The 119,453-nt window shown below is 42.3% G+C and overlaps 1 protein-coding gene across 1 annotated transcript; it reads left to right on the forward strand.

Annotated features, from left to right (window-relative positions):
* Positions 1–43,964: 43,964 nt before the first annotated feature.
* Positions 43,965–112,198, forward strand: LOC124788996. Its single transcript, XM_047256283.1, has 5 exons — positions 43,965–44,139; positions 55,004–55,224; positions 74,821–75,024; positions 98,422–98,567; positions 112,069–112,198. The coding sequence occupies exons 1-5, from the start codon at positions 43,965–43,967 to the stop codon at positions 112,196–112,198; spliced, it is 876 nt and encodes a 291-aa protein (XP_047112239.1).
* The last annotated feature ends 7,255 nt before the right edge of the window (positions 112,199–119,453 follow it).

Genomic DNA, 119,453 nt, shown 5'->3' on the forward strand with positions numbered 1-119,453 from the left:
AGGATTCGAACCTGCGATCGTAGCAGCAGCGTGGTTCCAGACTGTAGCGCCTAGAACCTCCGGCCACTCCGGCCGGCAACTACTAAAGAAGTGTTCACATGGGGAGACCCAGAATGTGAATGAGTCCTTCAATAATGTTGTGTGGTGCCGAGTGCCAAAAAGGTATTTGTTGGCCTTATGGCTCTAAAGTTAGCAGTATGTGATACTTTTTTTTGTTATGGTTTTAGGGCGCAAAGAGTATGTGATACTGTAATGACTTTTAATGGTAGGAACTATGAAAGACTTAAGGTTCTGGAGAAGTTAGGGGTAAGATTTGGACAGAACACAGCTAAAGGACTGCTGGAACTGGATGAGCTTCGATTACGTGAAGCAGAGTTAGTTGCTCAGTAAATGACAAAAGAAGCAAGAAAGAAAAGGAGACGGAAAGCATTGGGCTGTTGTGACACTGAAGAAGACACAGACTATGGGCCAGGGCAATTCTAGTCCATAAAAGACGCTGAAATGTATGTATAATAATTTGTAAGAAAAATGTTTTAAACCTCAATATCTCTGAACTACAGTTTTTGCAATAAATGACCTGTTTTCATGGAGACATGAAATTTTCACAGCATGCCAAGTGCAAGACTCAACACATATTGAACTAGAGTAGTTAAAATATCTTGAGTTGTTTTGTTTTTATGTTCATTTATTTACAAAATTCTGCCAAAAAATTGAGAGTTTGAAAAAAAAGGTAACATGCCCCATAATACAATTTTATTAATAATTCTAGTTCAGTGTATCTAGAAAGGTGCATCCAATAATTATGGAAAATTGTAAGTTGGTGTCTTAAAAAGTTTCCAAGATAATGGGTCACAAAATTCGATAATTTAACATTGGCGGCATAGGACATACAATGTTCCCTTAACACGGCCTCCTTTGGAATAGCCGTCCATGTTGCATTCACCTGGTTCCAAAGTTCATTTGGGTCGGCATTGGGTCACAGTGCTGCGCTCGTTGTTTCACCATATCCTACACGTTTTCGGTTGGCGAAAAGTCTGATGATCTCGCAGCCCGGGGCAAAAGGCTGACTTCCTGCGACACCAAGAAGGCACGTGTTCGTGCAGCAACATATGGTCGTGCATTGGCTTGCTGAAAAATGGCGTCTGGGGTGTTGTGGAGAATGGGTATGCCTAGGGGTCGCTAGAAGTCATTCACGTAAGTCACACTGGTCACTGTGCTCAAGATTTGCAGCAACTGTGATTCGTGGTTGTGCTCAATAGCACCCCACACCATAAGGCCTCGAGTTGGCACTGTATGTCTTGTACTAATGCAGTCACTGTGATGCCGCACCCCTTGTCAGCAGGGAACCAAAATGTGGCTATCAATTTCAAACAAACAGAAGCTGGATTCGTCTGAAAACACTATCTGATGCTATTCCTGTCCACAGTGACGTCGTTCCGTACACCATTGCCCTCTAGGATTTTTCTGCAAATCCGTCAGAGGTAGGCGGAGAACTGGACGACGCGCACTGTTATCTCTGATAGTGTACGATGTGTTTAATTGTTCCACTACTGCGTCAGAACCAAAGAGGACGCAGACCTATCCTGCAATGTCATTCGGATGAGGTGTCAATCTTCTCGAGGGTGGTGTGGGTGGTGCTATCTGATCTGTGGTCTTCCGTGAACCATTCTGCACACATCTGTTGCACTGCCGAAACGCTCGGTCTTACACGAGCAGCAATTTTCCGCATGGATGCACTACATTCTCTCATGCCAATAATGCGCCCTCTTTCAAACTCACTGATTTCACGGTACGGTTCGCACATATGTCTGCAAGGCATGCTACACGTCTGCTTAAGTCGCGCTGATCCATTACCTTCAGTTAACAGCGACAACGAGAGCCACAGGCACATTTTACAAGTTGCGCCGCGATATCGATGTTGGCCTAGAACTGCGGGCCGACATGGTTCAAATGCTAACCATTTCTGCAGAACATACTAATGTACATGCCCTGTGAATATTAACGTCCCACCTCTAGTCGGTCAAGGTGTTCTGGTTTTTTTTTTCTGAACATGAGTGTATGTTATACACTACTGGCCATTAAAATTGCTACACCAAGAAGAAATGCAGATGATAAAAGGGTATTCATTGGACAAATATAATTTACTGGAAATGACACGTGATTACACTTTCAAGCAATTTCGGTTCATAGATACTGAGAAATCAGTACCCAGAAAAACCACCTCTGGCCGTAATAACGGCCTTGATACGCCTGGGCATTGAGTCAAATAGAGCTTGGATGGCGTGTACAGGTACAGCTGCCCATGCAGCTTCAACACGATACCACAGTTCATCAAGAGTAGTGACTGGCGTATTGTGACGAGACAGTTGCTCGGCCACCATTGACCAGACGTTTTCAATTGGTGAGACATCTGGAGAATGTGCTGGCCAGGGCAGCAGTCGAACATTTTCTGCATCCAGAAAGGCCCGTACAGGACCTGCAACATGCGGCCGTGCATTATCCTGCTGAAATGTAGGGTTTCACAGGGATCGAATGAAGGGTAGAGCCACGGGTCGCAACACATCTGAAATTTAACGTCCACCGATCAAAGTGCCGTCAGTGCGACTAAGAGGTGACCGAGACGTGTAACCAATGGCACCCCAAACCATCACGCCGGGTGACACGCCAGTATGACGATGACGAATACACGCTTCCATGTGCGTTCACCGCGATGTCGCCAAACACGGATACGACCATCATGATGCTGCAAACAGAACCTGGATTCATCCGAAAAAATGACGTTTTGGCATTCGTGCACCCAGGTTCGTCGTTGAGTACACCATCACTTGCGCTGCTGTCTGTGATGCAGCGTCAAGGATAACCGAAGCCGTGGTCTCCGAGCTGATAGTCCATGCTGATGCAAACGTCGTCGAACTGTTCTTGCAGATTGTTGTTGTCTTGCAAACGTCCCCATCTGTTGACTCAAGGATTGAGACGTGGCTGCACGATCCGTTACAGTCATGCGGATAAGATGGCTGTCATCTCGACTGCTAGTGATACGAGGCCGTTGGGATCCAGCACGGCGTTCCGTATTACCCTCCTGAACCCACCGATTCCATATTCTGCTAACAGTCATTGGATCTCGACCAACGCGAGCAGCAATGTCGCGATACGATAAACCGCAATCGCGATAGACTACAATCCGACCTTTATCAAAGTCGGAAACGTGATGGTACGCATTTCTGCTTCTTACACGAGGCATCACAACAACGTTTCACCAGACAACGGCGGTCAACTGCTGTTTGTGTATGAGAAATCGATTGGAAATTTTCCTCATGTCAGCAGGTTGTAGGTGTCGCCACCGGTGCCAACCTTGTGTGAATGATCTGTAAAGCTAATCATTTGCATTCACAGCATCTTCTGCCTGTCGGTTACATTTCGCGTCTGTAGCATGTCATCTTCGAGGTGTAGCAATTTTAATGGCTAGTAGTGTGCAAACGTTTACAGGCATACGGGTCTAGTATGACAAGGATGGGATGAGTAGGCAGCTGTGGCCCTATATTAGGAACCACTCCGGCATTTACCTGAAATAATTTAGTAAGGCCACCGGGATCCTAAATCAGGATGGGTGGATGAAGACTGGAACCTCCACCCTCCCACTCACAAGGTTACTCTCTTCAAAACAATCGGTTTACCCTTAGTGCACAATACCGTTTAACAAATAAGTTATTTAATAACGAAAAAGACTAATGCTACATTGCTCATTCATTTCTCACTCCCAGTCACTGCACACGTTACACACCCTGTATAGACATTGTTACATAACATTACACACACTATAAGCTGATGTGAGGACCATCTTGTGCACCGCAACTTCCCATTTGCTAGCTTGAAAAACTGAGTCAGTAGTCCTTTATAATGAGTGAAGTGTTGCATCCAAAAAGAGGATAAAGTGGTAGCTTTGGGAGTAATCTTTTCCAGAAAAGGAAAAAGAAGGAAAAATATTGTGCTAGTATGGGAAGTGTTATATGGAATGTTAAATGTTTTATTATCTTAATTATTAGTTTTTTGTGTTACAGCTTTTACAAACTCATACTCTGCGTTAGCTCAGTAACCCTTCAGTGCATATAATATATTGATTAACAACTACCTTTTAACTGCCTTAAAAGTTTGTTCTGCCAATTTCTATAATCTCCCTCGGTAATTTATTGTACGGTTTTATTCCTTGCAGAAAACTGTTTTGAACTGGCAAAAGTAAGATCAGCGTAGATCTTGTTCTAAGCTTATGGACAGAGCTGTTATCAAGGTTATTTTTGATATGTTCAGTTTATTGATAAATGTATTCACATGGTACTGTTAAAATTCCCAGTGTTCTGAACTACTATTTCTTGTTATTATTCTTATGGCCGTTTTGTGCAGTTTGGAAATTGTGGTCATGCTTTGTGCATTTGTTCCCCAGAAAAGAACGCCATAGTTAAGAACTGAGTGAAAAATGAATAGTATGTAAACTAAGAGGCATTGGCTGTTATACACTGACGACAGAGCTCTAAGTGTATAACATGCTGATGACATTCTGTTTGTAAGTATCTTTGTGCGTTCCAACACCTCAGCTGAGAATCAGTTTCTATTCCCAGAAATTTTGCGTTTGCTTCGCAGTCTCTAGAGGTGCCATCTACATTTAATTTAACAGTGTAATTTTCCCTCTTGAAGCTGGAATTCATGGCATTTGTTTTCTTTGTGTTCAATGTCACATCATTGCTTCTTGACTAATTGTAAATATCCTTAATGGTTTCGACTGCTTTCTCTACAATAAGTTCTCTTGTTTTCTCAGCGACTAGCTGTCATCAGAGAAGAGAATTCTTTCCCTGTGGCTAACACTACTGCAAAAATTAATTGATGTATATCATGTACAGTACTGACCCAAAAATGCTACCCTGAGGAATTCCCTGATTAATATATGTTGGTTCTAATAAGTGCTTTATTAAAAGTTTAAACTTGTTTGAAGTATGTTATGTCTACCCTTTGTACCCTATCTGCTAGGCATGACTGGAACCAGTCATTAGCTACCCCTCCTAATGTTTCTATAGTACAATCTAATGGTCAACATTATCAAAAATCTTTGAAAATTCTAAAAATATTCGTGTGACATAACCATTTTTGTCAAGAGCATCAAGAACCACTTTTGTGGATTCTACTGTGGCTGGTTCCGTACATATACCACTTCGGAAACCAAAGTGTGATTCATTTAAAAGGTTGTATGTATTCAAACAATTCATTAATCCGTCTTTCATAACGGATTCTATTATTTTTGAGAATGGTGGCAGCAGATAAATGGGCCAGTAATTTTTCTACATCTTCTGCATTACCTTTCCTTAGCAGAGGTTCAACTCTACATCGACATCTATATCGATATTTCGCAATCCACCTGACGGCGCGTGGCAGAGGGTACCCCGTACCACTGAGAGTCATTTCCTTTCCTGTTCTACATGCAAACATAACGAGGAAAGAACAACTATCTATATGCCTCCATATGAGTCTTAATTTCTCGTGGCTTATCTTTGTGGACCTCACGCGCAATGTATGTTGGACGCAACAGAATCGTTCTGCAGTTAGCTTCAAATGCTGCTTCTCTACATTTTCTCAGTAGTGTTCCTCGAAAAGCGAAAAGCTTTGAACCTTCCTCTATCCAGTGACATGCTCAATGTGTGTATATCTTTTATAGTTCATCTGTAATAAACAATTGAAATGTGTTCTCCCTTTTTGAATCATTCGGTATACTGTAGAATTTTTCATGGGTTTTATGCTTGTGTATGACATTTATGGAAACTAAAAATTTCCTCTGTAGGAATCCTTATGGATTCCGTAAACTACAATTGTATGAAACCTCAGTCCGTCCTGGCGACCTTTATAGCAATAGATACCGACACCCAGGTTGATGCCGTGTCCCTTTACTTGTATAAGGCATTCGGTATAGTTCCGCGATGTCGCTTGATGACCAAAATACCAGATCGGTTTTGTTCTTGGGTTGGCGAGTTCCTGGAAAACAGAACACACCATGTTATTCTCAACCCAGATAAATCTTCGGACACAAAATGAATTTTGAATGCACCCAGAGAAGTGTTGTAGGACTCTAACATTTACAGATGACGTAGCGAATGAAGCTGGATGTTCCATGAGGTCTATCGCGGATGATGCTGCTACATACACACAAATTGCAACGCTACAGAAATGTACAGAAATACTGGAAGGGCTACAGAGAATCGACACTCGCTGCAGGGACTGGCAGTTGAGCCTCAGCATAAACAAATGTAACCTCTTGCATAATTAGACAGAAATAACCATTAAAATATAATTATTGATAGCAGAACATCCACTGGAAGCAGTCACGTCCATCAATTGTCTGGGAGTATTCGAAAGGAGCGATTTAAAGTGTACCGACCACATAAAACTAATCATAGGAAGGATCAGCCAGTCAGATTTTTTGCAAGAATCTCAAAGAAGTATAGTCCACCCACGGAGGAGGTAGTTTATAAAATCCTCTTTCGACTAACGCAGTTTACACAAGCCTCGTTTCACTGGTATGTGAATAATTCTCTCCCGTCTGAGATCAAGACTAGATAGAATTGATAAAGGAAACAGGGAATGAAAATCAGCAAGTTTCGTCATTTAGCGAAAGCGTCACGAAGATGCTAATCAAACTCTAGTGGCAGACGCTATAGGAGAGGCATTGTGGATCACGGTGTAGTTTACCGCAAAGACTCTGAGGTAGGAAGAGCCAAGAAACATATTATTCGTCTAACACACATCTCTCGAAAAGGTCTTGTGGGTAAAATTAGGGAGATTCGAGCTCACGCGGAGTCTGACAATTGTTGTTCGCTAGACCATTCGTGACTGGAGCAGGAAAGCGGGCAAGTGAAAGTGGTTCACAATATTCCCCGCGCCACACACCTTAACGTAGCTTGCGAATTATAGATCTAAGTTTAGTCAAATAGACAACAACCTGGACACATTCATAAGATCAGTCAAATGAAAAAGAGACAGATGGAAAAAAAGTAAGTAGACTGTTATTTCAAAAGTAATCGCCAAAACTGTTAGTACATTAATCCCAATGTGAGACAGTGCCTTCACGGAAAATTTCTGCAGTCGCCTACGGAACCGTGATTGTACCCTGGCGTCCACCACTCCGTCTTCAGCGATTCGACTGCCACGAATGTCTTTTTTCAGGGCTTCAGAAATATGGAAATCGAAGTTGGAGAGATCGGAACTGTATGGTGAATGCGTACGATCTTCCTCGCGAAACTTCTGTTTCTGCTCGAAACAACCTTGGCTACACATTACTGTCTTCTTGTAGATATTTTGTTTTACACTCACAATCAGCACCTCAAATGCTATGTTTTTAACAATAGCTTTCATGTATTCAAAAACTGCCGCTGTATTTACTTCAGATGACTCTTTCTATAGCCTCTACATTCTAGTAGTGAAGACGTTCTCATATTTTCATTTTGTATACTGTCAAATGTTAGAACAATCATTTCGATCCATCTCAGTGCAGTCTGTTTTTAGAATGTTACCATTATTACTGTTTATACTTTTCCACGTCCAAAAACATTTCAGTTTTACTAGATAGTTGTCCGATCCACATTGGGCTGCTCTATAAGATGTTGCGACATTTACCTTAAAAGTATTTGCTTGTTTATTGATAATATAGTCTATCACTGATTGTAGGTCTCTGGAATTCTGCTGTCAAGGATATCTACGAATTTCTTCGTATTCGAGAAGTGTGTTGGCAATTTGTAAATTTAACTGTTCACCAATTTCAGTTAATCATTCTCCATGGTCATTATATTGTGCCGCTCCGTTTTTGACTACTGTCCCAAACGGTTCTCTTATTCCTACTTTTGCATTCTTGCCCTTAGCACCATCAATTCTTTCCTTCCTGGGAATTTCACAATATGGGAGTTGCCCGGAAAGTATCTTTCTAAGTCGTTTGTGTCATTCGTTGATTCTTCTGTTCCAATAACGACAACTTCCATGGTGAACAATGCCATTCCAACTACACTCATGCTCATAAATTAAGCATACTGCTGATACATGGTGAAACAACGCTCTGAAGGGCGGTTTGCGGGTTTAAATCACCTCGGGGTATGACCACGCGATGCATCTAACCTGCGGTCGTCGCACGGTGGCGCTGGTAGCAGTCCACATACGCAGAGGTGTGTTGGCACATGTCAGAGTACGGTGCAGCGAGTAACTGTGCAGACGTTTTCAGACGTGCTAATGATGACTGTGTGATGAAAATGGCTCAAAGAACACATATTGATGACGTTATGAGGGGTTGAATACCAGGGCGACTGGAGGCTGGTCAAACGCAGCAGGTCGTCGCACGGGCCCTCCGTGTGCCACAAAGTGTGATCTCAAGATTATGGCAACGATTCCAGCAGACAGGAAACGTGTCCAGGCGCTACAGTGCAGGACGTCCACAGTGGACAACACCACAAGAAGACCGATATCTCACCATCAGTGCTCGCACACGGCCACGGAGTACTGCAGGTAGGCTTGCTCGGGACCTTACTGCAGCCACTGGAACAGTTGTCTCCAGACACACAGTCTACAGACGACTGAACAGACATGGTTTATTCGCCCGGAGACATGCAAGGTGCATTCCACTGACCCCTGGTCACAGGAGAGCTCGTAAAGCCTGGTGTCAAGAACACAGTACATTGTCATTGGGACAGTGGTTCCAGGTGATGTTCACGGACGAGTCCAAGTATAATCTGAGCAGTGATTCTCGCCGGGTTTTCACCTGGCGTGAACCAGGAACCAGATACCAAACCCTTAATGTCCTTGAAAGGAACCTGTATAGAGGTCGTGGTTTGGTAGTGTGGGGTGGGATTATGATTGGTGCAAGTGTAACCCTGCATGTCTTTGACAGAGGAACTGTAACAGGTCAGGTGTATCGGGACGTCATTTTGCAACAGTATGTCAGCCTTTTCAGGGGCGCAGTGGGTCCCACATTCCTCCTGATGAATCATAACGCACGGCCCCACCGAGCTGCCATCGTGGAGGAGTGCCTTGAAACAGAAGATATCAGGAGAATGGAGTGGCCTGCCTGTTCTCCAGACCTAAATCCCATCGAGCACCTCTGGGATGCTTTCGGTCGACGTATCGCTGCACGTCTTCAAACCCCTAGGACACTTCAGGAGCTCCGACAGACACTGGTGCAAGAATGGGAGGCTATACCCCAGCAGCTGCTCGACCAGCTCATACAAAGTATTCCAACCAGTTGTGCGGCCTGTGTACGTGCGCATGGTGATCATGTCCCATATTGATGTCGGGGTACATGCGCAGGAAACAGTGGCGTTTCGTAGCACTTGTGTTTCGGGACGGTTTTCTCGACTTATCACCAATACCGTGGACTTAGGGATCTGTGTCCTGTGTGTTCCCTATGTGCCTATGCTATTAGCGCCAGTTTCGTGTAGTGCCACATTCTGCAATTACCCTTAATTTATGAGCATGAGTGTATAACAATACGTACGTTAGTAAATTCTTGATTCTTTTCACCATATTTTCTTTATCAGGATGCCTTGATCCTGGGAGTGTTTCATGTCCTGTCTCAAAATATGTACGTGTTCATCAAGATCTTCCTCCCCATTACCGTTCCGCTTCGTTTCAGAGAATATAGTAACACCCACTTCGAATGTGTCGTTTTCTGTAGGTGATATATTCAGTATAGTGGAAATGTCTTGTATATTCCTACATTCAAACGTAATTTTCGTGTTTTCATCGTGAGCTCGTCGTCTGGAAGAAAATAAAAAGAAGATAACTTGGATAGGACCAAGTGAAACTGAAAATAAAACTAATTACATTTTATCAAACAATACAGTACCGGTAATCGAAAAAATTTAACATCACAAACCATGTCAGAAACTCCATGAGATCATAGAGTAAAAATGGATACCGAGAAGCAGCATAAAACAGATGGAAACATATATACTTGTCAAACATGAAGTCAAAAATGTGGAGTAGGGACATTTATTTAAGAATAAGAACGTAAACCATATTAAATTAAGCAACAAACTTAGCGTCTTAAAACACGAAAAGGACATCCAAAAGTGCAAAAAATGTTGAAGGTATGAAGAAATGCAAACTTCGAATAGAACGTGGCGTCTTTCAATGACAACGCGTGAGTTTCAAAATAACCGTAGTAAGACGATACTGAATTGAACAAAACTCTTCGGGAATGTTTTAGAAATAATGTGAAATGAGAGAATGAAATGTTCTAGTCAAAAACAGTAAGAGTATGAAAATAAAAAAGCAGATTTTTTGGTTCATAAGAACCAAGTGTCATCAGACAAGATGGTAGTAACTAATTAACAAAGAAGAGAAAATTGTACAAGAGTTCCAGATATTCTTTAAATATTGACATAATTTGGGAGCTGAATCAGAAACACAGATAGTTAGCCATAAGCCAGAACAATTGGCAACAAGAGGAGAGAGGTAAGGACATGCTTGAAGCAACCAGCAGAACAGAGACATCCTTGCTGGTACGCAGGTGTAGAGACGCATCACTACATGCTGACAGAAACTAAACTACGTAGCAAAGGCCACACCTGATATGGACAGTGGTAGACTCTTTGATCCATTTACAGCATCTATAATTGGATGACGAGCCAATCTGTTAAGTGTGTGGGCAGTCGTTATACACTGTGTCCAGTTTACAACCCCATCGGTGTGGTTATGTAACAGTGCGCAGTTAGCCCAACGATACTCTTATATTAAGTGCTTTGTATTTTCCCTTATACTTCTCATGAGATGGTTATGTATTCTAGCATCAGGTTTGATATCACTTTCATTTGTTTATGTGGAACACATAAGCAAGCATGAATGACCACTTACCAAGGACGCACATAACTAATCAAAGCAATATATGCCACGTGACGCACGTAATAACACTTATTTAAATTTCAGAATATTTTCAGCTCGACGTAGCACTTAATTGCAGCAGACTGGCAAGAAACATACAAACCGATAGTTGTTACTTTTTTTTCGAGCTTACCTTCCTCCTGGATATGTGGCGTATTCCTTCCTGAGCTCATCCTATTAAGCAAACAACAAAATAACTTTAATATTATGCTGATAAAATAATTTGTAATTTTTTGACAGCAATCAATGAAATTATGCTTGACTAAATTATTTATTCTTTAATATTTTCTGCCATCCAAAAACAAAAAGGAAAAAACTAATACCATGAGATTCTCGCTTACTGGTCTAAAGAGCTAAATTACAGGAATCTGGCGAGGCATTTATCACATACTTAATCCACCTATGAACTACAGGGAAAATAACTTATACATTCGTAAAATTTGTAACATAATAAATAAGTTATTTAAGAAAGCGTAAAATTTACGATTTTTTCAACCGACTATAGTACACATTCGATTTAAGGTCGGCATAGTCACATTAATGGAACAAAATAAACGTTTTGTGAACCTATGCAAGAAACCATAACAATTATTATAACTGTTATAATGACAGATCAAACATACGATAATGCTAAGATCTACAGATGATACAATCCTTCTTGGGGAAGCAAGGAGTTCTTAAGCGAACTAAAAAAAGAAGGGATATTCTGCTTAACGTAGTATTAACAGAACAAAGGTGAAAGTACGAAAGGGTCACCCTATGAAAAGTGAAGGTTCTGTTAGGTCTACAAGACATCGAGTCCCTTTGTTCAGTGACAGATCAACAAATCTCGTTCATCAAAAAGTCAGTGTATACAGTGTCATATTCAGATTTCAGATGTGTGATTTTTATTTCTATGTTAATAATTCATTGTAAATTGAACAAATGTTAAGTCCGTAACCATGGGATGATCCAGATGTGTTATCCGGCATACGATAGCGTGTGTAATAACACCATTAGGAAATAATTTGTGCGTAGTTATGTTTTGCAGAATTAGGAGCATTGTTTATGGGGCAACACTAGGTAAGCTATGAATCAACTGTGGATATGGATAAATCTTATGATTATGAACATAATCACGATACTAGTCTTGAATCAGCAACCATTTTTGTTTTGTATTGTGATTCATTCAGTGTAAATTATATTTACACTAGCTTCGCGCTCAATGTTTCATCTTGTAGACTGTGTTGATTTCAGTTTCCTTTAATCGAATTTTTATGTTGGCCACAAACTGCAACACCTTCTAAGCTTTTGACACTAATTAAGGCCATAGGAGCATGGTCTTTTCCGAATGTACTTCTGACCAAAAAGTGATCCTTGTAGCTACACTCAAAGGTTTTGGTTACCATGCCTTTTGCGTTCTCATGATGATATTTCCATACAAATTTCCATGCTTTAACAAATGTTTATTTATATCTAGTCGAGACATGAAATACCAATTTTTATAGATTTAGCTTTAAATTTTTTTTAATATAACGAAATATTTTCTTAAAATTTTGATCCTTTATTTCATCGCCTTAAAGTTTGAATTTACAAAAACAGCGAAAAAAGTATTTTTTTAATTTCTAACAGAGAAGCCAAATACAATTTCTCATAGATTTAGCTTCTAAAATGTTTTCATAATGAAACAATTTCATAAAAATTTTCTTCCTCTATTTCAATCGCTTAAGGGGTTGAATTTCCATAACAGTGAAACACGTATTTGTTGATTTCTAATTGAAAAGTCAAGCACCAATTCTGACAGATTTAGCTTCAAAAATGCTCTTACAACGAAAAATTTCCATAAAAATTTTCAATTCCTATTTCACCCCCTTAGGGATTAAAATTCCAAAAACGCTCAAACACGTATTTCTTCATTTATTACCGAGAAACCAAATACCAATTTTCGTAAGTATTTCTTAAATATTGCTTTAAAAGCGACGTATTTTCAAAACCCCTTTAATCCCCTGTTTCACCCCATTAGGGGTGGAATTTCGAAAAATTCCTTCTTATACGACGCCTGCACTATAAGCTTAACACCCCTTCAAAATTTCTGGTTTCTATCCTAAGGAGTTTGGACTGGTCAATAATGAGCCAGTCAGCCAGAACATTGCGTTATATTTGAAAATATTAGGGGAAATGATAAATGACGTTGGGTATGTCCTACAGAATTTATTTATTTAGTTAATCGGTTTCCGGCGTAGAAGACAAACATCAGACTTTAACCTTAAAATGTAATGATGGACTTGTAAGCCGAAAACCGGTTACTAAATAAATTAATCTCGTAGAACATATACAAAATTGTACCACTTCATTTATAATTATGTTGTTCTATCAAAAACCGATGGAGAAATTAGTTAACATGATAAGCAGAGTTGCTCAAGGATTTTAACATTCCATACATTCTAAGATGTATCCTTTACTCTTTTATTTCACACTAACACATTAACACTCACTCTCCTGCAGGCGTAATATTCTATATTACATGCTGTGTGTTCACTGCTCACACCAGTGATTAAAGTGTATACATCCTAAGTTAGAAATGTAATTATAGGACAATGTAAGAGGACCATAATTAAGGAATTTATTGCTAGCGCACTCGAGCAGATGTAACTTCGATGGATTGCTCTTGTGTTGCCTATGATATGTAAGCTACAATAGAACCGCAGACCAGAGATCAGTGTCGGCAACAGTAGTAATAGTAGCTTGCGGTCGGGCGGTTGGGTCAGATCGCTCGTAGAGAGCAGTTGTCGAGTTGTATAGCTCACAGAGAGCACTTGTGTGCTGGAGTTCGGACGATGCAGTACAGTAGTGTTGTTTTGTAGCTCGAGAAGAGCAGTACAGTTATGGAATTACCAAGGCCTGTCGTGGAGAACAATGGCGGTGCCTGAGCGATGTAGTATAAGGTAAAAGCAAAATATTATTGCTCTTTATTGCCGCTAGCATACGTTAATTGCTACAACTGATTTTTGTACTATTGTTATATCAAAGTCCCATGTAAATGTTTTCAAAAATCTTTCAATAATAACTTCCTTACAAAGATAACTTTTGACAGTCATTCATCTGAATTTAAAGTTTTTACTGATTTCCCCTATCCATAGTCATGTCGATTATCGTCAAGAAAATCAGTTGTTTTTCATATATAACAAAATCTATCGGCCAGCATTGCACTGAGCTGTGCCAGAAAAATTTCTTATAGGAGCAGATATATACGCTTTATCCGGCGACATCGTTGAGGTAAGAATTTTCAGTTTATTCAGAATGATTTTTCAGGGCCATGACGCGGCACTGCTGACGTCCAGATTTACCAGTTTACATTCACAGTAAGTTAATTATTGAAAGATTACATTACGAGATTCCTTTTGAATGGTTATATATAAGTCACATTTTTATTGGGAGGTTAGTCAGTTTTTTTATTGGGAGGTTACGGAATTTATCTGTTGGGAGGTTACAACCCATTAGTACCTAAACTATGTAGTTGTGTTGACTACCTCCCCTACCACACCGGCAGTGCCGAGTATGTCAATAGCGCTGCTATCTCAAGTCACTAAATATTTTTGAGTCAAACAGTGTCACTGCCAGAACCACACTGCCCTTATAAAGACAGCACCCGAGACCATAAGCAATCTACTTACTTCAGCTAGGTATTATTCAGATGGCACTAGGAAGCCAATCCTTCTACGCCTATAGCCATGGAACAGATTACGAAATAGACACTGATTCTGGTTGGACTTGGCATTGTTTCGTAGCATTGACTCTGAGAATCTAATTCCGTGTAGGATTCAAAACGCATGCGAAACACTGTCTCGCAAAAACCAGATTCAAGATGCAATGTCACGAGCTCATCTGCGTTGCAGTCTATACGCAGGTCTCCAACAGTGAGTCGCAGCTTTGCGTCGCAGTGCGAATCGGGCTTCAGACTACTGTAGGGTACGCTTTCATAATCTCCGTCTATCTCTTTGTCGGACGTAAACACGGTGCTGCAACGAATCTCAAGTCTTCACTTTCTTTGCCTGGTAAAACATAGCGCAATATTGGTGTCCGTGTTAAACTTACTCTGAATAAAGCATATCAATACTGTATTGATGATTTTGAAGTTATGTTCACGTACAGCTAAATACGTGACGTGAGCAGCTCATAAATATATATACGTTTCATGCTACTGAACGTGCTTCATAATAAATTGAGAAGAAATGTATATTGAGAAATATAAATTACATTAATTCAGTCGCAAATAGACATAACGTATTCTTGACTAATGCTCGTAATGTTACATTTTTCGAGTTCTTATTTTTTTTTTTTTTTTTTTTTTTTAAATGCCTTATGATGTCACCCTTGCTCTTGAATATTTTCGCTTCAGACAGTTTTTTCTTCTTTCAGGAGTCATGTCACCAGGTAAAAATATCATAGAAAGATGCTTTACGGTCGTGGGGTTTTACCACGATAGTTTATAAAAGCTAATGAGAAACCTCTGTATGTTCTGTGCAGTGAAGTGCTCACAGCAGAGAGTATGAAACCCAGCCATTTAAAAAAGAAGTCATGCAGAGTTTGCAGGGAAGACATTGAATTCTTCGAAAGCAAAGATATTATACTGAAAAGTTCACGCATGGATTCTTCGAGCTGTTGTTTTCCAGTCAACGGAAGGTGGTCTTGAAGTTTCATCGCTGTTCAAGTCGCTCAAACCAAGAAACCTCTTACAATAGGACAGGATTTCAACAAGTTTTCCTTACTACATACATTGAAGTTAGTTCTAGGAGAGCAACATGTGGAATAAATAAACATTATGTCTTCTCGTGTATAGATGACTTCTTGACTTGTCCATTATTAAGCTTGAGGCTGTTCGTAACGAACGAAGACACTCTGAGCTGGGGAATCAGACACAACACAGAGAGCAGGAAAAAGTGAAAGCGGTTAGGTTATCAGAGGTAAACGGTAACGGTAGAAGCCTGCAAAGCTGCAGACGGTCCCGGCAGCTATTCCAAAATAGAAGTTTCACTTCAGAGAACTAACTGGTAACTTCATACACGGCCTAGTCGCTGTTGTAAGGTGTAACTGTCTCTTCTTTTTAATTGGTTGTGTATCACTCTCCATGTTTCATACCTCCTGATGCAGCCTTGTCTAGTACTAATTTTATCTTATTTTATTAGTTTTGTTTATTAATAGAAACTGTTATGTAGGCATGCTATTCCTATTTTGTGCAAAAGGTTTTCCTGCCAACTCCATTGTTATTTATGTACTGTTCAGTTTTTACTATTTCATTGCAAAGATGTTACTTACTGTATGTTTGTACTTCACTCTAGATGTGTTATTTCTCTTCCAATGTTGTCTGCTAACATTTAACTTCTTTGGTGATAATACTCAGTAAATGTCTGAAGATGGCCTCGTGAGTCGAAAACCGGTTAGCACTAAAGATAAGATTGTAGAACAAAAGCAAACTGTTGCTTCTCATTTATTATTATATAAGACCTACTTTAGAAAGAAGTCAATTTTGTTAACAATATACAAAGAATAAATGATTAGAGGTATTATTGTTGTTTTTTGTTGTCGTTACTACTTGCCGCAGTAGATGTTACAACTTGCCCCAAGCACGAGGTAAGTTGTAACACCGCACTTCTAGCAAATAATTGATTGTAAAATAATGACCAATAGTTATGGTATTATTTTTACTTGATTTGGTAGAGGAAGAGTTACAGCATCCATCCATCTTTATTAAGTAGCAATTTCATCAATGGATCTCAAGATATATTACTTTTCATGAAAACTGTTACAACAAGCCCCTCGCTCCCCTACATCAGATTGGTCGATGACTGCAAAGTGCCAGTTGAATGGCGGGCCGTCTATAGACAGGCAAAAATACTGCATCGCCACAGTCCTTTAAAAATGATTTTTTCTGCATTCAGAGGAGTTATCAGTCAGATCGTTGGGACGCCCACTCCTGGTCGCTCGTCGCTAGCCTTGGGTAAGCTCCAACAAGCCTATTTTCTCACTTTTACTTTACTGTTTTGCTAGTGAGTACTACTTCTGTTAACTCTCACCTCAGCGTCTCAAACACTGACTCCTGATATCCAACCAGTTGCATCCTTTGTTTTATTGGTGCTTAGAATTAGTCTACAGTGTGGTAGTTAGTCTGAAGGAAATAAATACTTGTAAATTTATTCAGACACTTGAGTCTTCTGAGTCTCCTGCGAGTATCTCACCGAGCCCCAAAATCCACGCCTCTCGTGCATTCCCTGCGGCAGTGATTAGTGGTGTACAAGCAATCAACATGCCATCACTGTGGATTTATATCGAATCTGCACAAGGTGTGAAATGCAGTCTTATAAAGGCCCTGATACAAATCATTTGTGGGGTGGCTAGCCTCTCATATAATTTATTCATTAAATTAAATTATGAAAGTTTCACTCCAGAAATTACGATGAGAAAGCTTTCTGGTGAATGTGACTGTTTAACAGATAAACGCTGCTCTATGAATTGAGAATTACATATATTTTCCTTTAACAGAACACAAAATTGAATTCGTACAATGAACAGTCATGTATATTAATGTAAAACCAACATGTAAACAGTCCTCACTTGATAGAGGTGTCGGCAAGAAATTAGTGCAAACGACACCGAATGGGATCTAGTGTGCTTCTCTACTACGAGAAGGGGGAACAAGCGAACAAGCGAAATGTATAACATTTCAAGTTAAATGTATGACAATTATAAAAAGTGAAATGTAGAACAAGTGGGTAATCGGATGCAGTACCACGATATGACCTAAGGAGGCAAAGTGATTCTATGGATGCCATCGCTGAGGAATCTCAATTCGAGTTTTTAGAGGTTGAAATATCAACTGAAACCCTACAGGCCGGAGCTGCGTATATTACCGACAGTACGTCGCAAGGCGGCGTGCTGACGACGGCTGCAACCTGTCGTCGGCTACACTGCATGGAGATGGTCTCCGCCTTGGAGACCGATCGAAGCACGAACGCGAAAGGAAAAAAAAGTCTGAGTGTTTGTCGCGATGGCCGGACAAGTGAAACCTGAATGAAATTACTCTGCAACAAGGGTGGCAAAGCACGCGACCGACTCTTGCGGCGGCCAGACAGCCTAGACGGCGCGCGCCCTGCTTGTGCCAGAACTCGGCCAATCGTCGCCAATAAACTAAACTTTCGCTGTCTAGACTCCCACAACCATAATCCGCCAGACTAGGCACCAAAACGTTCCTTCCTACCAATTCCCGACGATGATTGCAAACGTATGCTGTCGTAACGTCGAAAGGCCTATCATAGCCTCCGCCAGGACTTTGCGCGGAAAGCATTTTGACGACGGGTGTCAACGAAATGTGATATTTGAAGTGCTTTGTGTCGCGCCTTTCTCTGAAGCGTTCGAGACAACACTACAGCCGTGGCGTCGAGCTGGTGCTTTCCTGTGCAAAAAATAGGCATTCGTGAGAAAACTGCACACAGCCATTGTTAAATAGCGAGCTTCCATCTCTCTGGCCCCTGAGACCAGACATCAAAAGAGAAAGCCACTAGCCAGACGTCGGGACTCTGACCACAAAATCTCACTGACTGGACAGCGTCCCACCTCCTGCACGCTTTGCATGACAGTGTAATAAGACATCGAAATGACATTAATATGCATGTATGAAAATTCATACATGCAGGAGACTCAGAGGACTCAAGTGTCTGAATCAATTACCAAGTATTTATTTCCTTCAGACTAACTACCACACTGTAGACTAATTCTAAGCACTAATAAAACAAAGGATGCAACTGGCTGCATATCAGGAGTCAATGTTTGAAACGCCGAGGTGAGAGTCAACAGAAGTAGCAATCACTGGCAACACAGTAAAGTACAAATATTGAAAGCACCACTTCAAGTGAGAAAACAGGGTTGTTATACGAGCTACCAGGAGTGGGCGTCCCAACGATCTGCCTGATAACTCATCTGAATTCAAAAAGAAAAAATCATTTTTAAAGGACTGTGACGACGTCCCGCCAATCCACCGGCAATTTACAGTCATCGGCCAATCTGATGTACGGCTCTGCACCTCCCTTGTATCTCTGGCCAAGCATTTTCAGATCTCCTACTATATAGATGGGGATGTTCCTGGCTTTTATATTAACAAGCTCCAAGTTTGGTAGCAACAGCATTCAGGTGAAATCTAGACGTCACTGCCCGTTCTATTATGGCTGCAAACAATACTGTTTTTACGTCAATTGGCCACATTTGGAGGCCTCTCATCAGTTGGCACAGCTGTTTCAGCAGCTTTACTCATTTCCTATCTCTCTGTAATCCACTGACTTCGCTGTTTTCAGGAGCAAGTACCAAGATTGCTGCCTGTGCTACGACGTACCTGTTTGAGACCATCTCGTAATGTTACACCTTACAACAACGACTAGGCCGTGTATGAAGTTACCAGTTACGTAATTATCTGAAGTGAAACTTCTATTCTGGAATAGCTGCCCGGACCGTCTGTAACTTCGCAGGCTTCTACCGTTACCGTTTACCTCTGATAACCTAACCGCTGTCAGTTTTTCCCGCTATCTGCGTTGTGTCTGATTCCGCAGCTCCAAGTGCATTCGTTCGTTTCGAACAGCCTCAAGCTTAATAATGGACAAGTCAAGAAGTCATCTTTACATGACAAGACATAATTTTTATTTTTTCCACATGTAGCTCTCCTAGAACTAACTTCACTGCATGTAGTAAGGAAAGCTTGATGAAATCCTGTCCTATTGTAAGAGGTTTCTTGGTTTGAGCGACTTGAACAGCGATGAAACTTCAAGACCACCTTCCGTTGACTGGAAAAAAAATAGCCCGAAGAATCCATACGTTAACTTTTCAGTATAATATCTTTGCTTTCGAAGAATTCAATGTCTTCCCTTCAAACTCTGCATGACTTCTTTTTTAAACGGTTTTTTAAATGGTTGCTGTTAGCACTTCACTGCACAGAACATACAGAGGTTTCTCATTAGCTTTTATAAACTATCATGGTAAAACCCCATGACCGAAAAGTATCTTTCTATGATATTTTTACTAGGTGACATGACTCCTGAAAGAAGAAAAAACTGTCTGAAGCGAGAGTATTAAAGAGCAAGGAAGGCTGGTGTTTTGGTCCTGAGTAAGTGTATGAAGGCTCAGAGGGCTTGCCACCTTGCATCCAATGCCAAGACACAAGGATTTCTTTCTAACAACACAATCGGAAGTGGTATCATAGACAAGAGATTCGGTATTTCTTACACATACTCAACGAAATAAGATCAGGTCACTTATTTGTTACATGAATTGAGCTACTTGTTCCCTGCTACTTGTCTATATTCTACACGTAAAAGACGACGGCCTGGAAGAAGAATACTTGTTCACGGAATTACTGGACGCTACTAAACGCGGAGTAGGTGCTTTCTGAACAATGAAGAATTTTGTTGAGAAAAGTGAAATACATTGGTCGAATTTGGTAGGTGTATGTACAGACGAAGCACCTTACATGTGCAACGTTCACTCTAGATTACGCATATTGATTAAAGAAGTTTTAGCAAACACTGCATTCAGCCAGTGCATTATAACATTATATCTTTGTACCTTTGGCAGTGAAAACACTTCCTCCTGATCTGTTGAACGTACTCACTCACGTGGTGACGATGGTAAACTACGACCGAGGTACTACAGTAACCACAAGAGTTCTGAAAGAGTTGTGCAAAAAAGTTGGAGCCAAAATGATATGTTTTGGGTCCACACAGAAATAAGATGGCTATCACATGGCAAGATGTATCATAGAGTGCTTTGTTTTTCGAAAGGGCGAAGTCGGAAAAGCAGAAAGATTCACATACAAAAACAGCAGATAACATATTTATTTCCAAAGTGACCTATCTTTCAAGGATAAATGGCGAATATTTTGACAGCACAGGACAAAGTTGCCAATTTTCGTCATAGATTGGAGCTTTACCAACGTAGGGCTGAAGTTCAGGACATTTCGAATTTCCCAGTACTGATAGCAATGCTCGACGCTCACTCAGTGAAACATGCTCAGTCACGCATGAAATAAGTCATCACTTATGAGCAGTAAGAAATTCTATCAGTACAGATAACTACTTTCATGGACTGGAGAATAGACAAATAATTGCCTCGGTCTTAAGATACTGAAGTTCAAAACCAAAACAGAATTTCTTGGACTATGTGAAGACAAGAGACTAAAAACAGATTTATCAAAAACAGAACCAGCAACATTTAGGAGAAATATTTGTGAAGAGTATGCAGTATCATCAGAAAAAGCGTTAAGAGTAGTGGTTCTATTCGCCGTGACTTAAACGTGCGAAAGTAGATTTACGACTATAGTGGCAAAGAAAAAAAGCAAGGAACCGATTGAACTTGGTACACGATTTACGATGTTGAAAATAAAATTATTATGTGTTTCCAGTAATTATAAAAATAGGACTGTTCAAATATTTCTTTTCAGTGTAAAATTTAATAAGATACTAAATTCTGTTGCGCAGTATTGTCTATTATATGATCTAGTTCAGGAGTAATGGCCTCAGAGAAGTTGGGGACCACCGATATAGTACAACACTCGAAACAGCTCAGAACATCCCACTGTCTCTTAATTTAAATATGCTGAAAATTTGCGGAACATTTTAAAAACTTACACCTACGTTAAGAGCTATGAGCGTTTGTTGCGTAGAGGAGATGAGTTTCACAGAAGTGTTGATAGCTCCTCAGGTATGCATTTTAGAGCCCATGTTTACTGGACACTTTTTTCTTGTTTTTATCCATACTACCGCCTCCGAAGGTTGCCTGCCCTACAATCTCAGCAACAACAGTACCGTTACCTTTTTTTCCACTGTCAGAGGTATGAGAACAATTTTCGCTTATAACTTTCGACTCATTCGTTTCCGGACCAGTGTCCCCTACTTGAGCTTGAGACATTTATCCTTCCCCATCATGCCTGAAAGTTTGTAAACCCATCAAGGAATCATCCTGTATATGCACACACGTACAGGAGCCTGTACCTATAGCTTCGACGCTCTGTAGCGGCGTTGGATGATGTTTCTGGACATGGGTTCTTATTCTCATTTTGTCGCTCTAGACACCTTCTACATCCACTTGACGTCTGTTCGTGTAATTATGAAACACCCTGTATGGAACAATTTCCAGAAAAGTAAAATTAGTATGTCTCAACAGAATGTATAAGGGGACTGAAAACAAGGTAAATGAGCTCCTTGTATGCCTCGAAGATGTGGAAAATTCTGCTCTGAAGAGCTCAGGGACTAGCATCATTTTCGTGTAGAGGAACATCGGAAAAAGGACGAATTGCAACATAGGTAAAAGTTGGACACAAAGTCTATAATGTTCATATAAGCAGTTTTTGTGTAGATTAGAGCCTAGAAGCAAGTGCTTGTGAGCTGTTACTGTAGAATACTTCCACTGTAACTGTAACAGTCTAAAGATCCCCTCTAGGAAACTTACAGTAATTTATGAGAAATCTAGATCCATTACTGAACTGCCAGACAAGAAGAAATCGTTAGATGTATGTGGAGATATCAATGTATTATAGATTTCTTAAACGATTGTGACAAGAGAAATGAACTGAAATCATTGTTTGACCGTTTCAGTCTGACCTCAGTGGTTGGAAATTTTCCATCTCGCATGCAGGAACTTTTTTTTACACAGTCTGCAGACTGAAACAATTAATGTGTGCCCATTTGCTAATGGGCTATCTGATCATAATGCACAGTTAATGGAAATAAACAATGTGGTACTTTACAGCTATGAGACATGTTCATACAATGCAATGAGGCTTATTAATGAGGACAGGGTACACTGTTTTAAGAGTGAGTTAAAAGAGGTACTGCGGAATGAGGTATATGTAGAAAGAGATGCTGATGTGAAATTCGGTATATTCCATCGAATATGTGAGTCAGTATTTGGAAACAGCTTTCCTTTATCGAGAAAGTCCATTTAGAAAACAACTAAACCATAGATAACTAAATGGGTTAAAACTTAATGTAAGAGGAAGTGGGGAATTTGTATAGAGGCTAGAAGAAGTCAAGATCCGAAATTATTAGCATTCTATAAAAAAAAATTCTGTGGTGTTTTAAGGAAAGTAATTATAACGTTCAGAAATAAGCAAAGAAATTGATAATACAGGTATTAAGATCAAAACTATATGGGGTATTGTGAAATGGGAGACAGGACAGCCAGTTAGTGAACAAGATACCAACCAGTTCAACTAAATGGCAGAGTTATCAGTGATAACACATAAGTTGCAAGTATTTTTAATAATAATTTTATAAATGCAGCTGCAGAAATAGGATTAAGTGATTCAGTTGACAAAGCAAGAGAATATATTAAAAATATTGTTTCACATAACTTTAAACAACTATAAGAAACACCAACACCCTTCACTGAAATTAAAAGAATTTTAGAAATTCTAAAAAAACAAAAGTTCATACAGTGTTGATAGAATTTCAGACATAATTCTGAAAGAGAATTCTAAATTGATAAGCAATGTCCTTACTAATACAGTATATGTATTGTATTACAGGAACAGGCAATTTTTCCAGACAGATTACAATATGCAACAGTTAAGCCTCCTTATAAGAAAGGTGATAAGAAAGACTTAAATAATTATCGTCCAGTTCCCTTACCGATGTATTTTTGCAAAATATTCGAAAAAGTATTTTAGTCCTGCATTTAAATAGAAACAACGTAATAAGTACATCACACTTAGGATTCCAGAAGGGCTGCTTTACTGAGAATGCTATGTATATACTCGCTCACTAAATATTACAATCCTTAAATAATAATAAATAATAAATTTTGTGATCTCGCCAATGTGTTTGATTGTGTAGTTCATGTTACTCTCTTTAAAAAAACTTAGAAAAACTTAACTGAAGGGTTTACACAACAACTGGTTTGAATTATACTTAACAAACGGAATGAGAAGTCACATGCCGATCAACTGAAACAACATTGAAAGGAGAGAAAATTTTACTGACTGGCGGGAAATCAAGAAGGGAGTCCTGCAAGGTGCAGTTCTGGGTGCACTCCTATTTCTTATATATATGACTGACTTTCCATTTAAAGCTCATCGAGCAGAACTGACTCATTCTGCAAACGATACTAGTGTTGTAATAAATCCTATTAGGGAGAAAGCAACAGAAGAGACTGTTACTGACTTTTCCAATGAACTGTTGAGTGGTTCTTTGTGAATGGAGTTTCCCCTGATTTTGAGAAAACACACGGTATTCGGATCTGTACAACAAATAGATACACACCAACAACTGGTATAACACATGAAAAGGCGTCAGTAAGTAGGGCAGAATGGTCCAATTTTTAGATGTACATATGGTGAAAGATTTGAACTGGAAGAAGCATTTTACTGAGCTGCTCAAACAGTTGAGCTCAGCTACTTTAACTCTTCTTATAGTTGCTATTCTTGTAAACCAATGAATGAACCACCTTATACATTTTGCGTATTTCCGCACAGTAACGTCTTATGCAATAATTTTCTGGGGTAACTCATCACATAAAAACAAAATACTGATTTCATGAAAGAGAACAGTATCAGACAGTTTCATCATTGGCACAAACAACAGATTTGCCTTGCTACCACAGTCAGCGAAGGAAGAGGCTCAAGTAGTTGTAAGTGTAGTCAGCACTCAACAGACCTTCACTAGGAAACGAACTGTTGCAAAAAAGTAGAAAATATCAGGAACGTTCTGTTGTTAGGTAGTAGCCGTGGAAGAGGTGTTGACCAGATCTTGCAGGAAAAAACAGGTGACAGGTACTAGGACATGAGTATTTTCAAGCTCAGTGCATGTCTTAGCCAAGTGGTAGAGGATGTAGGATCATTGTGCAAGGGTTTTACAAAGCAGGATCATGTTGTGGTAGTGGGTGGAGCAGGAAACAGTATCGATAGGGATCAGGGCTACAATATTGAGTGTGACCTGCTAAAAATAGCATCTGCAACGGACCATACAAATGTTGGCTTGGTTACTGCTTTCATGCACTATGACTGGCCCCAACTGAACAACTCCGTCAGGACGGTCAATATGGAGCTAGATCAACTGATTTGGGCGGCTACTTTGTCAGGCATAGGTTTGGTTCCTGTTGATGGTATTGGTAGTTGGGACTTCAAGAAACATGACCAGCATATCAATGGGAAAGGGCAGGGTAAACTGTCTGGGATGATAGCAAAATCTTTAATGGGGGCACTGAAACTCATGGGAGTACTTTTTTAGGCTAAGATCAGTGTCCAGTCATCCTACATTGATTGAAATTAAGCTTAATGAGAAGTTCAGACAGGCAGGTACTAGAGATGTGAAAATATAACAAGATTCTCGCAACAGTAAAGTGAAAAATTATGTTGGTATGTCACAAGATTCACATAAAAGCACAGTGAAAAATAATGTTAATATATTGCATCAGAATATCAGGAGATTAAAAAACAAATTAGATGAGCTTCTTGTATGTTTAGAAGATTTAGAAACTGAGGGTGGAATAGATGTACTATGCCTGTCTGAACAACATATAGTCAGAGGTATGGAAATGGTAAATGTAGATGGATATAAGCTTTCAGCATATGTAAGTAGAGACACTATGGAGAGAGGAGGAGTTGCCATACATGTTAAAATCAGTCATAGCGTGAAAAATTTGGAAATTAAAATTTTTTGCGTATATCAACATATAGAAGCATGTGCATTTGAGCTTAAACTAAATAATGGCACTTTTATAAATCATTAAAGGAATGTATAGGACCCCACTCGGGAATTTTCAACTATTTTTGAAAAATTTGGATTCTTCGTTGCAGTACCTATACTTAGGAAAGCAAATTTGTGGGGATATCAATGTAGATTTTCTGAAAGAGTCTGATAGATAGCTTGACCTTGAAGTATTCCTTAGTTCTTTCAGTTTGACATCAGTTATTGATTTTGCTACTTGGGTGGTACAGAAAAGCAGCACACTGATAGATAACGTTTTCATAGATCAAGATAAATTTAATCAAATAAAAATTTTTCCTGTTAAGAATGGTCTGTCTGATCCTGATGCACAGCTAGTTGCAGTATATGATATAGCTCCATACATCAATGCAAAACAGTCCTCCAAAACAGTGCATTCCTTTAATGATTTAACAATTCAAAATTTTAAGGAAAGCTTGCAACAGTTAAACTGGGCAGAGGTGTACAGGGAACATGATGCTAATTTAAAATTTAACCTATTTCATGATACCTTTTTGAGTATATTTTAAAACAGTTTCCCTAAGAAAACAGTGTAATATAATTGTAAGAAACCATGTAAAAAGCCATGGCTTACTACAGGGATAAAAATATCTTCTAAACAGAAAAGGGAAATGTATCTTATAACTAGGAGGAATAATGATCCCAAAACAGTGAAACATTATAAAAACTTCTGCACTGTGTTAAGAAAAGTTATTAAAAAGACCAGAAGTATGTGCATTATGTCTAAGCTTAGCATGTCTGATAATAAAATTAAAACAATTTGGAATATTGTGAAAAGAGACACAGGGCAACTGAGAGCACAGGAAGACTGTATTTTAATCAAACACAATAAAAAGTTTGTTAACAAGAAGTCAGAAGTAGAAAACATTTTTAATAATCATTTTTAAATGTTGTAGAGAAAATAGGATCCAGGTATTCATTAGAAAATGTAAGACAATATATAGAAAACGCAGTACCCATGCAATTTAATAAGATTGAAATTCAACCCACCCCTCCTACTGAAATTAGGAAAATAATAAATTCGCTAAAAAGTAAAAGCTCACATGGAATTGATGGCATTTTCAAAAGAGTAATGAAAGCTTGTTCCCAACAAATAAGTAGGATTCTCAGCCACATATGTAGTAGCTCACTGAAACAGGGCATTTTTCCAGACAGACCATTGCTTAAAAAAGGGGATATATCTGATGCTAACAACTACCACCCAATCTCACTTCTGACAGCTTTATCCAAAATTCTTGAGCTAGTAATGTATCCAAGAGTAGCATCACATATTTGTAAAAATGAAGTACTAACAAAATGTCAATTTGGTTTTCTGAAAAGGCTTTTCAATCGAAAATCCTATACATGCTTTCACTGATCAAATACTAAATGCATTGAATAACCGAACATCACCCATTGGGATATTTTGTGATCTCTCAAAGGCTTTTGATTGTGTGAATCATGAAACTCTTCTAGATAAGCTTAAGCTTTGTGGAATGTGTGGGACAGTGCACAAATGGTTTAATTCATACTTAACTGGAAGAATACAGAATGTTGAAATTAACAGTACAGAAAGTCTGCAAAAACCAGCAGAGTCCTCTAACTGGGGAGGTATCAAGAATGGTGTCCCACAGGGTTCAGTCTTGGGTTCCTTATTGTTCTTAATATATATTAAAGACTTGCCACTTTATTTTCATGAAGATGAAAAACTAGTTCTTTTTGCTGATGATACAAGTATAGTAATCACACCCAAAAGCAAGAATCTGCTGAGGAAATTGGAAATAATGTCTTTCAGAAAATTATTACATGGTTCTCTGCAAATGGACTCTCATTAAATTTTGAGAAAACATAGTTTATACAGTTCTGTACAGTAAATGCCATAACACCACTGATAAATATAGACTGCAAACGGAAGTCTGTTGCTAAGGCAGAATACTCAAAATTTCTTGGTGTGTGCATTGATGAGAAATTGAATTGGAAGAAACACATCAATGATCCGCTGAAACGGTTAAGTTCAACTATTTATGCTACTAGGGTGATTGCAAATTTTGGTGATAAACGTATCAGTAAATTTGCCTACTATGCCCATTTTTATTCATTCCTTTCATATGACATATTTTGGGGCAATTAGTCATTAAGAGAGAAAGTATTCATTGCACAAAAGCATGTAATCAGAATAGTAGCTGGAGCCCACCCAAGATCACCTTGCAGACATTTATTTAAGGAATTTGGGATATTCACAGTACCTTCGGTATACACATATTCATTTATGAAATTTGTCATTAATAACCCATCCCAATTAAAAAAATAACAGCGAAATGCATAGCTACAACACTAGAAGAAAGGATGATATTCATTATTCTGGATTAAATCTCACTTTGGGGAAAAGGGGTAAATTATGCTGCCACAAAAATCTTTGGTCATTTGCCAAATAGTATTAAAAGTCTGACAGATAGCCAACCAACATTTAAAAGCAAATTAAAAGAATTTATGAATGACAACTCCTTCTACTCCACAGATGAATTCTTGGATATGAAGTAGTAAATGCAAAAAAAAAATTAATTCATTCATTCATTATTTTATGTAAAGAAAACTTATGTTAAAGTGACACATTCCACATCATTGCAAAATGTCATATTCATGATCTATGGAACAACGATTAATGTATATATGTATGTACATGAGCCATGAGAATAATATGTGGTGTTCACCCACTGTCGTCATGTAGGCACCTCTTCAACGAATCCGGCATTTTATCTACACCATCACAACACATCTATTCCCTAATGAAACTCCTCGTAAACAATGCACCACAATTTCAGCAGTATCTACAACACTAAAGTAAATATTGACCCTCATTAACCATTATTATTAAAGTTGTCAGTGTATCAAAAAGGGATTCAATGTGTAGCAACAAAAATTTTTCATCATTTGCCCAATATCGTAAAATGTCTGACAGATAGCAAAGCAAGTTTTTGATGCAACCTAAATAATTTGTCCTAGACAATTTCATCTATTCCACAGACAAATTTTTATGTAAACAATGGTAGACTGTAAAGTAACAAGTTATTAAATTGTAGTTTCATAATTAGGACATAAAAATTGTGTGTTCTTTAACGTGTTTCGGTAAACGAATCGTTAAAATGATCGAAGGAACATACAACTGACAAATATATTTTATACTTAGTGTTCATAAAGACTGAGAAGAGATATATTAATAAGACAGGAATTGCTTAAGTCCACCACAAAGGAAACCGAATACATGCTGTGTTACATATGGCAACACATTCAAATGATTTTATCCCCAAAGAACATAAGAAATATCTTTCTACCCCCAGAAAATGAATAGGCTCTACCTTACTGTTGTTATTAATTTTACCTATTCTAGTAACCTGCAAAGAAGAGCTAATGCCCGTTATATTTTGATTTTCAAACATAGTAGGCGAGGACCAAAGGTAAAAAAAAAATGTTCAAATGTGTGTGAAATCTTATGGGACTTAACTGCTAAGGTCATCAGTCCCTAAGCTTACACACTACTTAACCTTAATTACCCTAAGGACAAACACACACACGCCCATGCCCCCGAGCGAGGACTCGAACCTCCGCCGGGACCAGCCGCACAGGAGGACCAAATATGACACAGCACTTTATTTTACGAGATATGCGTGAAATATTAACAGGCCCATAATTTAAGTTGCCATCAACATGTACAGTACAGCGTTTAATACAGCTCTTTCCTACTCACACATTATTAATAATGCTGTTAAAAAGAAACGGATTTTTTTTTCATGTGTGTTTGCGTTGCAGGCAGGCCTTGCAGATTAAATATATGCTGTTCGCTGTGGACAAAAGGCCACAGCAACATTTACAACCCAGCGTACCTGCTCATTTCACAAATATTTCGACCCTATTGTTTCCACAGACTCTCAAAAAGTACCCCAGAATCGTAGCATCTTTACGTTCCCGAGTCTCTGGAGGCATGCTTTACGAGAAATGCATCGTTACCTTCCAGAATTCTTCGAGATATGCTTTATCATTTTCCATTTCCACCGCATAGTGTACTGTCCTTCGTGTTTAATAAGCAATATCGTATCTTAGCTCATCACATTTGCTACTGATCCTAGGCGGAGAACATTGTTACACTGTACCTTAACAGCACAGCATTACCAAACGATGTCAGAGATGCATTTCATATTATTATTTTCCTTAACAAATATTTTTCATTAAATCAGATTTGCCTATCAATTGCTTTTTTGTGGCAGTGGAATAGTAATCAGGTAAGAGCACACTTAAATTTAACCTAAAACGAAAGACTCGTCGCCTGACATCTGAAGCTATGAATACTATTTACATTAGGCGAAATTTATTGTTCAACAAGCAGATCGTGAAAAGAAGTTAACGATTTCAGTATTCTAAAACTCAATGTAAGACGCATTCAATATTGATCTAGTTGTTTTGTTAGCTATTCGTATTTATTAAATCATTCAGATTTATGTGTATATCTAGTTACTATTTCATAGTATCTAGATAAGAATGTTCATAGTATTACCTGTATTGTTTGTAAAATTTCTCGTTGACTTTGTTTCTGTTGTCTTTCAGTCGATTAACTTTTCAAGATTTGAAACCATAGTTTTCTTGTGCGTCATGCTTTATTTCTCAGCACCCTGTGAAGTCTTTCGAATAATAACGGATTCACAAACTCTTCCTGATTAATAGCCATTCAGCGTTGTTTCTTCTAGCACCTGTCATTTTGTTACTGAATAATCGCTAACGTGCACACAGCACCTACGTTACGTTACGAAACAATCAGTTAAACTGTTTACTATATTTTCACAACAAATACAATAGACTGAACGAGGCTTCTTACATCTACTTGTAGAAGTGTTGCAGTTTTTTGACAAACCTTTTAAGGTGAGAGGAATTGCTATTTCACTACATGTGTGCACACATGCTGACCAATCGCAACAGCCGCTGTAAAGGGGATAATGTATCGCTCAGCTCTCTTATAACAGTGTGACGTAAACAAACAACGAGCGAAAAGTCACAGATACAACACACTTTGTTCTCGCCCGAATAATAAAATATCTTTGACAGGCGTTGCGTGTATGTACCTTTAAGAGCCCCCACATGAGCAACGGATCGCAGCGATTCGCCGCCTGCGATATCGCCTGCAATCGGTCCTTAGCCTTGACATCCCAAACACTAGCAATTTTCCAAGCACTTTCAAACTGTATAATAAATGTCACTGAGTCGAGAAGCTCCACTATGTAAAATGAATCTTTGCGTTTAGTATCAGTTGCAGCTGATTTCCGTATTCCCAAGAATACTTGCGAAACACAAATTAGAAATAAACGAGATTTGTGATTTATTAATAGGGTTTTGAAACATTTTTCTCGGGATCTGTAGGTTACTTTGTAGAATATATGACGTTCTTCTTTGACGGCAAATGGGTTGTGTACATCTTTAAAGCGCGCCAATACAATTTATTCTACGTTTATTAGTCCTAAATTCCTGTTTTTATTCATTATTCTTCTAATTTAACTGCAAGTATTTACACAATTTGCTCGATGTGTCTACAGAGATGATATCAATAGCAGCACTACTGATTGCCACAACTGTTGTTATAAATTGTATGAAGGAGGACCAGATTATATGAAATAACAAAAGACTTGAGTATAGCTGTGTAATAGATTTTCCCTTAACATTTCAATTAAAATATCCTCTAAACATTACAGTGGGTATCTATGTCATTCTGTTTAGAAGTTAAAAACTTTAATAATCCGTATAATTATTTCATAAATAATTAAAAATCATAAGAGCGAGCCCATTGCATCACGACTATTACTATGAAGTTTCCAGCAAATTTACTTCTATAGCACAAGCTTCAAAATGCTAACCATTGTGAAGTTGTAGAGTACATCTTGTATTACATCTTATAATGGCAACTCAGAGCAGTTCGTGGTCTCTAGATAACTATACATCGTAACATAAATTTCTTACTCACGTGGGCAAAATTGCACATCCACGCTTAATAAATAGAGAAACCAGTCGCAGCCATATTGCCACAAACCGCTGCTAACCAGCGAGCCAGCCATAGTGCGTGCACGAATCGCATGTGATTCATCATATTGCCTGTGATTTCCATGCGATCAGCGATCACCGACCGATTGCTGCGATCTACGAGGATATCGGTCGCCAATGCGACGGATCGCTGCGACCCTCGTTCGTGTGTAGGACCCTTAAGGATGTTTCAGAGAAGGCAACTGGCGCGAATAAGACGAACCAAATAAACTCAAATTGCTGAAAAAAAAGAGAAAAGACAAATCCGCACTAAGTACAAAGAGTCAAGTACAATTTACATGGTAGAGAAAATGGCGCGCTATGAAGAAATGAAGAGAAGAAAGTAGAAAAATTCCAGACTAGCTTATCATAGATGTCGAAGTAATTAAATGATGATGCTAACAGGATTAAGGGCACTGTGGTCTTTAGTTGCCCTCGAAATCAAAAGTGACGCAGCTCTAATTCACATGATGGTGAACCAATGCAGTTGTGGTCTCTTTAAGAAACTAGACTGGTACCACCCTCAAGTAATTTGGGAAAGCAACGTAAACCTAGATCTGCACAGCCGGGCTGCAAGAACTGAGCTGCTTTCCTACGCGATATACACTGAAGAACCAAAGAAACGGGTACACCTGCCTAATATCGTGTAGGGCTCCCGCGAGCACGTGGAAGTGCAGCAGTACGACGTGGCATAGATAGACTAATGTCTGTAGTAGTGCTGGAGGGAACTGACACCATGAATCCTGCAGGGCTGTCCATAAATCCGCAAAAATACGACGGAGTGAAGGTCTCTTTTGAACAGAACGTGGCAAGGCATCCCAGATATGCTCAATAATGTTCATGTCTGGGTAGTTTTATGACCAGCGGAAATGTTTAAACCCAGAAGAGTGTTCCCGGAGCCGCTCTGTAGCAATTATGGACGTATGGGGTTCCCATGAATGGATGCAGGCGATCAGACATGACGCTTACTCACGTGTCGCCTGTCAAAGTAGCATGCAGACATATCAGGTGTCCCATATCAATCCAACTGCACATGCCCCATACCATTACAGAGCCTCCACTAGCTTCAACAACCCCTGCTGACAGGCAGGGTCCATGGATCCATGACGTTGTTTCCATACCCGTACACGTCCATCCGCTCGATATAATTTGAAACGAGACTCGTCCGACCAGGCAACATGTTTCCAGTCATCAATAGTCCAACGTCGATGTTGACGGTCCCAGGCGAGGTACAAAGCTTTATGTTGTGCAGTCATCAAGGGTACACGTGTGAGCCTTCAGCTCTGAAAGCCCATATCGATGATGATTCGTTGAATGGTTCACATGCTGACACTTGTTAATGGCCCATCATTGAAATCTGCAGCAACCTGCAGAAGGGTTGCACTTCCGTCACGTTGAACGATTCTCTTCAGTCGTCGTTGGTCCCGTTCTTGCAGAATCTTTTTCCGGCCGCAGTGATGTCGGAGAATTGATTTTTTACCGGATTCCTGATATTCACGGTACACTCATGAAATGGTCGTCCTGGAAAATCCCCACTTCATCACTACCTTGGAGATGCTGTGTCCTATCCTCGTGTGCCGACTGCGACAGAAAGTTGAAACTCACTTAAATCTTGATAACCTGTCACTGTAGCAGCAGTAACCGATCTAACAACTGCGCCAGACACTTGTTGTCTTATAGAGGCGTTGCCGACCGCAGCGCCGTATTCTGTCTGTTTATATGCCTTTGTATTTGAATACACATGCCTACACCAGTTTCTTTGGTACTTCAGTGTAGATCGGATCCACTGCTTTTCCTGTCAGTGCAACGAAGAAATAAGCTGATTACTCAGCACGCAAATGGGAACATCCGAAGGTATTGCACATCAATATCACGATCGAATGAATAGTACATATTATTATTATTATTAAAGAGCATCCAGCAGAACTATCATTCATTAAAACTTAAAAATATGTTTTATACTCACAAATAATGATTTTTTGGAGTCAGAATAGTAGCTACAGGGTAATTCTCTGATAATGTTACAAACTTTCACGGATGATGGAGAAGGGTAACGCATCAATTTGGGATAAGGGATTCAGTCAGCCGCTGACAGAATCCACGCACGATACAATGGTCGATGTGCAGTGAGCAGTTTTCGTCCAAAGCACTGAGCGAGTTCATTCGTTTGTTTGGAAGGGGAGGCCGTCAGTGTTTGCCACCTTTCGGCCGGTCAGCGATGACAAAATCGAATGCACACTCTGCAGTCCATCTCAAACGATTTTACGGTAACTATTCTGCAAAAATTTCGTTTTTGCGTTACTTCTAGCTTTATATGCCAGATTCATGATGATGTGTCCATCATTTCGTTAATGGTAATTGTTATTGAGATATAAATGTGGAAGTAAGGCACTCCGCGATATTTGAAAAACTTTGCAGTGAAAAGTAGGAGTTGCTATGATTTTCCGTTTGGTGCATATTGTATAATATGTTGCTGTGTATGAAATTTAGCTAAAATACTGAATTTTTCTTTAGAATTGGGGGGATGTCTCTATCTATCACCAACCTCGAGAAAATTAATGTGATGTAGCACACTAATTTGCCATCGTGCTGCCCCAGCGATAAAGCTAGAGTGAAATATTCATAACATTCTTAATATTTCATAAACAGTTCGAGATATTGAAATAAGATTTTAGCACGTGACAGCACACAAAGAGGAGAGTATTTTGCCATATGGTTATTATGCAAAACTTAATTACCTAGTGTGTCATTTCACCAACAACTGACTTTTTTGATGAAAGAATTAATTTTTAAGGCTCATCGATACCTGTTGAAACGAAAAGTGCTAAGGGGTTTTGAAACAACGTAAGTGAAGACTTAATTTGTACCAAGGTTATGCTTTTTCATAAGCTACTGATCTTACATATCCTCAGTTCCTCAATTAATAAACCACTGTTTCAGAATTCTCTCGCAATTGCGGCTGCACAAAATCTTAGTGTTGAGACTGTGTAAACTCCACCTTTTTGGCAAAAGAAGCAAATTTTAACATGGCAACAAGAGAAACTTGTAGGTTTTACTCCAAATTCGCCACTCATGATGCTTCTCTGAAAGTTACAAATGGTTAACTACTCAGGCGAAAATAAATAGCTGCATTCTCAGTGGAATTCATTTTACATACAGTACTAACCAAAGCAGAGGTGACAGATCTTTATGAATGGTCACCATGCAAGTGTGGGAATGGAGGGGCTCCACTTAATATCTAGAAAAAATGTGAGGGGAGGTTTCAGTTTAAAGTGGCACTTCCCCTCCAGCACTCAACATTTCCTCTAAGTACCTGACAGTAACCCCTCACCCCCACCTCCCTCATCTGCCGCTCCCCCCACGCATGCCCTGCCGACTGCGTATCTACAGACCATCGTATTCTGCTGGTCTTTGTGGGCTCTACATGTCACGATGAAAATTATAGTAAGTAAGACTTATTTCAGTAAATAAAAGACATAATCAATCATGCACACACATGGCTCACATTCCATGCATGTGATAGAATAGTTACATTAGGCTGTAAACATTTTGATTAAATCATAATTTGTTCAGCCGTTGAAATGTTCTATATTTAAATAAATATTTATATAGTGACACTTTATTCATTGTAAGTAATATCTCTACTCTGGTGAGAAGCTGTCGTCCACAAAGGATTAAACGCTGTAGTAATAGGTTGTCGTGTGGTATCACAATGGGCAGCCAATAGTGATGTTATTCTTGAAATTTTCCCAGCGTAAAGCGTATTCCATGAAGTTTCAGGACTGTAGCTGGATAACGGTGACTTCCTGCTATGAAAGACATCATGTAGGATGAGGAGATGCTAGGTTTCTTTGGGAGAGAAGGTGAAGGGTGTGGAGATGGAGAGAGGGTGGGACACATCAGTAGAGGAGCAGCAGCAGGCAGGAAGTGGAGAGGAAAAGAGACACCAGGGAGTGAGGGGGATCGATGATGGTGTAGAGGATACCAACATGTTCAAGGAAAAGGAGGAGATGTGGGAAAGGGATGAGGTCATAGAGGATCCTGACAGGGGATGGGAGACAGAGCACATGGCGTTCAAGGATTTGGCGGGCTCTATACAATTTAGGAGGGGCAGAGATCAAGGCTACACTGGTGTAAAAAGGCTGGGACAGTTCAAGAATTTGTAGTTATGAAGGTTGGTGGAAGGATGCACTCCCCATGTCTGGCCAGACAGGAGGTTGAGGAGTTGGAGTCTATTGTGGGCATTGTGCTGGATGGTTAAGGAGATGGGGAGCCCAGGTGAGGTGACGGTCAAGGTTGAGGCCAAAGTATTTCAAGGTGGGAGTAAGTTGTATAGGACAGTCATAGATGGGGAAGTAGAAATTATGGAGCTGGAAGGAGGGGTAATGCATCCTACAACGTTTATTTGGGTTTTGGAAGGATTGATTCGAAGGAGCCACTGGTTGCACCAAGTAAACTGTTGAGGTCAGTTTAGAGGGAGCACTGGGGCCATTGAAGAGTAGGATGGAGGGCAAGAAATACAGTGTCATCAGAGTATTGAAGGAGATGGACGGGTGAGGGCAATTTGGGCATATCAGCAAAGTACAGGAGCTAAAGGACAGGAGAAAGGATGGACCCCTAGGGCACGCCTGTAATAGGGTAGAAGCTATGGGAATTGGTATTATGGACAGTGACATACAAAGGACTGTGGGAGAGGAAGGAGGCATGAGACAGATAAAGTTGATAGAAAGGGCGTAGGTCTGGAGCTTGAAACGGAGCCCAGAATGCCATTCATAGTTATAGGCGTTCTGGATTTCGAGGGGAACAAAAATTGCAGAACGACGGGAGTTTAGGCAGAGGGAGAGGAGATGGGTAACGTTAGGGAGCTGGTTGTCGGCAAAAAAGGAGGGCCAGAAACTACATTGAGTAAGAGGAAGAAAGTGGTGTTGAGTTAGGTGGTGATGGATACGGCAGATGAGGATGGATTCGAAGACCTTGGTGAACACAGAGGTGAGGCATATGGGGGGATAGGAGGTGGTGTCAGAAAGGAATTTGTTGGGTTTAAGGAACAACAGGATGCAGGAGATCTTCCATTGGTCAAGATAAAAGCCAATGGGGAGGATGGTGTTGTACAGAGTGGCAAGGGCGGCGAGGAAGGTGAGAGGGCATTCCTTGAGGTGGCGGTAGGTCATGCAGTTGTGACCATGAGCGATGTTGCATTTGGAGTGGAGGATGAGTTTGATGTCGTGTGCTGTAATAGGAGTGTTCAATTGTGAGAGTGATAACTGGTCCAAGTATCAGCAAGTAAGAACCAGTGAAGGAACAGTGGCATCAGTGTGGTCAAGGACATCAGGGAAGAGGGAGTAATCAAAGTGAAGGTCATTGGGTATGGGAAAGACTTGGGAAAGGTGGGAAGCAAAATGGTTAGCCTTACTGAGGCTCGCATTCGGGAGGACGACGGTTCAATCCCGTCTCCGGCCATCCTGATTTAGGTTTTCTGTGATTTCCCTCAATCGTTTCAGGCAAATGCCGAGATGGTCCCTTTGAAAGGGCACGGCCGATTTCCTTCCACATCCTTCCGTAACCCGAGCTTGCGCTCCGTCTCTAACGACCTCGTTGTCGACGGGACGTTAAACACTAATCACCACCACCACCTTACTGAGGTCAGGGAAGGGGCAGTTGTCATGGAGGAGTGGGTAATGTGGGGCAGGATGGCTACCAGTAAGGTGGGGGAAGTACACCAGTACTTCGAGGTGTTGACAGGGAGGGTGGCGTTGAATCATGTGCATGTATGGCGCCATCCCTGGCGTTTCTTTGCTGTCAGAAGGTTTCGAATGGGTCTTTGTAATTGCCAGTGGCACAGGAGTGTGTCCCGCTCCCAAGTACAGAGGAAGAAACGCTAAAGCCGGTGGGATTCTCGAAGGACAGGATGGCATGTGGAGGAAGGGTAGGACGGTGGTGGTGGATAGGTTTGGTGAGAACATGGGCCACCACAGCTTCAGAGATGGTCAGTAACAGAAATGAAGTACTTGTTTAAGAGGTTTGCAGCACTACATACGCTTGTTACTAAAGTCTCATTTATTTTTAGAGCTAGCTGTTCCTCTTCCTTTTCGGCCCCACCTGTCTCTGTCTTCACTACAACCCATACAGTTCCTATCTTGTTGCCTGATGTAATTATCTTTCTCTCATAATAAAGCTGCTTTGATTTCTGGATTACTTGCTTCAATATTTTGCAGTATTCCTTGTAATGCATTACAATTCTAACATCAGAACTGTTCCTATATAGTAGATAAAGTCTCTTTTTGTCCCACATGATGTCTTTATTCCTTGTGTAATCCAAGTTTTATTTTTTGACATCTGTTTGATTTGAGTTACTTTTATGGGAAAACAATTTTCAAAGTGGAGGTAACTTTATTAATGAATGCATTTGAGTCAGAAGTATTGTAAACATCTATCCAGTTCATGACTTTGAGCAATTCCCTGAAGATTGGTTTAATGCATCTCTCCATGCAACTCTATCCCATGTGAGCATCTTCTTCTACAAATAACTACTTCAACTTACATCCTTCTGAATCTGCCTAATATATTCATCTCTTGGTCTCCCTCTACGATATTTACCTCCCAGAATTTCTTCTAGTACTAAACACTTGATCGTTTGTATCTCATAATGCGTCTTATCAACAGTTTCCTTCTTGTAGTCAGGTTGTGTAGCAAACTTCTTTTCTCCCCAAATCTGTTCTGTACCTCATCAGTTACTTGATCTATCCATCTAATCTTCAGCATTCTCTTGTAGAACCACATTTCAAACGCTTCTATTCTCTTCTTAATTAAACTGTTGTCGCCAATTTTTCACTTCCATACATGGCTACTCTCCTTTTGAGGAAAGACTTCCTGGCCCATAAATTTATATTATACGTTAAAAAATTTCTCTTCTTCATAAACGCTTTTGTTGCCCTTGTCAGTCTACATTTTATATCCTCTCTACTTCGGCCATCACCAGTTATTTTGCTGTCCAAAACTCGTCTACTACTTTTAGTGTCTCGATTCCTAATCTAATTCCCTAGCATCACTGACTTAATTCGATTGCATTCCGTTACTCTTGTTTTGCTTCTGCTGATGTCCATCTTGCATCCTCCTTTCAAGACACAATCCAGTCCGATCAAGTGCTCTTCTAAGTTTTTTGCTGTCTCTGACACAATTACAATGTCATCGGCAAACGTCAGAGTTTATATTTCATCTCCTTGGACTCCTACTCCAAATTTTTATTTATTTTCCTGTACTTCCAGCTCATTGTACAGATTGAAAGACATCAGCTATAGGCTGCAGGCATGTCTCACTCCCTTCTGAACCACAGCCTCCTCTTCATGACCCTCGACTCTTATAACTACCGTCTGGTTTCTGTACAAGACGTCAAGATGTAAATAGCCTTTGGCTCGCTGTATTTTACCGCTGCTGCCTTCAGAATTTCAAAGAAAATATTTCAGTCAGCATTGTCAAAAGCTTTATCTAAGTCTACAAATGTTAAAACTTAGGTATGTCTTTCCTTAACTTGTCTTCTAAAGTAAGTCGTAGGGTGCGTATCGCCAGTGTGTTCCTAAATTTCTCCGGAATCCAAACTGACCTTCCCCGTGCTCGGCTTCTATAAATTTTTCCATTGTTCTGTAAAGAATTCGAGTTAGCATCTTGCAACCATAGCTTATTAAACAGATATTTCGATAATTTTTGCACTTGCCAAAACTTGCTTCCTTTGCAATTGGAATTATTACATTCTTCTTGAAGTCTTAGGTATTTCACCTGTCTCATACATCTTGCACACCAGATGGAAAGGTTTTGTCATGATGTGTTCTCCCAAGGATCTCAGCAGCTGACAGACTGTCGTCTACTCCAGGGTCTTTGTTTTGACTTAGGTCTTTCAGTGCTCTCTCAGATTCTTCTCGCAGGATCATATCTCGCATATCTTGCATGTCATCTTCATCTACGTCCACTTCCATTTCTGTAATATTATCCTCAAGTATATCTCCTAGACCCTCTAAATACACCTCCACCTTTCACCTTTTCCTTCTTTGCTTGGGCCTGGATTTCAATCTAAGTTCTTGATATTCATCCAGCTGCTTCTCTTTTCTCTAAAGGCTTCTTCAATTTTCCTGTAGACGGTATCTATCGTTCCCTTAGAGAAATATGCTTCTAAATCCTGATGTTTGTTCTCTAGCCCATCCTGCTTAACCATTTGCACTTCCAGTTAATTTCAGTTTTTTAGACGTTTTTATTCCCTTTCGCCTCCTACAGTCACTGCATTTTTACATTCTTTCCTTCATCCATCAAATTCAATATCGCCAGCGTTAGCGTTATTCAAATATTTGTACTAGGCCTTGTCCTTTTACCTATTTGATCGTCTGCTGCCTTCACTATTTCATCTCTTAAAGCTACCCCTCCGCCTTCTACTGTATACCTTTTCCCGGTTCTTGTAAATCATTGCCTAATGCCCCTGTGGAAGTCCCAACAACTACTGGTTCCTTAAACTTATCCAGGTCCCATTTCCTTAATTTCCTGACTTTTTGCGCTCTGTATGAAAATCACTGGCTGTGCTGTGTGCAGTCTGTGGCTGGTTTGCATCGTTGTTTGCTATTGTAGTGTTGGGCAGCTGGATGTTAACAGCGCGCAGCGTTGCGGAGTTGGAGGTGAGCCGCCAGCAGTGGTGGATGCGGGGAGTGAGTTCGGAGAGTTTTTAGAGCGGGTGATCTGGACAGAGACAGTAAATTTGTAAGACTGGATGTCATGAACTGATATATATATATTATGACTTTTGAACACTATTAAGGCAAATACATTGTTTGTTCTCTATCAAAATCTTTCATTTGCTAACTATGCCTGTCAGTAGTTAGTGCCTTCAGTAGTTAGAATCTTTTATTTAGCTGGCAGTAGTGGCGCACGCTGTATTGCAGTAGTTTGAGTAACGAAGATTTTTGTGAGGTAAGTGATTCATGAAAGGTATAGGTTATTGTTAGTCAGGGCCATTCTTTTGTAGGGATTATTAAAAGTCAGATTGCGTTGCGCTAAAAATATTGTGTGTCAGTTTAGTGTTGATCAGAATAACTAAAGAGAGAAATGTCTGAGCACGTTCAGTTTTGTTCAGCTGTTTGAAAAGAAAATTATGTAAGAGGTTTATCAGCACAGTCATTCATAAATTTTTCTAAGGGAACGTTTCACGTCTTACATTTTAAAATCTGATTCCGAAATCTCTGTCTTACCGTTATGTAATCAATATGAAACCTTCCGGTGTCTCTAGGTCTCTCTGACATATACGAGACATCCTTCTTTCATGATTCTTAAATCGAAAGTGTTAGCGCTGTGCAAAATTCCCGCAGTCCACACTCACCTACGAGGGGTAACGTGCGGTAATTCGTTACCTAAATTTAAAGGGAGACGACGCTCCAATAATCCATGAACTGGTACAACAACAGCCGGCCGGTGTGGCCGTGCGGTTTAGACGCTTCAGTCTGGAACCGCGTGACCGCTACGGTCGCAGGTTCGAATCCTGCCTCGGGCATGGATGTGTGTGATGTCCTTAGGTTAGTTAGGTTTAATTAGTTCTAAGTTCTCGGCGACTGATGACCTCAGACGTTAAGTCGCATAGTGCTCAGAACCATTTTGTACAACAACAACAACGCAAAATCAAATGTTACAGTGGCTGGGTGGCACAGTCAGTTAACTGTGGTGAGACAAGTCTGAATGGCGAAGAGTGATGTGACAGAATCCAGAACTGCTGTGGTAGAATCTCGAATCGCTAGAGGTTTGGAAACCCCGGAATTCGAAGAGCGACGGGTCATAATTGTGGTGATGGTGGAAAAAAGTGAAAATCAGTTGTGTATCGGCATCTAACACGACGTTTTGAGCATGAGACAGGTCGCCGCTCGATGGGTTCCGCGACTGGTGACACTCTTTCAAAGAAAGCCCGCCGAATCGAGGCAGTAGCGGAAATGCTGCGTTGCAGCCTGATGACCTCTAGCGCTGCCTATCACCAAGGGTAAACGAAGAAGCAAAGCAAGCAGTACAGTATATAGATATACCATAGCCGTAAAACGCGCCGGCTCAGGCATCGGGCAAGCTGACGCTGGGTATTTTTTTGGGGCTGCCGTGGTGCGGCGCTGCAGATTAAGCTTGTAAGAGGCAAACAATCACAGGAGCGCAGTACGGAAATCTCTTTATGGGGTTAAGAAAGGATTTCAAGACGAAGAGTCGCGTGAAGATTCCCAAGGAGTTGCTTTTCCTCGACGACAAAGCCCCAGTTCGCCCTGTTCAATCAAACGTGCTGCTTTTTGGGCTACTGATCTTTACCTAACTTCCCAGCGCCACCGTGTTCCCTGCTATGGCACCCAGCGACTGCTTCCTCCTTCCCCGAAGTAATTTTCGATGTGCAACTTTCCCTGATCAGCCAGAAAGCTGACTTCGAGGTCGCCACCAAGTCATCCACCGCAGATTTTTCCCAGCAATAGATGACATCATGTCGCGTGTAAGGCTAAATATGTACAGGGTGATTCTGTGATGACATTACTAATTTTCACGAATGATGGAAAATTGTAAGTGTATCAATTTGAGGTAAGGGACCTTCGTCCAGAAACGGCCAAATCGAAAGTTATAAGCGAAAATCTTTCTGATACTTCTGACACTGGAATACACGACCGGTACTGTTGGTGCAAAGATTGAAGGGTAAGTATGATCCTGGAACGTTTCTCATATGTTATTCGTCGATGGATGTTGTTCCAATATGATGGAGCCCCACCTCACTTTGGACTGAGGGTTCGTGAGAGCCTGAATCAGACATTCCCTGGAAAGTGAGTAGACTAAGTAAGTCCTGAAACTTCCTGGCAGATTAAAACAGTTTTAATCTGCCAGGAAGTTTCATATCAGCGCACACTCCGCTGCAGAGTGAAAATCTCCTTCTGGTAAGGAGGTCTTATTCCGTTGCCAGCACTTGCACCTGATGTCACCCTATTTGATTTCTTCAAATGTGTTTGAATTCCTAAGGGACCAAACTGCTGAGGTTATCGGCCCCTAGACTTACACACTACTTCAACTAACTTATGCTAGGGACAACACACACACCCATGCCCGAGGGAGGACTCGAACCTCCGGCGGGAAGGACCGCGTAGTCCATGACATGGCGCCGCGTGGCTTTTATTTCTTCTCGTGGGGCCACGTGAAAAGTCTTCGGTACGAGACGCCTGTCGAGACTGAAGGGGACCAAGTGGTAAGAATTCTCGCTGTCTGGGAACTGTTCAAACGACGTCGGACATATAAGAACGGGTACTAAGCCACTTTGTGCGAAGATTCCATGCATGCATTGAGGCAAGGGAACGCCATTTGCAACAATTGTTGTAGATGTTGCAGCTAAATGGAATTAATTATTAATATACCGTACGCACAGAATTTTTCGACTCTGACAAATTACGCGCTCTGTTAATAGACAATCAGCAGGACAAATTATCTGAGGGTATTGGAGAGTATCAAGCGATAATTATGTACGTCATGATCAGGGTTCGGAAGTTGGAGTCCTCTGTTTGAGTACTGCACGAGGCTAAAGAAGAGCTTAACTAGTTTTTCTCGTGTACCTTTCGACTTGGTAGTTGCCATACTGCCGGCCGCTGTGTCCGAGCGGTTCTAGGCGCTTCAGTCTGGAACCGCGCTGCTGCTACGGTCGCAGGTTCGAATCCTGCCTCGGGCATGGATGTGTGTGATATCCTTAGGTTAGTTAGGTTTAAGTAGTTCTAAGGTCTAGGGGACTGATGACCTCTGATGTTAAGTCCCATAGTTCTTGGAGCCATCGTTGCCGTACTAGGGTCCGTTACCTCAAATAATTTACCCTTCTTCATCATTCCCGAAAGTCTGTACCATCATCACGGAATCACCCTGTATAAAAGGACTAACACCAAGTTTCATGTTTGCTTCATGATTTTCGAGACGATAATTAAAGTTTTCTGATTACCTCTCGTAGGTTAACTGAGGACAGCGATGACAGGAAGGAATCATGATCACAAAGTTAAATAAAATAAATTAGTAGAAAAGAGAGGTACATGGAAGTACCAGGTACGGTAAGGTGCGGTGAGTGACGTAGACCGAGGACAACAGATTGCGGAATACGGAAGCGCGTGGCCCCAGCGGCCGGCGTCGTGCCGTGCGTCTCGCGAGCGCCTCGTCTGCCATTGTGCATTGTGGCCGCCGGTGCCGCTCTGTTTGTCGCGGCAGAGAGAGTGTCCGTCGCGTATATAGGGCCACCTGCCGCCGCGGGAGCGCTTCTGCTGCACCATGGCTGCTGGGAAGCTGCCGGCGGCGCTGCTGCTAGTGGCACTACTGGCTTCGAGCCCCGCGCGCGCCATCGTGGCCGGCGCGGCAGCCAACGACTCCGCGAGCGAACCCCCGGCTGCCGAGGACCAACTGCAGCAGCTCCCCTCCTCATACAGGAGCGCTTCCGCCTTCCCAGGTACGTGGCATTTCAGTAGACTGGCCCGAGTGTGGAACAACGAAGTGTTCTGTTGGCAAGGTTCTAATGAACACTTTCAGAGATGTTCAATAAGCAATGCAACTCTTTTTCCTGAAAGCAGGTTGGGTTAATTCAATATACCATACTATTCCCCAGTCTTTTGCTACAAAACCCTGATTCTCAACATAATCTCCGTTCAACGCGACGGCCTTACGCCACCTCACTGGAAGGGCGTCCGCCCCCTGTAACTGAGTGGCCAGCGCGACAAAATGTCAATCTTAAGGGGACCGGGTTCGATTCCCAAAAAGAGAATTAAACTCCTGAATCAAGCACATGAGACAAGGCAAGTACTTCACAGAAAACGCAGCACAGTTTCTGGTTATGGGCACATTACCTATTGACACCTCAAAGAATGCCCTGTCTGCTTTTTAGTTACCATTGCAACCCTTTGCACCACTGTCCTCGCTACATGTTACTATACTGAACTGTGGGAAACGTTCAAAATCCTATTTTTCTTCAAACAGAGCAAACCCCTATTGATGGCTCCTCCTACAACTCCATCTGTCACACCTCAGAGTTCAGCAAGGTCTTCGAAACTTGTCTGATACATTCATCAACACCTGAACCAACACCACCTCCTTCCCATTAACCAGTGTGGTTTTTATCCCACCTTCTCCTCTGATGACCAGATCCTGCACATCACCCGTCTCCTATCCTACCATATCAACACCCATAAATCTGCTATTTTTGTCTCCCTCGACATTGAGTATGCCTAGGACCATGTATGGCATTCCGGACTCCTTTTTGAAGACCAAACTTACGCACTTCCAATTGATTATGTGAATCTTATTAGATTGTTTCCCTCTAATCACCCACCCACTGTCACAGTTAACAACTACTCCCCCACCTTCCTTCCCACTGCAGGCGTGCCCCAAGGCTCCATCCTCTCTCCTTTCCTCTCCTCTCCTCTCTTTCATGAAACTAATATGCCCAAACCAATTCCACCAGCCCACCTCCTTCAGTACGCTGATGATACCGCTTTCGTCGCCTTCTATCCTGCATTCCAGAAATCCCTCCGAATCCGGCTCAGTCATTTTACCTCCTGATTAACCAGTGGCTTCTCAAGTCTAATTTTCAACATTCGTCCGTAGCACCACATCTCAAATGCTTCGATTTTCTTCTGTCCCGGTTTTCCCACAGTCTATGTTTCACTACCATACAATGCTCTGGTCCAAAAGTACATTCTCAGAAATTTCTTCCTCAAATTAAGGCCTATGTTTGATACCAATAGACTTCTCTTGGTCAGGAATTCCCTTTTTGGCAGTGCTAGTCTGCTTTTGATGTTCTCCTTGCTCTAACCATCATGGGCGATTTTGCTGCTTACGTAGGAGAATACCTTAACTTCATCTACTTCGTGTCCACCCCCGGTAGCTGAGTGGTCAGCGCAACAGAATGTCAATCCTAAGGGCCCGGTTTCGATTCCCGGCTGGGTCGGAGATTTTCTCCGCTCAGCGACTGGATGTTGTGTTGTCCTAATCCTAATCATTTCATCCCCATCGACGTGCAAGTCGCCGAAGTGGCGTCAAGTCGAAAGACTTGCTCCCGGCGAACGGTCCACCCGATGGGAGGCCCTAGTCACACGACATTTACATTTACTGGAAGGGCCAGTATACCGGAATGGTACCACTGTGCTGGTCGAAGTCGGAGCCAAGGTCTTACCGCATCAATAATCTTCCCATCAGCCACGTACTGACTCCCGTGGCCGGCCGGTGTGGCCGAGCGGTTCTAGGCGCTGCAGTCTGGAGCCGCGCGACCGCTACTGTTGCAGGTTCGAATCCTGCCTCGGGCATGGGTGTGTGTGATGTCCTTTGGTTAGTTAGGTTTAAGTAGTTCTAAGTTCTAGGGGACTGATGACCTCACCAGTTAAGTCCCATAATGCTCAGAGCCATTTGAACCATTTGACTCCCGTGGAGTGCATTCTTCATTGGAGCAAAGAGCTGGAATTTAGAAGGTGTGAGATACGGACTGTAGGGAGTGTGATGAAGAACGGCGCAGTGAAATTTTGTGAGCTCTGACTCGTGTGAGGCCTTGCGTTGTCATAGAGAAGAAGGATCCTTTATTGTATGATTATATGGTAGCGGAACAAACACTGCTTGCAGTTACTTCTGTAAAATATCTGGGAGTATGCGTACGGAACGATTTGAAGTGGAATAATCATATAAAATCCGCCACACATCGTTGGGTGGCTTTCGGATTATAAATGTAGTTGTAGATGTAGATGTAGAAGGAAAATTTCGTTTGCATTTTTGTGGCGATGAACACGTTGAAGTCGTTTCTTCAATTTCCTGAAGGAATCACAACATACTTCAGAGATAATTGTTGCAACTTGAGGGAGGACATCAAACAGAATAGCCGCTTCAGAGTCCTAGAAGAGAATCGCCACGACTTTACCGGCTAAGGATGCGGCTTTGAACTTTTTTTCCGAAGAGACGTCATGCGGCCTCACTCCATGGATTGCCGTTTTCTTTACGTTTCGAAGTTATGAAACCATGTTTCATTCCCCACCAACTCACCGTGCTTTTGTTTACCGCCATGCCTCCGAAGATATTCTGCAAGCGCCCATGAATATCTGCGCACCTCGAGCTATCGAAAGCACGGTCAAATCGGGTATAAGGGGAAATTTGTAACTGAACTGAGGATTTCGTGGAATACACGTAATGTTCCCTTGGATGGAAAATCATCGACACGTGTAACAGTAACTTCAGTTGTTCTCCAGAGATGTGTATAGGGACCAATACGGTTCATATTGCATATTACTGACCTTAAAGACAATATTAATGCTATCCTCAGACTTCTCACAGATTGCGCAGTTATTTATAATAGTCTCAGCGCAGAAGCGCTGTAACAAATATGCCTGAAAAGGTTGCGTGTAGAATCGCGGTTTGTAGGGGTCTTGGTACTCAGCTTCTGAGCAAGGAAGACGAGGCAAAAAGTTTTTGGTTTGGCCCGGACCAGCGGCCATTTCTACAGCCGTTCGAACATCTGTTTTACTGTAGCTATATCACAGTATTTTAAGCAAGGTTTGAACGACCAACCGGAGCTGGCACCCATGTAAATGGTGCGAATTGATTAATTTCTTTTGCTGTGTTCAGCTAACAGCACTATGTGTATGTACATTGTTCTCATTTTGAGTGCAAAAGCAGTCACTCTCGTTCGGATTTTACATGCGATAACAGTCGCCCTTAAATAACTACGGATTGGGGTGAGACTGAGAGTTCATATTTGGTCCAACTGTGTATCGGACTTTGGTCTAAGATAACTCATAACTGTTGTAAAAAATCTCGCTTAATTTGGATTTTACGTGCATAAAACGCATTTTTCTGAGAGGTTTTTGAAGCGTGCAACTTCTATACTTTAAACTTGTACGAACCGGTTCAAATTTTGTACGAAGGAACAGAAATGGATAAAGTAACAACGAATTTTTTTATCCTATAATCTTTATCCGTTGTCGACACATTATTGTTTACATTCGAGTTAAATGCACCATGTAGAATTCGTTCTTACGTGAATTCAGTGGACGGAAACGTTTAAAGCGAACCAAATAAATAAAATACGGTAAAATTGAAAACTCGCGAGAGGCCATAGATTTCGAGCTATTCAAGATAAACGTGCAAAAGTGACAAGTGACCTTCAAACGCACCTCCACTCCCACCTTCAGTCCACACCGGTCAGGATTTCTAGTATGTTGTTCACGGCACTCCCTCCAATGACTGTACAAATATTTACGACTGCGCGAATTGTTTCCCACGTTCAACCTGTTTAGTCTTCATTGTCTGCTCTTATTATGTCACCGGCATAGTCGAGCACTTAGAAAATGTAAAACTGACGTTTGTGTAAATTTTATCTAACAATTCTGCCAATTTTAACAGCATAAAATAAACAATTACTTAATTTTATTTGGAAGACCTTCTGACTACGAAATTACTGCACTTGTAAGGGTTAAGTCTCGAGCAAACTGGCAACGTAATTAGTTTTAGCATAAAGTTTACAAAAGTGGTTCTTTCATTCATTACACTCACTGGCACATTAAAATTAATAATGTTAACGAAGCAGCCAACTATACTGGTGGCTTAATAGCCCAATCAATAAAGACCAAAAGGATCGAATAACGGGAATAGTTTCTGCAGCCGAAAATTTTTGTACAGTTGTAGCAGGGAGTGCCGCGAACAACGTAGTAGAAATCCTGACTGGTGGGGGTTGAATGTGGGGTAGAAATAAGTTTGAAGGTCACTTTTGTACGTGTTTCCTGAATTACTCGGAAACCTTGGCCTCTAGCGGAAAAGTATCCTAGTACAAAAGTTAACAACGTCAAATTTCCTCCAAAAGGTCCTCTTCATTTTTTCTGAAGAACTAAGAGTTTGTGCGTAGCGAGTGAGAGAATATGAGAATCTCGCACGTGGTTCATGAAGGCCAGCTGCAACGTTACGGTTGCATGAAACGACAGCGGTAGTGGAAGATGAATAATCCTGTATAAATTCGTAGTCTTCTACACCCGATGTCAGCTTCATTAAAATACATTAGCTGAACTGTCCACCATCATCAAGTATAAAATACTAGAATATTAAAACTAGTGAAATTTAACCGTGTTGCGGTTCTAGGCGCTACAGTCTGGACCGACGCGACCGCTACGGTCGCAAGTTCGAATTCTGCCTCGGGCATGGATGTGTGTGATGTCCTTAGGTTAGTTAGGTTTAAGTAGTTCTAAGTTCTATGGGACTGATGGCCTCAGAAGTTAAGTCCCATAGTGCTCAGAGCCATTTGAACCATTTTAACCGTGTTGCAGCATGTTAATCGAGCCAGAAGTACGTGAGTTGTTCTGTTAGAACCTACTGTCAAATAGAGAACCAGACTGAAGTGAGTTTTCAATTCGGAGCACAAGTGACGAATCTTTCCCATTAAAATGCACAATACAGGGTGGTTATTAATTTGCGGGACCATGACTAACGGTGAATATTAACCACAACATGTAGGATAATCTCTGTGGGTCCCATTCACCTTCGTCTGTTTCATTGCTATAGAATGAACAATAATTCGAACAGCGTTCTAGCTGTGCATAGTTGCATCGATTTCTGCGTGCTGGTTCCAACCAGAGCTCACTACCGTCAGATAATACATGAAATTTATCTTCTGTTGTTACCACAGTGGTAGGCGTTGCTACCTCCTCTTGGTCGAATTCATTAATGCACTCCGGGCGTTAACATTTTCACCTACTTTCCACGCCCAATATACAGGGAGATATTCTGCACAAGATCTTGGAAGATTTTTTTTAAATTGCTGAGCTGGCTCGAAAAAAGAGTACACATCACAGGGCCTTATTTTAACCCTCTTGGACATGTAGGTGACTGATTTGTATGCCTCGTCGCGGGACTTCAGTAGAGAGTGTTAGATCTGTATATACAAGGCGATATACCTAAGCTGTTCACCTCAGAATATTTCTGCAATCGCTTAAGATAAGCGTAATTTTGTTTTCAACCAGTTGAGATGTGAGAAACTCCTCTCTGAACGACGTATAATTTTTTTCATAGCCGTATTAATTAAGGAGGTGTCGGTATCAATATCACATTTTCAAGTGGAACTTAGATAATTTCTGCTGCTAGTTTCGCTATTCGGAAAGAGACGAATTCAACAGCGCTTCACTCTTTAAAAACCGATTGCTAGTTTCATAGTAAGTACACCATTTAAAACATGGGATTTAATTATTTTTATGATGAAACCGATTGCCAGCTTGTGCAGAAGTTCGTCATTTCATACCTAAATAAGGAAATACGTCACGACGGATAAGGAGGAAACAGAGTGCCCGTCCGCCCTGATACCGGCATAAAAGGTACACAGAGATAATGGAGCTGTCTGTATCGTTCACGTGTGTCGATTGCTGGTTAATCTGAAAAAAAAATAAGAGAAACTAGACATGCTACTCCTTTATGGAGAACGCAAACGGAACGCAAAGAGAACAGTTGAGTTGTACGCAAAAAGACATCCCGACAGATGGTGTCAATTCATCGAATGTTCTGGAAATTGTTATTGGAAGAGCACTGGAACACAATGTTGAGGCTAAGGAGAAAGCCTGTAACGAGCGGAGCGAAGAAAATAGTCGCTACGGCAGTTATTGCTCATACCATATGTTAGCTCCAGAGAATCGGCGAGTGATTCTGGACAAAATCAGGCCATCGTTGTTGCATTTTGCACTTAGACTGCTTCTGTCCGTGTCACGGGTCACTTCACCAGAGGCTTAACCATCGTAACTACAGAAGATGCACAGAATTCTGTCGCTCGGTTCTGATATGACATCAGGACAATACGTTGTTTCTGTTTAGCGATGAAAATCATGGAAAGCTAAATATAAGAAATATGCGTTAATGGGCCGCTAAGAATCCACACTAGCTGAGGAGTTTGAACACCACAGCCAGTGTATTCTGAATGTTTGGCACAGGGTTGTTGGAGATTACGCAACTGGTCATTACTTCTTTGAAGAATCTTTAGTGGTTAAAAGAGAGGCACAATTTTTTTTACCGAAGTGCTACCGGCTATCCTAGAGGAAGTACTACTTGAAATGCTTGATGTACGTGGTTGTGGTACCAGTTCGATGGGTGACGGGTGGCCGGCTCACTACTCGCTTGTGGCTGGCAAAGAGTGGCCGAGCGGTTAAAGGCGCTACAGTCTGGAACCGCACGACCGCTACGGTCGCAGGTTCGAATCCTGCCTCGGGCATGGATGTGTGTGATGTCCTTAGGTTAGTTAGGTTTAAGTAGTTCTAAGTTCTAGGGGACTTATGACCACAGCAGTTGAGTCCATAGTGCTCAGAGCCATTTGAACCATTTGGCTGGCAAAGAGCTCACCCAGCCCTTTCTTGGTCTCTGAATAGGACATAACGGCAAAATTATTTTGGCCTACACGGTCGCCTCACTTGACGCCAGTCGACCTTTATTCTGGGGTAAACTCAAAGATGAAGTCTCTTCACAAGTTCTGACGATCCAAGAAGATTTAAAACGTCGCCTCGTTGCAGCATGTGCAATGACATGGAAAGAATCTCTTCGAGCGGTCCTGAAGTCCTTGCACCAGAGGAGGGACAAATCGCTTATATCGACCGTCATGGCCTACTTTTTAATGTCTGAGTACGCAATCTACTTCCCAGGTTTTTGAATAACAGGACTGCTGAGAGGCCAACGAACTACCGGAAAGGGAGAGAGTCTAAGGTGTTACAACTGTCTCAGAATGTTGTTAGAGCTATGCTGGCACTCAGGAAGCAACAGCGAGCTTTCCGGCAGCACGGCGATAATGCAGCGGCAATCGAGGAACGCTAAACTGCCCCCGAGGATGTCTGAACGTATTTGATTACTAGCTGACAAACCCAGCGTTGCTCGGGGATTCATGATGCCAGTTTTCTATTAAGAACGAAAACAAAAAGTGAACAGTGTTTGTAGTGAAGCATCGAAAAAAATTATTTGCAATGTATTCGTGAAGACACCTTTCAAATTATGAAACGGTCGTACAAGAAATATGCGTTAGGTATAAATGCATAAGTACAGTAACCATATTAAGGAACACGATCCCGGGCAGTTCCTGTATATTGCGTGCAGCTGACTCGCATATCTACAACGCGATTTTATAAACGTCTCTATGGCAACGCCCCTTCGTAGCCCTATAGATGGCTATCGTTTTCGCATACAGCCATTCACGCTTCGCAGTTAAAACCTGTGAAAAACCCTGCCAGATGTCAAGGATTTCCTTAAATTAACTCGACTGTAGTAGTGTGCGTATGTATACATGTATGCATGTCTGTATGTATGTGTGTCCAACAGTAATAAATTAAAACGTCATGCCTGGTGCAGCAGTTTTACTGCGTGAACAGTGAAAATGTATTTAGCAATATTTCTTTCCTTTCATCATTTTGTAGAGGATGTCAAAGAGAAAAAGTCTCGTAAAGATTTGAAATTGTGTGTGAAGTTTGTAGCAAGCCACTAAGTTCTCTCATGATATGGCATGAATACAGTCCGTGGTATATATGAATACCGTCTGCAAATTTTTTTCCGAATGGAGTTAGTGGTAAAGAAGTAATAAATTAAAACGTCATGCCTGATAGAACAGTTTTGCTGTATAACCAGCAAGTATGTAGTAAGCGATAATTTTGTTTTTCCTTTCATCGTCACATTTCCGCCAGCTTAGCTGGGTGGTAACGTGCTCGCCTCACATGCAAACGGCCCGGGTTCGATTTCCGATAGGGTTGGAGATTTTCTCCGCTCGGGGACTGGGTTTTGTGTTGTCTCCATCATCATTTCATCCTCATCACCGGCGCCCAAGTCCCCCAATGTCGCGTCGACTCAATTAAGACTTGTACTTGGCGGCCGACTTTCCCCGGATGGGGCTGTAACCTCCCCCTCACTTATCGACCTTAATGACAGTGAAAAATTAAACCGCGTGTACCTAATGGAAATTTGGGAAAAGCAATCGTCACCGAAGTTAATCTGTCGGTAAAGAGGGAGGAAAGGGTTACATCTAAATGAAAGGAAAAATGCAAATGAAATTGGTAGAAGTTAATTTTGAGAAAAGGGTAAATTTAATAAAGAGAGTAAATGTGCGTTCGTTACGTTAACAATTAATTGGTGTTAATTAGATATTTGAGATTTGGGGAAAATTACGGTCGCCAGTCCTATGGACAACTACTATAATAACTGAAAATGAAAGATTAATGCACATATAATTAGCATTAAAAGCGTGGCAACTGAAGGTTGACACGTGTTGTGTGAAAACTGAATGTTTGTCAGTAGTAATAAATTTTGCTACACTCTGACTTAATTTAGCAAAAGAATTAATAAAACCGGAAAATTGAAAGTTAATTTAGTGATTGAATTTAATAGAGAACTTTGTTTCTGAAGCACTACGAAATTCAATAAAATAAGGTTAGTCTTGGGCTACCTCAACAACCATTTCAAAATCTACTTGAATCTACGCAATTTAGAAATAAGAGATTTAACTTTGAACTTGAATTAAATGATTCTGAACAATTAACAATAGTAAAATTTAGTACGTACAAAGCTGAGCTCCAGTCACAGGTAAACTAAAATATGGTAACAAAACTCGCACTCTTAATTTGTGCTTGTGTAATCTAAATATTGTAGCCAGCTATGAATACCTTAACTGAACTTTGAAATTAAAGCAGTGAAATCGAATGATATTGCTTTAATGCTGGCGTTTGAATTTTTACGACACTCGGGTTCATTCCGGAAAAGGAAGGGACCCTGCATGGTAATGCAATTGCGACAATGACCAACAAAGGTTCATGCTAAGTTGCTGTATTTTCACTAAAATAATGGTATAGTTTGAAAAGCTGAGGTCTGCCATACAGTTCCAAAACTTTACGTGCTTTCGGTCTTCCTTGTTGGTTGATTGAAGGTTTGAAGTCGTCGATGGAGGAGGTGGCGACAATCACTCATTGTCGGCCATAGCTGTTGAAGAAGCTGGATGTTGGCGCGCCTTCTTCTCGACATGGTCACCAGGCGAAACTGGCTCTTGATGTGCGCCAGCTAATGCTTCCCGTCCGCGACACCGTGTCAGAAACTATCACAGCAAGTCGAGCGCAATTACATGCTGCCAAACACCGAAAGCGCGGCAACTCGCGGGAGCGTCACTCAACACACCTCCTCCACCGCCCTACTCCAGCCAGACTCCGCTCTGCCCGTGCTCCACGCGGCAGAGTTAACACTACCAAAGATCCTAAACACTTTGGTTCTCCACACGACCTATCGATGTAATCGCTCTATAGCATAGTTTTCCCTAGGCAAGACCCAGCGTAAAAATACAAATAATATTTACAAAGCAAACCAATTATACATCGACACACACACACACACACACACACACACACACACACACACACACATATATATATATATATATAAAGACACAGAAATGTCATATCTTCAGGTAACAAATAAAGGAAAAGAATTTATAATACAATAGATGGAAATAGGAGGATATGCATTTCCGGCGTTACAGGGCCTCCCGCCCAACGATGCCATACGCGCATTTCATTTCATCATTTCGTGAAGGGTGTCAACGAGAAAAAGTCTCGTAATTGTTTGAAATTGTGCGTGAAGTTTGTTGGGAGTCATTAGGTGCTCTTATTCTCCAGTATTTCATGAATATAGCCTGACTATTCGCACGCCGTGAACTACGTTCTTTTCACCTCCAGCTCCATTCTTTTGAGAGGTAGGTGAGGTAGGTGGTACTTACCCCGAAAAAAATTCTTTTCCGACAGTTAGCAATATGTGTAGCTAATTTAGTTGAAATCGATCCAGTGGTTTATGAGATGTAGAACATACATACATACACTTTTATATCCACTTTTACAATATTTGTGAAACGGGACAAACATTTATACGGTACTAATTGTAAATTTTGCAGTTGCACTACAAGTCATCCCCATGATACAGATACACAATTATTTCACAAGAAGAAAGCAATGGTGAACCACCTCCACTAGGGCCCTGAGCAGTTCAGCAGCTGTCACAAACGTACACTGCTTGAAGTGTTCTTCTTAAGGGGCAGCCGCAACTGTACAATTCCATTTTGAAAAATGAAGAAACTACAGGACAGTCGCTTAGTCCACAATCTTTTATTGTGTACACGACTAGTTCCGGAACACTTTTCTACACCAGGTGATGGAACTTTAACTGTTCCGAAACCGAGTGTAAACAATAAAAGATTGTGGGTTAAGCAGTTGTCCTACAGTTTCTTCATTTTTCAAAATGTACACTATTTGAATACGGACCTGGCTCTGACTATACTCGATGTACTGATGTTACAGCATCTGGCGGTTATGGGGCGTATGGCAGCGGCGGTCTGGAACACGGCGGCTCCTTCGTCAGTGGTCCGGGAACAGGTGTGAGCTACGGTGACGCCGGTCTGGTCGGCGGCTCCTATGGCTCGTATGGTGTTGAGGGCGGAGGCAGCGTGCATGGGGGATTTGACCACCAGCCCCTGCCGCTGCCGCATCCTCATGTCCCGATCCATCGCCCCCACTACCCGGTAAGCGACACTTCAACTAGTTTAGTCCTTGCTCCTCTCAGATACTCTACTATACATGTGTGTTTGTTGATACATTAGGAGATACATTTATGAGCTTCAAACTTTATGGCTATGGCCCATCGCGAGACTGAATACTGCCTCGAGCACATGATGCGGTAAGGAAACTATACAAGCAGAGCAGAAACCAGTGGAGAACCATTCTAGCGATGATACGGGCCACAAACCAGATATCCACTGACATATTAGACTTCGACAAATGGCAGACCGTTATGGTCCGGCATCTGGAAACGGGCACTTCGGAAACGGAAAAGCTGGTCGACTGTTCACGTGCTACGGTAGACAGCACCTATAGAAAGGGGCTGAAAGATGATGAAACCACGAATAGATGACAGGTTGTTGGATGTCCACGCTTCATTGCAGAACGTGGAGGTCGGACCATGCCTGCTCTGTAATGCAGGAGAGGCGGCGATCTGTGTCATATCTGACGAGAGAATATTATGCTCAATCCAACGACTTCGTCAGCCGTGGTTGCAGTGGATACGGGGTCATCGAGACTGGACTGTGTTCAGACGATTAACTCTTGTTATACCAGGTCAATGGTCGTATCTTGAGACGCCGTTATCCTGGCGAATGGCTGCTCGAAACGTGGAAAGCGCCCCAGATGCAGTCTGGTGGAGGCAGTATTATGCCATGGGGGACATTCACTTGGGCTTTCACAGGTATAATTAAATAACTTGACCTTTGACTTTGAGACAGATAAGACAGCTACTGCGTTTAAACTCTCTTTTGATTTTTTCCCTAGATGCATAGATTTTAAAATTTTGAGGTGTCTAATATAAGAATCTGTGAAAAAAATTGCCTATATGTTTTTTTATGGCTGCTGTAAGGAGAGAACAGGTTAGGTGTAGGATGAGTTGGCGGTCGGAGATTTCCGTTTCTCTGGTTCTCAGAGAACGCCAGGCAAAGTCGGATAAAACTGCTACAACTCGCGATGAAAACCCCGTCTCTCGTGGCAGTTAAAGTGCTCGTAGTCGCCATAAGATTTTCTGGAAACACTTTCAGAATGAGAAGGTTGAACAGCAGTAGCAGTATGATATCTTTTTACTTACAAGCTGGTCGCTTAGGGAACGTCTTTAACACACAAGCTGACGGCGAAATATTTCGCGTCGTTTGGAGTGTGATCGTTGCAAATTTGCCCATTACTGTTAATTTGTGAAGAAATCACTATGCACTGGTTTGCAAAACACACTAATCGTTTTATGAAGGTCCGGGGATCGAACATCGAATAAAGGTTCGTAGATGATATTTACCTTCTTTTTCACAAAATAAATTTTTTATTATTGGTAACTGCGATTACAAGTTGTATCTCATCTGCACTTCAAATTACATCTAGATGCAAACTACGTATCTGACCCCCAAAAAACAATGTCCAATCGCCATTCCTTATCTCCAAAATTACAAAAGGCATAGATCCTCTTTTTCACAGCAAAGAGCGTTGTTATCTCAATTACAGGAGCGCATCATCGCTGGCACTCGCAGCGGGAATATTACAATAATATTAATTAACCGTTCTGCTGCATTGTTATTTTTTTTCATTCACAACCATAACAACATACATATGAGTCGCAGATAGGCACAATAGAAAGATTTTCGCACTTAAAGCTTTCGGCCAATGCCCTTTGTCAACAATAAACAAACATACACACACACTCACGCAAACGCAACTCACACACTTAACTGCAGTCTCCAGCAACTGAAACCACACTGCGAGCAGCAGCACCAGTGCATTATGGGAGTGGCGACTGGTTGGGGGAAATGAGGCTTGGGGGGGGGGAGGGGGAGGGATGTATGGTGGGGATGGCGGACAGTGAAGTGCTGTAGGTTGGGCAGGGGGCAGGGGGCAGGGGGGAGATGAGGAGGGTGGAGGAACTAGTGGAAAAGGAGAGAGAGATAAAAATAAAAAATAAATAAAAAAAGAAAGAGAAAAAGACTGGGTGTGACAGTGGAATGATGGCTCTATAGTGTTGGAATGGGAGCAGGGAAGGGGCTGGATGGGTGAGGACAGTGACTGCCGAAAGTTGAGGCCAGGAGGGTTACGGGAACACAGGATGTATTGCAAGGAAAGTTCCCACCCGTGTACACTCCTGGAAATTGAAATAAGAACACCGTGAATTCATTGTCCCAGGAAGGGGAAACTTTATTGACACATTCCTGGGGTCAGATACATCACATGATCACACTGACAGAACCACAGGCACATAGACACAGGCAACAGAGCATGCACAATGTCGGCACTAGTACAGTGCATATCCACCTTTCGCAGCAATGCAGGCTGCTATTCTCCCATAGAGACGATCGTAGAGATGCTGGATGTAGTCCTGTGGAACGGCTTGCCATGCCATTTCCACCTGGCGCCTCAGTTGGACCAGCGTTCGTGCTGGACGTGCAGACCGCGTGAGACGACGCTTCATCCAGTCCCAAACATGCTCAATGGGGGACAGATCCGGAGATCTTGCTGGCCAGGGTAGTTGACTTACACCTTCTAGAGCACGTTGGGTGGCACGGGATACATGCGGACGTGCAATGTCCTGTTGGAACAGCAAGTTCCCTTGCCGGTCTAGGAATGGTAGAACGATGGGTTCGATGACGGTTTGGATGTACCGTGCACTATTCAGTGTCCCCTCGACGATCACCAGTGGTGTACGGCCAGTGTAGGAGATCGCTCCCCACACCATGATGCCGGGTGTTAGCCCTGTGTGCCTCGGTCGTATGCAGTCCTGATTGTGGCGCTCACCTGCACGGCGCCAAACACGCATACGACCATCATTGGCACCAAGGCAGAAGCGACTCTCATCGCTGAAGACGACACGTCTCCATTCGTCCCTCCATTCACGCCTGTCGCGACACCACTGGAGCCGGGCTGCACGATGTTGGGGCGTGAGCGGAAGACGGCCTAACGGTGTGCGGGACCGTAGCCCAGCTTCATGGAGGCGGTTGCGAATGGTCCTCGCCGATACCCCAGGAGCAACAGTGTACCTAATTTGCTGGGAAGTGGCGGTGCGGTCCCCTACGGCACTGCGTAGGATCCTACGGTCTTAGCGTGCATCCGTGCGTCGCTGCGGTCCGGTCCCAGGTCGACGGGCACGTGCACCTTCCGCCGACCACTGGCGACAACATCGATGTACTGTGGAGACCTCACGCCCCACGTGTTGAGCAATTCGGCGGTACGTCCACCCGGCCTCCCGCATGCCCACTATACGCCCTCGCTCAAAGTCCGTCAACTGCACATACGGTTCACGTCCACGCTGTCACGGCATGCTACCAGTGTTAAAGACTGCGATGGAGCTCCGTATGCCACGGCAAACTGGCTGACACTGACGGCGGCGGTGCACAAATGCTGCGCAGCTAGCGCCATTCGACGGCCAACACCGCGGTTCCTGGTGTGTCCGCTGTGCCGTGCGTGTGATCATTGCTTGTACAGCCCTCTCGCAGTGTCCGGAGCAAGTATGGTGGGTCTGACACACCGGTGTCAATGTGTTCTTTTTTCCATTTCCAGGAGTGTATTTCAGAAAAGCTGGTGTTGGTGGGAAGGATCCATATGGCACAGGCTGTGAAGCAGTCATTCAAATGAAGGATATAATGTTTGGCAGCATGTTCAGCAACAGAGTGGTCCACTTGTTTCTTGGCCACAGTTTGTCGGTGGCCATTCATGCGGACAGACACCTTGTTGGTTGTCATGCCTACATAGAATGCAGCACAGTGGTTGCAGCTTAGCTTGTAGACCACATGACTGGTTTCGCAGGTAAATTAAATTACATTCCATCCTGGATTTTCCATTGTTTGATACATATGAGTCTGTGTTGCATATGCACATTCAATAAAAAAAGCATCGTTTTCCCTTCGCATGACGCAAATAACATAAGCTCATTACTATACACCATAGAACCGTCAATTCACATTACGTGCGGACCACGACAGTTGTGGACTATGTACCATTATTATGGATAACCTATTTGATGTCTTCCCCTACACCGATGGGATCTTCGAGAAGACAACTGGCCCTGTCCTAAGGCCACAATCATGCTGCATTTCTTTGAAGAGCATGGCGGTGAACTCATGTTGGTGTTTTGGCCACCAAATTCACCTGATCTGAACCCAGTGGATCGCATCTGGACATGTGGACCACTAATGCACACCAGCTCTGCCCCCACAAATTACCAGCTCGTAATGTACGGGAACTGCGTGACCTGTGCATTCACATATGGTGCCACGTACCTCTGGAGGCCTACCAATAACTTGCCGAATACGCAGGGCGTCGACCGTACTGGGTTGCAGAGATGAACCAACACGCCATTAAGATTTTCATTAAGTTTTGTATCATCAGTGTATGCTGCATCGCAAGGGCAACTAGGAATTCGGTTCTTGCAATAATAAGAATTTTTCCCATTTAACACTTTGAACATGCCTAAAAGAATCGGATAGCAAGATCTTGCGTCCCATTGACATGGATGTCAGTACGGAAGGAGCACTAGACCTGCAGGGTGAGGATGGGGAAACAAATACGGACGGAGTCTTGTGAAAGGAACTACCCAGGTATTCGCCTGATGTCAGTCCAGAAAAGCGTAATTTCGATAAATCACGACTGCTGGGTATTATACACAGAAGGGTAGAGACATATTTTCACTGTAGCGTCTAGCACCCTCCTTCTCTTCGAGTAACATAAAGAATGCGATAGTTTTAATTATCTCCTCGAATAAATCAAGCAGCGACAATGAAATTTGGTGAAGGTGTCAGTCCTTCTCCACATAGGCTTCCGTCAGTGCAGCATATTTCCCAACAATGGATGACATGGCAGCGATCTTCATTGCAGAAGTCTGTATTTTGGCGGTTCAGGAAACATTCCACCTCCAAATTACGTCGTCGTCACTCTTGAAATGCCTGCGACGCAAAGGTTTCTTCACCCTGAGAAATAGAGAGAAGGCGCTAGGTACCATGTCAAGAGAACATGGTGGAATGGGCTGGGGTGCTGTCGAGACGTGTAACACTCCCGTTATCGCGACAAGAGATTTCGGCAGTAGGAACGAATGTTACATCTAGAGGATAGTGTGCCTAGGAACACATGTTGTTTTCTGGTCAGTACTTCAGTCTAGTGACTGATTCTAGAACCACATGAAAGAATGCAGTTTCCACCATTTCTTTACTGTTTTTGTTTCTGTTAGACATGAGGTTGTGTTTTGTGTAGCATTTGTAATTATTTCCGCTTTACATTCTTGAGTGATGTATAACATATTGAGGTGAAAAAAGTGATGGGATACCGATGTACATACATACAGATGATGGTTGCATTTCGTACACATGGAATAAAAGGGCAGTGCATTGATAGAGCTGTCGTTTGTACTCAAGTGATTCATGCGAAAAGGTTTCCGACATGACTATGGCTTCAAGACAAGAACTAAAAGACTCTGAAAGCGGAATGGTAGTTGGAGCTAGACGCATGGGACATTACATTTCGATAATCGTTAGGGAATTCAATATTCCGAGATGAACAAATCACGACTGTGCTGAGAATAACAAATTTCAGGCTTTACCTCTCACCATGGACAACGCAGTGGCTGTCGGCCTTCGCTTAACGATCTGTAACAGCGGCCTTTGCGTAGAGTTGTCAGAGCTAACAGACAGGCAACAATGCGTGAAACAGCCGCAGAAATCAATGTGGGACGTACGACGAACGTATCCGTTGGGACAGTATGGCGAAATTTGGCGTTAATGTACTATGGCAGCAGATGACCGACGCAACTGCCTTTTCTAACAGCACGACATCGCCTGCAATACCTCTCCTGGGCTCACAACCATATCGGTTGGACCCTAGACGACTGAAAAACCGTGACCTGGTCAGATGAGTCCAGATTTCAGTTGGAAAGAGCTGATGATAGGGTTCGAGTGTAACGCAGATCCCACGAAACCATGGACTCAAGTTGTCAACAAGGCACTGTGCAAGCTGGAGGTGGCTTCATAATGGTGTGGGATTTGTTTGCAGTGGATGGGTTCAGTCATCTCTTCCAAATAAATCGATCATTGGCTGGAAATGGTTATGTTTGGCTACTTGGAGACCATTTGCAGCCATTCATGGACTCCATGTTCCCGAACAACGATTGAATTCTTATCGATGGCGGTGCGCTATGTCACCGGGCCATAATTGTTCTCCACTCGTTTCAAACCATTTTGGACAGTTCGAGCGAAGGATTTGGCCACCCAGATCGCCCGACATGAATCCCATGGAGCATTTATGGGACATAACCGAGAGGTCAAAATCCTGCGCCGGCAACACTTTCGCAATTACGGACGGCTATGGAGGCAGCATGGTTCAATACGTCTGCAGGGGCCTTTCAACGACTTGTTGAGTCCATGCCACGTCAAATTTCTGCACTACGACTGGCAGAAGGAGGTGCCAAACGATATCAGGAGCTATCCCATAACTTTTGCCACCTCAGTGCATATTAAAGCAATTGGGTACATACAGTTAATTCTTCAGGTGCAGAATTTTATAGTGCTATGTTTTATAGAGACCTTTGGAGAAAAGAGAACCACTTGCATGAATATCTAGAGCTCAGATGGAAACCCATTTCTAAGCAAAGAAGGGAAAGCAGAAAGATGGAAGGAGTATATAGAGGGCGTATACAAGGGCGATGTTCTTGAGGATAATATTATGGAAATGGAAGAGGATGTAGATGAAGATGAAATGGGAGATATGATACTGCGTGAAGAGTTTGACAGAGCACTGAAAGACCTAAGTCGAAACAAGGCCCCTGGAGTAGACAGCATTCTATTAGAACTACTGATAGCCTTTGGAGAGCCAGCCCTGACAAAACTCTACCATCTGGTGAGCAAGACGTATGAGACAGGCGAAATACCCTCAGACTTCAAGAAGAATATAACAATCCCAATCCCAAAGAAGGCAGGGGTTGACAAATTTGAAAATTACCGAACTATCAGTTTAATAAGTCACGACTGCGAAATACTAACACGAATTCTTTATAGACGAACGGAAAAACTGGTAGAAGCCAACCTTGGAGAAGATCAGTTTGGATTCCGTAGAAATGTTGGAACACGTGAGGCAATATTGACCCTACGACTTATCTTAGAAAATAGATTAAGGAAAGGCAAACTTAAGTTTCTAGCATTTGTAGACTTAGAGAAAGCTTTGGACAATGTCGACTGGAATACTCTCTTTCAAATTCTGAAGATGGCAGGGGGCGAAAGGCTATTTACAATTTGTACAGAAACCAGATGGCAGTTATAAGAGTCGAGGGGCGTGAAAGGGAAGCAGTGGTTGGAAAGGGAGTGAGACAGGGTTGTGGCCTATCCCCGATGCTTTCAATCTGTATACTAAGCAAGCAGAAAAGGAAAAGAAAGAAAAATTCGGAGTAGGAATTAAAATCCATGGAGAAGAAATAAAAACTTTGAGGTTCGCCGATGACATTGTAATTCTGTCAAGACAGCAAAGGACCTGCAAGAGCAGCTGAACGGAATGGACAGTGTCTTGAAAGGAGGATATAAGATGAACAACAACAAAAGCAAAACGAGGATAATGGAATGTAGTCAAATTACATCGGAAGATTCTCAGGGAATTAGATTAGGAAATGAGATACTTAAAGTAGTAGGAGTTTTGCTATTTGGGGAGCAATATAACTGATGATGGTCGAAGTAGAGAGGATGTATGGAAGTGAAACATGGACGATAAATAGTTTGGACAAGAAGAGAATATAAGCTTTCGAAATGTGGTGCTACAGAAGAATGCTGAAGGTTAGATGGATAGATCACATAACTAATGAGGAGGTATTGAATAGAATTGGGGAGAACTGACATTTGTGGCACAACTTGACTAGAAGAAGGGATCGGTTGGTAGGACATATTCTGAGGCATCCAGGGATCATTGGAAGGCAGTGCGGAGGGTAAAAATCGTAGAGGGAGACCAAGAGATGAATACGCTAAACAGATTCAGAAAGATGTAGGTTGCAGTAGGTACTGGGAGATGAAAAGCTTGCACAGGATAGAGTAGCGTGGAGAGCTGCATCAAACCAGTCTCTGGACTGAAGACCACAACAACAACAACAACATGTTTTATAGTGCTATGTTAATAATTTTAGAACTATTTTATATGATATGTGGACGGTTTATCAATACCTCGTCCGTCATGCGCCTTCTTGTACCTTCGAACAGACGAAGATCTTGCTGTGGAGCATATGATACTTCGAATGAAATGAGTTTCTTTAATGTCTTAAGAATCTTACCATCCTCGAAAATGGAAGTTTGTGTTAGTTCCCTACAGCTCCTATTTCAAAATTTATTTATCCTGTAACATGTTTTTGACCATACTTCTGCTCAATTTGATTTATCTCGCTGATCGTTAGTGTGTAGTAGAGCAATAATGTTACAAATAGAGTATTAAATACCGTATTGACAAGGTTTTCTCTCTACTGCAAAGTTTTTAAATTGCAACAAAATATTTGTTCCTAGGTACATGACCATGTACTTTTGAACATGATTCACACTTGAAAAACCTTTATTTTACAGAGTAATTGTTATAATTTTATAAAAAGACAACAGAACATAAAAATTAAAAATGGAATAAAAAATATACCAGGGGAATAATGCTCCTATTGAAGCACAAAAAATTAGAGTATGTTCCTGTTGATTTAAAAGACTCTGAATGAAAACTGGAGTATCAGCTGTCTCATTTTATTTTTCTCAATACCTTTAAAATTTTCCCACTGATTTCGACATGCGAAAATATTCGCTCTTTTTTTAACATACATGTCAATTCTTCACACTACCTGTTTCAACATATTAGCTCCGGTCATCAGAATAATTCAACTATTCCCATAAATTCATACATGTATTTTATAGTTTAATTATTTATTCCACAGCCCTTGATGTAGGAACGTAGCCTTCTGAACCAGTGGCAAACACTCCTTTCATCACTGCTTGTCGATGTCGAAACACAGTTACGCGTTGCTCCAAAGAGAACCATCCGATTTCACAATAGTGCATGTTTCACATGAATGTAAATAGAAACATGAGGTAATTTTAACTTACGTATATGAGTACAAAGACTTATTTTCAAAAGAATCATCTGATTTTACAAGAGCAACCTTCGGATTGTTTTTGCAATTAGGACCTTGAAGGCTACTGATGCTATGCGAGATCTGTGCGCCCATAACAGCCACAGGTTTAGTGCGGTACTCTCGACGAAAATCGAGAATTGCACCCGTCGAAACGGCGAACGCAAAACACGTTTTGCTGGTATGTCACCTCGGTCTCGACTTGACGCAAATTGGGTAACGAACAAGTCAGCTAGCTGCACCAGGGAGACTCCTAGTGGCAACCGCCGGAGCTGGTAACTTACAAGTGGGGCCAACGTAAAGTTTTAATTTAAATGGGTGAATTAAAATTTATGCAAGTTTCTACGAGGCTTGGACAAAAATACGGAAACAGCAAAACACGACATGTTATCATGCCTAATACGATGTAGCCAAACCACTGGTAGTCAACACAGCTTCCAATCGTTTCGGAATGGATAACTACAGATCCTGTATGGTTTTCAAGGGAATCTTCCTCTAAAATAGTGACAAGTTCGGGTAACGATGATGGAAGTGGAGAGCGATGACGCAGATTTCTCTCCAGATTAGATCACGAAGACTCAATAACACTGAGGTCTAGTGGCTGTGGTGCCCAGGGGGGATACGAAAATTGATCCTCGTGTGAACACAACCGGTGCTATACGATGCGAGCAGTCCGAACAGGGGCAATATCGTCTTCGAACACAGCAACACCATTAGAGAATAGTGTAATAAACAGTGTACTGCACTGTAGTTCCTCCTCTAGATTGTCGCACAGATGACAAAATGGTAGATATCGAAATAGACGATAGAGGGATAGAGAAACAATTAAAATCGCTCAAAAGTGGAAAGGCCGCTGGACCTGATGGGAAACCAGTTCGATTTTACACAGAGTACGCGAAGGAACTTGCCCCCCTTCTTGCAGCGGTGTACCGTAGGTCTCTAGAAGAGCGTAGCGTTCCAAAGGATTGGAAAAGGGCACAGGTCATCCCCGTTTTCAAGAAGGGACGTCGAACAGATGTGCAGAACTATAGACCTATATCTCTAACGTCTATCAGTTGTAGAATATTGGAACACGTATTATGTTCGAGTATAATGACTTTTCTTGAGACTAGAAATCTGATCTGTAGGAATCAGCATGGGTTTCGAAAACGACGATCGTGTGAAACCCAGCTCGCGCTATTCGTCCACGAGACTCAGAGGGCCATAGACACGGGTTCCCAGGTAGATGCCGTGTTTCTTGACTTCCGCAAGCCGTTCGATACAGTTCCCCACAGTCGTTAATTAAAAAAGTAAGAGCATGTGGAGTATCAGACCAATTGTGTAGTTGGATTGAAGAGTTCCTAGATAACAGAACGCAGCACGTCATTCTCAATAGAGAGAAGTCTTCCGAAGTAAGAGTGATTTCAGGTGTGCCACAGGAGAGTGTCGTAGGACCGTTGCTATTCACAATATACATAAATGACATTGTGGATGACATTGGAAGTTCACTGAGGCTTTTTGCGGATGATGCTGTGGTATATCGAGAGGTTGTAACAATGGAAAATTGTACTGAAATGCAGGAGGATCTGCAGCGAATTGACGCATAGTCCATGGAATGGCAATTGAATCTCAATGTAGACAAGTGTAATGTGCTGTGAATACATAGAAAGAAAGATCCCTTATCATTTAGCTACAAAATAGCAGGTCAGCAACTGGAAGCAGTTAATTCCATAAATTATCTGGGAGTAGCCATTAGGAGTGATTTAAAATGGAATGATCATATAAAGATGATCGTCGGTAAAGCGGATGCCAGACTGAGATTCATTGGAAGATTCCTAAGGAAATGCAGTCTGAAAACAAAGGAAGTAGGTTACAGTACGCTTGTTCGCCCACTGCTTGAAAATTGCTCACCAATGTAGGATCTGTGCCAGATAGGGTTGATAGAAGAGATAGAGAAGATTCAACGGAGAGCAGCGCGCTTCGTTACAGGATCATTTAGTAATTGTGAAAGCGTTACGGAGATGATAGATAAACTCCAGTGGAAGACTCTGCAGGAGAGACGCTCAGTAGCTTGGTCCGGGCTTTGTTGAAGTTTCGAGAACATACCTTCACCGAGGAGTCAAGCAGTATATTGTTCCCTCCTACGTATATCTCGCGAAGAGACCATGAGGATAAAATCAGAGAGATTAGAGCCCACACAGAGGCATACCGACAATCTTTTTTTCCACGAACAATACGAGATTGGAATAGAAGGGAGAACCCATAGAGGTACTCAAGGTACCCTCCGCCACACACCGTCAGGTGGCTTGCGGAGTATGGATGTAGATGTAGATGTAGATGTGTACAACTGATCAACCAAATGGGCCACATAGCCCTTGGCAGTAATGCAGCCTTGCAGAGTAACCGTGGGGCACGTAGAATACCACGATATGGCTGCCAAATTCATAACCGAACCCCCGCCATGTTCTGCTCTTGGGACGTAAAGTCGGCCAAAAACTGAAAGCAGTGAGAAACAAGAGTCATCCGACCACAAGACATTCCTCCATTGCTGCATAGCCCAGGTTTCACGGCTTCGGCACCACGTTCTCCTGTTACGGGCGTTTGCATCACTGATGAGTTGCTTTGCAATTCCAGCTCGCCCTGCACTTCCTTGCTTATGGAGATGCCTTCGCGTTGCTTTGATGCTGACAGAGTTCCCGAGTGTATTATCCAGTTCTGCAGAAAACTTTTGCAGATGGCGACCTTTTCTTTTCGTCACATCCCTTCATAATGGCACAACACCTGGGAGGCAATGAGTTCGGGAGCAAAGTGTACGACTGCGGTCGTGGTTTCAGCCGAGGCGACAGCACTTACGATGTGGCACGTGCCTTTCCGCAGTGTGCTCCCACTCGTCCAGACTCAGTCGTAGTGTGGGTGCGACCGTTGCTTACAGAGGTGCTGAACCAACTAAATGGTGTGGCAGATCGCTTATCGGCGAGACTTGCTCCGTCGGTGGAACCATCTGAATCCCCAGCCAAGACGGTGCGTCCTGCTAACGCGGTCATGTACGTGGACGACTCATCTGAGATAAATAGCGACGCAGAGGACCCACCTCCTGGGCCGTGCCGCAGCTGCAGCCTTTCCGAGGAAGTGTGAAAGAAAAGTAAGGCAGCAGCAGCGCTGTTCTGCCTAGACCAGGAGTAGAGAAGCCACTGGAGGACGGAAGCACACTCCTCCAGTAAGAAGCCGTGACCGCTCGCGTTATCGACGACTAGCGGGAAGAAGTGGGGAGTGGTGGACACGAGAGTGGTCTACATCTACATCTACATTTATACTCCGCAAGCCACCCAACGGTGTGTGGCGGAGGGCACTTTACATGCCACTGTCATTGCCCCCCTTTCCTGCTCCAGTCGCGTATGGTTCGCGGGAAGAACGACTGTCGGAAAGCCTCCGTGCGCGCTCGAATCTCTCTAATTTTACATTCGTGATCTCCTCGGGAGGTAAAAGTAGGGGGAAACAATGTATTCGATACCTCATCCAGAAACGCACCCTCTCGAAACCTGGACAGCAAGCTACACCGCGATGCAGAGCGCCTCTCTTGCAAAGTCTGCCACTTGAGTTTGCTAAACATCTCCATAACGCTATCACGCTTACCAAATAACCCCGTGACGAAACGCGCCGCTCTTCTTTGGATCTTCTCTATCTCCTCCGGCAACCCGACCTGGTACGGATCCCACACTGATGAGCAATACTCAAGTATAGGTCGAACGAGTGTTTTGCAAGCCACCTCCTTTGTTGATGGACTACATTTTCTAAGGACTCTCCCTATGAGTCTCAACCTGGCACCCGCCTTACCAACAATTAATTTTATATGATCAATCCACTTCAAATCGTTCCGTACACATACTCCCAGATATTTTACACAAGTAACTGCTACCAGTGTTTGTTCCGCTATCATATAATCATACAATAAAGGATCCTTCTTTCTATGTATTCGGAATACATTACATTTGTCTATGATAAGGGTCAGTTGTCACTCCCTGCACCAAGTGCCTATCCGCTGCAGATCTTCCTGCATTTCGCTGCTATTTTCTAATGCTGCAACTTCTCTGTATACTACAGCATCATCCGCAAAAAGCTGCATGGAACTTCCGACACTATCTACTAGGTTATTTGTATATAATGTGAAAAGCAATGGTCCCATAACACTCCCCTGTGGCACACCAGAGGTTACTTTAACGTCTGTAGACGTCTATCCATGGAGAACAACATGCTGTGTTCTGTTTGCTAAAAACTCTTCAATCCAGCCACACAGCTGGTCTGATATTCCGTGGTGGGGCTAGCATGGACGTCTGTGGTAGCCAATAACGCCACATCCTGCAAGTCCGGTACAGTGAAGATGGCTGGACAAAAGTGAAGAAGGGGTGTGCGGCTCGTTCCGCGCCAGCCACGAAAACTGATGCATCAATAAAGAAGTCTGCCAATTGCTTTACGGCGTTGACGGATCCACATCGCGCTCTGGAACAGCCACAAAACCAGTAGAAAAACACAGCTGCAAATGAAGAACTGAGCACTTCCTAACCGCCAACAGAAACTAGGGGTCATGAGCTGAAACCACCGCCTGGAAGTCAAAAACGATTACAAAGGATTTTGGGCTCGTCTGAAACAGCGATCAACAGCAGACTTCATTGTGAAGACGACAGGGCTGTACACAGTGAGGATACAGATGTCCAAGAGTAGTAGTTGACGAAGGAGATGTCGAATCTTTTGGTGCCTATCTACACACACGCCACCGTGCCGCAACGACTGATCAAGGCAATTTACGAGGCGTTTCCGCAATCGGCAACTGCAGGAGCTCGGCTCCATGCTCCCTACTGTCTCGCGCGTCAAGGATCTTCAATCACAGAAAGAGTCGCCGTCTCTCCTAGTTATAGCTGTGGACAACTTGGAGAACAGGACGCTCTTCCAGCTGACGAGAAGACCCGCAGGGCAATCACACTGTGGGGCCACTAAGACAGAAATGAGTTGTCCAGTACTTTCACTGCCAGGGGGCGGGGCATGTGGCTCACCACTGTTCGTTGCCCGACGCATATATTAGGTGCGCAGGCAATCGCATCAGCAAATAATGTCCGCTTCCGAGGGCGCACGAACCAAAGTGGCGGCGTGCACGTGGCTGTGGCTGTGAATATTTGCAAGCCGCAGCGGCTCGTCAACGCAGCGAGCCACACAAGCCGAAGATTGCCCGCTCCGAACGACGTCCGCGCCCAGTCTCACAGGCTGTGGAGAGAGCGTACACCGACGCTGCGAAGACGGACAGCGCGGCCGTCGACACCGCATCTGCACCAGGAAGTGGAAGAACACGCCGTCTGCGCGCCACAAAGCGCTGTCGTGACAGCACGCTTGACGGCCTGCGTGTCGACCTCACTAAGGAGAAAAACTCGCAGGCAAACAGAAGACACCAGCAGAAGTAAATATACTCAGAGTAGTGAAGCAACTTAAATCACTTAATAAAAGCAAGTCTTCTGGTCCACACTGTATACCAATTAGATTCCTTTCGGAGTATGCTGATGCATTAGCTCCATACTTAACAATCATATACAACCGTTCGCTCGACGAAAGATCCGTACCCAAAGACTGGAAAGTTGCACAGGTCACACCAATATTCAGGAAAGGTAGTAGGAGTAATCCACTAAATTACAAGTCCATATCGTTAACGTCAATATGCAGCATGATTTTAGAACACATATTGTGTTCGAACATTATGAATTTCCTCGAAGAAAACGCTCTATTGACACACAGTCAACATAGGTTTATAAAACATCGTTCTTGTGAAACACAACTAGCTCTTTATTCGCATGAAATGCTGAATGCTATTGACAAGGAATTTCAGATCGATTCCGTATTTCTGGATTTCCGGAAGGCTTTTGACACTGTACCACACATGCGGCTCGTAGTGAAATTGCGTGCTTATGGAATATCGTCTCAGCTATGTGATTGGCTCTGCGATTTCCTGTCAGAGAGGTCACTGTTCGTTGTAATTGACGGAAAGTCATCGAGTAAAACAGAAGTGATTTCTGGCGTTCGCCAAGGTAGTGTTATAGGCCCTTTGCTGTCCCTTATCTATATAAACGATTTGGGAGACAATCTGAGCAGCCGTCTTCGGTTGTTTGCAGATGACGCTGTCGCTTATCGACTAGTAAAGTCATCAGAAGATCAAAACAACCTGCAAAACGATTTAGAAGAATATCGGAATGGTGCGAAAAGTGGCAGTTGACCTTAAATAACGAAAAGTGTGAGGTCATCCACACGAGTGCTAAAAGGAACGAGTTACGCTTCGGTTAAACGATAAATCAGTCTAATCTAAAAGCCGTAAATTCAACTAAATACCTAGGTATTACAATTAGGAACAATGTAAATTGGAAGGAACACATAGAAAATGTTGTGGGGAAGGCTAACCGAAGACTGCGTTTCATTGGCAGGACACTTGGAAAATGTAACAGACCTACTAAGGAGACTGCCTACACTACGCTTGTCCGTCCTCTTTTAGAATTGCTCGGTGTTGGATCCTTACCAGATATGACTGACTGAGTACATCGAAAAAGTTCAAAGAAAGGCAGCACGTTTTCTATTAGCGCGATATATGGGAGAGAGTGTCACAGAACTGATACAGGATTTGGGATGGACATCATTAAAAGAAAGGCGTTTTTCGTTGCGACGGAATCTTCTCACGAAATTCCAATCGCCAACTTTCTCCTCCGAATACAAAAATATTTTCTTGACACCGACTTACATAGGGAGGAACGATCACCAAGGTAAAACAGGGGAAATCAGAGCTCGTACGGAAAGATACAGGTGTTCATTTTTTCCACGCGCTATACGAGATTGGAATAATAGAGAATTGTGAAGGTGGTTCGATGAACCCTCTGCGAGGCACTTAAATGTGATTTGCAGAGTATCCATGTAGATGTAGATGTAGATCTGCAGGCGGTAGGAGCGCGCGTGCTCCGAGCGCCAACCGCTGTGGTGGGGAGCATTGAAGAAAGCACATCTCCTTGCCGGCATTGCTGGGAAAGAGAAGACATATGAACCTGAGAACATCTACTGACACAAGGCAATGTGAAGAAACTCCACACAACAGGCAGATAATGGGAGGAACAGCAACCCTACTTAACCCCCGCAGCAACCAGGGATGAGAGGAACCCTCACGAAATCCTGTCTACAATGGCCGTCTGTGATGATCGCTCGACACACACTTTCGTCCGCCTTGTGACTTAGCGGATGATGTTTTTCTACTACCCCAGTATGCGGTATGAATCTTAGATACGGCGCTGATGAAACACCAACATTTCGGCTCCCTTGGTTACGGAAGCACGCACTGTAAAAACACCAACGATTTGCTCACGTTCGAGGACGTGGTACAGGATCCGTTCGTGGTCAAATACAACAGTGCAACATGCAGGCTTGGCTAGCATCTACATTTACGTTCAGGCATGCATTTCTCGTTGGTTTTCTATATCTTCGTCCACACCTGCATCTTCATACATGTAGAAGATATGAAGAGTGAGAATGGAGAACTTTTCAGAGCCATTTCTTCCAAAAACGTGTTTTCAATGCTGCCGTGTTCTCGGTAGACTGTTGCATGTCCCTATATTTGTTCCAAGTGTCAAATCATCGAGAAAATATTTCGAAGATTCCTTACCAGAAGGTGCGTGGCCTCTGTGCCAAGCAGTGCGTCCTTCGGGAGTTTCAAATGCCATTCCCATGCACACAAGTGGCTACTTTCATTTTATAGATGCTGCAGAAATAGGGCCTTTTCTTGTCAGTGCACGCAAGTAAGATCTCCAAATGCAGTAAGATGAAATTGTGCCATACTTATCCATCAGAAGAGCTATTAAAAGTTCTTACTCTGAAACAGCAGAATGGGAAAACGTCAATGAATTCAAAAGATGGAACACCATGACATATGTTTGTCATGCCGTACTTAATCTGAAAGACAAGTCGTGTTTATCAGCTGCTAAACAGAAAGACCTGTTGACAATTTTGCGATTTCTTCCTCAACAGCACAGGAAGTTGTACAATGAAATTTGTAACATTCGATCCCAAGAATAGAGTTGCACAAGAAACACAAGTGAATACTAAGGAAGTATTGTCATGAACTTACTTCTGTTAATTTCTTGCATAAAATGTAAGAGAAACGAAAAATGATTTTTGTCATTACAGTACTACTAGTTCAAATATTTCTGCTGTGTTCCTGTACTTGTATTATCACAAATAAAATGTAATGCCTCAGCATTAACGGCATTTGAAACAAAAAGTCTCTTACTGGCCCTTAAAACCAATCACTTTACTGGCAAGATACTTAGAACGGTCTTAATAAATAAATTGTTTTATAATTTACCTCATTAGCTTTTGCAGTGATGAGGTAGATAGCAAAACTGTTCGGTATCAGAATATTTTCTCATTTTTTTGGATACAAATATGTACATAGAGCCATGCATTGTGCTTTGATCCTCTCGATAAATGTGAGATTTGGCACTTAGAACGTTTCCCACTTCCACTCTTCACATAACCTTGTAAAATCGGACAGCGTAATTTTTGCTTCTGACATCAATTCTGTTTAATTCCCTCGTGTCTCTTATAAGTTCAATTCTTCTTCCGCTATTGCTTGTAGCAGGCGTAATGTTCCCGTGAACTGTGTACTCTCACATAACATTATTTATAGCAGCCCTAAATACCTTTTGCAGAAAACCTTTTATTGTCACGAATCCACCAATTTAGTGGTCTTTAATTTTCTTTTGTTCGAGTCTGTAAACTCTAATGATCACGGACTGTTGGTTCAGAGGACTTCGAGAAAGAACTTTTTACCGGGGAGCACAGAACACACAATAATTAGAATTTGCCTCTTGCACACTTCCCTCTACTAAAGGCTCCGTTTTCGGAAGATTACACTTGCATCTCTAGGCATGTGTCTTTGCATAATTCTAAGCACATGTCATAGGATGTGTTCCATGCCTACAATTATATTTGCAAATTTCATAGATGTATTTTTAAATTTTTTTATAGTTCCTCTGACTGGTTAGATGCCGCCCTCAACAACTTCCTCTCCTGTGCCAAGCTCTTCATCTCGGAGTAAACTCGCACCCAACGCGCTAGAATATTTAGATTCTGTTCTCTGGCTTCCTCTACAGTTCTGCCTTCTACAACTTTCTCTAAAATCATGTAAGTTATTCCATGTCTTAATACATGCACTCTCATGCTGTCTATGTTTATCGTACGTTTCATACGTACGCCGATTACGCGGAGGACGTCCTCTTCTGGTATAAGTTGACTCGACTTTCGGCGTCCTTCTCCAACACCACACCTCAAACGTTTCGATTCTCTTCGTTTCCCGGTTTTTCCGCAAATTCATATCGATCCAATGCTGTGCTCCAGACGTGAGGCGACTATGTTTTGTTTGAAGCTCCGATCATTCGCGAAATGAAAAAAACATTGAAAAGCCGATGTTTTACACAGATGGATTGTGCAGTGCACCTAGTATGTCCGTCGATTGCGTGTCGTCGCACTTTTCAGTCGTGAGCCCACAGTGAACATGTAAAAATGTCCAGCGCAACAGAGTCCCACGCCGACTGTGGCGTGCGTGCTGTCACTCGATTTCTTCATTCTGACGGGTTTCACCCGATTTTATTCAGCCCGCGTAGCGTGACCGTCATGCGGGACGGCAAAGTGTCGCAATGGTACAGGAACATTCAAGCAAGACGAACAGGCAGTCAGGAAAGAATGCAAGTGTCAATTAATGATTCTATTCAGCGAGTGGATCAGGCGCTTCGAGAAAATCGTCTACGAAGGGCATTAAAGGAATGTTGCCATCACGCATTGTCCGCCTTCATGACACAGTTCGGTCGCACACTGCAGCTGCAACCAAGATACTCATGGAGCGTTTTCGATGGAAAGTGTTTCATCACCCACCATACAGCCCGAACTTTACTGCCACTGATTTTCATCTCTTCGCTCACATGAACTGCTGGTTATGAGGTAAGTGTTTTGTCACAGACAATGAGCTGAAGACCAGCCTAGATAAAGGGCAGAAAGCACAGGAGGCTACCTTCTATAATGAGAGTATTGGAAAGTTGGTACAACACTACAACAGAGGTCCAAGTTGGAGTGGTGACTATGTAGAGAAGTAGCATATTAAGACCTATGGTTTTTTTTTTCTTTTAGCGAGGAATGTCCTTTTACTTGTGCTAATATGGTTCTTATTTCCACGCTTCCTTTTTCTGTCATGGGCTAATTTGCTTACAAGGTACCAGAATTCCATCACTTCGTCTACTATATGGTCCCTCACTTTTATGTTGAGTTTATCGTTAGTTTCACATATTTGGTTTACTCTCAGTCTGTATTCTATACTAAGACACTACGGGTGTATCGGAGACTGCGTCGTAGCAATTCAGGTAAGTCAGAAAACAAAGATCAGAAATTAGCTGTTTACCTTAGAGTGTTATTACGCGTGCTGGCCCAGGCTTCCGTGCTGAAGGGCCTGCTCATCCCACTGGCGGGGGCGGCGCTGCTGGGGGCGGCGGCGGCGCTGGCGGCCAACCCGGTGCTGCTGCAGATAGGCGTCATCTCTGGGAGGCGGCGCCGGAGGCGGAGGGACGCCGCAGCGGGGGCGGAGGCGCAGCGCCGCCTGCAGCAGCTGCGGCTGCTCGAGGACTTCCTCGCCTCCGTGAGTGCCGGCCGTGGCTGCCAACTCTCTGCGCTGGCGCCTTATTGATGACACTTGCGCTGCTCACATCTTCTTCTCCCTCTTCTTGTTCTTTTTTTGTTCTTTACTGTTAGTTCATCCCCCTCGCCCCTTATGCGCTGGGGTTTGGCTGTCAGCGGCACAAGTCCCCGCTCTTTAGCCAAGCGTATAAAAAAAATTATAATGAGAAATCGAAACAAAATTTGGGGCTTATAACACTGCAACTGGATTTACGTAGCTTGTGCAATCAAATACAAAATTTGGTTTATCCTGTCTGTGCCCCAACAGAACAAATAGTCATGTCACGGAAAAGCCACGTATAACACCACCGCCCGCTACTGCTATACTATAACCTCAAAGCTGGAGGCAGTTTGCATAATGAAATTATTTTTATTCAAGCAATTATAGTATAAAGAAGCAGAGCAGTGTTACCCTCTGAGAGGAATTTTGTTATGTTGACCGTGTTATACCTAACGGAGGTGGCTTATCGGAAGTGAAAGTAAAAATTACGTAAATAAAAAAAATGGCTCTGAGCACTATGGGACTCAACTGCTGAGGTCATTAGTCCCCTAGAACTTAGAACTAGTTAAACCTAACTAACCTAAGGACATCACAAACATCCATGCCCGAGGCAGGATTCGAACCTGCGACCGTAGTGGTCTTGCGGTTCCAGACTGCAGCGCCTTTAATCGCACGGCCACTTCGGCCGGCAATTACGTAAATATTTAAACAGTAACAAACAACGTTTCACCTATCTACACTGTTCAAAGAAGAAAGGAAACGGTCGCCAGCGTAATTAGGCATAACAATAAGTAACATACTTATTCAAGAATTGAAAATAACTAACTTCAATGGGCAAACACAGCCTATACTTTTGTCACTCGAGAGTGCAATGAACTCTGACACCTGCATATGTTCACGGTAAGGTTGGATCTGACAGGGCAGAACACACTATTTACATAAATATAACAGATAACCATACATACTATTACTTTCAGGGCTTATTCAAACTGAATGGTCTTTATAACATTACTATTAATATTCACTGTAGAATCATAAATTGGACATAGGTTCAGTTTTACATTTCAAACATTTTCCTATCTGACAAAAAATTGTAAATGTAGTTTACTGCATTAATATGAACTGGTCATAGGTTAAGTCTCTCTCAGCTAAATACTTTTCTATGTGAAATGAAAGTTAAATGTATTTCACTAACAAACAATTTCTCACTGAATTTTGAATAAAAAAAGTTACTGTTTTCATAGATAGTGATCGTTCTATTAATTGTTATTTATCATGAGCATAAAGAATAAACTGTGGATCCTTTTACACTAGCAATATGCACTTTCAATACAAAGCAGGAACCCAATATTGTACAGAATTTGACTTGAATAGCAAGAATAATTAAAACTTTCTATAATTAAGTAACTTTGTGCATTTGAACTACTTTCAAAGGAGGGGGGCCCTTAATCTTGACCACTGTAACAGAGCAAACTAAACACACTTTCAATACACTAGAGAAACAAGTACTTAGCAAGCATGAACATATAATTCTCAACAGTTGCAATTCTGAACTTTAACTGCAGTGAAACACAAATTCGAGATATTTGTAAGATTCTTTCAACAGACAATATTAATTTTAGCACACTCTAATGCGGTAGACACTTTAGCGTGGGAGGGGTCCTAAGTGGATATGTGACTGAGGATAAATCACGGCAGGTACGAGAGTTCAGTCAAATTTTGCCTAATGTTTGGGTACACTATAACATCCTATGAGCTGATCCTTCACTGTACATTACTGTAGTGTTCCTTTACAGTGATTGCGCAATGTGGTGACGATTGCATGTTGGTAGGTGGACCTGCAGTTAGAATTGCTGGACTCTGTCATTTCTTGGTGACGATGATAGATACCAATTTCAGAATAGTTCCAGCTCTTTATCCATCCATCTGAGGCACTGGAAAGCGTCAGGAAAAGCATCTCTCGGAACCAACACAATACAATTTACATGAGTAGTTGATAGTTTGGTAGCTCGTCTCCGACTGACTCTTGGTTCCACCTTTTCTACCTAGGCCAACCACAATTTGCGCGCGCTACACAGTTCCGTTCCCGAGGGGAACCACAACACCTTTTACATACAAAATAATAAGTGAAGGTCAGCAGTTTACATAACAGCAACCAAACATATTAAATAAAACAGAACCTTTTTACATATTGACATTTCTATGAAAAATTATGTAAACAAAATTATTCAACCTTAAAGATAACCAAAGAGATTATGTGAGAAAGACAAAACATATCATTTGCTCATATTGTGCATATTACAAAGATTACACTTCATTACAGTATCGAATTAATCACACACTAATTACAGAAGTTCAACGATGGGATGTTGAACAAAACAGAAAGGTAAATGAATCAATAAAGAGTATGTAGCGTGTAAGCTATGGTGTTACAGACTATCAGCTAAAAACCGAAAATATATACTTTAAAAACACGTTCCAGGAAGGTGACATTCTTGTGAAAAAAAGCACTGAAGCACTGTACTTTCACTTAAAATGTGAAGTAATTTTTGAGAACATATCTCGTGGAGAAACAGGTATCTGGCTAAAAGTACTTTAAAAATGGATTACAAACAGTCTCGACCACAAAAACTTTTTTTCGGTGGTAACCAGTTTCGGTCAGTATTTGACCATCCTCAGACTCTAATTCCAGACGGTAGGCAGTGGCGGTGAACGGAGCAAGTGATATGACTCCACGAGGGTCAAATGCTGCACTGGGTGAGAAGTACTGTCGGAGGAGCAAGTACGTTCCATAGAGGCGAGGGGTGTGGATAAAAAGATAGGGTCCTGTCAGGCAGGAAAACTATGAATGTAACAGGCAGAAATTGAGGTGGATAGTGGTGAATACAGTCGGTGGAAAAGGCAGAGCGTGAGGAGTAGTGTGCTGCGTGGTTGGGTAGTGGCTACAGCAGATGGGGATGGATGGAGAGGAAAAGTTCGTAGGAGGTATAAATATAGGAGCGGATCTCATTTTCAGGGAGAGGGAGATGGTTGAAGCTGCGTTGGGGTAGGATATGGATTGTGTGGAGGTTCTAACAACCCTACCACAACAAAGGTCAAAATTTAATAATGATTGTGGTGTTGCTCATGCTGCTAAATACTGCATTTTCGGGCAACAACAAAGTTATTATGTGGCAGGTGTCATTAGGGCACAGTTAATAAAGTCATTTCATGCAACAATGAATAAACTAGGCACTCATCTTTTCATGTTTCCCACGCTGGTCTCGTTGTAAAATCATGGCTCAATCGTGAAAAATCTAGGTGGTGATGATTCCAAGCTCGGATACAAATAGGCCTAGGTTTTATTCTGCGATATTCAAAAGATTTATAGATGTGTTTCACAAACCATTCTTGAAGATTAAACCTTTGAAAGTTAGCACAATGGTGATGTAAAAAAATAATCAGCACTCCGAATTTAAGTTATACTTCCTTTTTATTGCTTTTGTTGCAATATCACGTAACACACAACACATCACTTCACAATACAAAACATACTTGAAAACATCTTCCTCACTCTTAAAGTTCACATTTTATAAGCTGACTACAATATGCGTCTTTCCCACATGATGTCCAAGACTTGACTTTTTCAAGGTCCGACTCTCTAACTACTAACTAATAATCGCTTACGCGCCCAAAAATCAGAGTTGCAATTACGTCAAAGATCATAGTGACAAAAGAAAGAATACACGTAAGAATAATATCATTGCAACATAAACATATCGATGTATTAAAGTACCTCTACATTAATGAAATCAAATCTGAATGTTGTGTCAGAAATATGTTAACTACTTTACAGAAACACAGTAGAATATTGCTGGTATCGAGAGGTTGAGTTGAGGTGCCGTAATGGTTACGCAATTCAAGTACCATTACAAGGTGTAGGGACAGAAGGATGTGTTTGTGAAGACGCTGCAATATACCAGGGTTGGAAATCAGAGATGAAACAATTGGTTATTGGAATCTAGTTTGAAACCAGCATAGGAGATGTGCAGGTGTTCGATGTCGGTGAGGAGGGGTGGGAAATCTTCCTCTTCTTTTTCTTCTCTACGTATGTACAATAAATCTAAATCTTATGCGTATGTTCAGGCTAATCCCAGGAAATCGGGGAAACAGGGATTATGATATGGTCTTTACTAACAGGTAGATTGATTGACAAGAAAGGTTTGTGTGTATAATTTATCAAGATTTCGTGCGAATTGGCTGACCGACGACGAATTAAAGACAACTGGCGCTATGAAAAGTCATTGCCATCTAGCGGTCAATGGCAGAAGTATAAGTGAAATGACTTTATTCAGTTGCCTAACGTTGCTCTCTGAACCCCATAAATAAAATTATCGCTACGACAGACAAGTCGTCCGGCCGCAGACACTTAGTGACACCCTTGCAAAACCATTGTGATTTGCTAGTTAAGGTCCACTTCCGCGATATGTAAGCTGCACTAAACCACATTTGAAAATAATAAGTTACCAGCCGGTAAATATCTCCGCCTTAGTGGGCTACTGATCAGCACCTGTGAGTTATAGATCTGCGCAGGTAAGTGAAACGACATTTTCAAGTCCCTTAACCGCATCCGTAAACCCTTCCTATGTATCTGTGGATATTTCAAACTTGTATCCATTTTAATCTGTTCGCTATGTCGGTAATTGTAAATTTTCGTCTTCATAAGTCAGGCCTCGTGATTTACATTCAGTTGACCAATAACACAGAAATTGATCAAGACCACATGTTAATACAACATAGCATGTCATACCCGTAATACAGGGTGGCGCAGGGGAACGGGAAATTTTGAACGTTACAGTTGGCAGCACTGTAGCGCCGGCAGATGTTCGAAACTTTGATTTGAACGCATTGCCATTTAGTAATCATGGAGAACTGGACTGGTGCGGAACGTCCAGTAGCTGTGAGAGCGTTTTGCAAAAATGGTGATGGTGCGACTGCCGCGCAGAGAACATTTCGACAGCATTACCAGCTTGGACGTCATGGACGTGTCCCATCTGCGCATGCGATTACAACGTGGGTGCGTAATTTTGAAGAAACAGAATCTGCCTTGAAAAAGAAACCTCCAGGTGGCATTCCAACGGTACGTACCCCAGAGAACATTGCAGCTGCTAGAGCTGCAATCGAGACAAGTCCTCGCCGCTCCGTTCGACAGCATGCACTTCGCTAGGGATTAAGCGACGAAGCTTACAAAGAATACTGCACGAATTAGACTTCCATCCCTATAAGCTGCAGATTGTGCAACACTTACATGAACGAGACCCAGCGTCACGTATGGAGTTTAGTAGCCAGATATTGGCTAAAATCAACGAGGACGCGAATTTCCTTGGTAACTTATGGATATCAGACGAAGCCCATTTCCACCTGAACGGATTCGTGAACAAAAAGAATTTTCGTTATTGGGCACAGGACAATCCTTGTGAGTTTCGCCAGCGACCACCACATAGCGCCAAGGTCACAATATAGTGTGCTGTATCATGTCATGGTGTTATCGGCCCTTATTTTTTTGAACGTGAGGATGGTAGAGCAGTGACAGTAACATCCGCTCGATATGTTGAAATGCTTCAAACATTCTTTACACCGAGACTGTACGAGCCACGTCACACACTGCTCGACAATCGATGGCAGCAGTTCGTCAATTATTTGGAAGACGCATTATTTCACGTAACGGTGACATTGCATGGCCTGCGAGGTCCCCTGATCTTAGTGTGTGCGACTTCTTCCTGTGGGAATATCTTAAAGGCAAGGTGTACCGTACACGTCCTGCAACAATCCACGAACTGAAGGAGAACATTGAAAACGAAATCACTGCCATTCCCCAAGATTTGCTACACTGCGCATTCCAGAGTTTTCATAACAGGCTGTTAGAGTGTGAACGCCGAATGGGAGCACATCTTCCCGATGTCATCTTTTAAAAGTTAAGAGACACTTTTGGACATTTGGATTGTAAAGACATACTGAATAATGGCATACTGAATACATTCACTTTCGTTAATAAATTACTAGTTTTATGAATTTATTCATGGAAATGACGTTATTTCGAAATTTCCCTTTTCCCTGCGCCACCCTATACTTGTCGAAAGCTACAGCTTCCTGAAAACCTCCCCCATAACATTATCCTTTATTGTATGATTATTTGATAGCGGAACAAACACTGGTGGCAGTTACTTCTGTAAAAATCTGGGAGTATGCGTACGGAACGATTTGAAGTAAAATGATCATATGAAATTAATTGTTGGTAGGCGGGTGCCAAGTTGAGATTCATTGGGAGAGTCCTTAGGAAATGTAGTCCATCAACAAAGGAGGTGGCTTACAAAACACTCGTTCGACCTACACTTGAGTATCGCTCATCAGTGTGGGATCCGTACCAGGTCGGGTTGATGGAGGAGATATAGAAGATCCAAAGAAGAGCGGCGCGTTTCGTCACAGGGATATTTGGTAAGCGTGATAGCGTTACGGAGATGTTTAGCAAACTCAAGTGGCAGACTCTGCAAGAGAGGCGCTCTGCATCGCGGTGTAGCTTGCTGTCCAGGTTTCGAGAGGGTGCGTTTCTGGATGAGGTATCGAATATATTGCTTCCCCCTACTTATACCTCCCGAGGAGATCACGAATGTAAAATTAGAGAGATTCGAGCGCGCGCGGAGGCTTTCCGGCAGTCGTTCTTCCCGCGAACCATACGCGACTGGAACAGGAAAGGGAGGTAATGACAATGGCACGTAAAGTGCCCTCCGCCACACACCGTTGGATGGCTTGCGGAGTATAAATGTAGATGTAGATGTAGAACAGCCGAGCGCGTTAAAGCGCCGGTTCTAGAAGACAGGGAGGCGAGTCTGCTTTGGATCGAATACGCCTCACGGGTTAATGACGAGGGCTGCTGAACTAGCCAGCCTAGACGTGATTTTTAGGCGGTTTCCGACATCCAAGTAGGTAAATACCGACCTAGTACCCACGTCCCGTCGCGGTTACACGTTACACAAACATTTAGAAAACGTCCTCACACTTGAGCATCGATTTGCTCTTGACGCCGGCAGATGGATCACATAGATTCTGACCCGGTATGTGTGCGCTGTGTGTGTATGGGAGGGGGGAGTGGTGACGTCAGGACGGTCATCCAGGCATTAACATTGCCTCAACCTAGATAACAATGGCGACCCCGTTGTAGAACCGGGAAAACAAAAAGAAGAGGATGTCGAATGTAGTTGTGGTATAAGTTCTCACCAGTCCAGGGTTAGTCATATAGTTCATTTATTACGGAGCTGAATAATGTTAACGTGCTATACATTCTCCTGTGTGACCTTGAGCTCCGTCTTTGATGACTTCATCACAGGCGGTTCGTTAAAGCCCACTGTTCAGTTCGAATTCCTTCTGAAACTTCCTGTATCGGCCTAAGGCGGTCTTTTAGCAAGCACTGCTTAACTCACGCACGCGCTTTATACTTCCAGTCCGTCTTTGAAAGTTTCGTAATATTCGTCACGTTTGACTGCTTTTACCTTGGTGTCGCCATTTCGAAACTATTCAGGTTTTGTGAGGTATCAGCAACCACGGCAAGAGAAGTGGTTGTTACCGGCAACAAAAAGTTGGAAACTTTCTTGGAGTGTGGAGCCCATTCCGCGACACACTCGAAACCCACGTCACGGTCCGGAGATGACGGCCTCAGAGTGCCTCTCATCGCGTGACACAGGCCGCTACTGTGTGCTTTCTGCAGCGAACCTTCTGTGTGCCTTCTAAAAGGGACACGCAGCTCACGTGAATACCTCGCAGCTACATTCCGAGCCGTGTACTCATGAGAGCACGTCGGGGAAGTTCGAGAAATTAGGAGCATTTCTTTTCACAAAACTTATTGCGGCTTTTCTGTTTGGCCTAAGACTTAGACAGGCCATAGATGTCGCTGAAAAACATAATGCCCTGGTTTTCCATGGCTGATATCGTACAATCTTACGAAAATAAGAACCAAATCGAGGATCTGCAGGAGCGAATAGATTCATACAGTTTCTACAGTAGAGGTAACTGCAAAGTTTGAGGGAACAGAAACCAAAATAACATGTTCCACATACTATACAAGATTACATTCTTCTCTTGCCTGTTTATGTATTTACATACTTTACGCCGACACTGGAGCACTAAAATCAAAGATTACATAACAGAATCTTCGACGAATAAGTTTATACCCTAGCAGTCAACATTTTATTCCTATCCCAAAACTTCTTCACACGAAGTGATCTGGAGGCTCGCTCTTCTGCAGATGTGACATACTTCTTACTTTGTGATATTTTAAATGTAAGTCGTATGTATTTGTACTTCAGCAGCAGCTTCTCTTCCCTGTGTTCCATCTGACGTTTGGTAGCGTTCATTCCATTTACATTCTTTTGCACTTCTTTAAACCAGTTGTTTTTTGTCTTACTGTTTCAGAAGTAGTTAAAAAGTTGTTTCAGGGGTCTAGTATTCGGTAAACGAGGAATGTGTCCGAAAAATGCAACCCTTCTTTTTCGCATTGCATCAGCAACGGATTAACTTTCTTGGTAAACCACTGATTTGGACAAGAATCTCCATTTACCATTAACTTGATGTTTTTATTGATAATCGTTCGGAGTGTTCTTCTATCAACCTCCTGCAATTTATCAGTTGTTGCTTGAGTGTTTAGTTTAAATAACGTTTCACTTCAGTATGTTGCCTGTGGTGTAACAACGTTGGAATAATGCCGAAGTTTAGCATTTAACGAAATAGATCTTTTTTGTAAGTTGGCCACGTAGTTCTCTGCGCTCGATGTAGTTTTAATGTTCTATTACCTATTAATGCTTTTTCATTGGAATGCCAAGCAACGATCTCATCAAGATATTTAAACTTTTTCACTACCTTACTTTTTTGAGCATTATGGAGTATAGTATGGGATGTGCCAACTAGAAAGATGGGCATCATTTCTGTTTTCTCAAAAGAAATTTGCAACCCCACCTTTGCCGCTAATGGTTCTAATACTCCTATCTGAAACTTCGCTTCATCGATTTGTTTGCTATCAACTCAAAATCGTCTGCAAATGCAAGACAGTTAAGTCGAATCATTCTTCCAGTCTTAATAATCTTATCCTGTTCAATTCGCACCTAAATCCTAAGCGAATTAATCGCTGCTTGTACTTCGTCTGGATGTGGCTGATGTAACTTATTTCTCGTGTAAGGGTCAAATTCCAAGTAATATTCAGATTCCGTACTATTTAGTAACTGTTTGAAGTATTCAGCCAAAATCGTTGAACTGTCATAATCGTTATTTACTACCTTGCTGTTCATATCCTTCACCATAAGAGTAGGTGGAGTGTATTTCAATTGGTGCTGTTTAAATACCGGATAGTAATCTTTCGTCTTATGGCGAATGAAAGTCTCCTCAATAGACTTTGGCAAGTCCTGCTGAAATTTCATCTTGACCTTTCTAACTTCTATAACCGTGGATCGTCTATCGTTGATTAATTTCTCCCTGAAACTTTCAGTTTTCTTCTGTTGGTCACTTAACCAAGCCTCATGCTTGCGCAGGATTACCATATCGCTTTCCTCATTCCACCAAGCATGTCACTTCCGTTTCCGTAAGGGAGCAACGTCTTCAACCAAAACTTTTAATCCATTGACAATTACTGCTAGATTGTCACATACAGCTGTTCTAGATCTCTCGTAATGAATCGGATTATTAATAATATAACTAGGATCGTTAGTTCTCCTTCGACCTAACTTTTGAGGTTTGTTTTTCTTTTTCGACGTCAATTTGATTTTGTATTTTTACCTGTAGTGCTCTGAATCAATATCGACTCCACGCGGGACTTTTAACATTATATATTTCTGTACGAGATTTCCGATCCATGGCCACATGATCTATCTGAAACTCTCCTAGCTTGACTTTGGGACATTTCCAACTCATTAACTTACGTGGTCTTCCCTTGAACCTTGTCTCCAAAACCAACCCATGTGTAGTACAAAACTCAGTTAACCGCTCTCCTTTTCTGCTTGTACGTTTATGTGCTGATCATCGCCTCACCACAATTCGAAATTTCTTCCCTCATCCTATCTTCGCATTAAAGTCTCCAAGTAGAGTTTTTATATTAGTTTCCGGTACGGTTGTTATCAATTGTCCCCGGCCGGGTTGGGGGTTTTCTCTGCCCAGGGACTGGGTGTTTGTGTTGTCATCATCATTTCATCATTATCATCATTCGTGATAGAGGTTAGATTCGACTGTGTAAAAAATTGGAATGTGACGAAATTTGGGACTTTGTACGGGCGCTGATGGCTGCGCAATTGAGCGCCCCATAAACCAAACTTCATCATCATCATCATCATCAATTAGTCAAGTTCATTCAAAATTTTTCTGTTCCATCCTCATCAGTTCTGTTTTTAACATTAGCTGGAGCGTGAACATTTATCAGTGTGTAGATTTTGGTGTCCACCTTAATTGTTAACAATTCCATTCGTGGGGGATTAGATGAAAAATCCTCAACGGATTCCAATATTCTATTGTGTACCAAGAGACCCACCCCGAACAGGGGAATATTTCCCATTACCCTTTCTTCTGGTGGTCCCTCATAAAGCCGATATCCTCCCGATTCCATCGTGTCCTGATCAGTGTTACGCACGAGTAACTCCTGAAGGGCTTTTATAACTGTCTTACATTGACATAAGATAGCTGTTAGATGTTTCGACTTACAGACTTTCATTAAAGAAATGATTCTTACTGTTGCAAAATACGCAAAACATCCTAGTTTGTTATAGCCTATTCTTGCGTGCAATATGTTGCATTTTTTTTTTTTTTTTGTTTATTCAAGGCGTCGCTAGGTGCTCCGACTCACCTTAGTCCTCTAGGTGACGCCCCACCGTATCTGAATGGTGTCTCCACCTGGGTAATCTTGATGTGACTATCCACATCGGTGAATTCTTTCGATAGAAGGCTCCTCATGTTCATTTGATTATCCCATCAACGTTCAAGTGTCTTTCCAAGGTCAGGGCTTACAATTCCAGATGTGATCTGGAACGGTGATGGATGAAATATGGAAGGATGAAAAATGAGATTAATGCGATGTGTGTTTAATCCGCGAGAGCTATTTTATTTCGCTCAAGTCCGCCAGCGAAGTTCTTGAGGAGCCCCTATTCGCCACCTGGGATGCGCCACGTGGGAACACCTCTCCTCCGGTATTTTGGGAAGAGGTAGTATAGACCAAAACAAGAAGAAAATGTTCAATAAAGCTGGGCTATAAAGTGCATGCCATATGAGCCATGAGCACATTTGCTCATCTTCGTTACTGTGAAACATATCCCTTCTACTGAACAAGTGTTCGTAGCTCTGAAGGTATACATTTTCGAGCCCATGTTTGCTTGACAATTTTTTCTTGTTTTGGTGTGTTTTACCGCCTCCCAAAGTAGGGAAAACAAAGAGCCTGTAATAGAAGAGATTTGTTTCATAGTACAGAAGATGAAGAAGTGCTCATAGCTCTTAAGGTATGAATTTTAGAGTCTATGTTTGCTACTCTTTGTTGTTTCTAGTATCGTGTACTTTCAACTGAATGCGTTTGCGTCATTAATTATGATACACCCTGTATACATACCTACAGGTCTAGTTTGACAAGCATGAGACAGGTAGTTAACCGTGGCCTTATACTGGGATCCATCCCGGCATTTGGCTGAAGTACAGGGCTATTACAAATGATTGAAGCGATTTCAGAAATTCACTGTAGCTCCATTCATTGACATATGGTCACGACACACTACAGATACGTAGAAAAACTCATAATGTTTTGTTCGGCTGAAGCCGCACTTCAGGTTTCTGCCGCCAGAGCGCTCGAGAGCGCAGTGAGACAAAATGGCGACAGGAGCCGAGAAAGCGTATGTCGTGCTTGAAATGCACTCACATCAGTCAGTCATAACAGTGCAACGACACTTCAGGACGAAGTTCAACAAAGATCTACCAACTGCTAACTCCATTCGGCGATGGTATGCGCAGTTTAAAGCTTCTGGATGCCTCTGTGAGGGTCGGCCTGCAGTGAGCGAAGAAACGGTTGAACGCGTGCTGGCAAGTTACACGCGTAGCCCGCGGAAGTCGGCGAATAAAGCAAGCAGGGAGCTAAACGTACCACATCCGACGGTTTGGAAAATCTTACGGAAAAGGCTAAAGCAGAAGCCTTACCGTTTACAACTGCTACAAGCCCTGACACACGATGACAAATTCAAACGCTTGTGGGAGGAATTTGATTATCGGCTTGATGTTTGCCGAATCACTAAAGGGGCACATATCGAACATTTGTGAATGCCTAAAAAAACTTTTTGAGTTTTTGTATGTGTGTGCAAAGCATTGTGAAAATATCTCAAATAATAAAGTTATTGTAGAGCTGTGAAATCGCTTCAATCATTTGTAATAACAATGTACTTTAGGGTAACTACGGAAAAACCTAAATCAGGATGGCCAGATAAAGACTGGAGTTACACCCTCCCGAATGTAAGAACAGTATGTTTAAAACAGTTCTATCTCATTTGGTCTATCCCTAGTATATAATAGCATTTTGCAAAGAATTTGTTTACTAAGAAAAAGCCAATGCTACACTGTTCATTCATTTCTCACTCCCAGTTGCCGCATACACTACACACTCTAAACACATATTGTTTCATAACATATCACTACACACACTATCAGCTAATGTCATGGTCATAGCGACGATGTCTGTTTCCATTTTGTGAACTGCAACTGCCATTCGGTAGGCTGAAAAAACTGAGTAAGCATTCCTTTATAGCGAGTTAGATGTTAACCTAAGAAAGAGAAAAAGGCGTGCATATTATACACTGGATAGCTTTGGGATCAAGTTTTTTCCAGAAAAGTAAAAGGAATCAATAAATAGTGTGAAAGTGGTAGCTGAAATGATATATGTTTGATTAACGTTATTAGTATTTACATGTGTTCCTTTTTTACCGAACCTTTGTTGCCCGATTAATCCTTCAATGTATAGAATGTATTGATTAACAGATACTTTTTAAACCTCCTTTTAAACTAAATTTGTTTTAGTAGCCTCTTTACTCTTCTTGGACAATTTATTGAACAATTTTATTTCTTGGCAGAAAATGCTGTCTTGAGTTTTGTGTTTATTCTTTCTTGGTAAACGTAATTAATTCAGCATGCATCACCTTACAATTTATCACAAAAAGATTAAATAATAATACGAATCATTGCTCTTGTAATATCTAACAGATTATACAGTGTAGGCTTTCACGGCCGGTACTGACATCACTTGAAAGTTCCTGGCTGATAGGAAGTGGTCAGTGCATAAGACTTTCCCCTTACGTTTCACGTCCGATCTTCATAGGTAAAGCGGTGAACTGCAGTTCGCCATTTTACCTGCGAAGATGTCTGCCGTAGTCGGAGGTGAAACATTAGGGGAAAGTTTTGTGCTTCAACTATTGGCCATCAGCCGGGAAGTTTTAAGTGAAATCAAACAGATTCCTCGTTAAAAATAGAGACTCTCATTATACAATATTGTCAATTGGTTAAATAGATTACAGATTAAATAAGTATGTCTCACTAAGTAACATTAACAATGGGACACTACCTACTACAGAGCAATTAGTAAAGAATGTTTGAGTAATGACCACAGCATCTAGAATCAAGATCTGGGTACAAATAATCTAACAGAACATTACAGGAAGAATGGGAGAGGGAAAAAGCAGAACGAGGTTTTCTTTTATTGGCTTTACAGTATCCAGATGTAGCTAGTAAGAAAAGTAAGTTTGGTCATTCTGTAGCAGTTCTGGGTTGTTATTCTGATGCCGTTCTCTCCTTTTTTAAATGTAATATCTCAGGTCCTAAAAGTATCAGTTCTCTCTGTCCGGAGCTGTATCAAAATACTACGCACAGGATATATGAAACAATAAAACTATAAAACTGGCTTGTTACTCGAAACCTATGACGTGTAAAATAAAACGTTGTGAAAATGTAATACAATGTGTTTCCCTGTGCAATAATGCTAGGAACCCACAATCAAGTTAGTTAAAATATAGGTACTACTATTTCTTTGGCTAGTTTATCCTATAAAACGTTTCTCTTTAAGGCTTTCAACTCAGCCATTTCCAGTTAAGGATTCTGTACCTGAAATTTACATGTTTTCTCTTCTCCACAGTCTTCTTCACCTACATCTACGGTTATACGTTAATACTTAAGTCACCTTACAATGCTTGACGGGGGATACATCTTACACCACTATCATTACCCCTTTCTTCGACCAGTCTCTAAGAACGTCGACCTGGATGCTTCCATATGAACTTCGTATTTCTCTTATATTCTCGTCTTGAGCATTGCGTAAGATTTATGTGGAACGAAGTAATTTTCAGTCTGGATTTTCTTGACACATACGCTCTCGGAATTTGAATAACCAACTTCACCCTGATGTACGTTGCTTCTCATATTGTACATTCATCGTAACAACCTGCGTTTACTACATCAATCTTCTTTGGATCTTCTCTGCCTCTTCTATTGATTCTACCCAGTAAGCCTCCAAGACTGTCAAGAAATGTGTATTACTAAACGTCTAAAACGGTCACCAGCTTCCAGTTGACCGTTTTCTATTTAACGGCAACAGACATGTGGTTTTCATTATATCACATAATAAAAAAATTTAAAATGACGTCATAAACTACTTATTAAGAGGCATAATCTTACGTTCAAGGCTTAACACAATAAGTCAAAAATTAAATTTAGAAACTGTGTATATGTTCTGGGCCAGTGTAACTCATAGCGCGCTAATTACGCAGACTAGATTCATCCTGTATTTGAGAAAGAATGCACGTAGCGACTTCCAAAAATTACACACTCAATTTTAAAGTTTTCGGAACCTTTCCTCTTGGTCATGCCTCACAAAATAATGAAAGGAAAGAAGTTTATCGCTTAAAATAAGGGGAGATCAAAAAGTCCATCTGAAGGTGTTGCCGCAACGTATATGCAACGTAACGCGATTACGATACGGGTGTACAGGGTGATCCAAAAAAACGCTTACAAACGGGCATGCCACATCCGACATACATCAAAGATCAGTAATCACATAGGAACCAAGAGGTGGGGGGTCGCAAAGGCCATCCGGGGCTACTAAACAGCGTTGCAGTTATTTAGTCACATGCTAACCATTGACGCCCAGTACAGGAGATATTCAAAGCTTAATCCTGATGCATCGAGACACGCCTGACATCGACACTGCATTGAACGACGCACTATCTCAAACATACCTGGTGCATCTCGAAGACATCCTCCTGCCGCAACAGTCCTGTCCACTAGGTCCTCCGTCGATCTAACAGGAGCTACACACATACAGCGCCCTTCGGATACCCCCACAGGAAAACATCGATTGGGAACAGAATAGGTGATCGTGATGACCATGGAACTGGCCCACCATGACCAATCCAGTGGTCGGGAAAGGTTACCTGCAGATGTGCCCTCACCCATCTGTTGAAATGCGCGGGGAAGTCCGTCGTGCTGAAATCGAATGCGGCGACGAATAGGAACGTCCCGCAGGAGGATGAGATAGGTGCTACCATCAAGTCGGTCCCGAAGAAAGTACGGCCAAATTAAACTGTCTCCTACGATGCCAGCCCACAAGTTAAGCCGGTCGCTGTGGCCGAGCGGTTCTAGGCGCTTCAGTCTGGAACCGCGCGACCGCTACGGTCGCAGGTTCGAATCCTGCCTCGGGCATGGATGTGTTGATGTCCTTAGGTTAGTTACGTTTAAGTAGTTCTAAATTCTAGGGGACTGATGACCTCAGATGTTAACTCCCATAGTGCTCAGAGGCATTTGAACCACACATTGTGAGGCATGCGTACGTGTAGCATGTGGGCTCACATCCGACCACGTATGTGGGTGGTAAATGTTTATTACACCCTCGAGTCGGAACGCAGGTACATTAGTGAAGAGGACACTCACTGTAAGACTTCGATCTCGTGACCGTAGCGCCCTCTCGTGACGTTTGCGATTCCCGGTTCGTATGTGATTATTGATGCTTGTTGTGGTGCCATGTCAGTTTGTAAACGTCTTTTTGAATCGCCCTGTATAAGCACCCACAGTGAGGCAAGAGACTAGTGTGGCATTCGTGACATTCCGAAGCGCGTGCGGTAAATGTGGAAACGTCAACTAAGACGACGTCATTACCAAATGCGTCCGCATAAGGCCAACGTGCTGTTGTTCTTTTTTTAGCTGCCAAAGGACAAACACTGGTAACAATCCAAAGGAGAACAACAAATAGGTATGGGACGGCATGTTTGTTTGTAGAAAACCACCGTTGTGGAATGGTGAGCGACAATGTCTGCTGCTGCTTCTTGATAACGCACGTCACCATATCGCAAATATGGTAATCCATAAGTTACGCCAACTGAACTGGGAGACACTCGGGCACCCGCTCTGTAGACCTGATCCCGTTCCATATTGTTGTCAAGCCTTTGGTCCCTTAGAAAAGGCCTTGAATGGTCGATTATTCCTGTCTGACGAGGATCTGCAGCAGACAGTTGCAGACTTCTTCACACAGCAGGACAAGGTGTTTTACCAAACAGGTATCTTCAACATGGCGCGTCAGCGGGATGATTGCCTCAATGCTCAAGGCGATTTTGCCTGATTGGCATACCGATTCTGTACTGTACGGCCTTCGATCTAAAAGTTTTTCATCGCTCTTACACACTTTCGCTGTTCATGCAAAAAAATCTCATAATCAGGTGTGTCGCTTTAAGTTCTTGCTTATTTACTACTAACTCTGTTCGCAACATATTTTGAGTGCATTGTTTCCATGTACCACTGAATCTGCCTACAAAATTATATCATTGTATGATACACTGTTCAGGAGATATGAATGAATAATCTGAAACTAATAAAAACAACTTTAATTAGAGTTTTTCGTCTTCAACTATAAAGCTTTTACATGCTTAACATAAGATATTTAACAAATTAACTCATTTACACAATAATTAGTCGTTTGAAGCTCCTTTATAAATGGGAGATCTATTCTTGAAAGAATTGAGTGTGCTGGTAGAGCAGAGTGGGGTGCGTCTGAGTGGCGGCTAAGTCTGCGCAAAGCCTCTCTCTCAGTTTGTAATCACGCACCACTTAGTTACTCTTCTGGGCATGAAAGAACTTCTGTGGCTGTCTCTTCGTTTCCCTAGTGTGGTTGTTGTTCTGGCGCTAAACATTGTGCAACGCTTCAAGATCAGTTTCACGTTACTTTCATATAGAATTTTGTGTTACGAAAATAGGCTACAGCTCAGGCAATAATGTGCCTACGAAATTTAACTCCATACTGTCATGTGCTACAATATCATTCTTGTGATATACACTCCTGGAAATTGAAATAAGAACACCGTGAATTTATTGTCCCAGGAAGGGGAAACTTTATTGACACATTCCTGGGGTCAGATACATCACATGATCACACTGACAGAACCACAGGCACATAGACACAGGCAACAGAGCATGCACAATGTCGGCACTAGTACAGTGTATATCCGCCTTTCGCAGCAATGCAGGCTGCTATTCTCCCATGGAGACGATCGTAGAGATGCTGGATGTAGTCCTGTGGAACGGCTTGCCATGCCATTTCCACCTGGCGCCTCAGTTGGACCAGCGTTCGTGCTGGACGTGCAGACCGCGTGAGACGACGCTTCATCCAGTCCCAAACATGCTCAATGGGGGACAGATCCGGAGATCTTGCTGGCCAGGGTAGTTGACTTACACCTTCTAGAGCACGTTGGGTGGCACGGGATACATGCGGACGTGCATTGTCCTGTTGGAACAGCAAGTTCCCTTGCCGGTCTAGGAATGGTAGAACGATGGGTTCGATGACGGTTTGGATGTACCGTGCACTATTCAGTGTCCCCTCGACGATCACCAGTGGTGTACGGCCAGTGTAGGAGATCGCTCCCCACACCATGATGCCGGGTGTTGGCCCTGTGTGCCTCGGTCATATGCAGTCCTGATTGTGGCGCTCACCTGCACGGCGCCAAACACGCATACGACCATCACTGGCACCAAGGCAGAAGCGACTCTCATCGCTGAAGACGACACGTCTCCATTCGTCCCTCTATTCACGCCTGTCGCGACACCACTGGAGGCGGGCTGCACGATGTTGGGGCGTGAGCGGAAGACGGCCTAACGGTGTGCGGGACCGTAGCCCAGCTTCATGGAGACGGTTGCGAATGGTCCTCGCCGATACCCCAGGAGCAACAGTGTCCCTAATTTGCTGGGAAGTGGCGGTGCGGTCCCCTACGGCACTGCGTAGGATCCTACGGTCTTGGCGTGCATCCGTGCGTCGCTGCGGTCCGGTTCCAGGTCGACGGGCACGTGCACCTTCCGCCGACCACTGGCGACAACATCGATGTACTGTGGAGACCTCACGCCCCACGTGTTGAGCAATTCGGCGGTACGTCCACCCGGCATGCTACCAGTGTTAAAGACTGCGATGGAGCTCCGTATGCCACGGCAAACTGGCTGACACTGACGGCGGCGGTGCACAAATGCTGCGCAGCTAGCGCCATTCGACGGCCAACACCGCGGTTCCTGGTGTGTCCGCTGTGCCGTGCGTGTGATCATTGCTTGTACAGCCCTCTCGCAGTGTCCGGAGCAAGTATGGTGGGTCTGACACACCGGTGTCAATGTGTTCTTTTTTCCATTTCCAGGAGTGTATTAACACACCTACGTTCCTACAAAGTAAACAAAAACTGCTGACGTGGAAAACAGGGCAAATTTATGCGTTGCAAGTGAGTCAAACTTCTGCAGTGCATAATCTTGCACGCGTTACCCTTATATTTTTTCATGGTACAAATCTATAAGTGTCTATGAGCGTTACCAGTGGATGTTATATACCTCCTAGGAGGCAACATTTCCATTTACAAAAGAAAAACAGAACGGAGACTGTACAAGAGCTGAAAGCTGCAAAACAGGTCCTGAAAAAAAGGGAAGTCTCAATGACAAGAACGAGGGAGGTGCAAATAAGTGAAGCTTCACACAGAAACCTGCTTAAAAAGATACGAGTCCATTTCAGATCTAGCTACACCCATTTTCTTGCTTATGTAAACTCAAGCTTGCAATTAAAACTCCTACGGCTGTTTCTTATCGCACGGAGTTAGAGAAAACAAACTGGGAAGATTCAGAATAACTTTTAATGATGAGCAGGAACTCAAAACAGCGGCACACTGCAAATGTCGGGACAGATAATATTATTGTGTGACCCTCAAAGACCTCAGAAAATTAGTTTACGATTGTTCTGAGAGGAAGAAAATGAAACATGTATTTCACAAACATTTAGATGGCTGTGAAGGATTGGGCTTCTGATTTCCTGTATTTAGCCTTAGGACAGCACACAAAACTAGTGATGGGCTCCAACAGTCAGGAAACAAGCATCAGGAAGACGCCACAGAAAAAGGTCAGTTGATTATGGTTGTATGTCTTATGGGACTGTTGGGGATGGGGGAGGACACGCCCTTCCAGGAGTAATATTTCCTCGGAACGGGATGGAAGATTGTTGGATGCATCAACTCAGATCCGTATCTCACATGGTTACAACATATTAAGAAATACAGACAGACAGCTGAGGAAAATCAGTTTTTGTTGATCTTGGACAATCACTTACCACATTTGAGTATGGACGCTATCTTTTACTGCAGGGACTTCAGTATTCATGGATTTACCGAAACGTCCATGTAGCAGCCACAAAACGTACCACCGGATTTCTGCTTTTTTCAAGCCATTGAAGGATCATAATTCATTAACCATCCGGATATTTATTTGCGCAAGAATGTATTGTTGTATTTTTGGAACTACTTATCAAAGGACGGCTACAATGACGACTGCAAGAAAGGCGCTCATGATTTATCTCACGGATGTCACATTTTCACCGAGAAAGATTTCCTATCAGTGATTTAATTGAGCATCCGGAGCTGAAGCTGGATCTCTCCAGAGCCAAAGTTGATAGGCATCTACAATTAACCCACAAACAGGACCAGGTACCTCTGTTTCTTCAAAAGAAGAAAAGGAGGCCAAAACATACAGAAAAAAGGAAATACGTCACAAATGGCATCAGTGACCCCATTCAGAAATCAGCTGTAATCGCAATTAAGAAAACATAAAAGAGCGAAAACAAAATGGAAACCGTTTGATTCTGATCAAGCAAAGCAATAAAAAAAGATCGAGAAAAACTCTACGAGCATATCACTATTCAGGATGTAGTGAAACTCAGTTACCACATCAGCAGAAGGATGGAGTCTGTGTATATAGTGAGAGGACTGGTGACAAAATGAGTCAAATCTAAAGGCCGTAAATTCAACTAAATACCTAGGAATTACAACTGCGAACAACTTAAATTGGAAGGAACACACAGAAAACGTTGTAGGGAAGGCTAACCAAATGGTGCGTTTTATTGGAAGGACACTTAGAAAATGTAACAGATCTACTAAGGAGGCTGCCTACACTACGCTTGTCGTCCTCTTTCAGAATACTGCTGCGCGGTGCGGTATCCTTACCAGATAGGACCGACGGAGTACATCAAAAAAGTTCAAAGAAGGGCAGCAAGTTTTGTATATCGCGAAATATGGGAGAAACCAAATAAGGGAAATCAGAGCTCGTACGGAAAGATAGAGGTTCTAATATGTAAACCACAGAGGTCGATAACGACCCTGTCTAAAATCATAGTAACTATTAGCACATCTTATACCATTAGGCACAAACACATATTCTCTATATGTGTCCCTGAACTGCCTTAACAACTGTTCTAGAAACATGATAGGTTTGTAGTACCATAACTCTTCTATTACAATAACTGCAGCCGACGCATTTATTATGTTTCCATAAAAAATACTTGCGAGGATATCAATCCGTGCCTCCGTGTCAGATATCTGGAATGCAAGCCGGAATGAATCAGGATAGTGTCTGATGTGCTCCCAGTTTTCGTAAAATAATAATAACGCCGACATAATCTGGAATAATATGCCTTTATTTAGAACGATACATTCCCTCCCCTTTTACAAAACGTTAGCGTAACAATATTTTTAGCCATAAATGATACATATTTAACTTCCGCTTGAACATTATCGTCTGCTTTAGGTTCACTACCACTAACAAATACTCCAACATAAAATGAATTAGTCTGAAATACAATATTACCTGCACCGCATTGTCTCTCAATACTAGTCCAATCTGTTACTTTATCCAAAGGCATTGATTTCTCTGGTCTACTATAGGTAACAAAAGATACGAATTTTTACCAGTATACCTCTTCCAAGGAACACCACTACAATCGAACCTTGACAGCTAAAACGCCCTAGTTTATTATTGAGACACAATTTAACTTTTTCCATATCACCTTGTACCTCAAAAAACCTTCTGTTAACACTGTTATCCAACGTTAGTCTCTCAACCCTACCATTTATACGATACATATGTATATGTCTTCCCCTTGTTAAAATTACATTTTGATACTTGCTACTGAAAAATACCATTTCATCCTTAATATTATAATGCCTAAATGAAGGCAATTGCACGGCATATGAATCAAACTTGCCCTCAACATTAGCTGTTCTACCAGAGGATTGAAATGATAGAGAGTTGTGAAAGTGGTTCGATGAACCTTCTGCCAGGCACTTAAATAAGATTTGCAGAGTATCCATGTAGATGTAGATAAGCATCCGGCTCTTATTCTGAAGATTCTGGACGTTGAATTTGTGATCTTTGTTGAATAGCATTTCCTCTGACAGTAATATTTTCGTAGGTTTTTGAATTTTTTACTCTGCCTTGTTGACGAGTCTCGGTAGCGTACACAAAATCTAATTTTATGTTAGTAGTAACTATTAATATGATGTGAAACAAGGTACTTTATATAAAGGTGCACTGTACTCGAAGTCAAATGTAGAAGAAGAAATGAAGGACACTATTGTTTTCTCTTTTTAATAATAACGTGCAATAATTTTTTATTTGGTGCCACAGCTATAAATTTATTAAAAGACAATTCCATTTTCCACCCTGGCTGTGTTATGATCACAATCATTAATTTCATTATTATCAGTTGATCTCGGCGGTGCACCATTTTCAACTCATTACGCATATCCTAGTAATTTTACGCTATCTCGAACATGAGTAAGCACTTGAAAATGGCAAAAATCAGTTGACCGTGCGAAATAAATGACTGCGATCATAATAAAGCCAAGGTGGAAAATGAAATTGTCTTTTAATCAGACGCAGGTTCACCCCACTATAAATGCACTCTTACCCCATTGTTCGGTATATTCAGAAGAAAAGCCAGTTGAAGTGTTATTATAATTGATGAAGTTTCCTTGAGTACACGCTCATTAAGTGTTAAGTGCGCAATTTTGCCATGCTGTTCCCTATTCAAGAATAGGTCGAACGAGCGTTTTTTTAAGCCACTTCTTTCGTAAATTAATTACAAGTGGTAGTTACAAAGCTCTAATTATCACCTCGAGAGAAATCAAGCTACGACCATGAAACTTGATGTTAGTCTCTCCCTGTATATTTGCTCTTCAGTCCGAGACGTTCTTCCCAACGATGGATGACTTGGTGGGGACACCTTGGTTGTCAAAACTGTATTTTTGCTGTTCAGTTAACGTTCCACCTCGAAAATTACTTCAATGTCATTCTGAAAATGCCTGTCACAGTCTGTTTTCTTCATCCGAGGGAAGATCTCACTGGGTGCCATGACAGGCGAATACTTGAACATCCCAAAGAAGCAGCTTATGTGACTATCCTGTGCGGAATGAGCTGGGGCCTTGTCGTGGAACAAAAACGCTACCTTGCACAGCTTTCCGCAATGTTTCGTCTTGACTGTTTCATGAAACCTCATCAGAAGATTTCGGCAGTATGCTTCTGTGACAGATTGTCCCTCAAGAGCGTAATGTGTTACCACCACACCATGGCAGTCCTCCCACCCCAAAAGATAAAAACGACAGAAGCACTTTGACCAATCACGTTTGGGACTTCGCCATTTTAGGCGGTGGTGAACCACTTGTTTCCACTGTTTGCTACGCTCCTTTGTCTCAGGGTCGTAATGATCCACCCCGCACTCGTCCTTGGTGATTAGGCTGCTGAAAAAATCTTCTGGACTGGCAATATTTCAGCTGCTGCCCCAGTTCGACGGTCTCTTCCAACGGGTGTGACCATTCACGGGACCCAGTGGGCAGTGACTTCTGTGATGTTTAAAATGTCGTGCAAGGCCTTGATAACTGATCCACGACTGCTTTTCACTTTTTCCACCATCGCCCCGATTGTTATACGTGGAGCACCAGGGCGCAGTAGACGGTGACCCGATGCTTCAGCCACATTGTTTCTCCTGTGTCCCAGGTGGGCCCCCAGGAGAGGGCGGAGCGCTCCCTACTGGCCAGCTACCTCAGCTGCTCAGGGCAGCGCGAGTCCTCCTGTCTGCAGCGACTCGTCTGCGAGATGCAGCGCCCCGATGCTCCAGAACTCGACCGCCGAGTCATGGATGTGTAAGTACTCAACTTTCATACATACTACACCCAACATCCTTTTGGCTCACCGGGTGTCTATAACTCGGTAGAAGTATTTTCTTTGGTGTTTCAGCTGTTATTTGCCATTTCATTCTTCGTATGTGTAGAAGGACTTAACCGAAACAAATAAAAATCGTCATGCGTTGATAGCTTCCCTTCTGATGATCAGCTTCATCACCTAGTATACAACAAAAGCCTGCGGCGGGGCGATTCGCCACTATGTTCGCTAGCACTGAGTGAAGCAAGCTGCAAAATTAATGTCCGCCTACCTCAGTATAGCGTTCGTTCACCAACCGCTGCTCTGCATTCGTAGGTACTATGCAGGCGATGTTAAAATCAGCGTTGAAGAAAACCATCGTCCATACTTACGATTGCATAGTCCGCGTAACTCAGGTAACAAAATAAACCTGCAAATTACTAGTATTAACGGGCATAAGGGGATCCTTCCCTCCTTCATTGAAAATGTCCGCTTATCGATACTAATGTTTATTATTGTCTTTTAGCTATTGTGTCAACAAGCCCACATTTACGTCAATAGCGCAACCACTACTAAAGTGCGCGTCGTTTATGATGGCGGTCGAGTTTAGGTTCGTTCTGCGCATCAAAAATGGTTCAAATGGCTCTGAGCACTATGGGACTTAACAGCTGTGGTCATCAGTCCCCTAGAACTTAGAACTACTTAAACCTAACTAACCTAAGGACGTCACACACATCCATGCCCGAGGCAGGATTCGAACCTGCGACCGTAGCAGTCGCGTTCTGCGCATCTGATGTCACAAAACACAGTCAGCCAATGAACTGAGAACGACGTTGCCAGACCTCGACTGCAGTGCAGAGCATGGACGAGTGTCCTCAGTTTTAGAAACGTTCAGTCATAAATAAAGTAATTGAACAAAAGCAATGTCTTGATAGCAGACTTTCTTTTATAGAAAGTTTGGAAAAAGCATTCTTTATACCAATTGCTTCATATTCTATTAATGAATTAAACCAAACAAGCAATAAGCCTCCTAATTCAGGCGATACCAAGGAAAGGTGTTTGTATCATTCTCACTAACAGCTTTTTCGCAATAAAGAACAGCGGTAATCGTTTATTTCCTATTATACTTCGACGAAACGTAATTCATAATCATACCAACAGTGTTTGTCGGTATTTTGCGCGGTATTTAAAGTCCTCCGGGAGTTACATTGAATGACAAGCTGTGTTAGTGTAATGGTTAAAGTGTATGGGTGCTAAGTGGAAGGTTCTGAGCTCAAACCTTGATCGGTGGCTAATATTTTCTTTATTTGAAAACAATATCGAAGTGTCTTACTTCATGAATTTTATTCGTTTGAATGCAATTTTTTGAAATTTCTAGTGGCAACTAAAATCGACCATATGGAAAGTATACGCTATGGACTTTTACCTCTGCAAACTCTTCAAAATTTCGTGCAGTGGTTTACTACATCTAATGCTGCACAATAACTGCGTTGAACATCGAAACAAAATTAAGTCATTTATGGGGGGAAGGTATCAGTCGAGAAGATTTGTAAAAATCAAATTTTTGGGCCAAATAGTTTTTGTGAAATCGAATGATAAAGTGTGTCAAAGCAGTTGAAACACCATGTGTCTGCACAGGCGAGCAGTGCAATGATGACAAAATCGCGCACATCGCGGAATGCTGGGAGCACGTCTCTGTAGCAGCGAAAGGGTTAATGCGGCCGTGGTGGCTTTACTTCATAAACTACGCGCTCTCCCCTAAATGTAAGTTTGTGAACTATACTACAGCGCTGTTTCTCTTGGCGCGTACAACTGGCAACGCAGCAATCTCCCGCGTCTGGGCGGGCGTGCGCGAACCGCCAAGATTAAAGAACTGAACTATAGTGCATGCAGCTTATGTCACACACAAGACATCCAGAAATGTGCTAAGTCCAACCCGAAATATTACGAGGTTAATACAGTCAATACTCTGCTACGAAATGAGTTTCACACTCGGTCCTTTTCAGTGGATTCTTCAAATGAAGATGCAAGCCAAAAATGTTCTGTAAATGCATACTGAACACTCTCATTGGTTGATCAAAACGAACAGCCAATCAGATTAATCTTTCATGATCATATTCGCGCTCAAATCTGCTTTACTCCAATCAACATTCGCAGATGCATCTACTTCATTTCATGCTGCAAGTATTAACCAAATGTTCCATCAAACCAAACCAAACGAAAACTAAGAGAAAACTATACTTGAAATATACTTTAGAACTGATTATCATCTTACTACCTTTCTGACTGCCTTATTACAAAAGCAAACGCTCATAGACATACGTCATCCGCCAGTTAGGGGGATTCACAGTTTTTTCATGACATCCTGGTGGCGTAACACTTGCTAGTTACGTAAGGTGTAATACAACACAGAATTGAAATTTGACTTATGTCCCACATACACACTCACATTCACTCTCATTTACTCTCACCCTAACACAAAATATAAATATTTCCTTTTAAACTCTTATCGAAAGTTTAGAATTGAAAATCATTATAAAATAAATCGGCACACTAAGAGTGCTATTACTGTTTTCAAATAACAAAAGAAATGTAAACTGCTATTGTTACTATCTGAATTTATTTCGTAAGTGTCGGTTAGGTACTTTTTAATAGGTTTTTTATACCTCTGAAACAATTATAGGTAGCGGTATCAAATTTCGACACAAAGCTCGTCTGAATAACAAAAGGTCATGTACCTAATTTGGAATAAAACAGCTAATATTTAACGTAGTTATTTAGTTTCTTAGGTGAGATAAATAAGTGGTTTTAGTACGCGCCACAGTGAGCATTCCCACGGTCCACTTTAGCGACAGGTGGGGCTATGACGCATACGGCAGGCCACATGCCGACCGCCATACTGCAGGCTCCCAAAACAGCTTGCCATAACCTAACACACTGCAAAAATCTGTAGTCGCATAATAGCAGCGACTCTACAAAACGTCTCTCCCTCTTCCTGCCCCTAGACATCGAAAAACTCTATGACCCTCTGGCATTCCAGTCTCCTCTTAAAACTCCACTGCTATCGACTTCCTATCAACCACGGCCACCTAACTCCATACTTTCTGTTTCATAATGAATAATCCCAAAAAAGTTGAAATAGTTTCATTAGTAATGTTTCTTTACTACAAGCTTGTATCTGTTATATGGCTTCTGCAACACTACCACGTGCTAACAATCAGAACGAGTATATGAACATTTGCTTACTGCAACACACAGGCAAATGTACATTCAGTTCAGATCAAACGCATATGAATTTGCCCAGGCTGAGAACTCAGTTCCACAAATTAACAGTCTCTTTCAGAAGTAAAGAACTGTCCACACACAATGTCAGTTACCCTTTCGCTGACCAGGCTGTGGTCATCACTATCTTCGTGGGCAGTTTAGCTGTGGGTGGCAGATTCCAGACTGGTTGCTAACCAAAGTTCTGACCTGCATAGCCGATGTCATGTGACCAAGAACTGGTGAACACAGACTTCTGGCTGTCAAAGATGAACTGCTGGTTGTCGAGGACTCCTCATATCTTAGCTCCGCCATTGATGAGGTCCTCCAAGGAACTGGTGCTGACTCGCTGGTTCACAAGTAATAAAGCAGTGTGGGTTCCTACATTAAATCCGCCTGACTGGCTGTCGCTGCAAGCGATAACATGTGCCTCGCTCATTGGCTCCACAAACGGCGTAATGTCATCGTTGTGCATGACTGGTGGAAGTGACGAAGTATAGCAAAACAGTGCATTCTCCGCTGGCCGGATCTAGGGGCAACTGCTGTGACTCTCACCATCCTTGGCCTTGCCTAAATGTAGGCATGATGACACTTGGACTACCCAGAAGGGGTAGCGATTAGAGTGCTGCAACGCTCAGTGTTTGACCGGTCACGGCTCGCCTTTTGACAGGGGGACCGAGCCGCTCGTGTCCGGCCCCACACGACTGGGCTCGGTCACGTACTCGCCCCATGTCTGATGTCCGGATTCCGGACACGCGGATAACCGAGCATGACCGGTCACCACTGACGTCTCACTTCACCTCGCCCCTACTCGCTGCACTGTACTGCACAAATCCAACACCTCTCTCTCTCTCTCTCTCTCTCTCTTTTAATACAAAAGTAACATTTCCAGGAACGGGTACGTGAGACAGCTAAATTCATAAAGAACTTGGAAAGTAAAACGATATTTCAATACAATCGCGGATAGAAGACGAGTCTCATTTCCAAACAAAAGATATATTTTTCCTTTCATTTATAGGAAACATTAAATAAGTGCTTTCCCTGTAATCTAGAAGACAACCATCTTCATAAAGAAATCATACAAAGAACATTAAACATTTACAGACGTAAGTAACTTGTCATACTTTTCAATTGTTTGCAACATAAACAAAATTATAGTTATTGTTGATCAGCAGTAAATCACTAACGCGTTCCGGATTTAATTGGCTGCGGCAATTTGTTAGTAACATGCCGGCTTTACTAAAGCACCTTTCACTAGGTGCGCTTGTTGCCGGGATACATAAAATACATCTTGCATCTGCAGCCAAATCTGGCAGATCTGTTTCATGTCTGCTCCACCACTTTAAGATGTCATCATCATCTCCGGGGTGCATTAAAATGTACAGATCTACTTCATCTGCTGCGGATGATCTGTTGTTCCTCCATTCGTTGAAACGATCTCTCTTTCTGGGTGGTGATGACACAGTACTTGAAGGATCTATGATAATAAACAAAAGAGACAAGTAATACAGAACTGATATGGAAATCATCGAACGTTCCCGTAAGAGACCGATGACCTCTCTGTTTGGTCTCTCCCCCCAAACAACCCGACCCCCGTTCCCATAAAAACGAGATGTTTTACGTTAATGAAATATTATACGAGTCACAACATTCCCGTTTCTCTATAATACACTTTCCACTAACTATGCAAAAACGATTACGTTAATGATTGCATGTTGTACCTGCGTACGTAGCACACATTGTCGCACATTGCTAAGAATTTCCTGCTTTTCACTTATTTCAAGCATATTAAGATCACGGAAGGACGGCCAAAGAAACGATCTTTTTGAGGTTTCCTGCAACTGTGTTTCTTTAAATGAGTGGTTCCCGACTGGAAAAACAATAAAGTGGAGCAGTTTATGTACGATACGTACCCAGTAGACGCAATGTTTTCATCTACAACCAACAGAAATGTAATCCATACTTGGCTTTTTAGACCTTCCCGTGTAAACATTGGTTTCAATCTTACGTCTTACTACACTGGCTTCCTCGCGCTGCTTGACTACAGAGAGAGAGACACCACAAATGAGAAGCCCGTACTGGCTCCAGTGTCTCACGGATAATAACACGTGTAATTTGTCTGAAGTTACGTGCTACGTATTCGGTCACGGCTTCTATGCTCGGTCACCAGAACTAGTGCGGGCAGCCTATCCAGTTAGGGTGTGCTCGCCCCACCTCGTATTTTGTGCTCGCTTACTCGGCCATGCAGGGCTCTAGTAGCGATGTGGGATACAACATCCCTCCCCTTCAATAGAGGGAGGAGAAGCCTCTTCTTCTTTGGCAGGTGCTGTGGTGTAATGGGCAAAGTTCACCCCCATCCTGCCACTGTGTTGACTTTCCTGGAGGCTGCGTCCAAGGGCTCAGATGGTGGCAGAGTGTCATGACTGGGAGGCTGCTCCATTGCTGAAGCTTCCCCTTCTGAGACAGACGCATTGCTGGCACGTGGGACTGAAATGTGGCTAGATCTCGGAAAGAAGAGATGTATTGCCACTTGTCCAGAGCTGGTGGGCATGTTCCCACAGCGTGTCTCCATCTGCCATCAATACAAAGTACATGGGTTGCTTGGATGGCAAACCACCATCCCCAGTTACCATTCTTCTTTTCTCCACTGTACCTCTGAATATGAGATCTTGGCATTGGCCTGAAGACCGTTTTCTGTTGCCAAATCCTCTGGCAGGGTGCCACGAGAGACAGGACGGACTTCATCTACCGAAGATGCAACATATGCTCTGAAGATGCGTCCTTGTGGAGCAAGTTTCTGTAAAAAGAAAGAAAATTTGTAGAAAGTCCTCCAAAGCATAACAGCCATGAATTTCTTCATTTTCTCCTTGAATGTCCAAATAAAGCATCCAACCACGCCACCTTGCCCTGTTGAAATGATACTGTGGAGATGCTGTATACTAAGGGCCATGCAGAAAGACTCAAATTATTGACTAATGAACTGTGTGGCGTAATTTGTAACAATGGCTGTAGGGAGACCCTCCAAGGCAAAAATCTCTTCCAGAGCACGGACCGTTTGAGGTGTCCCCGTACTGTTCATCCTGACAACATAGCAGTAATTGGTGTAGGTATCCACAGACCACAAGAATGAGCCGGTTTGTCCTCATGTAGGGCACAGTGTAACAGAGCTGAAGCTGAATCCAGGGCTCCGTTGCCTCAAGCCAAGGCAAAGTACGCGATCCACATTATCATCAATGAAGCAGATGTATTTGCCCAAATCTTGTACCATGAAGCTCAGCTGCGGGAGAAAGTTCAGTCCCATGAAATTAGCTACAGCATATTGTTGTAACCTGTTGTAACCGCGACCGGAACGGTCGCGGGATGGCCGAGAAAACGCGGCGGGACCAAACGGAGAGCGGCCCGCGAACAAACAAACAAACGGAAAGGACGGACACGAAACAACGACGGACGATGGAAAGAAACCTTACGACGACAACACACAAGAAGCAACGAAGTGACAGAGACAACCAAACGAATCCAAGACGTCCACTAGTAATGAAAACAAAGAACGGTAAACACGCTGTCTCTTATCGAGGCGATATGTTAAGACTGATGCAACGATTAGACTCGCTGGATGAGAGAGATGCAGGCGCTTGAATACTCTATCGGGGGCGCCGTTTTTGGCCGCTGGAACCACGTGTTCCACTGTGACGCCCTCACACTAATTGCGGGCCAGAAGGCGCGCGCCGCCACAGCTTACGGCGCAATGGTGCAGAGGCCTCTAGGGGTCTTCGACGTCCATGACGTCTGGCGGGGATTCAAATTCCACAGCGCGCGGTCCCACACATATGATTTCGCTACTAGAAGGGGATCCTGCACTTTTTTGTTTTTATACAAGACATTCACCATAGAAAGACCTTTGACTTTAATTGTCTGATCACTATAATTCTTTGGCATGCCGTGAAAATTGGATAACTGCGGATCACCAATAAAAGCAAATTTCTGACTGCTATGATAATTTTCGCGAAACCGGTGTCAAGTTGGAACTGAATGTTGCGCCCATTTAGTCAACGCCTACTAACATTGCTTTATTGATGTAAAAAATGAATATGAAAACACTGTTTTCAAAATAGTGAACATCAGGTTCAAACTCATCACCAGTACAAGCAGAGCACTTGACGGTTCGTCTTTGTTTCTGTAAACATTGCCTTTGACATTGTTTCTGACAACATAAGTACTTAACGTTTTTGTAAAAACGCAACTGTCTATCATGACCCAGGACCCTCTGAACACAAAATTTAACTTTAGGAGGCTGATGTCCTAAGGATTTTGATTGGCCTCCAGTTTGAGGAGCGGAGCTGTTCTAAGACCAATGGCAGGTTGACCGTTGTGACTGAGGTGTGCCGCCTTGAACGTCCTCTGTGTTGGAGAAATCGCTCGTTTCCTTAGCCTGTCCAAAGGTTTGAGTAACAGATGAACACTCTGCAAACGTGGGATTACTCAAGCGAATAAAATCACTACGCACTCCTATGTCTGAAGCATGAAAATGAGCATACTGAGTGATTCTATGATTATGTTACAAATTTTCAAGGATTATGGAGAAGGGTAAATGTCTCAATTTGAGGTAAGGGATCCTGGTCCGGAAACGACCGAGCCGAAAGATACAAGCGAAAATCGTTCTGATACCTCTGGCAGTAGGTGTCTCCTGCAGCAAGCTCTTTGCTTTCCGCATTCTGAGAAGAGGTTGCATGGGCCAAAATAAGAAAAAGTTGTCTATGCAGGATAGCGAGTTTCTGGAAAACCTGGTGTTCTCCGAGAATATTTTACCTGAAAATATCAAGGAAATCTCAGGGAATTCTTTGTTTTTAACCTTGCACTGATATTTAATTATTCAGTTTTCTAAATCTTAAATGTTTAAAATAACCCATTTAGTATTTCAAGGTGTGTTAATTATATGAATAGTATTCCGTATAAATTATCGATGTTTTAAAAACTGCGGTTAAACTACTGCTTATGGGTAGCTTATCTCAGGTTAGAGGAAAGGGGAAATTCTCAGAGACCCTTTTTTTTTTCACGTTTGAGTATTCACCTTGCTATTAAACATGGGCTCCAAAATGTATACCTTAAGAGCTATGAGCAGAAGAGACGTGTTTCACAGTAGCAAAAATGAACAAGTGTTCATAGCTCTTAAGATATCCGCTTTACAGTCCATGTTTAATAAATATTTTTTTCTTGTTTTGGTCCATGCCACCATCTCTCATAATACGGAAAGGTTACAGTAGAAGAGCTCCACTGTCAGAGGTACCAAAACGATTTTCTCTTATAAATTTTGACTCGGTCGTTTCCAGACCACAGTCCCTTACCTCAAATTGACACACTTACCCATTTCCATCATCCCCGAAAGTTTGTAACATCAAAACGAAATAACCCTGTTTGCCCTACACAATTTATGGCGTGCCGCCACCACCATAATCCTATTTTCAAAGTATTCAGCTTTCAGATACTTCCCCAGAAAGTTTTTCTGCATGATGCATTTGATAATAAAAAAGCAAGTTTGATAAAATCAACTAAAGTTCCTTATGCTGTAAAGTGTTGTCATAGACTGTCGGTGTATTTGACTCATTGTACCTTTGCCGCGTCAAATGGGCGGACAGCTGATGGCGTCCGTAAATTTGTTGTTGTCGTTTCCGTTCCTGGAAACATTACAATAAATTTTCTTGGGTAGCACTCACCTTTCCTATTGTAGAATTAACGGACTGGAATACGTTCAACATTGTCAAGGTAAAATCAGCCATCTGAAATGTATTGCCGATAGATCAGTTGTCAGCCAACGTGATAGAGTAATGAGATAAGGTTCCAACAAGAATAATACCCAACAAGAATGTTGGTTCCAAAAAGAAAAGTTCCAACAAGAAAACGGTCCATCAAGAAAATTTATAAATTCCCGAGTTCGGAAATATAACGAGCTCAATGCCCTGTAATACTGTCCTCAAGTCAACACCTTGAGTTAGAAAAACGTGAAAATACACTGTACAGTGCACCCTCGAAACGCGAAACAGCTCATCAGTGTGATCCACTCTATTTCCTCTTCAATGGCTGCCAGTGAGTGCTCTTCCCGGTTCAAAGTACCTGGTTGACTGCGAGTGTTTTATAGGTTCGTTAATCCGTACGACTGCAGTATCGTGCTATATGTTCTGCATCACGTTGTCCGCCTGATTAGCTGAGTAGTAACGTGCTACCTCCCTTGCAGCGGGCCCGGGTTCGATTCCCGACCGGGTTGGAGATTTTCCCCGCTCCCGGACTCGGTGTTGTGTCGTCCTCATCATCATTTCATCAGCGGCACTCAAGTAGCCCAACGTGGCGTCGAATGAAATAAGACTTGCACTTGGCGGCCGAACTTCCCCGAATGGGGCCTCCCAGCGAACAATGCCATACGAAGATTTCATTTTTGCATCACGTTACACGTAAGTAATTAAAACAAGTACATGAACATCTGTTTACTGCACCACCCACACAAACGTGTATCCAGTTCAGATTAAACACCTCTGAGACTGTCCAGTCCGAGAACTAAGTTCCAGAAACGTACAGTCACTTCCAGAAGTAAACAATTGTCCAGTCGAAATCAGTTACCACGCGCTGCCCAGGCTGTGGTAGTCACTACCCTCGCGGCCAGTTTACTTGTGGATGGCGGATTTCGGACTGGTGGCAACTCTCTTCCGCATTTTGCTAACACGATCGCCAGCCTATGTAGCTGATGCCCTCTGACCGAGGACTAGTCAGGACAGACTCCTGGCTGCCGATGATAAGTTGCTGGTTGTCGAGGAATCGTCAATTCTTGGCTCCGCTGAAGATGAGCTCCTCCGATGAATTGCCGCTGAATCACCGAGTCGCAGGTCATAAAGCCTCACGCATTACTATACTGCATCCACACACTGGCTGGTGCTGCAGTCAATAACGTGCGCCCAGACTGTTGCTCTACGAGAGGGGCGATGTCCTCATGATGCGCGACTGGCGTGCATGACGAGGCATGACGAAATAGTGTGGTCGTCCCTTGTGGAACTTAGGGACAACCGCCGACGTCCTCGCCTCAATATAGGCGTGGTGACACACTGCTACCTCAGAACTGCAGACTACCCAGCAGGGGTAGTGATGTGGGATACAACTGTATCGTGTGGAACCTGTAATCAAGGAACTGCTTACAAAACACTGCCACAACGGAATTCTATCCTAACATCAGACAAATGAATTAGGTTGGACTAACAGAAGATACTGAGTGTATAGAAATAAGGGTCGCTCAAAAGGGTCACAAGCTTGTTTCACTCATGACAAAGTGTATAGAAACGTTTCAAAATCGTTACTGGAAGACGCTTGTAACACAACACCTGACACTGTAATTTGCGGAACTCTACTAACAAGATTGTGAGAAATTATATTCAGAACAAATCAACGAATTTTCTTCATCCGCCATATATCGTGTTTTTACGGAGGCTGAAAAGAAAATTAAGTTAATACGGAGGCTATTTTTTTTCAACCTCCGTTTGGTTGCGTATTGGAAACCGCAGTGAAATTAAAAGATGTTTTGTTTGCAACATTTAGCTACACCTCCCAGCTGTTTCTCTTCATAATCTCCGCTCCAACTTGAACATTTGTCGTAGCGTGGTACCCACATCCCTATACGTTCGTCATAAAAAGCAGTTACTTGTGCTTTCCGCTGTTTCCCTACACTGCTCTGCAGCTCGGCGTCTGTGCCAAAATGCTGTCCTCATAGCCAGCGATCAAGCGAGCGAAGAGATAAAAATCAGAGGGAGCCAAGTCCAGGCTGTACCGTAATCAAACACTTCCCATCGAAAATGCTGCAGGGAGGAGGGCTGCCCCTGCAGTGTGTGGCCGAGAATTGTGATGTGGGCTGCATGCAATGAGGCGAAACCTCTCACAAGGGAACCGCCCCATCGCATCCCCCTCAGATTTAGTTATAAGTTGGCACAGTGGATAGGCTTTGAAAAACTGAACACAGATCAATCGAGAAAACAGGAAGAAGTTGTGTGGAACTAGGAAAAAAATAAGCAAAATATACAAACTGAGTAGTCCATGCGCAAGATATGCAACATCAAGGATAGTGTGAGCTCAGGAGTGCCGTGGTTAGCGTGAGCAGCTGCGGAACGAGAGGTCCTTGGTTCAAGTCTTCCTTCAAGTGAAAAGATTACTTTCTTTATTTTCGCAAGGTTATGATCTGTCCGTTCGTTCATTGACGTCTCTGTTCACTCTAATAAGTTTAGTGTCTGTGTTTTGCGACCGCACCGCAAAACTGTGCGATTAGTAGACGAAAGGACGTGCCTCTCCAATGGGAAAAGAAAACATTTGATCGCAAGGTCATAGGTCAACCGATTCCTCCACAAGAAAACACGTCCGACATTCTATACGACACTGGTGAGGCATGTGCGTCACATGACAGGAATATGTTGTCGACCCACCTAACTTGTGCACTTGCCGAATGTGTAAAATGATTCTTCTTCCTTGCCCGATTTAGGTTTTCTTGTGGATGTGATAAACACTCCCAAAAAAGTGATGAAAACATAAGAGTTTGTCACATAAACTGCAACTAATGAATGCAACAGTTTCGCAGTAGCACAGTTTTCCCTGTGCTCTGTCAAAACATATGTTTTTAACGTTTTCAAATTTTTCCCTGTGTAGACCGTCAAATCCTGCATGTGTCCAAGCAAATCTGAACATTACCTGGAATTTTGGAGAGCGAAGTTGATTATGTGTGTGTGCCTGAACTTTGATAATTGACACACGATCACGTAAACAGTACTGCTCTGTGTACCTGTGCAGCTTCGCAAAATAATTGTCTGAAAATAAAAAATTAAACTTCTCTGTCGTCGGAAGACTTGAACCAAAGACCTCTCGTTCCGCAGCTGCTCACGCTAACCACGGGACCACGGCGCTCCTGAGCTCAGACTATCCTTGATGTTGCCTATCTTGCGCATGGACTACTCAGTTTGTATATTTTGCTTATTTTTTTCCTAGTTCCACACAACTTCTTCCTGTTTTCTCGATTGATCTGTGTTCAGTTTTTCAAGGCCTATCCTCTGTGCCAACTTATAACTAAATCTGAGGGGGGTGCGATGGGGAGGTTCCCGTGTCAGTAGGCACCTAACACTTGGCGGAAGACGCTATTTCCTAGGCGTCTTTGGGTGTTCACTGAGCACTGAGAAGTGAAAAGTATTACTTAATGCGATGAATAGGCATACTGGAGACACTGCGTGACACATATGTGCGAAGATTCAGCAGATTTTTACTGTGGTTTTAATTTCGCGCCTGATCGGACGTTGAAAAAAAAAAAAAAAAAAAAACTCTCGCAGTACTTCACGCTGAGGGGTACATAACCCTCCACGTTCTATACCAAGGCAATATTCACAGCCCCTTCTTCTCAGTGCAGAAACCCCCTTAACAATTACCCATCCCACCAGCTTATAGCCCTGGGTCCCCATATCCTTCCCTTTCATTAAGGCCTCCCCCGCCACCTGACCCACTAGCGCCTCTTCTAGTTCCAACCTTCATTTACAGATCCCATTTCCCAGGCCAATGTAATGCCCCCACCCCCACATGCAAAGCAACCTACTTATCTGTTACTATCCTATTTCCCCATCCTTCCTTCCTACCCCTACAGCATTTACTGGGACTTCAAGGGACTTGCCACATGCATCGTCGTCATCCTCATTATTGTCTCAGCATCAGCTATGCCTTCACCAACTGTGGTCTGTACTAAATCACCAAAAGGAATGATATTATTCCATTTTAATCCTATTATTTTAATCTTTTAACGCAAAAACTTCCGTTTATGTATTATTATACGGCTGAATAGTACCAATATGTATGGTACCAGCCCCTCCCAATTTGGGGAAGGAGAGGAATGAAATGACCAGTGAGGGGAAAAAGAATGTGAGATGTACACACTTGTTCTTGTAATATCCCACCTGAGAATGGAAGAGGAAGATATCGTAATATGTAGTACAATAAAAGGAATTCTATGCCGCGCACTTTACGGTGATTCACAGGGTAAGGCATAACTGTGGGCTTTGTTGACAGGCCACTTACACCGCAAGAAACGCACGTATTGCCCAGGAAATTCCACTGTTTTCAGTGCCAGCCATAGGGCAGTCTTAAACCAATCAATATTTACAACTGAGTCAGTACATTAAAAGCCCTTGTCACAAACTATTCTCACCAGTGACAGTATAAAAAAAATTGTCTGTTTTTCAGGATAAAAGAAGAGATATTCTCAAACGAACTTGTTCCCGACGCTGTCAAGAAGAGGATCACCCAAGCTTCGGACGTTGGTTTGACAGCGGGAAAATGTGAACAGTTCCCATGCAGTGAGGTGCAGCGCTAAACCAGCGCCGCAAATCATACCAGAATGCCTGCATGGCACTACCAGAGAAAGCATCACAAAAGAAGTGTTACTGTATAAATTCAGTCCTGATGTATTTCAAATAAAATGCTCATTATTACCGGACAGTACAAAACATATTATTTTATTTCCTCTGTTTGATAACGACTTATCCCAGTAGCCAATTCTCTCACTCTCACTCTCACTCTCACTCTCTCTCTCTCTCTCTCTCTCTCTCTCTCTCTCTTTGTGTGTGTGTGTGTGTGTGTGTGTGTGTGTGTGTGTGTGTGTGTGTGTATAAGTTCTGCTCATTACTGTCGAGATTGTAATTTTGACTTGCCGACATTACACAGAGCATAAATTCAGGGGAAACTGGCATACCTGAAAGCATTCACTTATTTATTCCATTCTATTGCTGCTTATTACCTATAATTTACACACAAGGTGTGTTGATTCTTATACAAATTACACAAAACACATTAATACTTAATTTTATCCTACACAATACTACCTCCAGTCATCATGCTATTTCTACCATTAATAACAATAAAAAAAATTAAAAATTGCATTCTCCTATGAATAAAAACTACATCTGCTACCAAATTGAGGTATACTACTATCATAATAACTTCAGTTTTTGTCTGTCACATTCCACAACGCATTCATTGCTCCCTGGTCCATAGGCATGGCCTGCTGGTTCTTAGGCTCATGGAGGGTGTCAGGTTGCATCTGCCACTTCTATTGTTTGTTGGCTCCCTAGTTACAGAGAAGGATTTCCCTATTCCAAGAGAATGTCGTCGGTGCTGGTAAGCGGCGCAGCCACAAGCCGACCCAAGTTACCCCATTTCTAGTTGCTTGGGTGGTGAGACACGGCCCACGGCCACAGCATTAGTGCAAGCAAGCCAACACTGAATGAAAAAAAAAAAAAAAAAAAAACACAACACTAATTATGTGCAATATGGAAAAATAAGTGAACATGACGACCTAAATCCCACCATGGAGGGCAAACAACTTGAAAGAGTACAGTGTGCAAAATTCCTGGGTATGCACATTGATGAGAAGATAAACTGGAAGGAACATTAGGTGAGCTTAGCACCAAAACTAAATTCACCATGTTTTGTACTTGAATAATTTCAAGAGTCTGTACCAGATTAGTATATTTTGGCTATTTTCAGTCCATTGAATCCTATGGGATAGTATTCTGGGGAAAAACAAATTGTCGTCTAAATGAGATTTTCAAATTATAAAAACGCGCTATTTGGATAATGACCCAGAGCACACCTCAAACACATTGTAGGCCCCTTTTTAAGGCATTGAAAATTTTAACAATTCCATCATTATACATTCTGAAAAGTCTGTTGGTGATCAAAAGAAATCAGGACAAAATGAAAAGCAATACAGACTACCATAATTACGATACACGGCAATGTAAAGATCTCCACTTACAAGCTGTAACAAGGACCCAAAGTAAGAAACATGTATGTAATCAAGGCATCAAACTTTTTAATGCACTACCAAAACATATCAAAGAGCTGGAAAATGATGATAAATTTAAAACTGTTATAAAGAATCACATGCTTGACAAATGTTATTACAGTGTAAGTGAATAGCTCTGCTCAACTGTATAAGAATATGACATCATAAATGTGACAAATCACAACATCAAGGAATAGGTCTGTCAAGGACATAAGAAATTATGTTATACAAACACTTATTAATTGTATATTGTATTAAACATAAGATAGATTCATATTAATTCAGCATATAAAAAAAATTTGTAATGATATTATATAGTTGTTGAAATGTATCCTGACAAATCCTATATAACAAATGTAAATGTAAATAAATTTCTCTGGCGTTGTTACGGTGGCTGCGCATACAGTGTTGCCAGTTCTTCTGCCATAACTGCTAATCTCAACTGCCTTCGCTGTGTTGCTTCTCGAACTTTGGTCATAACCTCTCGTAGTGTAGTAGACGGGGGCTGACTGATAAGATCACACGCTGTCCAAGCCTTTCTTGAAACAGCACCAGCAATGTTGTCCAAGGTCTGCCACTCTGTCTTGCAACACAGTATCTCCTTGACATCGAGTCTTCCGTGCCGATTCAGTTGTTGCCAGTCAGTATCATCACTTTTGCATACAGTGGACATTTTCTGACGTACCTTCTTCTCCACAGGCATGTAAAAGATCTGTCTTCTATCAATTCGATGCCAGCAGGCGGCGTGGGGCCCATGACCAGTCAAAAAGTGTGTTAGGCCTGTTGAGGGATTCATGTGACTCATTCCCAGTCTCTGCTGTATATTTGGCAGAAAACTATAGGTGCCCTCACTGTTTGGGCATCACTCCATCGTTTCTGCCACAGGTGGAAGATCTGATTTTGAATATTCTGCTTGCTTGTGGCCCAGATTCCTATTAAATTTAGGATTTCATGATATTGCTCCTTCTTCAGCCACTACATCGCTGCTTTCTTCCGTATCTGGAGATCAAGTGGACATATTCCTAGTATTACTTGCAACACCTCAACTGACGCAGTGCAAAAAGCTACTGTCAACCGAAGAAGTATTCCACGTGACACTCTGTCAAGTATCCGTGCTAGTGTTACAAGCAGAAGTCTGTGGGCCAAAGCACTCGCACGGTATCCCATGACTGTAGTTAAGATAGTGTCACCATACGTTCTAACTCTTTGCATCGGCAGCTTATTATCAACAATGCCGAGACTGAAAGCATATCATAGAAGCAAAAGCGTTCCAGTAAACATGAGTCCGCAAATGAGCTGCCTGCGAGATAATTGTGATTATTTGCTTATGAGGCGTCAGTATGAAATGTTGTCCTCGTTAGTACAAATGTACAGTGCTGGAGAAAATGCAGCACCTTCATGAACTGTGTTCGGTGGTATCTGAGTAAAACATGTGCATACTAAGGGCTTGTAGTGTTAGTGGATTATGTGTGATGGTCAAAGGTGATGAGGCGGTGCTCAGGAGGTCTACCTGTACACCCTCTCTTTTGACTCTGCAGGCAGTAATTGTGGTGAGTTTAGAAGTGAACAGTGTTTGGAACATTCAGTCTAGGGCAGAATCACACCCCACCGACAGGTAGATACTCTTGAATAGTTTCAGTCATTTGAACAGTCGCATGGTGGGCCTGCTAGAAGCTGACTGACTTATTGACAGACTGCAGTAGATGTTGGGCAAAGTGTGTCAGTGATGTATTGCAGTTTACAATAGTCTGTGGAACATTTCCACATCTGTAGACCAGATTCTATATGCCTGTGAAGTACAGATACACATCAAGATTGACACACAGTGTGAGCAGTGGTGGCCGAATGAACATCAACCAGGGTTGTAACCTGGGCACATGTTGAATCAGCTGCGGCATCAGCGGCCATTGCGACACGATTAAAATCACGCTTGCCTCTGGCCAGATTACCAGTGATACTAAAACACCATCAAATGTGGCTACTCTGGTGTCGTGAAATATTTGGCTGGAGAGTGTAATGGCCCTCTATTGCCTTCAGTGATGCCTGTATGCGAGTCATGGAAGCACATGTGTGCGGCACAGACCTGGTGAGATGCCTATTCCAGGGTGCATATGCTCAGGATACATAGGTCCCATCCCAAGCTTCATGGTGTGGGGGTTATCAGTTACGACTCACGGCCACATTTGGTGTTCCTACAAGGTAAAGTAACCAGTGCCTACTACATTGCACAGGCTGTTATCCCCTTGCTACTGTCATTTCTTCAACAAAACAGTGATGTGCTTTTTCAACATGACAATGCACATCCACATACAGCTGCTAGAAGCAATGTGCCCTACGTAGTGTACAACTGCCCTGGCCAACAAGCTCACCAGATCTCTTGACAACGGAACATGTATAGGACATGATGAAGTGGGACACTACTTGTTCTTCAGGCCCTGCAAGAACCGTTACCAAATTACAACAAAAGGCTCAAGCTGTTTGGGGTAGTCTATCACAGGATGCCATTCGACACCACTATGATCGTTTGCATGCCAGAACACACGCCTGCATTGCCGCCAGAGGGGATACACATGAGACTGCTTCAGTACTCTTTACTGTGACAGTCGGTTTCATGTGGTTTGCATTTGTTATCATGAACTCCTACAATTTTGAACTATGGACTAACGAAGTAGTATACAGAATAGGATTCCTGATATGTGAGTAGCTTCAAGACATCTTATGTAATGGAACCCAGTACATTGTACTCTACTATAGTATTCATCAAAGGCACAGGTATCCTCAGCAGTAGTCCTACCCCAGGGAAGTGCGATGGGACCGCCGCTCTTGTTCTCTGTATATATAAATGATTTGATGGACAGGGTGAGCAGCAATCTGCCGCTGTTAGTTGTTGATGATGTGGTGTATCAAGGTGTTGTCGTTGAGTGACTGAAGGAGGCTACAAAATGACTAAGACAAAATTTCTGGTTCTTGTGAAGAATGGCGGCTTGTTCTAAACATAGAAAAATGTAAGTTAAAGCAGATGAGTAGGAAAAACTATTCCGTAATATTCGAATACGGCATTGGTAGTGAGCTGCTTTTGCAGTTACGTCTATTATATATCTAGGCATAATGTTCCAAAGCGATTTAAAGTGAAATCAGCATGTAAGGGCCATAGTATGGATGGTGAATGGTCGACTTAGGTTTATTGGGAGAATTTTAGGGCAGTGTAGCTCATCTATAAAGGAGACCACGTATAGAACACTAGTGCGATCCATGCTTGAGTAATCTTCGAGTGTTTGGGAATCCCACTAGGTTGGATTATAGGAAGACATCGAAGCAACACAGAGAATAACTAGACTTGTTACTCAGAGAGTAACTAGATTTGTTACCAGTAGGTTCGAACAACACGTAAATGTTAGAGAGATGCTTTGGGAACTCATATAGGAAGGAGACATTCTTTTCGAGAAACACACTTGAGAAAATTTAGAGAACCGGCATTTGAAGCTGACTGCAGAACGATTCTACTGCTGCCAACATACATTTCGTGTAAGGAGCACAGACATAAGACAAACCAGGACTTGTACCGAGGCCTATCTATAGTTTCTTTCCCTCGCTCTGTACCATACTGTTTTGCGGAGTATGTCTATATGGGTTACAATAGATTTTAGTTTATAAAGGATTCGATGGTGAAATACTGTTGATGAAGGTGGATTTGATAATTTGATTTATTTAATTTAACTGGTATTGGCTCTGAGCTGTAGATGTACACCTCACTTGTCAATAAAATGGCCTTGTCGTTGAGGGTATCGCATTTTTTCCAGCAGTGTATTTTAAAAGCAAATTTTTCGATTGAGTTCCTTAAACTTCACCGTTGCCCCAAGATGTGGTACATGCATGGTGTAGAACATTTTGCTGCTAGTGTAAGACAACGTTTAACTCGCCAATAAGTTAAAATATGGGTGGGTTGAACGGGGCCAGTTCTTTGCCCTCCCGCATCACCTGATCTAAATCCTGCGGATGAGAGGTCGTCAAACTGCAGCCCAAGGCTCGCGTGCGGCCCGGATCAAGTGTTCATGCGGACTGCGGTTCTCAGCCATATTTTATAGCAGTATGCATCAAGCAACTAACTTCCAAATTCCAAAACGTCAACTAACATTAAGAGCTTCTTAAGAGTGTATTTTGCTTCTTCAGTAACAAACATAAATACTTAAAGACATAGTAATATTTTAAGATATGCTCAATTTTAATTGACATTGGTGGATATGACCGTGGCCTAAGTAAAGTTTGCCGTTTACGTCAGGGACAGAGTGGTGTGTAGCGCAGCCACTGCAGTGTTAATAGAAATGTGAGGGGAATATTTCAGTGTTCGACTTTCAATGGTGACATCCCACAACCGTGTGCCACTAGCAACCATGGGCTGATGTCGCATAAATGTCAAAAAGAAGTAACATGGATTCATGAACACGCACTGTGGAGACGGTCGTCTTCAGATTTGGTACATATTTGTAGCAAGCCGTATGAAATCAAATTAGGGCTGCTGTTATCCAGCGTGAAGAGTAAAAGAAAAATTACATTCAAAGCACTTAGTAAACATTTATGATAGTTTCAAATATTGCAATTACTGTTGTTAAGTAATATAACACACTAATTTATGAAGATTACCGATAGATAGTAATATGGTTAAGGTAATGTATGGTAAAACGGCCATGATGGGAAAAGTGGCCACCGCACTTTTTTTTTCCCTGAATAGCACTGCCGCCTGCCGAGAAGTGGTCAGATTACACACACACACACACACACACACACACACCAAAAAAAGTTTCACATCACTCCAGTTCCCAGAACACCTGAAGATAGACGTTGACTGTGGCTATTGTATCACAAACACAGTCCCTTTGACTGTTCAGAGATGTCACTAAACCCACCCAAAGATGTAAATAACCATGCATGAGCAGCGCCTATTAGACGGAGGGGGTCCGACAGCCAATCAGTTCCAGTCATTCCACCAGGAAGGAGATACACAGCTCGCGTTGTCTGTAGTTCAACCATGCCTAGACAGCCAATACCGCGGTTCGATCGCACCCGCATTGTTACTTTGAGCCAGGAAGGACTCTCAGCAAGGGAAGTGTCCAGGCATCTCGGAGTGAACCAAAGCAATATTGTTCCGACATTTAGGATATACAGAGAGACAGGAACTGTCGATCACATGCCTCGGTGAGGCCGCCCTAGGGTTACTACTGCAGTGGATGACGGCTACCTATGTATTATGGCTTGGAGGAACCCTGACAGCAACGCCACCATGTTGAATAATACTTTTCGTGCAGCCACAGAACGTCATGTTATGAATCGAACTGTGCGCAACAGTCCGCCAGATGCCCAACTTCACTCCCGAAGTCCATGGAGAGGTCCATCTTTGCAACCACAACATCTCTCCCCACAGCGAATGTCACTGCTCAGTAGCGTGCAGGAAATCTACGACAAGCCTTTGGCAGATGTCACTTTGTTCCAGTCAGGGAACTGAGTGTGACCATTATACCATTACGTACATCATTGATCCATATGACTGACAGCCTTACAAGCTAAAATGCTGGTCTATTTATGAAGTGAAGTAGTGGCTAATGTTTACTCAGCATAATATAAGCAAGGCAGCTTCGCTCTGACAGTTGTAAAATTTTAACTGTTTGCTGCCTTATAGAAGGATGGCAGGCAACATTATATATTAGCTATGCTGAAATTACTGTACATCATTCTATGTGGACGTTAACAGCTAACCTACTGTGTACACAAATGAATGGGCACCGTG

The sequence above is a fragment of the Schistocerca piceifrons genome, chromosome 3, assembly GCF_021461385.2.
Source record: "Schistocerca piceifrons isolate TAMUIC-IGC-003096 chromosome 3, iqSchPice1.1, whole genome shotgun sequence".
Classification (NCBI taxonomy): Eukaryota; Metazoa; Arthropoda; class Insecta; order Orthoptera; family Acrididae; genus Schistocerca; species Schistocerca piceifrons.

Bases quoted from the DNA above. Each gene is read 5' to 3' on its own strand.
- LOC124788996 (XM_047256283.1), top strand. From the start codon at position 43,965: ATGGCTGCTGGGAAGCTGCCGGCGGCGCTGCTGCTAGTGGCACTACTG. The intron at 55,225-74,820 runs GTAAGCGACACT...GTGCTGGCCCAG, and splicing joins TCCATCGCCCCCACTACCCG to GCTTCCGTGCTGAAGGGCCT. The intron at 98,568-112,068 runs GTAAGTACTCAA...TCTGTTTTTCAG, and splicing joins GACCGCCGAGTCATGGATGT to GATAAAAGAAGAGATATTCT.